Source organism: Nematolebias whitei, chromosome 19, assembly GCF_014905685.2.
Source record: "Nematolebias whitei isolate Nwh7 chromosome 19, NemWhi1, whole genome shotgun sequence".
Classification (NCBI taxonomy): Eukaryota; Metazoa; Chordata; class Actinopteri; order Cyprinodontiformes; family Rivulidae; genus Nematolebias; species Nematolebias whitei.
The window spans coordinates 30,011,051-30,126,925 of record NC_056516.1 but is presented as its reverse complement, the minus strand read 5'-3'; the positions used below and the strand labels follow the sequence as shown (position 1 = coordinate 30,126,925).

At 39.6% G+C, this 115,875-nt stretch overlaps 7 protein-coding genes across 8 annotated transcripts; 4 read left to right on the top strand and 3 right to left on the bottom strand.

The window, feature by feature from the left end:
* The first annotated feature begins 22,189 nt into the window (after positions 1–22,189).
* LOC119425624 (adhesion G protein-coupled receptor B1) lies at positions 22,190–37,399 on the top strand. The gene is made up of 31 exons (XM_037693159.1): positions 22,190–22,956; positions 23,784–23,933; positions 24,035–24,133; positions 24,244–24,405; positions 24,725–24,889; positions 25,966–26,130; positions 26,221–26,385; positions 26,489–26,590; positions 26,677–26,783; positions 26,873–27,067; positions 27,230–27,298; positions 28,087–28,195; positions 28,600–28,743; positions 28,826–28,895; positions 28,999–29,101; positions 29,503–29,546; positions 30,710–30,836; positions 33,592–33,695; positions 33,806–33,908; positions 33,998–34,148; positions 34,254–34,323; positions 34,424–34,490; positions 34,588–34,673; positions 34,831–35,002; positions 35,103–35,198; positions 35,316–35,352; positions 35,534–36,150; positions 36,244–36,279; positions 36,390–36,494; positions 36,693–36,743; positions 36,939–37,399. Exons 1-31 carry the CDS (start codon positions 22,254–22,256, stop codon positions 37,134–37,136), a joined length of 4,572 nt encoding a protein of 1,523 aa, XP_037549087.1. The 5' UTR covers positions 22,190–22,253; the 3' UTR covers positions 37,137–37,399.
* Positions 37,400–53,822: 16,423 nt separating this feature from the next.
* LOC119426178 (ATPase inhibitor A, mitochondrial) lies at positions 53,823–55,925 on the top strand. The gene is made up of 3 exons (XM_037693751.1): positions 53,823–54,055; positions 55,428–55,540; positions 55,613–55,925. Exons 1-3 carry the CDS (start codon positions 53,984–53,986, stop codon positions 55,752–55,754), a joined length of 327 nt encoding a protein of 108 aa, XP_037549679.1. The 5' UTR covers positions 53,823–53,983; the 3' UTR covers positions 55,755–55,925.
* A 689-nt stretch (positions 55,926–56,614) lies between these two features.
* LOC119425783 (heterogeneous nuclear ribonucleoprotein R) lies at positions 56,615–60,555 on the top strand. The gene is made up of 11 exons (XM_037693330.1): positions 56,615–56,787; positions 57,326–57,486; positions 57,579–57,697; positions 57,787–57,894; positions 57,989–58,102; positions 58,261–58,437; positions 58,686–58,821; positions 58,938–59,143; positions 59,219–59,368; positions 59,450–59,571; positions 59,658–60,555. Exons 2-11 carry the CDS (start codon positions 57,330–57,332, stop codon positions 60,262–60,264), a joined length of 1,896 nt encoding a protein of 631 aa, XP_037549258.1. The 5' UTR covers positions 56,615–56,787; positions 57,326–57,329; the 3' UTR covers positions 60,265–60,555.
* A 3,409-nt stretch (positions 60,556–63,964) lies between these two features.
* dnajc8 (DnaJ (Hsp40) homolog, subfamily C, member 8) lies at positions 63,965–67,049 on the top strand. Its single transcript, XM_037693556.1, has 9 exons — positions 63,965–64,056; positions 64,450–64,551; positions 65,620–65,676; positions 65,756–65,822; positions 65,959–66,053; positions 66,159–66,230; positions 66,336–66,427; positions 66,524–66,599; positions 66,676–67,049. Exons 1-9 carry the CDS (start codon positions 63,985–63,987, stop codon positions 66,793–66,795), a joined length of 753 nt encoding a protein of 250 aa, XP_037549484.1. The 5' UTR covers positions 63,965–63,984; the 3' UTR covers positions 66,796–67,049.
* A 1,704-nt stretch (positions 67,050–68,753) lies between these two features.
* Positions 68,754–70,915, bottom strand: si:ch211-81a5.8 (uncharacterized protein LOC560648 homolog). Its single transcript, XM_037693376.1, has 5 exons — positions 70,869–70,915; positions 69,932–70,083; positions 69,516–69,852; positions 69,184–69,271; positions 68,754–69,104 (listed from the first exon to the last, which is right to left on the bottom strand). The coding sequence occupies exons 3-5, from the start codon at positions 69,725–69,727 to the stop codon at positions 68,952–68,954; spliced, it is 453 nt and encodes a 150-aa protein (XP_037549304.1). The 5' UTR covers positions 69,728–69,852; positions 69,932–70,083; positions 70,869–70,915; the 3' UTR covers positions 68,754–68,951.
* On the bottom strand, positions 70,903–81,085 carry clk2a (CDC-like kinase 2a). 2 transcript variants are annotated; one of them, XR_005187584.1, is made up of 14 exons: positions 80,907–81,085; positions 79,357–79,535; positions 78,959–79,238; positions 77,796–77,886; positions 76,786–76,852; positions 75,573–75,689; positions 75,167–75,333; positions 74,952–75,046; positions 74,358–74,487; positions 74,113–74,195; positions 72,956–73,035; positions 72,784–72,874; positions 72,039–72,700; positions 70,903–70,962 (listed from the first exon to the last, which is right to left on the bottom strand). XR_005187584.1 is itself a non-coding variant. In XM_037693375.1 (13 exons), the coding sequence occupies exons 2-13, from the start codon at positions 79,533–79,535 to the stop codon at positions 72,512–72,514; spliced, it is 1,569 nt and encodes a 522-aa protein (XP_037549303.1). In that variant the 5' UTR covers positions 80,907–81,085; the 3' UTR covers positions 71,404–72,511. The 2 variants fall into 2 exon arrangements, 1 of the variants encoding a protein (XP_037549303.1); XM_037693375.1 differs by lacking the exon at positions 70,903–70,962 and having other exon boundaries at positions 71,404–72,700.
* A 2,743-nt stretch (positions 81,086–83,828) lies between these two features.
* Positions 83,829–88,101, bottom strand: setdb1a (SET domain bifurcated histone lysine methyltransferase 1a). The gene is made up of 7 exons (XM_037692994.1): positions 87,911–88,101; positions 87,053–87,787; positions 86,571–86,681; positions 86,156–86,357; positions 85,926–85,999; positions 84,013–84,203; positions 83,829–83,918 (listed from the first exon to the last, which is right to left on the bottom strand). Exons 1-7 carry the CDS (start codon positions 88,026–88,028, stop codon positions 83,829–83,831), a joined length of 1,521 nt encoding a protein of 506 aa, XP_037548922.1. The 5' UTR covers positions 88,029–88,101.
* Between the last annotated feature and the right edge of the window lie 27,774 nt (positions 88,102–115,875).

Here is a 115,875-nt window from a genome sequence, read left to right as displayed (position 1 = left end):
TACTCCATGGTTGTCGTGTTGATGTGGTAAGTTGTTATCTTTTTGTGATATATGGAAACAGATCCCAAAGAAGGCAAAGGAGACAGCAGACAGACAAGTGAATAAATGTGGAAATTTATTTAAATTATAATTATAGATGGCATCATTTGAAGGCAACAGCAACAAACCTCTAACACAAAAAGATAACAACTTACCACATCAACACGACAACCATGGAGTACAGAGATAATGGCTCAATGCATTGCAGGTGCACTAATGAGAGCTAAGACCAGGTGAAAACAGAAATGAAAAATAAGAAAAGTAAATCACAAATGATTAAAATATTCATACCTTTAAAAATAGGCAAAAGGCAATCAAAGAAGAAAAAGAGAAATGATATTACACCCGAGAAGAAAGAAAAAACTCAACATGAACACAAATGTCTTGAAAAATGGGAAATCAGAACTGATTCCAACACATACATGAAATAAAAAGTTTGACTCAACAACTTTTCTTTCTTCATCTATTTTAAAACAAAAGGGTTTTTGTGTCTTTTCAGGATTAAATCCTCAAAGTTGGTTTTCTTCGCTGTATCACGGTGAACAACATAACTTGCAGTCTCAAAAAGACTTTGGAGTGGCAGTAAATGTTTAAAATTGCTTTTTCTGATGACTTTCAATTTAGAAATGAATCAGTTAACCTCAAATAATGTTCTGAGTTGTCCACGAGTTGCTCAAGACAGAAAGAACTACAGAAACTCAGTAACTTTCTGTACTTCTCTGGAGGATCTTTGTTTTTAGGGTCTTTTTTGTGTGTGTGCATTGTATGTGGACTAGTTCCTCTGAATGTTATAAAATACATCTTCACACCTGCTTCTGATCAGATAATTATCACACCTGCACTGTGATTGTTTTGCAGGGTCTATAGAAGCGGTCGCATGCTTTTATTGTAATCCTGAGGACATTTTTTTTTTTTTACATTTGATTTGGCAACACTTGAGATTTTTGTTCATGAATTCATCTGTGTCTGCTGTGTCTGGATCTATCCTTTGCACACATTTGTTGGCATTTTTTGCAAAAAGAATAACTTCAGAGGTTTATTTCCAGGTTTATTAATAATCTTATTCAGTTAATTAAAAATAGCCCAAATTAAAATACTGATATTAAAGAAAAAATACTCCAAACATTTTAGATTTTTAAGTTTAGTATAGTAATATTATATGGGCAGGCTGTGGTTGCGGCTGCAGGTTTGAGCCTAGGTTGCATCAGAAAAGGCAACCAGCCTAAAACAATTGCATATTTTTCAATCAAGTTTGCTGGAAAGAAGAAGCTTAAAGAACGAGATAATATTTATAATATTCAAACTAATTTACCTTTTTTTTGACAAATCAGCACACTGTATCAGTGTCTTTTTTTTTCTAGGTTCTGCAAACCTGTTGTTTTAGTTGATGCATATCATTCACATGGTTTTAATTTAAATATGTGGAGAACAAGCAGAGTTGTTCAATAAATAGTAAATGGCCTTATGTTATAAAACACCTTTCAGCATTTTAAGTCCTAAAAGGCACTTTGTGAAAGCTGAACCGTTTAGCCCATCAGACACACAATCACGCTCTAGTTGCAGAAGATCTGTGAAGCCAGGTGCCCATTTGCCATTAGGAGCATCTCAGAGTTCATATTTCCCAAGAGGAGCATCTGAACAAGCGGAGATTGTACCAATAACCTTGAAATCATTATATAACTGACTGAACTACCTGAGTCACAAAAATAAACAGCTGGTCGCTGAACAACATGCTGTCATCACCATGGTAACCATGTTTGTATCTTATATGCATTTGTGCTGAGACGGAGGGAAAAGCACTAATCAAAAATAAAACCTCATCAAAACATATTTCTGTTGTAAGATTACATCTATTCTGCGATTTATTTATATTTTTCTAAATTGAAACCCAAAAAAAGTGGTTTGTGTCTACTGGGTGCCAGCGTTCAGTCTTTAAATTAACTTCTCATTTAATTCTCGTTTGTTTGTGACTAAATTGAAAGTGCAGTCAGGTTTTCAGCTCTGCTAATTAAATATGAAGTCGATTCCACAACTCTTCCAAACCCTGTCAAACCTATTTGTGTTAATCCCGTTGAAAAGGCCAATTTAATCAAAAATGGGCATACGGTAATTCATGCTGGAGAGCGGCCCAAACAATATGAAACAGAGCAGAAAAGGGGTTGACTGTGTATAAACTGAATTTGTTCATTTTTCTCTCCTGCTTGTTACTGTGCAGAATGACAGGAAGATGGAACTGGCCTGACATATTTACAGACAAATTACAGAGATACTGAGAAGCTGTTTAAATTTAATATAATGTATAGAAACAATCTGAATTTTACCGCGTCTGTTTTTAAGTGAAGCATCATAGTGCTGTTGTCTTTAATGCAGCCTTCATTTAAAATGTCATTTTCTTTTTATCTCTTTATATTAAATGTTGATTCAGCAGCAGCGCTCTGTCTGCTGCTCTGCTGGTCGTCACAGCAGCGGCTCGTCTGCTGCTTGTGTGTTTGTGCTTATTAGAAAGCAACAGAAGCAGACAACTTTCAGAAACTGGGGCAAACCTGCAGAGACACCCTACTGATAAAAAAAAAGGTGTCATCCTGTCGTAATATCCTGCACAGTGGTCACACTAAACACAAATAAGTCTCATGGATACAGTCATTACTGAGGATACAGAAAAAAAATATTAGATTTTAAGAGGAAAGACTGCTGGGAGAGCCCATCTTCTGTAAGAAATAAAGCTGTATGTGGAGGGGGAGGGGGAGGGGTTGAAACAATTTTTGATGTACTATATCTTCACGAGGTGCTTAAAGGCAAACTTCATTATTTTAATCATAACTTGATTTAAATTAAGTCAAGGGTGGTAATTTGGCATTTAGCTGTGATTTTGAGGGTTTGCATGTCTAATGGGGAATAATTTATAGTTTTAAATAGTCTGGCTTTACTTTAATTAATAAAACCTCTGAATATCTGTACAGCAGTACACTCAAAACAGCCAATGAGTTGGTTTCACTTAGAATAAAATATAAAAATATTCAGTTTTAGCGGTCAAACCTAAAAACGAAACGTTAATATTTTCACAGGTAAATGTCTGCTTGAAACATCATCCTTTTGTTTATTTTATTTTGTGTTTAAACATGAGATTCTATCAATTCTTATTCATTCTCCTTTGCACTGAATCTGTTTATTATACTTAGTTGTGCTATTTGCAGGCAAATAATGTGGTGGAAAGAGCCAAAATGCAGAAGAGCAGGAGGCAGATTCAGGAATAAAAAGAAATTTTAATTAACTCAAATGTATGTATGTACGTATGTATGTGTGTGTGTATGTATATATGTATATATGTATACAAACACACATATATACATACATAATTATATGTATGTATATTTTTTATGTATACTTTGTATATATACTGGCCACCCCAATCATTTGAGGAAACTATGCTTCCTAGATGTTACATTGCTTACAATTATAGTTTCCTCTAGAAATTGGGGTGGCCAAAGATTAATCATATGTGGCCAATGCCACCATTGGCCACCCCCTACCTCCACCACTGTGCCTGCTTGTGAATAAAATAGCTACCTCCACTCGCTTGGATCTGTTCTGCACCACCTTAGACAAGAAAAATATTAATAAAAACAATACCTTTATTCTTATACACAGTGTAACTCCTGCTCACTTTAATATCTTGCACCAAAAACATTACGGTTTACCTGCATTTTGTGTTTCATTCCATTCCAGAAGAAAAAAAAACTTGTTTCAAAAACTACATTCACTATTCTAAATAAAGTTAAGTCTGGTCCTCTGGACATTCAAAATGAATGAATGAATTGAATTGTCCAGAGGACCAGACTTAACTTTTTTGATTTTTCTACCTTGATTGTTGAGCATGCATCAGGATACATTCACTATTCAAACCCTCAGCGATGGGGGACATCAGCGTACCACTTGTATATACCATACCATACCATTTTATTTACAGAGCACTTAAAACAGCGACAAGGCCAACCAAAGTGCTGTACAGACAGAACAACAGGTAACACACAAAGCAAAATACAAAATGAAGTAAATCAGAATACAGACATAAAAACGATGCAATATAATGGGAGAGGTGCTGGTGAGGGGAACTAGGTGTGCTGATTGCTAACGGAAGCCAGGTGATGTGTTAGAAGCTGGAACTGGGGAATATTAAGAATCTTTAACAGCAATGATAGAGAAAAAACTAAGAAGCTACCAAATCACCAAAACCAATCTAAACCACAGTGAAACCCAAACTTAAAATATTGACATTTATGTATTAAATGATTGTATTGGAGCACATAACTACAGTATACAAGCATGTTGAAAATTCTGTTTTTTTATTTTTATTTGTTTAAACAAATTCCTGAAACCTTTTAAAATTTCCTGATTAGTTTCCTGGTAAATGTTCACAAACACAGTCAAACATTTGGTGAACTTTGGAATTCTGGGCTAGATTAAACCCAAATAATCTGAATTTGGTTTCTTTAGAAAAAGCTTGATAAATCTGTGGGCTGAATTGCTTCTAATACGTCTTCAGAAAGTTGGTCAAAGTATACGATGGTACTGTCATCTAAAGTGCACAGGGGTAAATGTGTGCCTGATCGAGTGTATTTGTGGACATCAAGTTATTTTATCTCTGCGACAAAGGTTTTAAAAAAAGCCTACAGGGCAGCATGACCTTTGTGCTAATTCATTTTTTGCCATGAGTCACACAGATATCATGTTTGTGCAAAAACTTTTGTGTATTTGAAGCTAAGAAAATGTATTTATGATCACATGGAGAAACAAGTGCCATAACTTTTATTTTATTATGTTGTTAGAAATATCTGAAGAGAAGATTAACAACCTGCGTAACATGGAGCCCAAAACAATATCCAAGCTGCAAAATCAAAGCTAAAAATGATCCATCACATGTGTTCAACCTGTTATTTATTTTATTTATGATTGTAATGATTCAGGTTTTTTGCAGATAAAACAGGCAAACTGTATATTTGTGTGTCTTTTATAGGAAAAATAAACTGCTGCATTTGTGCCATCTATAAACGCAAAGTCATGTTTTATTCACTGGGCATGAAATGGGAGGATGTTCTTCGAGTAGACAATGCTGTGAACATTTTGAAATCTGACATAATATTTGTTCTGATCATGAAGAAAACGCCGTAATCGACTCGAAGGACCTTGCTCTGAGACTAACGCAGAAGAAAAGAGACGCAGTAGAAAAGAGCTCATCATGCTGTCTCTGCATAGCCTGTTCCTCTCTGCTAGACAAGAGCAGAAAAATGGATTTCCGGGAAGCCCAAATATGGTCAGGCAACGATGAGGTGTGCAACAGATGAGTCATGGTGCAGACTCCCACACGCCCTTCAGCCATACATGTGTGCAAGACAGGGATGGAGAGAGAGACGAGGGAGACGGCAAGGCAAGAAAAAAAACACTGCACAGAACAATGTAAAACAAGCACTAAAGCTAAGTAATGGTGTTCACATTGTGGCATCTGTACATTTCCACAGAGAGAGTAATGAGAGCAGAGAGCAGCAGCAATGATTGGGCATTGCTTCAGTCTCTGCTCTCTGTGATAAAAGCTCTTTTCCGTTTAAAAAAAATGGTTTTTACAGTGTTCAACCTGCAGTTTCATACAGGAAGCTCTGCAACACATTGTGCAGCAAAATGAAAGGCTTTCTCTGTTTGCATTAGCTTGTACATCAAACATCAGTTTACACAATTTCAGGACCCATTTTACTTGTTGTGTGAATGTTCATGAAGCATTCACAATATTGTGATCCATTTTTCTTCTGTATGTTTTTCCGCATCTTTCTCGTTCCACAATGTTTGTGCTATTTCAACAAATCACAAATCAAATCGTTCAGCTCCTTCAGGAGAAGGGTGCTATGACTTTTGGTGTTGGTGCAACTTTAGCTTTTTTAATTATTTAGCCTTTTCTGCCTCTTTTTGTCTCATAAAAAATGAATTGAGCTCATTTTGCATCCTTCAAATCTTTAGATATGTTTACAACCTTTTACTGCTCCTTTCACATTTTGTTCTAGTTCAGATTCTTTCTTTTTCAGCTTGTTATGCTCCTGTCAGCTTATTTCTGCAAGTTTCAGCTTTTTCTGCTATTTCAGCTACTATTTAGCTGATTTTATGCTAATTTGAGATTTTTCAGCTAATTTCACATTTTTTGCATTCATTTCAACTTTATTTTCAGCTCAATTCAGCAAAAATGTGCTCTCTCTCTACTTGTGGTAATTTAAGATCCTTTCTGCTGTTTTAGCTACTTTTCAGATGGTTTTTTTTTGTTGTTGTTGCTAATTTCATCTTTTAGCAAATAATTTCTACTTTTTTGTGCTCCTTTCTGCTTCTTTCAACCTAACTGGGCAAACGTGTTCTTTCTGCTTTCTTCTGCTATTCCAGCTACTATTCAGCTGTTTTTATGCTAATTTTAGCTTTTTTTTTAGCTGACTCCAAAAAAATTTTAGCTCATTTTAGCTCTTTCTGCTTCCTTCTGGTAGTTTAAGCTTCTTTCTGCCTTTTCAGCTACTTTTTTAGCTATTTCTTGCTAATTTAAACCTTTTCTAAGCTAATTTGTTAATTTTTGTGCTAATTTCTGCTTATTTAAATCTAATTAAGCAAATATGTGTTATTTCTGCTTTTTTCTGCTAAGTTAGAGTTGAGCATCCATTTCAGTCATATTTCAGCATGTTTTTACCTAATTTCAGCTGTTTTCAACAAGTTCTTCTGCAATAAGCATTCACACTGCATTTTTGTAGGAAATGCTCTTTACCTAGTTTCATTAAACTTGAGCTTAATCCCAGTAAATTTGGAATATATATATTTTTTTATTTTTATTTGAGGCAATATCCTTAAATGTTTAATGAACCATCCACCAATTTTCTGCAATCTGCCTTTCAGCAGCCTTTTAATATCAGTGGCAGTTTTCAGACTAAATGCATTTCTGTGCTCTGACTAATTGGATCTGGGATCAGTTTATTAAAGTCTCCATTTTCTGACCTTTTAAAGCTTACTACTTCCCTCCAGGATTCTTTTAAATTTGTAGCGTTGTCAAATTTAGTTTTACTCAAATGAAACCGTTTTAATCTCATTTACAGTTTATCAGCTCTGCCTCCCCATTAAATGCTGTTCCAGTATTTTCTTGTCTTAAAACCTAATAATTGTATGAGTTAAATATAATTGTGCCCATTGATGTAAAACTGATGTTAGTTCTTTCACAGTAGGTGTTTTGCTTTTGATTTAATTCCTTATTGTCTAAAATGTTTAACTGTAAATTTCAACTCGTTACATTATTTAAAATCATTTCAAATATTTACAACAAGTTTGAAGATTAAAAATCATGTTTTAGGTGATTCATTGTTCAGCTTTTCCACTTTTTAAACTGTATAGTTTCAAATTGTGTAAATTTCTGTTAAACTTGAATAACTGTTGAATTCTGGTTTTTAGAGTTATAGTAACACGTTAATAGAGTTTTGAACTCTGATTAATTTGAGACAGATTTATGAACTGATTTATTGTTTTAAAGATTAATCAAATGTGGCCGTTTGTGCTGTGCTCCATTACATTTAGGTACATTTAAAAAATGTAAACCCGTGTTGTCTAACCAACAATATTTAATTAATTTCACTGAGAGCCCGATTAAAAAACAGAGCTAAAGGAAGAAGACACATGTTTAGTTTTTCCATTTTGAATTTCTCTAAATAAGAATCTATTATCGGGGGTGTACGACAAGAAGCACAGTTTATTTACAACTTGTCTTCTAATTCAGATGATCATAGTAGTGCTCAGGCAAAACCATCACCTTTTGTCCTTTTCTAAACTTTTTATAATAAATTATTGCTTGATTTAAAAAATGGGAATTGTGAAGTTTATTGTACCTGTAGTGCATAGTTGTATGGAAAATGTATGTATTTATTGTTTATTTGTTAGTCTGCCTTCAAGCCCAGACCTCTTGCAAAATACACCTATGATTTTAATATCATGGTTAAATAAAGTTTAAATAAAAAACAAAACAATTTCATAAAGGCAGGTGGGAAAGCCCTTCACAATTTGTACAGTTGTTTTGTAATGTTAACCAGCGAATGATACAAATCCTTCTGTCTACATCTCAGCAGATAATGAATAAGCATGTCTTGTATATTGTCAAACATTTGCTTTAAGACTCATTCTGTGGGGACGATGGACGTCTGTGTCTTGTGTCCTCTATTTGCTCAAAAGTTAAACCTCTGAGAGTCAAACTTCTGTCAATAGTTTCTTTTAATCGATTATATTCTTCAAACATGGTGGGAGAACGCTAACATGTTAAGAACATAGATCGTTTGATAACACCTAAGTGTCTAATGATTGTGATGTGCATTAAATACTGAATAAATCACTGCATAATCAACATGTTGTCAGTAATCTTTGTGTGGCAGCTCAAATCCACATATTTAACTGTGTGTAAGTCTTTGGGTGCAGACTGACTTTAATCCGCTCTTAAAGCCTGAACAGCTCGTCTCTCTGCTGTCTGTGTGCAAAGAGACAGAACGTTACTGGTATCAAACCACTTCACTTGGCTGTCTCGGAGACAAAACCATCACTGACACATGAAGGGTATTTTTGTGCTTGCATCACCTTTTCAGCTCTAATTTAACTCCCTTTAAAATAAACCCATCCAGAGGATGAATAAAAAGCTGTGATGTCACTTCTTTTCTTGTCTGTCTTTGGGGAGACGGCCAAAACGCGAGAGACACCACCGTTCCAGTTTTAGTGTCTGTTGGCTGGAAAAAATAATATTGTTCATGTTGGTGATGTATCTACACTTTATTTATATCAATCTTGAAAGTGGCTGTTTTCATCCATCTGAGAACGCAAAGCAGAACATTGTCACATATTTCTGACCAGTTTTAAGACAACGTATTAAAGATAAAATGTTGGTTTTGTTCAGGGTTTTGTGTCTCTATTTCCATCGTACTTCCTGTGGGGAATTTGCGCATCAGTCACTTTTCTTTTCTGTGTTTATTTACTTCCCATCACCATGAAAAGCCAGCGAATGTGCAGTTGCTTGTGTCTGCCTGTCTGTTAGCGAAATATCTTGTAGATTTTTTTTTAAATAAAAGTAAAGTGAAGTAAAGTGGTGATTATACATTTAAATCTGTTTAAGTTTTGGAGTCATCCCAATTTAAAATGCCTGCCACAGCTAATCAATTTTAGAAACACAAAAATGTAAGTCATGTTAACGATGTTAAAATTCAGTGCGGTTGTAGCTCAGGGTTGAGTTCAATGTTTTTCAGCTTGTACATTCACACTTATTGTGAGAAGTCACAAAGTTTTTGTTGGATTGTTTAATTATCCTATCATCAACTCAATAAATACATAAGCCACAGAGGAAAGGAGAAGATCTTTTTTGCCCAGGTGAAATTTTGCAAGAGGAGCATCTGTTGATAAGCCAGGTTACAGGATGTTGCATCACGCCCGGATCACGGGTTCTGCTCACAGACAATATAAAGAAGTGTCTTAAAGGCCAAGTCAAGACTCTGCTTTCTAGCTTAGGGTCTTGAGTTTATCAGGTGAATGTCTCCATGTTTCTGCAGGCTCCACTTTGCAAAGACAAAACTCAACACACACACATGGTTTATATAACATTTGACATTAGTAAGTGAAAAACATCCATGACCTTTACATCCTCCATCAGTTTTTATTGAAATGAGAAGGCAAAACACGTCAGTTTTGGAAAAATGCAAACAAAACGCACTAAGAAAAACAAGCCATGTTTGAAACCTTATCAACAAATTAGTAACAGCAGAAGTTTTTTTTTTTAATGTTTAAAAAAAATCCACATAAAAAACATGAATTAAATCAAGACCTCGGAAACAAGATGCACAACAAATCCCAAAGACTGACTATAAATCAGATTAAACAAGCATCTGTTTTCATCTAGATTTTTTTTTAATTACATTCCTGACTTCTTTTTTTATTTACACTATTTAAAATAAAAATAAATCCCCTCTCCTCTTAGTTTTCATGATTTGATGTCACTCTTTGAGTAACTCAACAAGAAATCCGTCAGCATCAAGGCCAGCTTTGCTTTGTGCAGATTTTTTTTCTGCTCTCTCCGCTCGTTTGGGATTTACCTCACACCAACAGGTAACACCATGTATGTCTTTCCTGCAGCTGAATCACTTTCATCTAAAAGAAACCTGTTCAGGAGAAGCCTTCATCTGGCACTCTGAGCTGCGAAACTACAATGAGTCACGCTGCAACATGCCCACAGATATCTCTCTCCTCTCTTGTGTTTGTTAAATTCACACCACCTGCCCCATCAGCCTCTAATTAATCCAGGTCCTTTCATAGGCATGACGGTGACTAAGAACAATGTGGTTTGTCCTTTAAGCTCACTGTGTTTGCTGTTGCTGTTGTCAGTGGAAGTGACAAACAGCAGGGAAGCCTCCACTGGACTACACCGGATGTTTTCTTCTTAGCAAATCACGTCTTTCTTACAGCGAGAAGGACACTTTCACAAACAGCTGAAAGCACACGTGAACTGCTGACCTCATGCCCAAATGACGAACCGGATGGGACCAATTCAGCTCTGCGGGATGACAGAGCAGTGAAAATAAATCCATTTCCTGTCTCAAGTCAAGTGGCGATATTTTTTTCCTTCTATTTCTTTTTCTTGGTGTTGAAATTGATCATCGATACGGTTGTGCCGCCGCGCAGGATGTCCACGAGCCGCAGCGACAAACGGAAATTGGGGAGCAGCAGAGTTCATGACGACTCGTGAGCCCAGCGGGGTATTGATTACTAAAAGTCAAACTGGTTTTGTGTCTGCGTTGCAGAGTGGGCACTGTTTGACAACGTAGGATCCTTAAAGTTCTAAAAAAATATATACTTAATCTACGTCAAGTTTGGGTTCTTTATCAATTCCTCCACAATCCCGGCATTTAAATGATCAACTTTTTAATCAAACGTTTGCAGAAACACCTGATTTCGCATGCGTTTGACACATGCATGCATGAAAATTTGCATTTTTAATAGGAAAGCTACAGAGATACAATTATTTTAATAATAATAATAAAAAATACTTTATTTATACAGCACTTTTTTAAACAAAGGACACAAAGTGCTTCACATTAATCAATTAAAACATCATAAATGACACCAAAAAGTATACCAAACCAATTAAAATACATAACAATATAAGACAAAATGAGAATTAAAAATACAACGAAATTCAGATATTAAAAGCCTTATTATACAAGTAAGCTTTAAATAATGATTTACAATAAGATAATGAAGAGGCCTGTCTAATATTTAGAAGAAGAGCATTCCACAAATTAGGAGCCCTGATCATAAAAGCCCTCCCTCCTTCTGTCACCAGTCGAGCTCGGGGAGTGGAAAGTAATAACAGATTTAAGGATCTGAGATTACATGAAGGGATATAGGGGGTAAGAAACTCAAATAGATATGATGGTGCAAAACCATTCAGGGATTTAAAAATAAACAATAAAATTTTGAAGTCAATTCTAAAAACCGCAGGGAGCCAATGCAATGAGGACAGAACAGGAATGATGTGCTGGTATTTATGGGATCTTGTGAGAACGCTAATATTTTGTATTAGTTGAAGATGATTAATAGAACTTTGAGGCAGACCAGAAAATAATTACAAAAATCAAGACGGCAGGAGACAAAGACATGAATAAGACTTTCTACATCGGCTCTGATTTTAGCAATATTCCTAATTTGGAAAAAATGCTGTTTCAGTGATGTTCTTAAAATGTTTAGAAAAACTAAGATCAGAATCAAAAGTCATCCCCAAATTTCTGGCTTCATGAGTGCAGTTAAAACCAAGAACAGAAAGGGACTGAACTACTAAATCTCTTTTGGCCTTGGTTCCAAACACCATCACCTCAGTTTTATCATTGTTGAGTAAAAGAAAATTATCAGACATCCAGGAGTTGATGTCTGTAAGACAAGACAGAGGGTAAGTTTATTGAGAGTAGAGAGATCGGATGGGTTAATAGTCAAATAAATCTGGGAATCGTCTACATAGAAATTAAAATAGACATTGAATTTATGAATAACCTGACCAAGTGGTAGCATGTAATTGAAAAATAATAGTGGCCCAAGAATAGACCCTTGGGGGATACCGCAGGTGAGCGAAGTTGAAATGGAGGAATTATTGTCAGAACTTACAGAAAAAGTTATGTCATGAAGTTAAAATTTGAACCACCTCAGTGCACTGTCTCTAAAACCTAACCAATAATTTTGTCGGCTCAATAGAATATCGTGATCAACTGTATCAAACGCAGCAGAAAGATCCAGGAGCACTAAGACTTAAAATAACTTGATGAAGACAGGCTTGTTCATCCATTGTGATGACAACAATGGAAATTGCCAAATCAGAATAATGTCTGCAAAACATTAACCGAGCACATCCAGACCACAACAACTGAGGGTTTTTATTTCTGCTTGTCATCATCTGGACAGGAACAAAATCTGTGTCCCAGTCGTTCACACAGAATCTCTCACTATAGGAGTTTATAATGGGTGAGTGTAGCAGCAAACTTCAGTTATTAAAGTGTTTTTTTTTCTTCCTTGTGTATATTTTAGTGGGGGAATTATACAACTAATTTTTGCATCTACGGGACAGCTGATATTTTTCTTGCACAGTTCAAAGTATTTATCCATGTAAGATCCGCAATTACCACTGGATGCCCTCTCTTCATGCTTTCCTTTCTTCTTTGACTTCAGGAGGGCTCTTATCTGTGGAGTGGAGAAGGAGGGCAGCTTGTACTGCCAGAACTGAATCCATTACTGTGACTCCTTCAGTCACACACAGAGGACAGTGGCTGTGGGTCAGATGGAGAAAATGGAGACAGGAAGGAAATGCAGAAAGTCCTTATATCGGATTTGAAATGATGTAACAGTCTCTAAATGTTTATTTTATACTTGCTTCTTGATAGGATTCAGTTGCATAAAGTTGAATAAAGTCATCATATTTTGTTTTGCAGCTCTGTTTCCACTGATCATCCTTGAGATGTTTCTACAGCTTAGATGGAGTCCACCTGTGGTAAATTCAGTTGATTGGACTCGATTTGGAAAGGCACACACCTGTCTATATAAGGTCCAGCAGTTAAAGCTGCATGTCAGAACATAAACCAAGCAGGAAGACGAAGTCTGTAGACCTCCGTGACAGGATTGTCTCAAAGCACATGTCTCGGGAAGGGCATGGAAACATTTCTACTGCTTGGAAGGTCCCAATGAGCACAGTGACCTCCATCATTTGTAAATGGAAGAAGTTTGGAACCACCAGGACTCTTCTAGAGCTGGCCGGCCATCTAAACTGAGCGATCGAGGAGAAGGGCCTTAGAGAGGAGACCAAGAACCCGATGGTCACTCCGTCAGAGCTCCAAGATTTGAGAACCTTTCAGAAGGACAACCATCTCTGCAGCAATCCACCAATCAGGTTTGTATGGTAAAGTGGCCTGATGAAGGGTACATGGCAGCCCGTCTGGAGTTTACCTAAATACACCTGAAGTGCTCTCAGAACATGAGAAAGAAAATTGCCTGGTCTGAAGAGACAAAGATTGAACTCTTTGGTGTGACTGTCAGGTGTCATATTTGGAGGAAACCAGCTCATCACCAGGCCAATACCATCCCTGCAGTGAAGCACGGTAGGGGCAGCATCATGCTATGGGGATGTGTTTCAGCAGCAGGAACTAACGGACTAGACAGGAAAGAGAGGAAGATGAAAGCAGCAATGTACATAGACATCCTGGATGAAAACCTGCCCCAGAGCAGCACTCCAGACTGGGGTGATGGTTCATTTTTTAGCAGAACAACGACCCAAAGCACATGGCCAAGATCTCCAAGGAGTGGCTTCAGATCTGCTCTGTGAAGGTCCTGGAGGGTCCAAGCCAGAGTCTAGACTTGAATCCTATTAAACATCTCTGGAGGTATCTGGCTGCACAGATGTCTCCCATCCAGCCTGATGGAGATTCAGAGGTGCTGCAAAGAGGAATGGGTCAAACTGCTCAAAGACCGGCGTGTCAAGTTTGTTGCATCATGTTCAAAAAGACTTGAGGCTGTAACTGCTGCCATAGATGGAACAGCAAAGTATTGAGCAAAGGCTGTGAATGCTTATGTAAATGTGATTTCTTAGTTTTTATTTATTTTTTTAATAAATTTATAAACATTTAAAAAAAAACTTAATGTTGTCATTATGGAGTATTGCATGTAGAATTTTGAAGAAAAATAAAATTGATTTCATTTCGGAACAAGGCTGAACCATGACAGAATGTGGAAAAAGTGATGCGCTGTGAACATTTTCTGGATGCACTGCATTCCTGGCGGCAAAGGATTTGGACAATGAGCACATTGCTCACATTTACCATAAACAAAACAAACTCTGATTTTTTTTTTTTAAATCACGTTATGTCCTCCATCACCACCTGGTACAGGAACTGCTCCGCTGCCAACAGGAAGGTGCTGCAGAGCGATGAACACTTTTGCTTCTCTGGAGGACATCTGGCAGGAGCAGGGCAGCCCACCCTGATCGTGAACTGTTTGACCCCCTGCCCTCAGCATTAAAACCAGAAGAACAAGGTTCAAACAGGTAGAATCAGCCTCTTGAGCTTGTGTATATACTGGCTTTTTATTGTGTATATATGTTTTAAGGGGGGTGTCAGTGGGGGATTTTATGTACGCCACAAGTCCTGATGACATATGTTGTTTGGCATGAAATTACAACAAAACAAACTGAATTAGCTAAAACTTTACTCTGAGTTATGAGGTGTTTTAATAAAGAATTGTCTTGAGACAGTAATCAGGCACCTAGAATGACTAACAATTGTTTTTTTATTATTGTCTGAAGCCATTTGTATTTTGTCACCCTATTTTATTCTCATCTGGAGGTTTTATTTGATTATTGCACCGCTTTTACCTCTCTCTCGTCAATAAAAATTACATTTAGTTTAAGTTTTCTCCACACCGTTTATCATGACTGTGTTTTGTTTTAAACTTTCAGGTGTGTTTGAGAACGGCTGCAGTCAGGTGGATTTGGAGCCATTTAACACGGTGGCCTATTGTCTGCTTTGTGAGCAGTGATTTGCAGGCACGGCACGTTACGATCTGCTTTGGACAAGCTCCAACTCTCCATTCTCCTCCTTACTGTGCCTGTCCTACTTTCTGCTCAGTATTAATACAAGAAGAGTCACATTGACAGAGAGGTGCAAAGTGATTCACAGACAAGGAGCAGTATTTTAAAAGCTGTAAAATATCAGCATCTGTCATCTCCTCATTCTCGTGCTCTCTTTCAAACCATCAATCATGAGGAAACTATATTTGCAGCTTTGCAAAAATGAACCTGACAACAAAGAGCGGCATCTCAGTCATTCTGAGTTTCAGCAGTCTGCTTCTCCAACAACACAGACAGCAGACTCATTATGCAAACACCTGTTGGAGGCATGTGGGATGTTCCTCTGCGGATTAATACAAATCTGAGTGCAAAATCCCCCCGTTCAAGTGAGACAGCAACTCCAAGACCCCTTTGAGTACAATTTGTTCTTCAAACTCTGCAGCAAGCATCAGTGCAAGAGCCCTTGAAGACCTGCAGCGATCAGACTGAGACTTCTGGTTGAAATCGAGGCACAGTCCAGCTCTTTGTGTTCATGCAAAATGTGATTGCTTTCTGAAAGCACACATAAAGACAAACATGAGACATTCTCCTCCAGCCTCTGCCTTGTTCAGTGTCCATTTGCAATTAATTATCAAGCAATCCGACTTTTTTCCCCCAGCAGCCTGCAGCAATTTATCTAGGAGCAGCGCCATCTAGGGTTGTGAAAGCATCACAGCTGCACGTGCAAGAATAAACCAAGCACGAGTTTAATAAAAAAAATCTTTTTGCATGACCTAAGCAGGGTGTGTTTTAAAGAGGTCAGCACAAGTAGTGTTCACCTATCATTAGTTACTGTGACAATAGACAGTCATAAGTAAAAAGTTGCAGCAGGTTTTACATTATCACAGGAATAATCCAAAACCACCCACTTTGCAGGGAAGCCTACCTCCTGTGCGTGGGGCACTTCATATGTGGGAACCTGTTGGAAGCTTTTTTTGAGTGTTTCGTGCTGCCTCCAAAATACCTGTGTTTCAAGAGGGTTGTCCTGGGAAGGAGTGCGGAGGCATGAGGTCTGCAGGTCCAGTGGTGATTCCTCAAAACTTCTTTTATTTCTGTCTAATATGGGCATTTGTTTATATAACTGTGCCTGCAGCGGCCCACGCCACCCTTGCCGATGAGCACCGGCAAACCAAATGTTTCGGGTCCATCAGTGCAGTTGGTCTTTTGTCGTTTGGACGAAAGCTGTTGCATTGATGTATTAATTCTTCCTGCATTAGCTGTGTTCATGCACACGGGTCCACAGTGTTTGAAACTGATTAGCAGCTCTGATTCAGCAGCTGGAGGTTAAATAAACTTATGTAAGGACAGTTCGGCTGTAAACAGGAAGCACAGACACCTTCCGCTTGTTTTGCGTTTTCCATCAGCTCATTATTTCTTGATTCTTTTGTGCCTGGCTCATAAACAGCTCTGAACTTCTTGCAGGCTGTCTAATAAACTGTTTGGGGATGAAATAAAAGACAAGACTGACCTCAAAAAGGTTGCACGCTGCTTTTGGAAACAATACCTAGATAAAACAAAATGCCAAAAACAGGTAAAGGGGAAGATTTGATCTATTCTTACTGATTACATGTGACTTTAACACAACAGTCCCTCTTTAATCTGCTCACTGAGAGATCCAGTCGCCCTGCAAATAGTGTTTAAACCATTACTTCTACAACACATCAGCTAAATGGGTTCACTTTTGGCAAATCTCAGATAAAAGCAGGCCAATAGTGAGGTTAAAACCTCCTGGAAATAAAGAATATAATTACAGTGTGAAGTGCATGATATGAATAATTGGTTTTATTAGCTACAGTCTCGTATATGAACATAAGTGTGTGGGATCAAGTCATGGAGTCATCTGCGTAGTTTACAGTATTACTGTGCTGCCATGTACAGGAGTTTGTTTCGTGGTGACACATTTCACTTTAACGCATGTGTGAACAAAAAACACAAACGCTGTTGTTTAGTCCGTGTACTGACGTCATGGACACGCTCGCTGACATCAGTCCGAACAACAAACACAATTCTGCTGTTTCTCTCATAACTGCCTGAAATTATATTAGGTGAAGCTCACAGCAGGAGGGAAGGATGGGGGGTCTTTCCACAGAATATAAGCTTCTTCTAATTGTAACAAAACATCTATAACTATAAAAAGATTCTAACAAAATCAACACAACTTTTTGTGTTTGAGAATTTGATGTTTAAAAAGAGACAACTTGATCTTTATTTTATTGCCTTTGATAAATAATCCACATTCAATTTAATATCTCACCTTTTTATATTATGTACTGATTTAGATCTGCTTTTACTGTTAAGCACTTTCTGGTTTTTAACTGTAAAAAGTGCTACAGAAAGAAACCTATTCTTACTTTCCGAAAAAGATATTCAGAAAAAGCAAAAAAGTAAATATATATATTTTTTTTTTTTTTCCAAAATATGCCCCAAAATATGTCTAAGAAATTAATTACATCAACATTGAAGGGATGTCAAAAAAGTTCATGCTCAATAATCCAGGTGTACAATCCAACAATTTTCAGTCAGGTCATCTGGAAGGGATGTGTTTAAAATTGTGGAACATTTACTTTAAATTTGTCTGGAAGCAAACTGAAACAGACAACCTGCCTTAAATTCAATATTTAAAACTCTTTAAGAGAGTTTAATATTTTTTTCTTACTATAATTAATATATCTTATGATAATTCCTTTTATAATGGACTTTTTCCTCCTGTAGTTCAACCATCAATATAACACATTTCTTTAAATGGAAAAGGATGAAACATGAATCTTGAGTAAACTTTAGAATAAATTTGGGACAAAAAGTAAAAGCAGGACACGACATGATGATGATGATGGTGATGAGCACAGCCATCAGCTTATTACACTTCCTGACTCATGCAGCTTGGACACTCATTTATTTCTTCTAATCTATTTTTTTTTCACACACGTGGAGCTTCAAGAGAACTGAAGCCAGCATTACACCAGCAGTCCAACACCCACGGCAGGTTATCCCTTCACACTTCGAGAACCACCCAGATCCTCCCACAGTCCCTGGAGAGAGCCTGAGGGGAGGGAGGGAGGAAAGGAGGGACGCCTGTTCCTGTGTGCACATGTTCATGTCTATGAGCGTGTGTATTTGTGGTAAATCAATCAATCAATCAATCAAGTTTATTTGTAATTGTAGCACATTTCAGCAACAAGGCAGTTCAACGTGATTTACATTAGAAAAACACAAAATTAAAAGTCATAAAAACATACAGTCACCAGTTCAGAAACCAGTAACAAACATTACATTTTGTCGAGTGCCATCAAATATTTTTGCATTAGTTTCAGCTGAGTTTAAAAAAAATATATATTTTAAAAAAAAACACGCCACGTGGACATCTAACGACTTTAATCGCTCGCGCGCTAATTGAATCAAATGTAACTATCAGGGTTTGATTGACACCATCAGACGTTTGAAGTGTAGTGTTTGTGATGATGGCTGATGATCCACGCGCTCTGCGCTCGCGCACCTACCCCATTGATCCTCTTTCCGGTACCTTTTGGCTGTGCGTAGTTTGCTCTTCGTTATCATGTGTCTCTGTCTCCCCTCCCGTCCTCTTCAGATTCCCTCCCCCCCTCCCTCCCCTGTTCTCTGCGCGTTGACATACTCTCTCTCGCACTTCCATGCGGGCGCGCGCGCGCGTCTCCTCCGCACACACACTCCCTCGTGCCCCTCCCTCTCCCGTCGTCTCATTCACTCCGCTGCTCCATCCACGCACTGATTCGGAGCCGGGAGGGGGGCGGGGTGGGATATAAACCTCCGCGTGGAGGCCACGAGCTACACTCAGACTGGACCCACTTGCAGTGCAAAGACCACAAGCAAGAAGACTCCGAAGCCGGGAGTAGAAGTACCAACACTTTATTCTGGAGCTTAGAGAGCTTGTTTTTTCACGGACTGTCCGCTGGAGCTCCTGATCCACAACCAATTTGTCGCTTTGCTATCCGCCAGTTTCCTCTGGCAGTAGCAGCCAAACAGAGTTGGTAGTAAACTCTTTGGAGTTTGGTTAGAGTCGCTACGTTTTTTCTTTGCTTGTGAGAGTGGACTGCACTGAAACTTGGGATCGACCCGGGAGAAGGTGAGAGACAGAGGAGGGGTCGAGGTCCGCACCTGGCGCGTCCTGTCAGCGGTTTCAAACCAACGAAACTGCGAGAGGTTCTTGGCCAGACGCGCAGATCTGAAGACTTTGAGTCGAGTCAGACTTTGAGCCCACAACTCAGCAGCTGCTAGCCCCCAGTCGGTTAGAGAGCCACTGACGAGACGTCAAAGAAGACTTTTCAAGGTAAGAAGTGACTTTTCTGCTGGATGAGGATGAGGATGAGGATGAAGATGAGGATGCTGAGCTGTTGTAAAAAGTTGTGTCGCTGTCCGTGGTGCTGAAACTCATTCCTCTGTCTTTGATGGAGATTTCAGGCGCTGCTCAGCTCCTGCTTTGCTACAAAATGTTTGTTCCAATGTAGATCTGTGTCTGAAAGTTGTCTCTGATGTGTGCTCCTGCTGCAGGAGTGTTCTTGTGTTCTTGTCATGCTGCTGCGCTACACCAAGTTGAACAGAGGCAACAGGCTGCTGCGCACAACTTTCATACCTTTTAATATTTAAACTGTAAGAGAGATTTGAGTGTGATTTGCAAAGACTCATAGTGCCTATATGTAATGCAAAACAGATCATTTGGATGGAAGGAAGAAAAAACTTCCCACCACAAACACAAAAAACTGGTTTATTTCACTTTAAGAGAGAACATGCAGCTCCACCACTTTAGTCATCACCTATTTGAGAATTTATCTTTAAGGAACGATTTGTGTTGCATTTCTGTTCTGCTTTGACGCAAGTTTGAGTTTGTTGCACTGACAGCAGCAAAGACTGACGATCTGCTGCAAAAGTTGCATATCTCACGTTTGCTTCAGCAACATTCGATCAGCTTGCAAACAGAAATGTGAAATTGAGAAAGACTCATCGTCATCTACACAAATGCAAACTCTAATGGTCATCTTAAAGACTTTTGCATAAATATAAGTCACACCAGAGCAGCAGACCCGAAGCTAAAAGCTTTCAGTGTGTAGTCCAAGTAATTGGTTTGCCTCATATTGGGAAATTCATCTTTACTTCAGCTTATTTCATAAATCTTTTCACAAATTTCTGCTTCCGAACACACTAAAATCACTTAATCAGCTGCACGCATTTATCAGCAGTCACATCTCTGCAAGTGCCTGCACATTTTCTGTTTCCTCACTACGCAGCGTGGCTTTTTCTTGTTTGTGTTGAGGCAAGCAAATCTCTGCACTTCAGCATAAACACAAAACGTGTCACAGATGGCAAACACGGAGTGTTTCTCCCACTGCTCTGCAGAAAAATAAGCCCTGTCTCCATAACAACAAACTCCTTGCTCTTTACGCTGCCCACTGTGCAAAAAGAATGGAGGGGGAAAGACGGCATTGATGACAGCAAATGGACAAGCAGGAAGAAGAGGGGGACAGACAGGTTGGGTGGGGAGTGAGACAGTGTATAGAAAGTTCTCCTGCCACAGCTGGACCTTTTCCTTTCACACTGCTCATCATTAGATGCCCATTCATGGCACTTCCGGGTGTCGAGGGGCGGGAGAGAGGCAGCCAGTGACACAAAGCAGAGGTCTTTGCTGCATTGCTCACAGAGTGATGGGAGGAGAAGTTGGAGGGAGGCAGGGAGGGAGAGGAGTGAGAAACATAATTATGAGTTATCTGCACAAAAAGTGCAGGTGCTTCTCACAGCGACTGCCGGTGCAGGCATCAGTTGTGCTAACATCATGGTGATTGATCACTCATTCAAGCTTTTTACTGCAGATTCTGAAATAAAATTAAAAACTCCCTTTAAAAAGGATGTCACCTCATGCCTGATATGCCTCATATATTGTATTTTCCAAAGTTTGCTTGGTTGGTTCCACTAAATAAGCGTTGACGAATACAAGATATGAGCAGGAAAACATGATGAAGCAGAAATCAAACTGTGATTGCAGGCGGAAGGTGTTGCTGAGCAACAACTTCTCTCTTTGGTACCACAGAAGTGTCTATTCTCTGTGACCGTTCAGCTGAACGCAGAGATTTAGACAGAGGCTGTGCAAAAGTCTTTCACTTGATGGAAGGAGTGTTTACTGGCAAAATGTTGGAGACGCTTTATTGTGTGCTAGACAGATTATTTGCGGATTAGCAGCAGAGAAAAAGGTGAGGGAGAAAAAACTTGTTGCATAAATAGTTTCTGCAGAAATGTAACAAGTTTTAATGTTTGTGCAAACTTCTGCGTTAACATGTATGCATGCACATAAATATACAAAATAGATTTTTGCATCATTTCAATTTGTGCCCTGGTATGTAATGCAGAAAATGTCCCCAAAGCAATTTGTAGCATACCACTGCAGGGTATGTAATCATCCCTCACCATGGACGCAGATGAACAATTTTTCCTGTTTACTGCTTAATAAGAGGAGTGCATTGCACACATAATGGCACTACTAAGCGTCTGCGTTGCCACTGGCGAAGCTCGTACGGACGTCAGACTGACGCACACAGTTAGGTGTGTGGGAGGAAAGAGCAAAAGCTTGGAGATGCCAGCTTGCTGTGAAGGACTGTAATTGCTCTGCCACAGCAATTATTTCCTGGGGAACAGAGCCTTTTAGATCACTGAACGCATCCTGAAGCACTGCCACGCAGATCTGAGGCTGATCATTGATGCACGTATATATCTGCTAAACAATAGGTCTAATTAAAATGCATCTCATGCATATTATTCAAAATACATGCACTGTCTTTGGCAAAGACCCTACTAGCTGATATCTGATGCACACTAACAGATTTCCTTTCCCATGTTTTATCTTTCCTACAGATCCTTCTTTGTGATTGGCATGACAAAACATCTGATGTGTTAAAACAATCTTCAGAGGGGTTGCGAAGATAATCAAGAGATCTGAAACAAGTGCAGTAACTTGCAACAAAGAAACAAAAGAAACAACCTTATTGAGCCAGTAACGCCATCTTCTATCTCAGCCGACCCAATGGCGTGGTCAGCTCTTACCGGCCCCTGCGTGGCCCTCGTCCTGCTCTTCTTCGGTTTGACTTCCTGCACTCCCTCTGGCCCAGCCTCCGCCACCTGTGCCACCTTGGAGCAGAGCCGCTTTTTCGGCGTGTTCTCCTCCACGACCACCCTGCACTCGTCGCCTTGCTCCTGGACCCTTCAGAATCCCGATCCTCGCCGCTACACGGTCTACATGAAGATCACCAAGCCCACCGACTCCTGCGTGCCCCGCCAGATCAAGACCTTCCAGTTCGACTCCTTCATCGAGACCTCTCGCACCTACCTGGGTATGGAGAGCTTCGACGAGGTGGTCAGACTGTGCGACGCGTCAACCACCGTCACCTACCTAGAGTCCAGCAAGCAATTCCTGCAGATCCGCAAGGCGGCCTCATCCAACGCCCTGGAGACCGTGGAGGGAGATCACAGTGTCAGCGAGTTCAAGGCTGAGTTTCTGGTCGTGGGGAAGAGGAACCCAAGCATGCCTGCCTGCCAGATGCTGTGCCAGTGGTTGGAGAAATGTCTGTCAAGCAGCACCCACGATTATCCCTGTGGCATCATGAACACCCCCTGCCAGTGTTGGGAGGCCCCAAAGAGGAAGCCAGGAAGCTGCTACAGAGGTGGTGTCTACGTTGAGAAATGCTCTCCTGTCCCCAAAGACAACGGACGCGACGCTGAGATTATCAGTGAGTTTTCAACCTGTATATTTAAAAAGCAAACTTTTTTATAAGAAAGTCAAACAGAAAGTTCAGAGGGTTACATAAACACCAACAAACAAAAGCAGTTTACCGTGTCGTAATCTCGTTTAGTGGAGTAAATGGGTCATGTTTTCCAAGATCACACATCTCTGCAGGCTGTCTGCACACCTAACAGGGTTTAGTGTGTCTTGGTAGCAGCTGAGGGTAATGATCCGTGTCTGCAGAGGAGAGGATCCACGCAGCACCTCCACAAAGTAATGAGAAGTTAATCAAAGTTGTTAGACATGTTGGCCAGTGCACCTTCAGGCTTTAAGTGGCCTCACCTGCTGAAGCTCACACGTCTTGGCTCTCTGTTTTGTTGAGCTTGATGCTCGGCAAAGAGCACTGGGATGGAGAGGGTGTTTGTGTTCGATCTGGGAGGAGGCAGAAAGGAACACAAAGACCTCACATTCAGCTGGCTGCAGAGATCGAAGCGCTGTACTCGTGGTCGTCATAGCAACATGCCAGCCAGCCTAAAGCACACAAACATACCGTTCTGCTGTGTTTCACATAGGGTGCACAAAAGCAAACAATTTCAAATCAAACCCCTGTCAACCTGAGGGTTCACCAAAGGAATAAAAACATCCTTGTTTGTTTTTTGCATGAAAAGAAAACTTCACGTCCTGTTCTTGAGAATAAAAACACTTGCTGAATTGAGCTTGTGTGCACATATTTGCACAAAAAGACACCAATAATGTTTCCAGTTCGAATTTCTTTCAGCTCTGGCGTTTTCCGGCCTTGCTCAAAATGTCTCCTCTTGTCGTTTCTCCCCACAGAGGGCTGGGCCGGTTGGGGCCGCTGGTCCGTGTGCAGCCAGGAATGTGGCGGCGGAGTCCAGGTGCGCAGCCGATCCTGCCAGCCCGAGGATGTTGTGTGTGAGGGAACAGTGGAGGAAGGACGTGCATGCAACCCTCAGCCCTGCATTGGTAAGCCCCCCCATCCCCCACCTGTAATTAAGCCATGAAATTAGAAACAGGCCTGCAGGTGGCTTTAATGGAATAACTATAATTTTCACATTCTCTCTCAGGCAAGGAGCGAAACAGGAGCCAAGGTCTGCGTGCAATTATTGGTCTGAAGAGAGACAACGCTGAAGACTCCATCCTTGGAGCTGTTGCCCCCCAAACAGGTGAGCAAACACCTGTGATGTCAGCTTTAATTAAAAACTATTCAGTAGACTAACATTCTTATAGTCTTAGTGACTCCTAACACCCTTTTGATTGGACTTTTTCTCCAAAGATGATAAGACAGATGAGTGGGCCCAGTGGAGCGCATGCTCAGTTACCTGTGGGGAGGGCTGGCAGAGCCGTACACGTGTCTGTGCCACGTCTTCCTTCACCACCCAGTGCACCGGATCCCTGCGTGAGAACCGGCCTTGCAACAACACTGTCGTTTGCCCTGGTGAGTGTTCTGTAAAGTGAGCGTAACAAAAGGGACGGGAAAGACATGCGAAGAACACAAAGTCTTTTCAAGTGCACAATACAGGCAAAGCCATTATGTCTCGATAATTTCCCTTATATAGCACCACAAAGGAAAAATAGATAAGTTGAAGCTTTTTTTTTTAGCCTTCACACACTGAGATTTGAAATGTGGAAAAATAAAACAGCAGTAAAAAGTTATAAAAATTCCTCACAGGCATCCTGAATCTTAAAATTCCCCAAACGTTTGTTTACATTGTTTAAATAATCTCAATGCCCCTCTTTGTGTTGCCTGTGTGCAGTGGATGGTGCCTGGGACGAGTGGACCCCCTGGAGTTTGTGCTCATCCACATGTGGCCGTGGTTATCGTGACCGCACACGCACATGCAAGGAGCCCCAGAACGGAGGAGAGCCCTGCCGCGGCCCCATAAGACAAACCAAGTTCTGCAACATCGCTGTCTGCCCAGGTGAGTCAGAACAGTTTTTATTGCAGGTTTTAGGTCAACGCAAGAGAAAAATGCACTTTTTTTGCAAACTAGACCAGTATTTAAAACTCCATAGATGCAGACTACTTAACCCTTCATCATTTATGAGAGAATTTATTAATTAAATCACCTAATTGTATCACCATCATAACAGCAGCAGTGGCAGGTTGCAATTGCATCTGACTCACTAGAATGAAAGTGCCTGGTCGTATTAGTCAGTGGCTTTATAACAGCTGCCTGTGACTCATGCTGTGTTCGTGGTCACTCAGCTCAGAAGTTCTCACTTTTTTTGTGCCTCCTACTCATGTGCAAACATTTCTGATTTTGAAATCACAGTTTCATTACACTTTTTTCCTCACTTTACCCTTATCAGATTTTATTGCTGTATGCCTTTATTTCAAGCGTTTCATTTTATCTTTCTGAATTTGGTCCAGTTGCAGTTGCATAATATCACCAGCAGGTGGCTCTGTTCACCACATGAGAAGAGGCAGTCTTTATTGGAAAGATGATAATTTATTTCATTTGAACATGAAAGGGTTGGGGAAATTAAAGATGTTATTAAATCCAATCTTGGCAGTAATAGAGAATTTTACTCGAGCCACCTATTTATAAAATCATAAACTTTTGCTCTTTTTAAAACAATCTAGCAGTGAAGGCAAATACATTTAAATTGCCTTTCCATTTATATTTTTTAATATCTCTAGACTTTAGCAGTGTGTTAATATGCCTTATATTACTTTGGTTTTGATTAAAAGAACAAATATGTTTATATTTTTTATTATGACATCTTAGCTAATTAAAATGCACCAATGGTCATAAAGTTTTGAACCTGATTCAAGTTTTAACATAGTTGATTATAGAGGTTGTGATGCACATCCAGCCATGGTTAAAGGGCAAATAGCTGAGCTCTAACTTTCCATTTCACTTAAACTCAGCCTAAGTAGGCCATGTGAAATGGCCATAGCATCAGTGAGTTTGTCATGTCTGCAGCCCGAGGGTCTGTCTTATCCTAGCAGAAGTCATAACTCTGGTGTATATGTTCCTCTGCTGCCCTCTAGTGGACGGATCCTGGAATGACTGGTCAGCCTGGACTGCATGCTCTGCTTCTTGCTCCAATGGAACCAGGCAGAGAACAAGGGAGTGCAACGGGCCATCTTACGGGGGCTCTGAGTGCCACGGTGGCTGGAAAGAGACAGCAAACTGCTTCCTGAAAGAATGCCCTGGTAAGAAAATAAAAATGATCCCTCGGTTTAGTTCCCCTCAAGCAATCAAATAGTGCAGGGTTAATGGTGTTGAATATTTCCCATCTGCAGTTAATGGAACCTGGCATTCATGGAGCTCATGGGGCAGCTGCAGTAAGACCTGTGGTGGGGGCATCCAGCAGAGACAGAGAGTCTGTGAGGGGCCTTTCTTTGGAGGAGAATCCTGCCCCGGTGAGACAAAGGAGCAGAAGCGCTGCAATGACAAAAGATGTCCAGGTTAGTGGCTCCAGCGCAATAAATAAGTGAAATCTCGTTAAAAAATACAACCCCGGCATGAAAGCAAACAGGAAGCTCATCCCATCTTACTTTATTCCTTCAGAGCCCCATGAGATCTGCTCTGAGCAGAACACAGGTGATGTTGTGTGGAAGAAGACCCCTGCAGGAGATGTGGCTGCAGTCGCTTGCCCCGCTGACGCCTCAGGTACAGGGACAGCCTGGATTCTGAATGGTCCTGATCAGTACTTTTTACTTTGTCTACAAAGAGTAATCACTTTTCCACATCAACAGGTCTGATTCTGCGTCGCTGCACCCTTGACGCTGTAGGACTGGCCTCCTGGGAGAACCCAACTTACACCAAGTGTGTCTCAAAGAACTACGAGAACATTCAGATGCTGGTACGCCCTGAAAAGATTAAAGTGCTATTCTTTTTAATGTTGTGTACGGTTAAAAGTTCAGATTAACCCTCTCGCCTCTGTATCCACAGTCAAGGGACTACATCTCCAAAGCACAGACGGGGCAAAGTATCGATGGCGTGGCTGAAGTGATTTCACGCTTGAGATTTTCTTCTGATGAAAAATCCAAATACAGCGGCGACCTCTTGGCTGTCATGGAAATCTTGAGGAACACTACTGAGCTGTACAAGGGGACCAGGCTGAGACTGAGCAACGCTGATGTGGAGGTAAGCTCAAACCGTTGCCTGACCATGAGTCTGCACAGATTTAGAAATAAAACCACGGTTTATTATCATCTCTGGTTAATTAAAAAAAATAGCATCTAATCAGGGTATATTTTGTATCTTCTCACCCCTTTGATTTTTTTAATTTTATTTCATAATCTGCAGAACTATGTCCAGACCATCAGCAACTTGCTGAAGGAGGAACATCGTGACAAATGGGAAGAGGCACAACTGGTACGTAATAAGAGGGTGTGAACAGGAGGGTGCACAACAGCAAAAAGGGGGAAAAGTCTTTTTTTAATTTTGTGTGCATTGAACAAATACAAGGAATAAGTGATACAAACTGTTTAAATATCTAAATAGATTCATTTTCTTTAAACTGAACTGAACTTGGTCTTGTTCAGCAACCTGCTGATGCATTTCCACCACACACTAATGACGCTTTTTCACTGTTCCTGCTAAAATTCGTTTTCTAAGACAAGCCTTAAAAAAAAAAAAAGAGTTGGAAAAAAGAGAAAACTCCCACAGTAGTGAACACGCACGCATTTGTGCACGAACTGGAGTTACCAAGGCCACAGCACCTCTGAATCAGGGAAAATCACTACTCCCACTCTGCAATCTGTGAGTCTCCATGCCATCCTACATTCTGATGGCTGAAGCACAGACAGAACATCACATGCAAGTGCACACCTTGCGCCCACATCGCTGCAGTTCTGCGTCAGACACACGCAAGTCAGGCAGCCCTCCCTTTCTCTGCGAAAGAGACAGAACAGAAAAAAAAAACTTGAGTATGAATCAACAGCCTGCCCATTTATGGCTGTAAGGAAGTCTGAGGTTGCATAGCAGCAAGAAATGTGTTTTTCTCCTCTTTTTTCAGACCACTGCAGAGTGTTTTAAAAGAATAAATAGCTGGACTTGTGCAGTTTTTGAGATATAAACCATAAATTATTAATTTAAAAAAAACGATGCTACAAATAAACCAGTATTTTTAACTCCATTTGCCCCATTCTTTTCTCTTCCAGATGGGTGCCAACATCAAAGAGTTCCTCCGCCTTGTCGAGGACTTTGTGAACATGATCGGCATGCAAATGAGCGGCTTTCAGGACATCTACGAAGTCACTGAGAATTTAGGTGAGCTCCGACTCCCTCCGCCGAGTCGCTCCCCGCTCACGTCACGTCAGAATGATTTGTCCTTTCTTCAGCCAGAGAGCCCATCAATCTTCATCTGAGTCCGTATGAGCAGCAGCTGAATGCATCAGTTATCATTCTGACACATAGTCCACTCCATGTTCTACTCCTAGGATGTTTTGCAAGTCTATTTGTTATAACAAATGCACCGCACGGCTTTGACACAAACTTATTAATCCGTCAGATTAGAATAATTATCGTCTGTCTCCGTGACGGTGACGTTCTCTCAGATATGCATGGATGAAACTGCGAGTTGAGACAGTTTCTCAACCATTACAGTTTTTTTTTTTTTAAATGCATTTCCAAGTGTTTTTTCTAACTGTCGAACCTCCTTTTCTGCTTCTTAGTCCTGAGCATCCACAAGCGCCCAACGACCACAAGCTCCAACTTCACCTTCCCTGTGAAGGGCTGGAGGGGCATGTTGGACTGGGTCAGGACCTCTGAGGAGAAGATCTCTGTGTCTCGTGACGCTCTGTCCCTCAAACAGTCTGGTAAGCTTAAACAAATGTGACGCTTTTAAGGAGATGAACCACTGTCAGGTTTCAGAGTCTAAGTGGAAACTCTCTTTTTCAGATGGCAGTGATGCTTTTGTGACCGGCATTGTCCTCTACAGAAACCTCGCCTCAATTATGCCTTTCCAGAGGTAATGCAGTTGTTCCTGCTTTCATTGCTATGACACTGCTGCTTGCTCGTGCACGTCTCAATCTGAATCCTGACGTTGCTCTTGTCCTTGTTCCTCCCTGCAGCAACAGCACCTTGCTCAACTCCAAGGTGGTGACAGTAATTGTCAAACCCAGCCCAGATCTTCAGTCATCTCCTGTCGAGATCGAGTTCCCCCATCTCCATAATGTGAGTTTCTAATGATTATGCAAACCAGTGTAGGAAATATCAGCCCCTCCCTGTGGGTGTTTGTGCACCACGGTGCACAGAGCCTGACATTTTCCTTGACATTTGCCGCGACGCTGTGACTTTTACTTGTGGCGGTTGAAACTCGGCAAAGATCACGGCGCAAACCGAATGGTCGCTCGTCGATGATAATGATGACGAGAAAGCAATGATTAAGCTCTGAACTGCTGTTTTTAGTTTCATGAATGTGTTGCAAGAGAGAGGGGGGTGAAAATAATGTGGGCATGTGGCTATAGCAAGCTGTTGCATCTCGCACGTTGGTTAGTGAGGTGTCCCAGCCTACGTGTTTCCCTTTTTTGTAGAGAATCCTCACACTGACATCTCCATCTGCCTCTCCTTTGCAGGGCACAGTCAATGAAACCTGCCTTTCATGGGACGACAGCGAAACGTAAGTGTTTGGTGTTTTTCCTTCTTTCAATTCACACCTGACCATCACTCGTGTGCGTGAATCCGGTGCCACTTCGTTAGTCCTTCCAGTCAGGCATCTGCCACAATTTATGAAGCATTCAGGCCTCCAACGTCCCACTTAGCAGAAGGAGAGCACTTTTTTTTTTACCAGTTATTTTTCCCGTCAATCATTTCACGACAAGGGGGACAAAAGAAAATCACAGCTCGTTCGTGTTGACCCCTCTCTCTCAGCCAGATGCTTCAGTCAGCTGTCAGACGCACTTACAGCAACAAAGACAGACTTGAGACCTGACAACTGCGGCGCCCCACAATGCACCTTCACTTGGCTTCAATCTCAGTTTCCCGAAGCGCTTTAAATAAATCAAATCTTGATGGTTATTTCTAATTAGGTGGCCTGGATCTGTCAGCTCTTATGTCACAATTCCTGCTTTAAAAATCGCTTTTGCATTTTGATAGATTTGCATCTGCAGCAGCTCCTGAAACCTAAACAGTCATGCAAAGCCTGCTTTGAGAGTCCAACGCAGCATTTAAGCATCTCAGAGCGCAGCCAGGCCTGGTTTGATACCATTCATGGGGATTTTGCTTTGCAACTGTCCTCCCATGACACGCTGAACCCGACTGCACCTGCCTTAATGTAAAGGTTCAATCAGACCTGAGGATGCTCCTCCTGTAGCATCTGTTGCAGTACATGATTGTGATGCAGCTTTCTCTAAAAGGCTTATAATCTCTAATTTTGGTTTCATGAAGGAACACGTTTTAGCCCTTGATGTGTTTTTTTGACAAAAAGGTGCTCGTAGAACCTGATTAACTAGTATTAATTATGGCAAACATATTTATTATTCTCATGCACATCAAGATTGGAATTCAAAGATCCACATCAGTCCATCAAACTGCATCAAATTCAGTTTTTCCTCACATACTTAATTCTTATTTAAAACACTAAAACGTTTATATTGGGATTTTGATTGTGCTAATCCATCCAAAAGATCATTATTATCTGGCTTAATTGTGTGTTTTTCATTACATATATCATTTATTTCGTGCATTAATGCATTTTTTTTACCAGATTTGTCAGATCTCTCCCCTCCTAACTCTTCTCTCCCCCCCCCCCCCCCCCCCCCCCTCCTCTCCTTCCCTGTGCAGTTCCTCTCTTCTTGGGTCTTGGTCTACTCGGAGCTGCAGAGCGGTGCCCGTTCATTCATTCAGAACCAAATGCGTGTGTGACAGCCTCTCCACCTTCGCCATTTTAGCGCGCGTCAACTTCGACTCGGTAAGTCATCTCTCCCCCTCACACTGCAGGCTTCATTCTGTTCGGTTTTTTTGACCCCTCCATCCTTGTGCGTGTTGTTTCCTGCGTGTGGATGCGGTGCGGTGAGAACACTGTGTTGTTTTTGTGAGGGCTTTGCAGCAGCGCTCTCTTTGTCTCCGTGCAGGTGCCGCTGCCTGCCTCTAGATTCTTAAAGACCAGCAACATGTTGATGAGCACAAATTGGATTTCTGTTTTCAGATTAATTAGTTTCATCTCGACATGTCTGTTTATGTAAAGGGATTGATCGATTGACGTCTGGCAGCCCATAATTAATTGCGTTACTGCAACCCGACAAATTATTTTTCACAAGAACATTAACATATTTGCATATTATTTATTATTTTAATTTGCTCTAATGAAAATATTTATATTTCTGATTGTGCATCTTATCATGAATATATTAATGAAGATTATTTTTGCAAGATTACGAACGCCTGACGTACCCAAACAAATTATATTATGCATTGTTCTGTTCTTGGCGCAAAAAAGAAAAGAAACGTAATTTTCCCCCTATAGAGCTATGCAGCCTCGGAAGCTGATGGTTGTCCAGTTGCCATGGTAACCACATCTGTAGCGCCAAGTCGGCTGCTGTGATATTGTTTAATAACTGAGATCCCGAGGGTTAAAAACATTCAGTCCACCATTTTAAACTCCCGTTAAACACAAAGGAAATATTGTTGCTGCTTCTTTATAATCTATAAGTTTAAAGAAAATGCATGTTTACTCACAAACACACACTTCTTAATTAATTTCCTCCTCAGTGAGCATATAGGGATAAAAGAAAACTGTAATGGCATGTTTTTCCTGCCAGTAAATTCATATTTAGCTCTTTTTTTTTTTCTTTCTCCAACTTGTTTACGTCCCAGATTGGTCCTGCTGGTGTCACTGAACAGCGCCTCCTGTATTTGTTATAGGCTGCACACGCACACACACACTCCTCTCAACCTCCAGCGACAGTAAAAAAAGGCAGCTGAGCAAATCATTCCATCTGCCAATATCTCTGAATTCTCAATTACATACATACACCGCCCTCCTCCTTCTCCTCTTTCCTCTTGGACCACAGCAGCAGGATTTAACATGCCAGAGAGGCAGACCAATGAGAGACAGACGTCTGGTCATGCACTGATGGTTCCTCCCCTTCTACCCTCCCGCTTGCCTCTCCATCCATCTTTTGATGTGGGCTGAGGCCATTTTCAGCAACATCTTCCACCTCGAGCAGGTTATAAAGGCAGAAGGAGATGCGAGATTAAAAACATCATATGCTGCAGTGTGTTAGCTCTCCTGCTACGTAATATCCTTACCCATGCAACTTGTTAATATAAATGTAAAGAACTATATTTAAAAATGTTATTTCTTTTTAAAATTTGGACCTTTTTTTAATGAGAACATGGGATCTGGTCATGGCCAGGTTTCATGCTGAGGTCCAAGCGATGATCTAAATTTTACTTCGAGGCCAAGGGAACAAGATCTGACCCAGATACAAAGACTGAGAGGAAAGGAAACAGAACAGTCTGTATCAGCTGTCGTACCTCAGACCCTTCACAAAATGAGACAAAAAAGCAGCTCATTCAATCCTCTGCCATCTGTTCTGGGGCGCTTCTGATTTTGATTTTGAAACAAATTTACCACTCTAAATTAGACCTCCTCGGGCTTTGATATATATTTGAACAGAACATTATCATTCTTTAATACAAAAGGAAAGATGCTTCTATTTTAAGCTCCTCAACCGGTGCTAATTTGACACCTTCAGGATGTTCTCTTACACCTTTTGAAGACACATCTCTGGCTTTCCATCTGCTCGTCTTTTCAAAACATGATTAGGAATATAATTAAAGTATTTGTCATGGAGGGAGGCCTAATAATTGTCAACCAGCTCACACGTTGAGGTGATGACAACTGGATCAGAGGTGTTAAAGTAACACAAACCCTCATTAAAGCCTGGAAAAGCATGGGTTACAAAAGCAAACAAACCAGAAATCACCTGCTGGTGATTTATAAGTGAGCCATGCAGCGCAGGTGTTGTGAAGTCCCCGGGATTGGAGATTTGTGTGCACAAGAGTGACCCACTGGCCTGCAGCAGGGACGACAGGCAGTAAAACTACCCCCTCCCATGTTTAATCCACCTGAAGTTTGGTGCCAGGGCTGTTTGAAACATGGGCCGGTCACCGCTGCTGGCAACAGCAGGCGCTAAGCTGCTGTCAGAGATCACAGGGGCTGATGGTGGCAGATTAATGTGCAGGTGATAATGGCCCACCTGTTCCCCCTCCCTCCAGGGATCAACAACAAGCTGCTGCTTGGCGCAAATGCATCAAAACAGTAGAAAAACTGCGAACAGGAAGGAAAAGACAGAATAGAACGGCACGTAATATGGCTGGTGATTAAACGCCCACAGTAGTGGATCAAATAAATTTCCTTGATAACCAGTTTGCTGACTAAAAAGCCCCATAAAGAAAAGCAGAACATTTGTTAGTTCGCCATTCCATCTTTTTGAAATGTTCACCTTGGGATCACCTTGTCTGAGCCGTGGCCATTCAGCTGTTTGCCTTCAGGGCGCTGCCTGCTATCCCAGATAGCGCACATACAGAGGCGCTCTTCTTTATCGTGTGTGTGTTGGTGTGTGTGATTCTCTTTGCTGGTTTGCTTTCTGCATGACTGTCTCTGTGCGTGTTTGTAATCATCACTAAGAGGCTCGTTCGGTCTTGTCTTCCCTCTGCAGATCATGGACAAGGCGCTGCTCCCATCCGTGACTCTCATCGTTGGCTGTGGGGTCTCTTCTCTCACCTTGCTGCTCCTCATCATCATCTACGTCTCCGTGTGGAAGTAAGTAACCCTACGAGCAAAGTCCAGCTGCATCACCCTCTAACATTAGAGGGTTCTACCTCTTCTTTCTGCTAGGCCCTGAACTCATCTCCTGTTTTTTTAATCTTCAGGTACATTCGCTCAGAGCGTTCTGTCATCCTCATCAACTTCTGCCTCTCCATTATTTGCTCAAATGCCCTCATTCTCATCGGACAAACCCAAGCTCGCAACAAGGTAAGGCTCTTTCCCATCCAGTTATTTTAAATGAAACTTTTCTGAAACTCTTGATGACTTACCTGTCTGCTTCATCTCGAATCCCACAGGTGGTGTGCACTCTTGTCGCCGCTCTGCTCCATTTCTTTTTCCTCTCCTCTTTCTGCTGGGTGCTGACCGAAGCTTGGCAGTCCTACATGGCTGTCACTGGTCGTCTGCGCAATCGCATCATTCGCAAGCGCTTCTTGTGCCTGGGATGGGGTAAGAAGACAAGCTTTAAAACACATCGCTTTAGTTTTCAGAGTCTTTTTCCTCTGCTTTTAATCTTGTAAGTTGTAATTTTAATACGTGTTTTCTGTCTTGCAGGTCTTCCCGCACTGGTTGTGGCCGTTTCTGTTGGTTTCACCAAAGCTAAAGGATACGGCACCGTCAACTAGTAAGTTCAAACTCATACATTTTGTTATCTTCTCCTCCATTTAATTTGAAGAGCCCTCCTCTTTAGCTCAAGCACTAATGCTATTCCTTCTCTTTCTTAGTTGCTGGCTGTCCCTTGAGGGTGGACTCCTCTACTCCTTCGTTGGTCCTGCTGCAGCTGTTGTTCTGGTTCGTATTCTAACTTTGGACATCTCAATCTGTCATGTTGCACAATCTGGTTTTAAACACATCCTTACATCCTCTCATCAATACTTCTTTTAAACAGGTGAATATGGTGATTGGTATTCTCGTCTTCAACAAGCTTGTATCCAAGGACGGCATCACTGATGTGAAACTGAAGGAAAGAGCTGGGTAGGTCTTATTGATCTTCGCTGCACATTCAAGTATTGTGTTTACGACCCTCATCGGTGCCGTAACAGGCTTATTGATCATGTACTTTGATCGCTTAGCCATATAATCGCACAAACAGCGGCTTTGACTGATCTAATGTGTGTTTTTCACCCTGCAGGGCGTCCCTGTGGAGCTCGTGCGTGGTTCTACCCCTCCTGGCCCTCACCTGGATGTCTGCTGTCTTGGCCATCACAGACCGACGCTCCGCCCTCTTTCAGATCCTCTTCGCTGTCTTCGACTCTCTGGAGGGCTTCGTCATCGTCATGGTGCACTGCATCCTGCGTAGAGAGGTGAGAAGGCCTGTTTGATCAAAGGAACGAGAGTTAATCAGTGTCTTATCTGAAGAAGAGCACGGTTAACAATTTTATGAATTCCTTGTGCCTCTGTTAGGTTCAGGAGGCTGTGAAGTGCAGAGTGGTCGACCGCAAGGATGATGGAAATGGCGACTCTGGCAGTTCTCTTCACAATGGTCACCCCCAGCATATGGTGAGTCCTTTTGGCTGATTGCCTTTTTAATGTCTTGAGTGCTTCTTGTATTTATTCTTACATGGATATATGCATGCATCAGACCCTAATATAAGTTTTTTGTTCTTTTATCTGCAGTCTGACAATGAAAAGGATGGAGATTCAAGCAGACAAGGTAAACCCCTTTCACAGACTTTCCTCTCTTACCTCTAACCGTTCTTATTTAATTTGCATTTCGCCTTGCACTTAAACCTCTGATCGTAGATAAGACGGCATACGTTTATTGATCTGTTTTTCTTTTAAGAAGCCCGGTTCTTTATTAATTTTCAGTCTCTTTTATAAATTTTCCTCAAAAGGAATGAAGAGCTCATCTGAAGAAAAGATGCCCCCTCCTCAGCTGCCCCTTCCCATGGGCTCCAACTTCCACACCCTGCCATCCAAGGGCAGCCACATGCAGGCGGTTCCCGAGTACTCCAGCCACACGCTGACCCTGAAGAGGGAGAAAAGCCGGCTGGCAGGAGGAGTTGACCCGTCCTGTGGGAAACCTGTGTACGTCTGCGAGGGGGAGCTCTTCCAGCAGCTGGATGCGGACCTCGCCCTAGCTCAAGCCGAGGGCAGCCTCTCCGACGGCAGCGGCTACGTCATCATGCCCAACACCACATCCACCCTGAAGTCCAAGCCCAAAGACGACCCGACGAAATACAACATCTGTGTGGATCAGCTGCCCCAGGCCAGACTCATGCACCTTGGCGGGCCCTTCGCCGAGCCCCAGGCGGCCTTTGGGATGTCGTCGATCCCTCCCGACCAGGTCAGCGTGTCATACTCTGAGAGAGACTCGCCGATCCAGAACATCCACAACATGTCCAGCGAGTCTCACATCACCCACAGCAGCCTGGAGAACACCTTCGAGTCCATGAACTCAATGATGTCCAAGAGCGAGACCATCTCCACTCTGTCCATGAGCTCCTTGGAGGTAAGAAGAGATGCACTTATGTTACACATTCATCCAAAAATGATTTAAGATGTGTCTAAATATAATTATTTCTGTCTCTCTTCTTGTTTGCAGCGACAAAAATCCCGTTACGCTGAATTGGACTTTGAGGTGAATATCGTTGACTTACTCTCTGTGAAAATCATTTAACTCCCATTGGACGTGCTTTACGCGCCTCGCAGCAAGCACTAATTTTGAGAACGTTTTTCTGTCTTCTATAGAAAATAATGCACACCAAGAAACGCCACCAGAACATGTTCCAGGACCTCAACAGGAAGATGCATCACGCTGAGAAGGACAGAGAGTCTCCTGCTTCTGACAGCAAGGTAACAATCTGCCATACACTCATCGCTTATTTCCATCTACATTTATTGTCAATAGATGCAAAAAAAATACAAGGTATAAAAAAATACAGAGGCAATAAAGTAAAAATGACCATAAAAAAGGTGCAACAGCATATTGAGCTATTATCATTGGTACCTTGAGGTCATTTGAATAAAAATGTATTTTCTTCCTTCTTCCAGTCTGTGAGATGGAGTGTGTCTTCTGGAGGAAGTGACAAAACAAACCACAGCGTGAGTGTTTATATCCAACCTCACACTTATTCCTCATAAGAAAGACACACTATTAGTTACATATGCCTCAAGGAAGAGTAATTCATCTAAAAAGCCAAATTATTCTCATCACTTCCTCATTTTTCAAGTCAGAAATTTGATCAGAGTTAATGAGAGGCACCAGAACTAAAGTGCCTTTTGTTTGGGTTCCAACAGGACAAACAGCAGGCTCCAATGGAGAGGCCATGGGAAGGAGTCCGGGGAATACCTCAGTCGCCCCCTGCATGGGTGCGTAAAGACCTGGAGCCCCTAGCTGCCTCGCCTCTGGAGCTGCACTCTGTAGAGTGGGAGAAGGCGAGCACCACCATCCCCCTGGTGGGACAGGACATTATCGACCTGCAAACGGAGGTCTGAGGGGGAGGAAGGGGGCTGGAGAAGCCACCCAATTTCACCTCAGTCACCTTTTTTGGTTTGAGCATGAGATCCTTTATGGATAGTGTAGAGGAGCCAAAAGAGGGTGGAGAGTAGGTCCTCGAATCATCTTCAAAACCTCAGCCTGAGCAAGAAGGCGGGGAGAGAAGGAATGATGGAGGAGAGGGGTTGAAAGCAAAAGTACTGTTGGATGTAGCTTCTCGGTGCGGACTCTTATCAGAGTGCTTTGGAAGTCACAAGGGTTAATGGAGCGATCAGTGGCGTCCATGGACCGGGACTGTCTGCGGCTCCATTAATGCTTCGCCGGGAGCTTCCTGGACCCTGCAGCCTGTGTTTCAGAAGATGTGCTCGACATGTCTGTGCTTCTTTAGTTCCTTCAAATCCACTTTGGAGAAATGAATAAATGACAATAAACGCTGCGTCCTCCCTGCTTCTCGGGAGGGCCGGCCTGAACTCTTGGCTGCTTGTCTTGCAGCCAAAATTAACTTCCACAACAAGACAAGGCACGAAGGGACTGGGACTCGTTTTATGCTCCAGTGTTGTGCACTTTGGTAGATCGGCACTCACTTTTTTGTTTTTGTGCAGTGGATTCCTTTACCACATCTGTTATTTTATTTAATTTTCTCAGTTTCTGTGTGTATTAGCATAAGAAATTGTCACTCCAGAGCAGAAAAAAGACTCATTCTGCCGAGAAAATAACCCCTCTTGTGAAGGGCAAGCTTAATCCTGATGATAGTGCATCCACTGTCTGTTTTATCACCACGGTTATTATTATTCTTGTGACTATTGCCACTATAATTCTCAATATTAAGAGTAGAGTGTCTATTTTAATATGTTTATTTTTCATAACTGTCAGGCACAAGATTAATTGTTTGCGTGCTGGTACCTGCAGCATAATTCTCCAAACACTAAAAAGGATTCAGTGCATCCATAATGTGTTGTGAGCCAATACGGACTGCATCGGGACAAACATGCGGAGTGGTGACGTGGTTAGCTAATCAACAATTCCTGGTTGTGACAGTATTCAGCTTTGATACCAAAACACCAGCACCAGGACTGAACACAGACTCTCGTACAGGAAGAGCAGTGCATTCTGGGTAAACGCCTGGCTGGAACTGGCACAAGATGCAGGCTCTTCCATGTCGTACATGTGAACTTTACTGGAGATCAGCGAGGCCTTTCATCGTCGCCCTTTTGTTTCTCAGCCTTGCAGGACTCTTGGACTGAGCAGAGACTCCTGATACCAATAGGGGGTCCTGGAAAAATCCTTCAACACATTTGTGTTTTCAGCCATCAGTGTGAAATAGTGCAATATGATGGGTGCTTGATGCTCAAGCAAGACTGATATTATGATTTAGGCAGAGTTTTTTCCTACCGATATTTCCACACTTTTATACCATCTTCCATATATTTACAGAGCACATAGATGCTTTATGAGAATAATGTATGACAAATTTGTATTAGAAAATCAAATGAATTTATTGGTTAGAGATTGTTTTTGCACAAGACTCCATATTTGGAGCTCTCTGTGACCAGTAGATTATTGTATTTCTACTACAAGCATTATATTGAGTGAATGATAAGATTATTTCCTACATGTGCTTAGGATGTTTGTTATTACTCTCAGCTGTACGGCGATGGGTAATAGAACCTCGTGTCTTCTGTAGCAGTGTGTTGCCATGACTCAACACTCTACCAGCCAATTCCCTCATCCGTTACAACTTCCTCTGTACTCTGAACCCTGAAAACCTGACTCGTTACTTGTATTGAACACCTGATAGTATTTTCACGTCGAGACATTGTTTTCTATGTCCTGTTTTACCCGTGTAAATGTACAGTTTTCACAGCACAAAAATGAATATGACTTCTTTCTAATAAAACAAATCTATATTACTTAACGTGAACGTTTGTGATCATTTTTTGACGGCGTGTTTAGTTTAATTTTTGAATATGTTAAAAAAATACAGCATGAAGCATAATGTCAAAACTTCTTGTTTTACATATTCAAGGGAATGGGTAGAAGTATAAATGTAACAAAATTCCCACTCCTTAGCCACTTATATAATCTTACATTTATTACATGTATAATCCATACATATAACAACTAAACCTTATTTAAGTCATCAATATAGTATCTAAGCTAACTACAGTAGATAAACAATTATAATTTATTTAATTTCACCAACAACAAAAAAAACTAACATCAATAACAACAACAACAACAATAACAGAATAATAATATTATATATTATAGCCAGCAATAATCATATGATAATTTGAACAGTTTTATGTTTGGACATTGTCTAAGTTCAGTTTTCAAATTATTCCACACTGCAGTTTGACTCCACTTCCTGATACATAAAAGATTTTTTTTTTCTAGTAGTTCTGAATTTGCATATTTTAAACTGTGATTCCTCCCTTAACTTATAAATGTGCACATATCTGATGTGTGGTTTCCAGTTGAGTTTATCATCAATAATGACACCTACAAATTTGTTTTCATGAACCCTTACAATATTCACCCCATCTATTTGTTTTTGAATTTTTGTATGTGATTGACAGTTCCCAAATAACATTATTTTTGTTTTGTTTAGGTTCAAGGACATCAAAACACATTTTTTAAAGTTTGTTCAATTCATCAGTTACATCCTTTAACAGTTGCTCCATGTCATCTCCAACACACAAAAATGATTTTATCATCGGCAAATAGTGTGCTTTTCATTATCTCAGGTACAATGCATAGATCATAGGTTATAAACAGTTTGGGACCCAGGACTGACCCCTGAGGAACCCCACAATCAATGTCCAAATGTTGTTTCACAACCTTTTTGATAATCGCTCAACAGAACGACTTCTGTTTGAGAGTCAAGTTTGCGCTTGACTTTGATTCCTAAAACATATTAAAAAGTATCTAAAAATAAGATAAGTGTCAAACAAGACATTATTTTAAGACTCGGCTGCTCCCTCGCCAAATATAGACGTGATTTGCAGGTTCACAGAAAACTAATCTTCTAAGTTGATAAAAGAGTTCTATTTCCATCTTTTAAATAGAGGCAAATCATTACCAAGAAGAGGAAAAAAAAGACTTGTGAAGTTGAATAATGAGAAAATACATTTTGGCAGAATCATATTTAAAAATAGGAAAGGTTTAGCACCTGAGATTTAGCCTATTCTTCATCTCCAATGTTGCCTCCCTGCTCTCTGTTCTCTCCCTAATCAGTTTTTGTTCTTTGTTTTAATTCGACCGGTGCACCATAATTTAGCTGCAAGGCGCAAGCAAGAAGAGATTAACATGATCCATTTGTGCAGCGCTGCTCATTCTCTGAGGTCACCTGGAGTGCAGGCCAGCCGCAGTGCAAATGGTGCTTTACCTCATGTTCACTCAGTGTTTGCTGCTACATCACATATATACGCTTATTTGAACATTCTGTGCTAATTTATTCTTTCACCACAACCCATCGCTGTGAACATCTGTGCAGCCTGTCACTGTTGATGATTCAGGGAACTAATGCTGGAGAGATTTTTTTTTTAGCTTCTCTGTGCTGTGGACCCTCATTTCTATTTCTTTCATGTCATGAGCTGTTGAAAGTTGCAATCAGTGAGGGAAAGAACAGGCTGGCTAAAAACTGAACAGATTTGCATTCTGATTTGTAGTGGGTAAAAACATCGCCCTGATAAAGTAAAGGTGGCTACTAATTAAAATAAAGGCTCTAGCGTTTCTTAAAACTCTGCCTTTCATGCCAGAGTTTTAGATTAAGATCATCTTATGAAGAAAAACAACAGACTTGTTGCCATTTTGGTCACACTTTGACATAATCTGTCCTTTTGCCTGTTTTTCTTTGTGTTTCTATTGTCTTCATTTCCTTTCCTGCTCCTCGTGTCATGTGTCATTCTTCACCCACTCTTCAGTCTGTCTCTCCAGACACTCATCACTCACACCACTTGCCAATCACTAATCATCCCAGGTGCTCTCATCTCTCGCTCTACCGCTGCCTTATTTCAACCTCTTCTGTTCACCACAATAATGTCCACTCATTGATCTGTAAATCTACAGACGTCCCAGTCCTCCTCAGTCTGCCTTGTTCTTGTTTGCCCCATGCTCGTGCACGTTTTTGCTGCCTCACCAGCCTTTTGTTTTGTTTAGTGAATTCATTTTAATTTATCTCCTCCTGTCCTTGCTTGCTTGCGTTTGGGTCTAAACTTCAAGGATCGTAATGAGCTTTAAAACACAACTCCATGCAGTCATGCAAGTGTGTTGTGACTGGCTCTCAGCTACTACCACAACAGATTTTAGCTCATTATCTGTTAAACTGACTGAGTTATAATCATTTTTAGGTTGACCAAGGTCATTTAGTCGTGGCAGCAATCTTGAAATGGACTGACTGCAAACATAAATGAGGTGGACATACATCCATTCTTTAATGATTTAAAATGTTATAACTTCCACTTCATGGGATATTTTGCTAACAGACAGTCTAACCGTTAATGAGTAGCACTTGGAGTGTATTTGGTGGATGACCCTCAGCCATAATCAGAAATTTGTAAAACAACAACTGAATTAGAGCCATTTTCAGTGTTTTTACAGCCATTTTAACATGGACTGGCTCTAAAAGTTATTCAGATATAGCTAAACATCCATTAATAATTACCTAAATGTTTCACTAAAAACTCTTCCAGTTGCTCCTGAGATATTTTACTAACAGAGAGTTGTAGTTACAGGCAAAATTTTAAACAAAGCTCTTGCGTTCAGTTATCTTGAGTAAAATCAGTTTGACAGAGTAGATGTTCATTGCAGCTAATGCGACAGTAGCAGACCCTAAATGTCACAGCGTGCTCGTTGATTTTGTGGCCAACCAGCAAACAGTGTCACCCTGAACCACAAAACTCCCGTGGAGGGACAACAAACCCATGAGCACTTACATTGTGTTGGGAATCACTCTGTCAACTGCAAACACACCAGATGTGTTAACTTAAAATCTGCTGGGTTACAGCATGTTGTGGTTTTGAAGGTCAGATTAACTGTGGCAGCCAACTTGATTTGAATTAACTCTAAAAGTTTTCATGTTTGTGTGCATACATTAATTGTTTTCTGCAAGTTTTATTAAAATTTGTCCACGGGTTCATGAGATATTTTGAAAAAGACAAACACAAACAAGCAAAAGCATTAGTCTCCACTTCACCTTTCAGTGGCGGGCTATAAATATAGGTCAAAACAGACATATTTTCTCATCTAATTCACCAGATCTAATCTGAAGCCACAATAACTAAATGCATGTATCTACAATTTCTGTTTTTTTTATGCATGGTGACGTATTCATGTAAAATTAAAACGGTCCATAATATCCTGAATCTCATCTAATATCAATCTTTGACACAACCTATAATTCCCATTTCAACCCCCACTCAGTGTGAAATCCAGTTTCAATTAGCACCTTGCTGGATAACGACAAGATTAAACCCTCTTAATTGAGGGCTGTTGCCATGGAAACATTGGATGCAAATGATCAAGATGGGAAAAGAAGAGAAATTTTAGTGCCTCCTCGAAACAAGGCTTGATGAAATTAAACATCATAAAGAGATGTGTTAGAGTTAGTTGACGTTGTAAAACAGTTGCAGATAATTATTCAAGTTTTACAAGAATATTAATCATAAAAACAAGTTCATTACACAGGAATCTACACAGTTTCTAGAATTGTGCCGCTCGAGGTGGCTGCATGTTGGAGTAGCTCCGTTACTTTTATTCTGAGTTATTGCTTTTGAAAACTTTAATTCCTCTTTTTTCTGGATGTAAGTTGCTTTTTTAGATGATTACATCCTCTGGTATCAGATGCTGTGCAGCTGGAAGGATTTTCACTGAAAACTTTTTACTTGTGGACAGTTGTTATGATGCAAAACCATGGCAACAAAGTGTTTTTTAACAACCAGGAGCAACTGATTAACATCTCAAATGCTCAAATAATATCTCAGCTACAGCTCCAAATATCAAATGACTTGAAAAGGAGGCGCTGTGGAGGAATTTCCGTCAACCTGGCGGCAGTGCTGGAGTACCTGACCGCCAAAATCCTAGAGGTGGTGGGAAATTCTGCTCGTGACAACATGAGGACTGGGATCATCCCCCGGCACCTTCAGCTGTCTGTCTGTGGTGACGAGGAACTCAGCAGACTGCTGGGGGGAGTGACAATCACTCAGGGAGGAATTCTGTCCAGGATTTGGGTAGTCCTGCTGCCCAGGAGGACCGAGAGGCCCGCCGGATCTGACAGCAAGTTGGATCTGGGTGTACGGATCAGTATCTGTGGCCAGATTCTTCGGATTCGCTGCAGGAGCTCATTCTTGCCCACAGCTATCAGCATCTATAACAACTGTTGAATGAAACCAGGATGATGAGCTATGACAACACTTAATTTCCCTTTGGGATTAATAAAGTATTTTTGAATTGAACTGAATTGAATTGAATACCGTTCTGCTGCCACAATTGTGTTTTATGGTGGATATAAAAAACTGCTTTTAAGACAAAAACAACAGAGATCTGTCAATCTCACGTTCCCTTTTCTCTCATTCGTAAACAAAATCCAGAGATACTTGAACTCCTCCACTTGAGGCAGAACCTCGACCCGAAGAGAGCAATCCACTCTTTTCTGACTGAAGGCCATGGCCTCAGATTTGGACGTGCTGATCGTCGTAGTTAATGTAAGTTAATGTGTCTGTTATTAATAATATACAATCATCAGCTCAGTATCCAAAAAACTGAGCCAATGTTTGAACAGTATTCACTTTAACTATATGCTTGATTATTTTAGAGTTGGATATTTAATTTTTCCACAAATGAAGAAAGCATTCACATAGGTCAGTTTTTAATTTTGATCACATCTAATTTATCAGAAGGGATATAAGCTACAAAATGTTTTCCTTTCTTTAAATTAATGTAGCTTTTCTTTTGTCCTAACATAGAATAACACCGGTTAAGAAATATATACCGGTACATAGAGATTTTTATGTTTATAATGTAATAAACAATTGTTTTTAATACAGTATTTAGATAATAGTTAATGAGTTGTGTTAACTTTATTTCAAACTTTTAGATTAGGGGGCACCACCCCCACGGACGGGAAAACATCCCTCAGCAAAGTTAAACTGGGCCAGCAAGCCACCAGTTGATGATTAGAGTTGTAGCACATTTTGTGGCTCTGGACATGTTTTATTTAGTGAGTGATGTGGCAGAAATGTCTCTGATTGTAAAGGTTGCAGACCCCTGACCTATAAGAGATAAATCATCCTCCAAATGATCACATGCAGGACTAGTTTTCAGCTGCTAGCTCTTTTAGAATCTCCATGATGCTAGCATATTATTAATAGTAGTACTAGAAGTATGTGTAAACTATGTTATTTTTGTATTTTTCATGAATGTATTTTAAAAATGTGGGCAAACCATCTTTGTGTCATGCTGTTGGTTTAAAAAAAATCTGCCTAAAGATCCCATTTAATGCTGCTTTTTTATTCTTTTTATGAATTGTCTGTTATGTGTCGATACAACACAGTTTATCGGTTTAGGCGCCTTTTCCTGCCTGTATAAGTGAGAGTTAAAGGGCTTCGCGAACATTGTGCTGTTCAAATAAGTGACAAAGCAGCCAAAATGAAAATTCAAAAATCTGAAAGCATGAAGAGCTATTGATCGGAACCTTTTCAGTTTTATCTTATTGGGTGCAAAATTTAAGGACACGAGGAAAGATTTGTAAGCTGTTGAACTCAACAAATGTCTAATGTTTGAATAATTCCAGTTCACTGGAAGCTACTCTTCGGTTCATCACAAAACTATTAAGACGCTTCTTCAAAGGTTTCTGAAGGCAGGAACTTTCTGCATGTTTAAGGCAATCACAGAAGGCTTATTACAAAAAGGTGGGTGAGAATGGTCTCCTAATGACCTGAAAAACTATACAGCCGCACTTTGTGTAAGTTTCTTTTACACACACACCTTCTCATTTCCCTTGATTAGAAGAATAAAACAGTGTTGTGCAATAGAAACTAAACCTCCCTCTTATAATTTACCTCTGAGTGGCAGGTAGCCAAATGAGGTGGGTTACGACTGTGCATGTGCGTCATAACGAAATGCCAACACTTCCTCAAGAGTGGTTTCCTGGGATTTGATGCGTTGTTCTCATGCTATATTAACCCCGTGGGCTGACTGCACTGATGAAGACTAAAGACAATTGTTGGTATTATTAGTCATGCAATCCAAAGTGACATTTTATATCATAGGATCACCTGAACAGAGTCTATAGTAAGAGCTGGAAGTTGAAAATAAGGTAAAACCCTTGAAGAAAGAAAAGAAACATATAGTTTTGTTGCCGTATATCAGCTGAACCCACCAGATTTCTATTCCTGGAAGCGTATTATTTTCTATATTTTCAGAAGCTGATACAATCCTCTGAAACCTTAATGTAAAGTGTGTGACGTGTTTTATCCAAGTTGGCACAGAAGGCTCGATTAGCTTGGTTAGCTTCAGAGCTCCACTACAGTCATATTTTAATAACGGGTTCTCTCTTTTTCGAGCTACTTGACAGATATGTGACAGGGTACTGTGCGTAGATGGTTTAATCAGTGACATGAGACGTTAATTTTCTTTGACCCATCAAAATAAATGTGGTCATTTATTAACAGAATCAAAATTTAACATCAAAACATTGTACACTTGATTAGACTGATCGGCTCTGATTAAGAGGGACCTTTAAAGAGTTCTGCTTCCGGTCACTTTTAGGAAGTCCTGATTGGTTGAAGGAACCAACAGGGGTGTGGTTCTAGTGACGTCAGAGGGTCACTACAAGTCAAGAAAACAGCAGAACTGTTTAGGAACAGACAGAGAAATGTTTGGGCGAAGTGAGAAAACTGCAGGTGCTCTCTTGTTCACTGTCTGAGAGCTCCAAAAACACGACAGCTTGTTCCAATAACTTGTCTCTTGACTGTCTCCGACTTTTGACCGACATCACTCCTTCTCATTTCAGACAGAAGATCAAATAATGCATAATTACTTTGTAAAATAGACATTTAACTTGATTTCTAATTTGAATGAGGATTTAAAAAATCATTAATACTGTTTCACAGTTGATTTAAAATGAGTGGTTCACTTCAACATTTACAAATGGTATGAACTAAACACACTTTTGATTATCAAGATATTGTAAAATAGTAATGATAATATAAAAAAGAGAGTGTTCTTTCAATTGATTAGTTCAGGATACAATTAGAAAGGCTCTGGATGAGCTTATTTGTATTTCTGGATTCAAATCAATGAAATAACAGTTCCTGTCCCATGAAGGTCTTCAGAGGCAGGTTTTGATCGGAGGCCTAGTTCACTACAGTTACATATCTAAACCTTACAGTTTGAGATTTATTTGCTGCAGTCTGTTTGAGGAGCAGAAATGAATCATCCATCCAGTTGTCCAGGAACCGCTCACTGGTCCACATCTATCTTTTCAAGAACCTTCAAATTTTAAAAAACTTGACTCAAAGAACAATAATGTGATCAGTTTGGTTTTTATCTTGGAGCAAATCAAACTGAATTATTTTCAGTCCTATTTAATATAACAATAAAATAATTAAAAATAAAGATCTCCAGGATGAAAATCTCTCTCTCTCTGAATCTTCATCAGGTCATTTCTTTGTGTGCTCAAAGCAAAGAGCGACAGCAAACAGGAAGAACTTCCTGATGCTGCTGGCTCCAAGATATCTCTGCCTGAGTGCAATAAAACTGTATAAATGCTAGTCAGGATAATACATATAAAGTCACTGTTTTTCATATATCTACAGCTGAGACATTTTATGAGATTTAACTCTGATTGTTTTCCCTTGTACCCCTCTAAACATTTTGTGGCTACGATTTTGATGTGCAGGTCTGATACCAAGGGGGCCCTCAGCAAGATTTATACACTGCACAGATAAATACCAAGAGACCAGTTTGGACTCTCTTAAACTGAAATGGGAAGCGGACTTGGAGGAATCCATATCAGACTCAATCATTAAGAACATTTACTCATCCTCAATCTATCTATTCAAGGTAGTGCACAGGCTGCACTGGTCCAAAGACAAGCTGTCCAAGATCAAAGCCAACCTGGACCCCGCATGTAATCATTGTAAACAAACTCCAGCTACACTCTTTCATATATTCTGGACCTGTCCCAAACTTCAGACAATCTATTTTTGACCTTCTCTGGAATATGTGGCAAAATTGTACACCCATCACCACTCATGTCACTGTTCGGGGTGGTCCCTGTGGATACGTCCTTGAACAAAAGCGAGAAGGCTGTGATTGACTTTGGCTCTATTCTGGCCAGGAAGCTCATTCTATGCAATTGGAAGGACCCACACCCCCTAGCCTACATGCACTGGATCAGAGAGGTCATGTACCATATCCATCTGGAAAAAATCAGATACACCCTGAAGGGTTCTGCAGGAAGATTCTGGAACACCTGGCAGCTCTTTGTGTCATTTGTTGAGAACTTGTCAATGCCAGTATAAACTATTTGTATACCAGTATGTGTGACTGGTCCGGTGTGGGAGGGGATTTTGTTCTGTGTTCTTTTGTTCTATTTTCTTTGTTTGTTTTAAAAAAGCAAAAAATACCTTTTTCTGATATTTGTTTGTATTTTGGAAGACTTGTTAATCTTTAACTTTCAGCATGCTGCTGTTAAAACACTACAATCTTTTAAAAAATGATACAAATATTGCTGTAGATAAAAACAAGCTGCTTTATTTAATCATACCCCTTTGTATTTTAAAGCAAATATGATTAGCGCAACAAAACGAGTTTATACTTTGCCGTCTCCCCACTGTTTCTGAGTAACTAACATGATTTTTGTAGCCCGGCCTCCACACTTCAGTCACGTTGTTAAAGTCCTGTTGGAATCGTTGTCAAGTCGCCCGCATGTCCAGCAGGTAAAATGTGCTGCTGTGACTGCCACAAAAGACCTTGTATGTGGAGAGCACAAAGAATCTGGAGCCCTTTATCAAGCCCAGTGGTTGCCATGGCAACAGCAGCAGCATCCAGGCAGCCCGTGAGGGCTGTTAACATCAACGTATCTCAGCTCCAGCAGACCCAGAGAAACGGAGACGCCGAATGCACAAAAAGAAGAGCAAGATGCCTAAATGCAACGCAGGGTTTACATTTTTACAAAATGACAAATCTTTTACACGAAATAGAAGTTTTGTGAGTTTGTATAAACTCAGTTTAATTGTTCAAATGCAGGTCTTTCACAATCAGCAAAGGCAAACCATAACAATTTAAATGGGTCATAAAGAATATCAGAACAATAAGAAAGCTTAAAGTCAAACAAATAAACAAACTTTCAGCTGATTCCACTTAAAAATGTACAAAATGTTGGACAGCTATAATGAAATCCAATGATTACAGGGAACTGAGCAAAGTTGTAGGGTTATTTTTAGATTTGCAAAGCCTAAAAATGATGCTGAGCTGAGTACGGCTTCATAAATTTAAATTAAATGCACAAACAGGCTTTTTTTGTTTTAAGGATTTTGTAGAAAAAAAATGAGTGCATTCCAGGGACTCCTGCTGCAATTTTCTTTTTCAGTATGTGTTCAGATACCTGCAGGTATATTTCTAATTGGAGAGCTGTTTTATGAAATTATTGATGTGCACACTAACAGATGACATCAAAATATGATTTTTTTTTTAAGCCTGAAGGCTATTAAAGGAGTCATGTATATAAAATATGAAGAATACAAAAATATGTAAGTGGATAAAAGAAGCTATTTAAAAGAAAGCCCTTGCAGGAGAGATGATGAAGCAAAGCTCTTCGTGCAGCAGCGTTGCAGCACATGTTACCAGTGTGACCTTACTGTGTCTTTGCTCGCTGGTTCCTGTTGCAGCACATGGAGGTGAGCGTTTTCTGGCTGCTGTGCTTCTCGTGGACCGGAACTCCATATATGAGCATAAAAAAACTGAGCCAGAAAAAAAAAAAAAAAAAAAAGAAAAACAGCTGTAAAAACAATGCAGTCCTCAAAATAAGGTTTGGATGTTTAGAGAAAAGCATATTTAAATTAAAAATCTATAATTCCTTGAAGGAATGCATATCGCCCGCCACCTTTCATTCCAAGGTTTTAAGCTAAAACCTTTAAACTATCGCTGTTGAAAATAACAGTATGCACAACTTATGTAAATGTATATTGTGAACGACTCTCAGCTACTACCACCTCAAACCATAGCTCAACATCTGCAAAACTGACTGATCTATAGACATTTTGTGTTGGCCAGTGATTAGCTGTGGTGGCCATACTGAATCAGAGCAACTCCAGATGTGAATCAGTTGTAGTTGAACATCCAGTGATTACTTTCTGCAAGTTGTGTTAAATTCCATTCAGTGGTACATGAGATATTTTGCTAACAGACAGACAAAGTTAACTCCAAATACTTAACAAAAAAATCTTGTGCAATCTGTTAGAGCTCTGAATATATTTATTGAATCAGTCTCTGCTACTACCACAACAAATTTTAGCTCAGTATTTGTCAAATTGTTTGAGTTAAAGCCATTTTTGTATATTCTAAGGTCAGCTGTCTGTGATGGCCACCTTCAGTTGAGTTGGCTCCAAACTTTAATCGGTTGCATATGTATATCCATTGACTGCATCCTGAAAATGTTGTTAAAATGTGGTTCAAGAGATATTTTGCTAACAGACAAACTCACACATAGACATGAGCAAGAGCACATCTGATCCCCTACTCTTTTTGGCAGTGGGCTACTATAATACATGTACATATAAAGTTTGTGTTTCTTGTAGTATTTGTCTCGTTTTGAAGCATGCTGTATTTCTTGGTTGCAGCAGATTTGACTACGTCTGCAGCCATCGCAGTCTTTTACCCAGTAAATGTTGCTGCACTGCTACACTTACCTCTCTGTAAACTGGGAGACGTTCCCTCCCCATTTGAAACGAGAAGAGAACAGCTCTCGATTTGCTTCAATGCAGCAGAGGACAACATCAATTTAAAGTCCCCACCACTGACAAAAGCTGCAACTGTGTCAGTAAAGTTTCTTCTTCTGGGACTCTTTCAGAATCTTACTTTATTACATCTGTAAGTGTTTTAGTTAAAACAGCAAATATGTTAGAGATGCATGTTGAATTTTAATGCTGTGATAAAACACAGGAGTAGTTTGGCCTAAAGTTGTTGCAGATGACCAGAAAGTACTCAAACACTGTACTTAAGGAAAAGTACAAATAAACAGACAAAAATGTACTCTAGTAAAAGTAGAAGTACCACATTAACATTTTTACTTAAGTAAATACCTGCTTTTAAAATATTTAAAGTATTAAAAACAAAAGTACTTGCTGAATGTATTACATAATGCAATGGTCTACATATCTTTAAGTGTGCCCACCATATGTATATTTTATGTAATACATTAATAGTGTTGAGCCATTTTAATGAACGATGCTGCAGATAATACATGTTTTTATTGTGTTTACTCTGACACAGATTCTGTGTCAGAATTTCAGGGATGACCTGCAGAGTTAAATGCCATTAATCAAAATAAGAAAGAGGAATGATTTTAACTTTGAAAGTTTCTATTTAACACAGAGAAAAAACAATGTGTCGTTTTAACTGCAGTAAACACATTTAAATAAAAGTTGTCTGCCTGAACAAAAGGAGCATTAGACACAACTAACAAAGGAATATCTGATCATTTCCACTGATCATTTCAACTCCAGTTAAAATTCTGTCTAGTCGACCTTGTAATGGGTCAACATTGAACAATATTTTAACTTTCTGACACTATTTTGAAAACTTGGACCTGAGTGTCGAGCCATTTGGAGACATCTCTTGTCTCCTTTCTTAACATCCATGAACTGACACATTTTAATATCGCAGCAAGAATTTCTTGTTCAAGTTCAGAAGAAGTTGGTTTTCAAAGATTTTTGAGTCCAGTCTGGCTCTTTTGGGAGAGAGAATCTGTCCTGCTGTATTGAGCAGTCTTTCAATAAGGCCATGGGTGGAGCATGTCTTCTGGCTGACTCTCTTGCGGTGGAATACATTTTGGGTGTGTTAGTGGTGCTGTGGGTGCACGCAGCTCAGTGACATATATACTAGAATATATGTCATTGACCCAGCTCTTCTTGAAGGTGGGCCTAACGTTACCTGTCCACTTTGCAGTGATTCAATGGACCAACTCCCCTCTCGCCATTGGTTACTTTCAAAGTAACAAACAAATCAAAAAGCCGCAACATGAATGTAACTTGTATTGCAACGCGTTATAGAAATGTAGTGTAGTAGAAAGTACAGATACTTGATGTAAAATGTAGTGGAGTAAAAGTATAAAGTACCCATGTTTAACTCTATTTAAGTAAAGTACAGATACATGAAAAATGTACTTAAGTACAGTAACAAAGTATTTGTACTTAGTTACATCCCACCACTGCAGATGACCGAAGATGCTCTCCATCTGTGTGAGAGCACACTGCCACCATTTGTTGCATCACCAGTACTACTTCATGTTACTTCCTGTTCCTGGTGAGGAAATTAACTCAGCATTATTAAAATAAGCCTCTTAATTAATCCTTAAAACAAAAACAAATTGCTGGAGTATTGTCTCAAGAACCCACATGTCCTATCTCAGACTATAAGTTGTGTGTCTCTTCTCTGTAGGTGCAGACCAATGATGCTGCAGAGAGCAGTGAAGCAGCGAGCACCTCCACCATCATCAGGGTCATCGCTGGACTCAGTAGCTCGACACAACGCAGCACGTCATCACAAAAGCCCCACGCCAACGCTCACTCATTGACCCTCACCTGTGCAGGATTCAGACGACAACACAGGCTCATCAGGGATGAGCTCATGCAGTACTGTGCATTATCAGGCTTTTGGGTGGTGGTGGTGGGGAGGGGGGCTCTTCATCGATGGAGCTCCAATATGACTCATCTGTACTGAACACCCACCTCCGATCTTCACCGGGCAAAACCTCCCTTTGTGCTGCTGAGCACGTCTCATGCAGCGTTTGAGAGATCAGAGCACCTGTAAATAATTTGTATTGCTTCAAACGTCAGTATAACTGCATCAGAGCTGAAGCTGTCATCAATAGCAACAGCACATTTTCTTGCTCATTTCGACCCAGCAACTGTTCCTGACTCAGTGCATGCTTGAAAAGGTGAAATAAGTTGTGAATGTATTTTTTGACGATTGAAACTAAAAGCAACATGTCAAAGTCAATTATGTGTTGGGAAAAGAGAACGATGTGACCATAAAAATTACACACTGCTTGTGCAATCATTATGAAAATAGATGTGCTTGAGTGCATCAGTTTGCCATTTTTAATGAAAGGACAAAAGTTTCCAAGTTACTGTAACCGAGGCTTTCATTGAGCACGCAGCTTGTCTGAAAAGCAACTGAAAGTTGTTTACAATATAGAATATAGGCTATCTAATGTGTCAAAAAAATTCAATGAGGACTGTTTAAAACAATCTGGATGAGTATGATGGCAACATTTGGTCTTTTGGCGAATATGAATTATAGATTTGAACTTAAGAAGAAAGAGGTGTCTAAGGGAAATAGTTCAAAATCACTTTTTAATGGTTAAATGCTGTATTGATGGCACCATTTACAGAAAATGGCTAAAATAATCATAAGTAAACATTAAAACAATGAAAACTCACTGTATGCAAAAAGAGAAGATATGTTCAGTATTTGAAATTATAAAAAGACCTTTGATAGTTTGTTTTTTTATATATATAAAATTGTGTTTTAATTCAAGGATTCAATGGTTCTTTATCGTCATTCTCATCACATGTGGTACATGAGGTGGAACGAAACTATGTACACAAGGTCCCAGTTACATCCAACAAAAATACAATTTGTAAAGAAAAACAGTAATAAGATCCAATCCAAGACATGAACTAAGAAATGCGCTAAACTAAGAATACACTAAAGTAAGAATACACTAGGCACTAATAGTACAAAACAATGTGTCAAACAACAGCAGAACAAACAAGAGTCTGTATGAGCAGATGAGGACGAATGAACACAGCAACATGAAATAAATCAGCAGAATGAGATCAGCATCATGGATAATCAGCAGCACATATCAACAACCAAGTGGTACTACAGTGATTTTTTTCACAGTGAGTTTTTTTTTCAGTAATTTTCACAGTGATAATCCTGACTAGGGATTCATGAGTCTAACAGCCTCAGGGTAGAAGCCTAGTGTTTCTATACTTAATTCTCCTAGACAATCTGCCTGCGGTGAGCGGGGCAAAAAATGTGTGTGCTGGGTGAGTGAGGTCCTTCGTGATGCAGGTAGCCCTCTTCCTGCATCTGGAGGTGTAGATGTCTGTGATGGTGGGGAGGCTGACTCCACCAGACTTCTGTGCAGCCTTCACCACTCTTTGCAAAGCTTTAGCTTTTAGCTTTACCTATAAATGGAGGTGAGGGCTTCCCAGTCCAGCTCGCCTCAGCTGCCTGAGGAAGTAGAGTCTCTGATGTGCTTTCTTGATCAAGCTGGTAGTGTTGTTTACCTTCAGTGTGATTTTAAAAATAAAACTACAATAACAGAGCAACCGTTTGTAAGTAAAAATGTATTAAAATTAGAATCAATCTACAGCACATCAAAGCGCAGGACACGACAAGTGCAGTTCTTCTCCTCACCAGGCGGTGGCAGCACCGAGCACACATGCGCGCCACAGCGCTGTCGCCACGCCCCCATTTCAAGCGTTTACTTCAAATTTCCGCTTTTTGACGCACGGTTCTTGGACTACAACACAACAGACATTTTTGCAAGGGACATTTTTGCAAGTTTTGCATCTGTGTGCTTACTTTTGGTGGCGTCGGACGGGACATGGCGAGAGTTTTTCTGGCAGGAAGCCTGAGGAGGTGCATTGTCTCTCAGATCAGAATGTCATCTGATCAGGTAAACAGGCAAGTTTGGTGACGTTTTTTGTAGTTAGCGTTAGCTTGAATTTGTCCGTGACGTATGGTTAAACAAAAACAACAACAAAAGCTGTCGCATCGAAAGTTTGCATCCTAATTTTTTTTTTTACAAACTATTCAGTTATGCAGACGTTTATAAATATGTCGATTGGAAATCAATTGAGCATGTTTCGTATGATTCTGCTTTTAAACAAACAAATAAAATGCTCTTTTTAAAGTACACTATACATTAAAAACATGCCATCTTCACGTTTCGAGTCCAACTAAAGTGCATCCTGTTGGATCGAAGTAATCTGTTATTATGATATTCGTTTAGTTTTATTCAAGGTTTGTTGAATTTTGGGTGCGCTGTATGTTTAGAGACCCTGTTTGTTTTTATTTTCTGTGTACAACCTTCCTTCTCTGACCTGCATTGTATCCGCCCCTCCCCCAACTCACACACTCGCACGCCCTCATTCATGCACGTGGGAATGCACATGCCAGTGCCAGCTGAATTTACTCCCAGATTTTCAAGCCCTTTTAAAAACATTGTAATCTGTAAAACCGTTAACCTACCTTTAAAAACAAATGTGGGGTAGTTCATGTTTGCAAATTACCATAATTATTATAATAAATACGCGCTATGAATTGTGGGACAGTTCATTAAACCATGTAGATTTTTTCATTCAATCTTTTATTTAACAGGTTAACCCCATTGAGCCTCGAGGACTAATTTACAAGAGAGACCTGATTTCAACAAAGAGCGATGACGAAGACAACAATAGACACTCATAAAAGAGGCTTACACATTTTTTTTTTTTTTACAAATTAAAATAAGATTGCAAAAGAAGTAGCAAAAACAGCTAGATTATAAACTCTGTTGTTGCAGGCTGTGCAGTCGTTGACAAGAAACCAATGTATTCGTTATGAACAGAGTGTATATATGGCAACAAGGTTGAACTTTGACCTTAACCCATGTTGTCCAAACCACACGAGTTGTGTCCATCCAGATAATCAGAGGACAAAGTGGAGTAAAAGAGTGAATTGCCAGAACAACATGAGAGGTTTTGATGCTCTGATTGTGCACCACAGTTTGGTTTATTTAGTAGAGGTAAAAAAAAAAAAACAAGTTTGAAACCTGCAACTCTGCAGTTATTATATCTAAAGAGCTTCGAAAGCATAGTTCAGTTTACGTTTTACTATAACTTGCTGCATTAGTTCAACTTCACTTTATGGTCATTTACATCACGTGGTACATGAGGCGGAATGAAACTGTGTACCCGGGGTCCCATTTACACCCAAAAATACAAACGAATAAACGGCGGTCGAATAAACTGCAGATTTGTTTTAAAAAATAATAATTGTCATTCCAGCTTGGGCATTTGGGAAAGGGTGCAGGAAAAGGTGGAGGTGGAGGAGGCTACGTGAGGTCAGCAGGAGGTGCGTTCGGAATGCGAGAAGCAGCAGAAGAGGAGCGGTACTTCAGGTGAGAAGTGGGGCATGAAAGCTCAAACCTGTCTCTCGTGTTCCTCTTGACCCTGTTTGTGTTCGATTGCAGGCAGAAGGAGTGGGAACAGTTGGAGGCGCTGAAGAAGCATCACTCAGAAGAGATCGAGCACCACAAAAAGGAGATTGAGCGCCTACAGAAAGAGATTGACCGCCACAAAGGCATAATCAGAAAGCTCTCGCACGATGACTGAGCTGAGAAGCCTGCTGTCATTTATTAGTACCCGAGTGGAACCGCTTGTAAACACGGCCGTAATTATCACTTTTTTTTTAAGCTTGTCGAAGCAGGTCCTGAAAGTCATGAGATACCGACTTGGAAATGATGCTGAAACAATAAAAGTGATTCTTCTTCTAGCATTATGAAACTGGCTGGTGTTTATCCAGTGTTCTCTGAATAATAAAACTTGAGCTGAATCTGTACAGACAAGTTTATTTAACTCTATGAAAATAATCATTCATCTAAGCTGCATTACTTTGTAGCTGGGAACAAACTTCTTTTCACTTGCTGCTTTGAACATCAAATTGGTTTAGTCCTCGCTTTAATTAATTTAGCTGAAATGTGTGAATTCGGCTTGTATTCAAATGAGCAAACAAACAAAAAAATAAAGATTTAAGAAAATGGGGAAAAAGAAAACTAAGACAAGCTCCAGCAATCTAAAACTGATGGATACAGCTGATATTTTAGTGTAAACTGTGCATTTTGAACCAGATGGAGGCAAGTAAACACAAATTTAACTTAAAATACTTTGAAGCTATTTTTGCATTTGTAAATTAAGAACAAAGAATCAAAACTGCGTTAAAAAGTGGCACTAATTGTGGAAAAAAATAAACTGGGAAGCAAAAAAAAAAAATGCTGCAAAGATTAGCTGGAGAATAAATCAACCGCACAAGTCACACGTTTTGTTTCTTTACGCGTCGTGATCGATTTGAATTGCGTTTCTATGGCCTGGGATCATGTTTACGTCCTCGAATAAATCACGTGTACAACATGGTAGCATTAGCTCATCGAAACCTCAATGCCCTTCACGAGATCTCGTTCAGTTCTCGCGATGTTTCCGGGGCGGCTGCGTTCTGGGCGAGCCGACGAGAAGACCGCTTGTCTGGGAAAAAAGATTGTCTCGTGGTCTCCGTATAAACATTTCTTCTTCGTAGGCTTTTTCGTACATACAACAAATTAACAATTGCACGCACAAAAGCACGTTTCGGTTGGTTCCCCGAATCTTAAAGGTGAGTCTCGCTAACTATTCGTTTGGATCTTTTGTGCGTTTTTTTTATGTGAAACGTGTTTTCGGCACGGCGAGGCCTACACGTAAGCTTCGACCGTTAGCATCAAAGCTAACCGCTAACGTTCTCCAGAGTGGAGAAACTCGTTTTTATGCTCAGTATACAAAATTAAAATAATATTTTTATTGGTATGAAATTCCACTAAATTGGTCTAAACCTCTGGATATTATAAATGTTAGTAATGAAACGCATTCATATGGCGAGTTAGCGGGCTGGATGTGAAGGGGGCGGGACTGCCTATCGGTTCGTTTTAAAGAAAATTAACAATTTAATTACCCTCAAAACGGATACAAGTACCTCGTTGTTTGTTGTTAAACCGTATTTGTAACAAATGTTCTACCAATAGATAATCCCTCTACAAAAGCTTAATACAGTACTGTCTAAAACTACCACCTAAAAGCGATCTGTTGCACACCAAACTTCTTGCTTGCAACAGATCTTCATTGTGTAAAGATTTATTTTTCTTTCTTGATTGTTACAGGAGAATGGCTGCTGCTGAGGTGAATGGGAGTTCTGCTCCAGCGAAGGAGGAAGAAGAACCCATGGATGTGACAGCAACACACACTGAAAATTACCAAGCGCTCATTGATGCAGGGCTGCCTCAGAAAGTGGCTGAAAGTCTAGATAACATCTTCCAGACAGGTAAGTGAGAACAACTTGTTTAAGTCTGCTCCAAATGAAGAACTGTGTCTCGTGGTTGTTTCATTGTACAATTATGTGCCTCTTTATTGTAGGTTTGGTGGCCTATGTTGACCTGGATGAGAGGGCTATTGATGCTCTGCGAGAGTTCAACGAAGAAGGAGCGCTTACTGTGCTGCAGCAATTCAAAGAGAGCGACCTGTCTCATGTGCAGGTATCCACGTGCATATTTACTTCGCCAAATGTACTTTTACTGAAGAACAATTTGCATTATGTATCTTTTTGTTGTTGTTGTCGTTGCAGAATAAAAGTGCATTCCTGTGTGGAGTCATGAAGACATACAGACAGAGAGAAAAACAAGGAAACAAGGTGCAAGAATCCACCAAGGGACCAGATGAGTCAAAAATCAAGGTAAACCATCATGTTCTGGGTACTTAGTACTGAAGCGCATTGGGGATTCGTATTAGGCACAGCATCTGCAGTTATCTTTGTATGTGTTTGCTAGACTTTGTTGGATAGGACAGGATACACTCTGGATGTGACTACGGGGCAGCGTAAATATGGAGGCCCACCACCTGAGAAGATATACACAGGCTTACAACCAGGAATTGGAACAGAGGTGGGAGTTATTTGTTCATGTGTTGCGTATTTAGGTGTCATTCCTAAAATAAAATTTAAAAATGTCATATCATTTCAGCTCTAAAGCAGATTTGCAAACATTGGCCTGAAGACTGGACAGGCAAACTTAAGAACAAGTTTTTCTCTTGCTTCATTCAGGTGTTCGTTGGAAAAATCCCAAGGGATTTGTATGAAGATGAGCTCGTGCCTCTCTTTGAGTCTGCTGGACCTATCTGGGACCTCAGATTAATGATGGACCCCTTGTCTGGTCAAAACAGAGGTTATGCTTTTATCACATACTGCAATAAGGACGATGCACAAAAGGCTGTGAAGCTTGTGAGTAGTTTTATCTTATAAGTCATATTGCAAGTTGCAACACTGTTACAATTTTTAACAATACAATGATATTGCATATTGAGTGTTTTTATGATCGTCTGGCCTAATTTATGTAGAATATTGGAATTTTTATTATTTAAAACCTTTCTTCAACTTGAAAAATGTACTCTTTAATTTCATAATGCATTATGTGAAAATCTTAACTAGGATATTGCATTTAAATATATATATTTCTGTTGTGTTTTTAGTGTGATAACCATGAAATCCGCCCTGGCAAGTACTTGGGGGTTTGTATATCTGTTGCAAACAATCGCTTATTTGTTGGGTCAATTCCAAAGAACAAGACAAAAGAAAGTATCCTGGAAGACTTCGGCAAAGTGACAGGTCTGTTTAAAGTGCACATTGATGGATTTCCTTTAGGGAGTCCTTTTTGAAAAAATAAAATGTTTTTAATAAACGGACATTAGTTTTTAGTTCACTGTTGATGTTTTCTCTTACAGAGGGTCTGCAAGACGTGATATTGTATCACCAGCCTGATGACAAGAAGAAGAACCGTGGTTTTTGTTTCCTAGAGTATGAGGACCACAAATCTGCAGCACAGGCCCGTCGCCGCCTAATGAGTGGGAAGGTTAAAGTTTGGGGGAACCCTGTCACGGTGGATTGGGCTGACCCTGTTGCAGAACCTGACCCAGAAGTCATGGCCAAAGTTAGTAATCCCTGTGTAAACCTAGCCTACCCAACTCTGTCCTTTGTGATTAAAGTGCCCTTTTTTTGGTCACAGGTGAAGGTGCTTTTTGTAAGAAAGCTGGCTACAACTGTGACTGAAGACCTTCTTGAGAAGACCTTCTCTCAGTTTGGAAAGCTGGAACGAGTGAAAAAGTTGAAAGACTATGCTTTTGTCCATTTTGAAGATAGGGATTCTGCTGTAAAGGTGGGTTTTTATAATGTCAATTCGTGTTTTGTTTGTGAATAATTACTGTACTGGAGGTAATGAATTGTACTGTATGGTCAGGCTATGGATGAGATGAATGGAAAGGAGGTAGGAGGAGAGGAAATAGAGATTGTTTTGGCAAAGCCCCCAGACAAGAAAAGGAAAGAGCGCCAAGCAGCTCGGCAGACGACCAGAGGTGGCGGGTGAGTCAGACAGAGCCATGTATTTGGTCATTTGCTTGACTGATTTCCATGAAAAGCATCAAATGCATACAACTCTTACTCTGCAGGTATGACGACTACTACTATTACCCACCTCCTCGCATGCCACCACCAAGCCGAGGAAGGGGTCGTGGTGGCAGGGGGGGCTATGCCTATCCCCCTGATTACTATGGCTATGAGGACTACTATGATGATTATTATGGCTATGACTATCATGACTACCGTGGTGGCTATGAGGACCCTTACTATGGCTATGAAGATGTGTATAGCATGAGGAGCCGTGGCACTCGCCCCAGTAGGGGTGGGCCTCCACCACTTAGAGCACGCGGGGCTCCGCCATCACGAGGCCGAGGTGGCTTTGCCCAAAGAGGGCCACCCCTTGGTGGTCCGCGAGGTGCTCGAGGAGGCCGGGGAACCCCTTTCCAGCCTCAGAGGGGCCGTGGTCCTCGTGGTGCCAGGGGCAACCGCGGGGGGAACGTTGGCGGAAAGAGGAAGGCAGACGTGTTTAACCAGCCAGACTCCAAGCGCCGCCAGACCAACAACCAACAGAACTGGGGGTCCCAGCCCATCGCCCAGCAGCCCCTGCAGCAGGGGGCCGACTATTCCGGTAACTATGGTTACAGTAATGACACCATGGAGTTTTCACAGGATTCTTATGGGCAACAGTGGAAGTAGATGCACCAAAAGGTATTGGCAACAACAACAAAAAAAAGAGGAAAACAACAATATAAAGAAAAAAAATGAGATTGGCCACAATTTTTTGATTGACTTTTTATTCTTCTTATTCTTCATCTCTTGTGAAAAAAAAATATCTGTATGTATCTCAGAAAAAATGGACAGACTGCAGAATTGGCTCAAGATGATTGGCTGGAAATCCTTTTGGCTGAAGAAATGACCGTAACTGTTGTGGTGAATCATTTCTTCCTCCTACAGTTACATTGGGACGTGTGTTTAAAAAAAAAAAAAGAAAATACAAAAACACTTTTATTGTTACTTTTTGTTCCTGGTTATTTTAAAGTCAACAATGAACATTTATTAAAAGAAAAAGAAAAACAAACTGGACATTCATTTTCAAAAATTTGAGGACATCAGATAGTGCATACAGCCTTGCAGAAAGTTTTGTCCGTGTCCCCATCTTCCCCTCCCTTTAATGTACTCCCTTAATTTGTGGTTTCTCGTAGTTGCTTAGGAACTTGCTTGTAAATAAATGCATATGGTTAGAGCTTCATACTTCTTTTTTCTTTTGCAATGGTGGAGAAAAGAATCCACAAGAAGGAATAAAATCAAGGTTTTGTAATGTTTCAAAGTGTATGCCTAGCATTTCTAGAGGTAGACGAATTGTGTTTTCTGTTTTACTGATACCATAACTTCCTTGTTTTCATTGAACCTGCCCAGTAGAATTTGGTTTGGCTTACCTTAAGAGCCATAGCAGTTTGTTCTCTGATGTTATTTGTATTTAAAACTTTTACGTTTGTTAAGTTTCAATAAAACTCAGCTGAGCATCAGTCAACTGTCCAATACTCAAATTCAGTGTTGTCCTTCACTACTCGATTTGATTCATAACTTCAATTCTCATCTTTTTTCCCCCCCAAGCCAAATTTTTCCTTCAAAGGAAAACAGCAAAAGACTGAAATTGCACAGAAAATGGGACAAGAGAACCAAAGATGGATGATACAGTGCTCAAACTGGATTATTCTTCAGTGTGTGCTCAAACTGCCACGATTCCAACCACACCGAATTTTTGCTAATAATCATTCATCACTACCTCCAATAATAAAAAGTATTCTGTAAAGGTGACCACTTACCATTCCCCAAGATTGTTCCCCATTTCTCAGAGGAGCTGTTTTGAGTAAATCTCAGCCTAATTTCAGTAAATAATCTTAGCTAATTAGGATGAGAATAAGCACAATTTACAGAGCAAGATTATGTCAGAGCTTGAATATTTACATAAATTTAAGATTCTGTTGCTGCAAATTCCTAATGCATGTGAATAGATTTCTAACTCACTTTGTTTTGGCACATAATTTTATTCTAGATGCAGTTAGACCGAGATGGATTGAACGTTTTACTCCGTGCAAATTTTAAAATCAAGAACAAGTTTGGAAAATGGTGATGTCATCTGAAAATCAGAAAGGACACGTTTGACTTGAAATCGGTTTCTTGTTTCTATGCTGACTTAATTTTGTTTCCAAAATCAGCACATCGCTTCAACCATCTTTTCTCTGCTTTTGAAGACCTCAAGAATCTCCATCCAGAGGGTTAAAATTACACCTTTAGCAAGGAAGGGCTTAACAGAACAGTCTTTAAACTTTACCTGATGGTATTACTTTGTTTTTTGTTTCATGTGTCTATCCTCTTATTCCAACCTGCCTAGGTGGAGAAGCAAAGACAGCGGCACCACTAGAGTGAGGAACTCACCTGAACGGTACTCAAGGGTGAGCTAGCCTTGCACAGAGTACTGTCTCCTCCTGTAGTTAACTGTAATCTCTGGAAAAGCATACTTTATTATTTCTTTTCCCCATTTTTAAACTCCTGTTAACAATTTTTGTGTGCTAGGAGAGTGATTTACGTCCTCCATGCTCTGCAGAACTGACAAGAATTCTACAATTTCCACAAAGTTGGGGTCATTTAAAACCCATTCGATGGTGTACTCCACCCCAAACAAAAGCTGCGTCACCAAAAAGCAAAACGGGCCGCGCCCATTTGTAGGAGTCAAATGGCTACCTTTTTAAAAACTGGAATAAAATTGAAAAAGGCAGACAGTCGCAGCAAACTAAATCTGAATCAAACACCCGCTGCACAGTTTTGCTAATTGGATGGAAACCATGTGCGCTGTCTGCACAGATGAGCTGGAGGAGAACCGGGGGCTTCCCTTCGTACGCCACTAGAGGTAGCACTGCAACAAATCTATTGTTTTCTATTTTTAATCTACTCTGCATTTACTGCCACCTTAAGAGCTGGATTGGGCGTAATGTTTTGTTCTATAAGAATTTCAAAGGATGATTTCCAGTTTTTTGGACATTTCAGTGCGAAATCCGAACGAAAAATTTTCATACATTGGCTGATTTTCAAACAATGGCCCCACCTCAACACAGATGTCTTTGTTTTTTAAAACCACCAGATGGCAGTAAGATTCTTGCATTATTTCACAGGTAAAACGGGAATGTAGGAACCAAAAAGAAACTGCAGAAAGCTTCTTGACCTGCTTCAGTGTCCTGCTCATGTCAGAACTGTTATATGTTGCCTCTTGTCACCAGGCAGTAAAGGAGCTGCCCACATCCGTGTGAATGAGTTCACAGAATTGGAAGGGACTGAGTGGTAAGGCTTTAATATTAACTCATGCTCAGAAAGACGCTTGAATAATAAAACCATAATGTTGGATGTCAGATTTACCATAAAGTGAGTTCTGCATAGATTTGACCAATGTGCTAAAAGCAGTAGCATCTATTCTGATCATGTGCGTTAATGTTCGTGATGAAATATTTACTCGTTTGTTAGCAAGTTGTTTTTTTTGTTTGCTTGTTTATAGTTCCTGCTCCATTCACTTCTCAAAGGGATGCAAACCAGATCCTCTGCAGAACTCTTCAGAATGGACTGAAGTCCAGAAGTGGTGGATCCAAGGTACGAAATGACTACACCGTTAACATATTTTCAATATAGTTATTTTTAGCATATGGCATTTAGACAAAGATGAGTGATTCACAACACTAGTTTGAATACTTTATTTTCTCTTAGGGCAGAAACGGAGCACACACGGCCCCCAGCGTCACGTTGAGATGACTTCACCTTCGTCCTGCTTCGAGAAATGTTCCAAGAAAAGGAAAAATATCAACGTTTTTGATTGTACAGCATTTATTACCCGAAATAAATGTCTTGATCTGTGCAAACGTATTTCTTTTGATCATGGACTGTGCAGTATTTTATGTTGAAACCACTGAATTGTGGGCTGAAGCAGCGGTGCATCACTTGACGTGCTCGTTATAAGAACTTTCACCTCCTGCTCACCTAAAGAAGACTTGATGTTTGTGTGGAAATGAAAAAGGACAAACAATTTGGACACTTTCCAGAGAATTCCTTTAAATCTTCACCATGAAAGGTTAAAATGAGTTTTTAAAATGCAGAATAAGCAAATAATCAAGTAGGTGACAGATTTCTACTCAGCGTTGCAGTAAATTAAATCACAATATGGTCCTACTTAGGATTTTAGCTTTGTGTTAAATGCATGAGACAAAGCTGGACGTCTTCAGTCGAGCCGTGTCCAAATGCTAATGTCTCGGGGTTTTGTTCGCAGAGCCTAAAACATTTCAAGGTTATTTTTGTCCCAAATTTTCGGCTTTGTGCCGCCGGTTGGCGCGGTCACGTGACTCGTGACGTAACATGTAACTCCTTGCGAAGATGGCGGCCGCCGGAGGAGAGCCTTCTACTCAGAGTGTGTCGGATGAATTATTTCAAAACTTCTACACAGAGGTGTGATAGATTTTGACCCAATTTAAAATTTTAATTGTTCCGTATGCGACAGTTAACTTGCTTGAATTATTTAGTCGATCGCTGTCTTTGTTCATCAGATACGAAGGCCTTCAGCTAATGACAACATGCTAACGTGTGAGACACTCTGGGCAGAATTCATCTACACTTCTCTTACAAACCACTAAAATAGCTACGAGTTGCTCAAGTAATATGTGTATATTTAAACTCGGACGTTTTAAGCTATTCGTACAACAAAGAAGGGCCCAGGAAAGATGAGCACAGCCCTCAGATTAGTAAACTCTTAGGAAAGTGACATTGTATTGTATCACCAGCAGCGTAGTTTTACGCAACATTTTGTTTTCATGGTCTTTTTTTCTTAATGTATCTCGACAGGTGAAGCAGATCGAGAAGAGAGACTCCGTTTTAACCTCCAAGCAGCAGATTGACAGACTGCTCAGACCTGGATCATCATACTTTAATCTCAACCCCTTTGAGGTAATTTTATTTTGTTGTCAGCGCATTAAACGTATAATCTCGTAGCTTCTTTTAGTTTACCTTTTATTTATAAGGGTAATCATGTTTAGAAATCAAATCAAATAAGCTTTCAATTCATTTCACTTCGATTCAGTTTATTTATATAGCGCCAAGTCACAACAGAAGTTATCTCAGGGCACTGAACAGAAACATTTATATATAAAATTAATCACTCCATTTATCTGAGGAACTCTCATCTTGAGCAAGCATGAAGGCGACAGTGGAAAGAAAACTCTCATGAGGAACCTTTAGCAGAACCAGACTCGGGACAAGCGGCCATCTGCTACGACCGACTTTCCTCACTGCCCAGTTTCTGTGGAAAAAAAAAATAGATGATGGATAAATTAATTAGTGTTAATGTATATATTGCCCACCAGCTTGCATGCATCGGTTAGCACTCAGATTAGGTACTGGGGATGACTCTCAGCTACTGCCACAAGTTTTAAATGTCTCAGTATCTGTAAAAATGACTGAGTTCCAGCCATTTTTGTGTTTGCTAAAATCCTTTACACGTGTCGTAGATGAGAGCCTTCCTTAGGTCAGTACATTTTACTAATAGATGTTTAATAATGTACTCTATGTGAATATTGTTGGTGCCCTGAAAATGCTTTTGTTGTGAATTGGCGCTACGTAAAACTTAACTGAATGGAAATGAGTTGGCCGTGGTTTTCTGACGGTGAACACACACACAAAGGTGATCACATGATCGTCTGCTTTTCAGAGCAGCACAGAACATTTGTTTCTGATGTCGTTGAGTCAAAACATTTGGGAATCTTAACTCAAACATGTTCAGGAAGTAATTGAGCAAACAAGGTCAAAAGAAAAAGTGTTTACATAAGAACTGATTTAAAAAACTTCAATTTTGCCACTTAAGGTGTATTAGTCTTGTCTGAGCGAGTCATTTCAGCGTTCGTTTAACTTCATATTTGTAATACTCCCAACAACCCCCTTATTTTTATTTATTAATAATGTTACAGTACCTGATATAATGTAAGAAAAGATTATTTTAAGAATTTATTTAATTTTCAGGTATTGCAAATTGATCCGGAAGCAACAGACGAGGAACTGAAGAAAAGATTTCGAGCGGTGAGGATATAACCACTAGCTCCATCACTATACAAGTTCTTAATATTTTTATTAATCTTTTTTATTTTTTACTGTCAAGCTGTCCATTTTAGTCCATCCAGACAAAAATCAAGGTGATCCTGACAGAGCACAGAAAGCCTTTGAAGGTATAAATAATGTATTTTCAGATTTTACAGTATGCATTAAAGGCTTTAAGTTTGCCACACCTAAATATAATAATAATAAAGCAATAGTTAGTTGTTTTTTTTTTCCCATCAACATAATTTAGTATTTCTGTTTTAGTTGTAGACAAAGCGTACAAACTTCTGCTGGAGCCAGAGCAGAAGAAGAGAGCTGTAGATGTGGTCCAAGCAGGAAAGGAATATGTGGAGCATATGGTTAGTGGGCTGCATCTTTACTGGTTTATGAAAAACATAATCTGGGTGTTACTACTTCATACTAAACCCGCTTAATGTCCATGTCGTGTTCTCTGTTGATACCAGGTAAAGCAGAAAAAGAAACAGCTGAAGAAGGATGGCAAATCACAGGATGTGGAGGAGGACGATCCAGAAGTAGTGAGTTGGCCTGAACATCTCAAATCAGTGTCAAAATGACATTTTAACGTGATCCTTGGATGTTGATCATATTTATCGAGCTAAATTTATTGTTTTTCCTCCCAGTTTAAACAAGCTGTGTATAAACAGACCATGAAGCTGTTTGCAGAGCTTGAAATCAAGAGGAAGGAAAGGGAAGCAAAGGATATGCATGAAAGGTAGATAACCCTGTAATTACAACCCAGTTGTCACCCAGAACTCATTTAAAAGTTTTAATATTTATTCAAAATGTCGTGGATTTCTTCTTTAACTAGGAAAAGGGCTAGAGAAGAGGAAATCGAGGCTGCAGAAAAAGCAAAGAGGGATCGAGAATGGCAGAAAAACTTTGAGGTGTGTTATTTACACTCAAGACATTACCGGTATGTGCTATTTGATTAATTCCTGTTTGTTCTGTAACATTTTGCAGGAATCAAGAGATGGGCGGGTGGACAGTTGGAGGACCTTCCAGTCCAAAGGCAAGACCAAGGAGAAAAAGAGCAGGTCCTTCCTTAAGCCCCCCAAAGTAAAGATGGAACAGAGGGAATGATGCTGCAAAACTGTCTATATAAATAAAAATCCATTTTCCGTGTATCCTCACCTTGTTTGTAGTCGCGCGTAATTGTCAGTCACCAGGTTACTTTCCCTGAAAAACATAGTTTTGTACTTCATTTTCTAATGTACATATTTGTGGTTTGGAGCCAGCGGTGTTACTTTTGTTTGCGTCAGGAAAAAGGTGATGAATCTTCCACTGTTGTAACTTAAGAATTGTGTGGTTTGACTTTTTGTAAAAAAAAAAAAAAACTATAAATAAAGCTTGGTCTTGACGAGCCTAATTTGCTGCGATCTACAGAGCTGAGGGTAAAACTCGAGCAGCCCAGTTTTGGAGGTTTAGTGGCTCATGGATCTTTTCCTGGATTTAATGTGGAGTCCATAACAAAAGTGACTTGTTTCAAACCAACGATGCAGAGTAGGAACTTGAGATTTAGTCAAATGCATGAAGTATTTCATGTATCAGCACCCCATTGATTTAGCACATCAAATGTATTCAAATAAAAACACCAAACTCTGTATTTGCCATTTATGTTGTCTGTAAAAAAATAAAATGTTTTGACTGGCGTTAGCTTCCATTTTGGATTTCAAGCTCTTCAAATGAAACTCGGCTGATGTATATATATAACCTAGAGTGATTGAAAGTCTGAACACTTTAGAATTTTCTTTATAAATATGGCCAAAAACAATCAGATTTTTACACACGTCCCAAAAGTAGATTAAAATAAATAAAAATTAGACAAAACTTTTATACTTTGTCATTTATTCATTGAGGGAAATGATTCAATATTACATATTTGCGAGTGGTAAAAGTATGTGAACCTGTAGGATTAGCAGTTTTTTTTTTTCCATTCAGCCTTTATTTATACAGATTATTCCCATTGAGCCTCAGGGACTCATTTACAAAAGAGACCTGAATTTTTAACAGAGTGATGACAACAGTGGGCAACAATAGACAATCAAAAAAAAAAATGCAATTTTTTAACAAGTTAAAATGGCAATCAAAAGGAAATGTGACAAAAACAGATTATAAGGTGTTGTAGAATACTAAAAACAGGAACATGGTGTTTAATTTGAAGGTGAAATTAGAGTTGGGTGTTTTCAATCGATGGGATGATGATCAGGTGTGAGTGGGCACCCTGTTTGATTTAAAGAACAGGGATCTATCAAAGTCTGCTTAGACCAAAATAAATAACTTTTTGGTTTAAATTAAAAGTGTTATGTTTGGAGAAAGGAAAACTCTGCATTCCTGCATAAGAACCTTATCCCATCTGTGAAACACGGTGGAGGTAGCATCATGGTCTAGACCCATTTTGCTGCATCTGAGCCAGGATGGCTTGCCATCCTTGATGGAACAATGAATTCTCAGAGAATTTTAAAGGAACGTCAGAACATGTCCATGAACTGAATCTCGAGGAGGTGGGTCATGCAGAAACACAATGACCCCACACGTTGTTCTACCAAAGAACGGTTCCAGAAGAATAAAGTTCATGTTTTGGAATGGCCAAGTCAAAGTCCTGACCTTAATCCAATCCAGATGTTGTGGAAGGACCTGAAGCAGCTGTTAATGTGAGGAACCCACCAACATTAAGAGTTAATCCGTTCTGTACGGAGGAATGGGATAAAATTCCTCCTAGTCAGTGTGCAGGACTGATCAAGTTACGTTGTTTAGTTATTGCTGCACATGGAGGTTCACGTACTTTTGAAACTCATAAATTTGTAATATTGGATCATTTTCCTCAAAAATAAATGACCAAGTACGTTTTCCTCATGTATTTAACTAGATTCTCTGCATCTGCTTTTAGGATTTGTGTGAAAATCTGACATTTTATGACATATTTATGCAGAAATATAAAACATACTAAAGGACTCACAAACTTTCAAGCACCATTGTATAAAACAAATAGTTTTTAATTGGCAAACAAGTAAATACAGACAGTCAAAAGATTTCTCAGGTGTACAAAAATATCAGACATGAGACAACGGTAGCTACAAAGGAAGAATAAAGCCGTCATACCGGTTTTCATTCCTTACACAAAGTGAATTCATTTTTCAATTTCAATATTCAGTCATTTTTAGTCCCGATCCCTTTCCTCCAAGTCTTCTTTGCGAGAAAAACGTTTCAAGCTTTTAATCGTCCTTTAATGTTTCACATCACATGACTTTGCACGGATCTCCACCTGCAGTGGGAGCGGACACAGGAGACCCAGCAGCACCTCCCATCAGTCCGTCCAGACTGAGGCCCTGGAAGGCTCCGAAGAAGGACTCGTCCTTCACTGGTGCTGGTTTCCTGGCAGCAGCGCTGTGCTGCACGGAGAAAACAGGGTGATGATCGTCACATTGTGACAAACAAATGAATTAGACTCATTTTAAACGGTTCTCTCACCCTTGGAAGACAGTGGTGGCTCCTGAAGTGCGTTTTTCTCACAGTTCTTTCTGCATTCTTCTTGGCTAGAATGGCTTGCTGACGTTTCCTTTGGAAAAGGGCACAGAGCAACTTTAGGCATGGCACACAGGCAAACAGCTTATTCATGTGACCAACAGCCTTATCCTTATTACGCCACGGCTGTCCAAAGGTCAGGAACTGGTGGGTCAATATAAATGACAGTCAAAATACACACAAAAAAAAAAAACATCTAATGGGATTTTTATGCTCTGCTGATAAATGGATCAAAACAGTCAAAAACTTGCTTAAATGTACGATGAAACTTTCTGTACCTTTCCTTCTTCAGTTCATCCTGATACGCTCTGAGCCAGGAGTCTGGGACTTTCTGGTTGCTGCAGGGGAGGCTTCTCCTCCTGCTGATGCTCTTCCTGCGAGTGAAACTGCATCTGCGGACCGACTGGCTCCTCTTGGTGGAAGTTTTTTTGCCGGACATGCAGCTGGTGAACTGCTTCAGAGGAGCACCCAGCGACAAGAGGGACTCCATCTCCAGAACGTGATGGGTGGATCTGCGCAGGTTTAATGGATGTCTTTGCCTGGCTTTGCGGCAGAATCGGAATGCGGAATTAAACACAAGTTTGTTGAGAGAAAAAGGCTTTTATTTGTAGTAACCTGCAAAAAGAGAATTACAATAACCCTTAACTGATCTTTTATGAGTCGTTTACGTTATTGTTAAGAAAAAAAGACTGACCTGTTAGGTTGATCTGGCACATTCAGCGCGTTGCTTCTGAAAAAGCGGCGTCCGGTCGATGAATCCCTCCCAGGCTTTCTGTTTAAGACGTCTCTCAGGCTGCTCTTATGAGGATTCAACCGATGACCTTGCTAGCCTTCAAATCGGATTACCTAAAAACGTACAAGACGTTTATCTCATTAACAAACAGACTTGTGGAAGAAGAACCCGTGTTCACATTCAGCCAGTGAAATATTCTTCTATAATTTAACTTTACAGTTGGAGATTTCAGTTCAAACAGCTTCAAGACGTACTCGCTTTCCACTTAAGACGTTTTTGTCGTTGTTTAAATGAACTGTACTCAAAACGAGATTATTTGGTGAAACGGTGTCAGCGGAAGTCAGACAGATGGAGGGTGGAAAGACCTCAAAGGTGGCGTGACGCTTTGATGATGCAGAGAGGATTTCTTTGTTTTACCCCGACGACGTCTGTTCATTGACTGGAGACACGTTCATCACAGAGATGAATGACTCTGAGACTCATTCACAAAAAAAACCTCCAAATATGGAGCGATTTGTTTTCTTTTCTGTCCACATAGTCACAAATTCTGCTTAGAAACTTCCACTGGAACAATAAATCTATAATTATGAATTAAAAAAAAACAACCTTTGAATTCTATGCATCAATCTATTAATGATTGTTAGCTACAAACCTAACGTACATAAAACATATTAGCTCACATCGCAGTTCCTAGTTAACTTTCATGTTACCACACAAGCTGCTTCTGTTCAGCAGGGCAAGTTCTATGCTATCTTTAGCACAAAGCCAAGTATTTAGCAAGGATCTAATTTAGTCTAAGATATAAACAGCAGAGTAGGGGTCTAACGAACCCTTAGAAACACTTGGCTTCAAGCAGAAGGAACGAGGGCAACAAAGCAAAAGTAAACCAGGACATTACCAACAGATGGGAAAGCTTGTGTGACGGTGCATCTGGACACCTGTTGCAGATTATCCACATTTCTCCGTCTCCGGGAGATGGCGTGAAGATCGAGCTTTGTTTTGGAAGGGAATAAAATAGAAATTAGTGTCCAGCAAGAAGCTGGCATAGAATAACAAAACCGTTCCATTATAAAAAGCCTTAATGTCAGCTTAGCTTTAGGAAAATAAAACTGGGAAGCCTAGAATTATGAAACTGGAATAATTTAATGTTCCATAAACCAGTTACAGATGAGAAAATTATGAACTCTGTATTTAAAAATAACTTTTAAATGATCAGTCGTTTTTAATGGCCAAATTTAAAAGGAACTTGTTTTTTCGTTTAAGACTGAATTACTTGTCAGTTTCCTGTTTGCACACAAGCAACTCGTGCACTTGGAACAATTCAGTCAAAAAGAGATGGACTGGGAAACAACAAGTTTTTAAAGACAGGACACCACCAGTTATATACCAGCAGCCCAATATGCTACTGAAAGCACTATTAACCTTTGGCAAAAAGGACTTTAATTCTACACAATAATACATATATAGTTTTATATGCTTTCATTTGATACAAAAATTCACAAACAGGAAGGGACTGGGACCTATGACCTACTGGAACTCAAAATAAATACTACCAGCAGCAGTGTGCTTAACCTTAACGTAAATGTAAGTCAAACGTGGAAAAGGCAGTGTATGTTTTTGATCTTTGAATTTTATGAAAATTCTCCCACGACTGACGCTCGACTGCTTAAACGCAAAACAGAAACGTGCCACCCATCTCATCACTGTACACACCGTCACTCTTAGAAAACATTGAAGAATAGAAACACATTTATCCACAAGCCAGGCTACAGAGGAGCCTGCACGAGCAGTGTCCATCGCCGTCTTCTCGCTAGCAAGAGGAGCCATCAACTGGGTCAATTTTCACCGAGGGGGGCAAATTCTTTTCAGGACATAAAACAAAAAAAGAAACGCAACGCGAGTTTTCACTTAGCAACGTTAACAAAACTTGGGAGACACGTCAACGCTGGAGACAGCTGGGAGTATCCAAGGAAACGTAATAGTTCACATTAATAAATGACATTTCTCCATAATTCAAAGTATGCGGGTGAGAACTTGCTGAATATGCAGCTTGAATCCCTTTTTTTACCCTTTCCTTGGACTTCAGGACGAGAGGGTTCAGCTCCAAAACCGAGTTGTATCTGACGACTGTAGATCTGTTCGTTTCCTTGGAGAGGCATTACTTTCTTCGACGGTAGAAAGAAAGGTGTTCACAAGTCAAAGGGAAGACAGGAGCTGCATAGACGGCTACTTTGGGCGAAAATCATTTAAGATGTTCTTTTTCTCCACCTGACTTTCAGCTGTGACCGCAAGAAAGGATTGACGAGTCTTTTCCAGCCATTAACTGGGTGTTTTGGTCTCTCTGGTGCAAAAGCATGCCTCACGTGACTGCAGAGGTGAACATGAAAGGAGCAGGTTTGAGGAGCAGGAAGTGAGGAAGTCCATGCGTTAACGACAAACAACAAAACAAAATCTCAAAAGTCCAAGATTATGCGATTGCTCAACTGCTCCAGAAGCAAAGAACTTTATTTCTCCCGTGTTTCAGTCTTTAAAATTTGTGGGTCACCGGCTGATGTCCCGGTTTCCCTCCCAGTTCTTGCTGCCTGCTGCCTCACCGATGCTCAAGTTCTCAAAAAAAGGGTGTTTGAGGGAGTCGGCCAGGGCCAGCCTCTTGGAGGGCTCGTACTCCAACATGCTTTCAATAAGATCAAAAAACTGGTGGTGATCCTCTGCCTCAGACAGCAGGTACCGCTGACGGAAAAACAAAATGAAACGGGCATCAGTACCAAGAGACTTCAATTCCAGTCTGATTAAATTGATTTCCTCCCACTTACCCGTAATGGTTTGCAATTTTCTCTGACATATTTTCCTGACGATGAGCTCTCATCCCAATCCAGACGACCACGATAGAAGTACTTCTGCTTCCTGTTTAAGTGAGCAGTGTTAAAGCAAGTGCTGTTTGACACGTGTATGTTCTTGTCTCATGTATTTTACATGTGTACTCGCCTGGTTTTACGAATCATCCTCGAGGGCACTGGACCCAGGATTCTTTCCATCATAACCAAATGCTCCCTGTTGTCATGAGTCTAAAAGACAGAAGGAAACATGATGACAGTTCCCGTCAGTTTCAAATCTGTAGGTAGAGAATTGCATAAATTAATCTAGCACAGAAAAGGCTGTTTGACCCAAGGAAGTTTTAGGAAAAGGAACCCTACAGTTCCCACTGTCTGCTTCATGTTACTGAGCTCGTGGATCTAAGAGGAACCAAAAGGTCGTTGAGCAACTGAGGAGCCTGTCCATTTAAACATTTAAAAATAAACGTAAGATTAGAGAATTTGAAAACCTTTTCAAAATTCATCATGTTAAGTTTCTTACAAACGTAACAGTGATGTGATCTGGTTTTCTGTTAAGTGCTCTGTGATAAATCATTCTAGAGGCTTGATGGTTGTCGCAGCTGCTTGACACCAAGAGGTTACACAATAACTTAAAAGAATCATTGAGGGCATAAAACTGTTAAGGTAAATAATCAAACTTGATCTTTTCCTTTCTTCTTTCAGCTGCTCCCTTCTTCAGGGGTCACCACAGTGAACTAAGTTGCACAAAGACTTGGCAAATGTTTGTACGCCGGATTCCCTTCCTGACTCAACCACAGAGCACCGAGCTACCGCAGCCCTCTGTGTGGAGCAGAGAGCTGCCATCTAGGGCGCCCGGGGGAGCAGATGGTGGGGGTTAAGGGCCTTGCTCAAGGGCCCAGAGTGGGGCAAATGAGGGTGGAGGCAGGAGTGAATGCTTCATATTTTTTTTATGTCTGTACTGGGAGTTGAACCGGCACTCTTCTGATCACAGGCCCACCTTCTCTAGCCTCTGAGCCACCACTCCCCTAAGGTAAATAATCAGATTAGTTCATTTAAATGTATTAATCTAACATTAAATTTGCTTTTGCTACTCTGCTTACCACCTTAACGTTTTTCAAACTTTAAACAAGAATTAAAAATAACACCCAATAAATTTTACTCCATGTATTTTATAAAAATATCTGGCTGTGGGTACTTCATATACTACTGATAAAAACATAGACAAAAGCATAAATAATTAATGTTCGGACAATAAGTTTAAATTCATTAAACTGCTACAACCAGCGAGAATACAGCGTTGTTGTGTACCTGAAACAAGGTGAAACCTAAGTAGTACTCAAACAGAATGCAGCCGATACTCCAGACGTCACACGGGTGACTCCAGCCCAGTTCTAAAACAGACAGAAAAATGTCATGTGTCTTAAAAAGACATCACATATTGAGACCGGGACGATTCTACGCAGCTTTTCTGTTCAATGGACTTTTTCTTTTTATCCTGTCAAATATTTGGACCTCATCTTCTTAAAGTATAAACACAAACAGCCACGCCTCACCTAATATCACCTCGGGGGCACGGTAATGTCGTGTGGACACGATGGTGCTGTGGTGCTCGTGGTCAAAAGTGGCGCTGCCGAAATCCACCACGCGCACCGCGGTGCTTTTCACAGTTCGTTCTTCCCTTTTCTGCAAGACACGGAAAAAATAAATAAATAAATCAGACATAGTAAATTAAAAACTATTTTTTATACCCAAATACGTCAAATTTGCAGATGTGCAAAAGAAACATGCAATTTTACTTTTATCTTCTTACTTTTTAAATGAAAGCTTTTTTTATTATTATTTATTCATGAAACATATAGACGAGCTACACTTATCTGCAAATAATACATTCAATTTTAAACCATAATTTTATTTAAGTTTCAAAGGGGACCACAAAAATTAAATAAATCTTAACAAAATGTTACAAATTAGGATCAAAATTAAAACTATTCTTAAGACAAATCCAACAGTTATTACTCGAGAAAGAACTTGAACACAATAGGGAACAAAATAAACTTTTGAGAAAAACAAAGGAGCATCTTAAATCTCTAATCCACACGTTGAGGACATTAATTATTATTTATCTTCGCATTTTACAGTTTTCCTACCTTTTCTACATTGTAGGTCATTGTGAAGTCCGAGTTGACAAACAGGATGTTTTCTGGCTTCAGGTCTGTGTGCGTCAGCTTATTATCATGTAGAACTGTTAAAAAAAGAAGCAATTTTTAGAACCACAAAAGGTGAACGAGCCACCCATACGAAAACATTAATTACTGAACACGGTTGCTCTTTGGGGGTTTCTCATGACACAAAAGTGACTTACATTTCACAGCGAGACAGATTTGATAGGCCATGTGTCTGACCTGACCGATCGAGTACGGTAGATAGTTGTTTTCCTTCAGAAAGTCGAAGGTGCTCAGAGCCAACAGCTCAAAAGAAATACACATATGACCGTGGTAGTCAAACCAGTCATACATCTGTACACACAAGCTGGAAGACAAACAAGATACAGGTAATGTTTATAAAGCCAAGTGTTATTTTTTACCATTTAAACATTTAGCAGCTAAAAAAAAACATCAGTTCTGACAAATTAATTTGAACAAACAAAACTACTTCGGTTGGTGACGTTTCAAATAAGTGTTTAAGTTTCCTTATTGTGATGCGCATGGTTTCAGATAACGCAGAACATGTGTGTAAATAGTATATTTAACTGTGGTACTATTACTCACAATTTGTTATCAGGATCCTTTTCATTTATCTTCTCTAGTACATTAATCTCCAGCCGAGCTGCTTCCTTGTATTTTTCAACATTCTTGATAATTTTCAGAGCCACGTGAGCTCCTCCCCTGTGAAACAAAAACACAGCAAAGTCAAAAACCCAAACTGTATATGATGAAAACCAAAAGAACAGATAATTGTGCAACAAATCAATGTTATATTTGAATTAGTCGTTTTGTTTAATTGTGCATGAAGAATATAACGCCATTAATCGAGTTGATAATCTTAAATCAAAGCAGCACGTCCAAAAATGATGGATAGCATCAGTAATTCTAAATAAATAAAACTTAATTTGCATAATAAAATTTACTTCATGTCACTTTTTAAACAACCCAGTAAATGGAATCGGATACGAATTTTTATTAATGCAAATCTAGCAAAAAATTTAAAAAATAATTGTTTACAATTATTTAACATTAAAAACTACATCATACAGACAAATAAGAGTCACTTTTGTCCTTAATATTTAAACATGGTCTACCTAAGCAAAAGTAAACAATTACTTTGAGTCCCTTGCTTCAGTTGATTACATTTTACTGGTAATTGTAACAAGATTTAAATGCCTAGAATTAATCATTAACATTAAATACGTGCTGTCAAGCAACGTTTGCTAAACAGCAGTTTTCATTTTTGGCACACTACCACGATTCATGCAAACATATTTGGTAATTGAGTATAATTTGAGCCCTGACATAATACACAGCTGTACAAGCTAAATCTGAGCTTAACTACGGGTCAGACTGAAGAAGTCTTTCAGATGAAAGACGAAACGTTTCTACAATTTTTTTTGAATGTCCACAGGACCAGATGTAACTTTTTTAGATTTTCTACCTGGATTATTGCGCATACATCAGGATATGTTAACTACCGGTACTTTTATGACAAGGCAGAATAAATTCAGGATAAGTTTTTAATAGTCTAAAGAGTTTCATTAAAGTAAAACGGTGACAATCTTTAGTGCAACAGTACCATCTTTCTGCCAGACATCCTCTTCCTCAGACAAAATCTTGGGAGTGAGTTCAAACTTTTATTACAATTCTAATCACAATAAAGTGCAATGATGCTTTCTGTTTAAATCAAACACAACAACTATTCTTAACATGAGGTCTTGGAAATAAGAGCCCTCAGAGGTTGAAAGAAGTTTTTATTTCTACTAATGCACACCTGCGATGGTCAATGCACCGCATCACCCTCCCAAAGGTGCCTTCCCCCAGTGTGCTGACAATCTCATCTGCAACACAATAAAAAGAGAGAGGGAAAAAGACAAGGAAGTGGGGAAAGAAAGTACGGGAGCATTAGTATGGACTCTAGCAAGAATAGAGTATAAAAAAAGTGTAGACAGGCAAATCACAGCTAGCACCCATCTCTTTTTCAAAAACAAAAAAGCTGCCTATTGAAAATATCAGGTCCAATCATTGTGAGTTTGCTACGTGTACACATTATATATACATATATATACATATATATACATATACATATATATACATATACATATATATACATATATATACATATATATACATATACATATACATACATATACATATATATATATATATATATAAAATTAAAGGTAACTATGAAACACTTCCTCTGATGACTAAAATATCACTACTGAAAATCCTGACAAAATTTGGGATATTTTAACTCTTTAAAATAAATTGTTAAACAAAGATAAAAAAAAACGCTAAAACTGAGAAATACTTTAAAGTATTTCTACAACATGTTTAAGAATCAGTAAATGTAAATAAAAAATTTGTGGTTGTGCTAATATTGATTAAAATGGCTACACAGGCTAGGTGTGTATAAGCTTTCGATAACAATCGCTAAATCCACTGAAGCAGAAAACAACTAGCTTAAGTTACAGATGTAAAAACTGTAAGTTTTAGGCTAAAGCACGACAGAAACAAACAGCTACAAATTGAATTCTATGTTTAGGGAAATCAAACCTGTGAAACACAAGATGCTCCACAGATGAAAATCATAAAACAAGAAGCAGAATTTATCTAATGCCAAAATTCGTCAACGTCGTTGCAATTCACCCTGCTTCTTCAGCCAGAGTGAAGAGCATTCTAGCAAGGCTTCATCATCATCAGACACTCCCATGTCATGTAAATGCTCTACGATAATACTCATATGGAGAAGGGTTACGATAGAGTAGTGGCAGTGAGTACATCTCTCTTGCAGGACGTCCCCACTCCGACAGATCAGGTGCCCTTCCTCGTCGTCCCTCACACTCAGTGCCCGCGTCCGGCTGGTGCTCCGCTGTTTTCACACCCAAAACCGCCATCAGCAGGTCAGAACACGACCAGAGGGGAGGGAGGGGTTCAGTGTCAGCCGCAGCCACGGCATCAGGCGGCACAGGTAGATGCGGAGGGAGGAGGAGGTGGTAGTTGAAGTAGTTGAAGGTGGGTTTCATGGTCATGGGGCGATTCACGCATGACACCACGTGAAGGAAATATATAACGATAGGGATATAGTGCAAGGGAACAAGTCAAAGATCACATCTTGTCCTATGCTTCTCTTCCCCCCTCTAATTTAAAACCACAGCTGCTTACAAAAAAAGGAAGCAACTGGAACATCCATTCATCAAGGCAGAAAAACAGTAATAAAACTAAGACAACTGTTATGGTTGATTTCAGAATAAACAAGATAGAAAATGAAATGTCTGGATCAAATCTGTTTAAGAAGGACATTTTAATGCTATATCAGATTCAACCATTTACTCAGTTACATCAATGATACTTAATAGGTGTGGTTAAATCTATTCCACACAAAAAGAAACAATAATAACCCCAATCCTTTTATATGGCTCTAACTTCAGTCTTAATTCAGCTAAAATCTAAATTTCTCATGGAGTTTGGGAGAACATTTTCACTTTGTTTTCATTCCAGGCTGGCAAAACAAATGCTATAAATAACTTCCACCATACTTAAAAGATTTAAATAAAATCTTACAGAGAATATTATGTACTTTTTAATACAAAAACCTAAATGTGGCCAAGTGTAATTGGGCTTTCAAAAAATAGTGGCATTTTCACCGTGGATGTGTGTGTGGGGAGGGGCGTCACATTTGATTTATACTAAAGCACATCTAAAAAATGAAAATGTTCTGCCAAAAACTGTGGCCAATTTTAGTTAAAAAAAATTCAAATAAAACCAATAAAAAATGCTGACAGGACAAAAACAAATCAAAAATGTACTACTTACCAAATCCACGGGCTGTAAAGGAAAAAATGGTTACAAAGAAAGAGAGAGAGACAGAAAGAGCTGAAAGAAACTACAGGAGGAGAGAGGATGAGGAGTTAAAGAACCACATTGGACCTGGCTCTACTCACCGAGGAAGAAGGGCTATAGGACCTGGTTCTACGTCGCCTTCGTTTGTGCTTACGCCTGCTGCCCTTCCGTCTGTACGACTCGTCCCGTTCACGCTCTCTTTCACGGCCACGTCGGTAGTCGTACATGTTTGGGGAGAAGTCACGTGGATAATAGCTTTCAGCTGCTCCATGTGGCTCCCTATCCCGGTCTCGCTCACGGCTCTGATCCAATCGTCTGTATCCCTCGTAGTACCTTCGATCAAACGGTCGATGTTCTGTCGAGCGATTGTCATAGCTGCGGCTGCACAAATAAAATTAGGGAAATAAATTAAAGGATACAGCCAAACAATCAAACCTAAAAAAACAAGCTGTTTTTTTAGGAAAATATAAGACAAATCAAAATCTCACCACAAACATACCTCCTTGAGCGTAGATAGCTTCCCTCCTGTCTGTGCCCTCGACCCCTTCTGTCGCGGTCTCTGTCGCTACTGGAGGAGTTAGTGTGCGATCTTCTGTTCCGACGTCTTCGTCCCCTGTCTCTGTATCGATCTTGGCAGCTGTCTCTTTCTGAAGACGAGTACCGTCTATTGTGAGGCATCTGGTGATTTGTTGGAAAGACAAATGCAAAATTAATTGCTAGTTAAAAATCATTCCATACCTTGAAAACAAAGTGTCAGATTACATGTAAAAAATAAAAAAAAAATCTAAAAAAAGTAACACTTCGCCTCTTGTATAGTGACTGCTGGATATGGGCACCAGTGACCCAGAAAGAAAGAAGCGGGTAAAAAAATAATGGAGGGATGATTATCCTGACTGACTTTTTTTGCTCAGCATTTAACAAAGTTTGACATCAGCTCAGTTCTAGGGAGCAACAAACCTAAGGATTAACAAGGAAACAACATTCATTGTAGCCACCACCGTAATATGAGCTCTTATTTGCACAAACTTCTTTGTGGCTCTAAATAAATAATTGTGCAACTTGTTAGCATTTCTATCTGTTTAAGAAATGCAGAAACTGATGAAGCATTCTAGTGTTTTTTTTAATGGTTCCTTTTTGACAAGCACAATATAAACAAACCTTTCAACAAAGAATCCATCCAGAGGACCAGACTCAACTCAACCTTATTAACCTAAAGTGTTGATAAATGTTACAGTAACAAGCTCTTATTTTTCACAAAAACTTTTTTTAATTTTTTTTAAAGAGTGAAAGTAAGCGCGTTGGTTTAATGAGGGTTTGATCCAGCAGTAATCCTAATCAGGCAGGGCCTGGACATTTTGTCCTCTATTGGCAGGAAAAGCATGAGAATGCAGCTATCCAATATCAAATTAGTATTTGTAATCAAATGATATAAGCTGAGGGTGGCAGACTGATATACGAAGGAGGAAAAATGCTGTTCGAGTCGAAAAGAAAAGCTAACGTCCCCACCGTTGTGTCAAAATGAAGCAGGCAGCCTTAACATAAAAAACAGTCGCAGTTGGAGCGAGAGAGTGATGTTTAAAAAACAACTTGCATGATCATATTTATTTACTACAAATTTTGAACGTAAGCATTCTGCTTCAAACTGATGTAGACACATCGATAACTATGGTACTGTGACTTTAGCAATGCGCTGTGTCTTCAACTTACCTTGAGATTCAGAAGCTAAGCTCATTTGCTAACATTCCAACAAGGAGCCTTTTCAGGAACTAAAACCACAAAACATTACCGCCAAAAATGCCCTTAATGCTATTAATTTTATTAGGCACCATTGCATCAAATATTTCGACTTTCTTAAAACAACTTAGAAGCCCTACATTGATTACTGAGCGACGAAGCAGCAGTAGCAAACCCCGCTAGCAACTAGCTAATGTAAATAATTTGACCGCCATCTTAGCTGCGTTTGTCAGCTTCACAGCAACTATGCTAGCGAACATGCTAAAGTTAGCATCCGCCGTAGCACGGTCCCCTAAAACTGTAAAATATATTCACCGTTTTAGCAGCGAGCCCGGTGCGTTTGTCCCATAAAAAGTCCGTGGTGACGTTTGGATTTTGCTACTATCTTGTTCGTCCGCCTAAAACGCCCAACGCTCCGTCGCTAAGAGCTATTTTTTTTCCACCGTCTAAGTTCTGGTTCAAACTAGTGCGTCCGCAACGCCTCCCTGCGCTGAGTGTCCGGGTAGGGCAGACCGTCGTGTCATATAATCAAACCGCTTTTTTTAATCTAAACGTCAGCAATAATATTTGTTCTAATCAAAAGTAAGTTCCTAATAGTAGAACTGACATTCTAAAGTTTGCACAATTTTGATTGCATTAGGGGCTGAATGCAATCTCAGCTTTTAAGAGCTCAAAGTTTTACACTTATTAAATGACAAATATACTTCCCTGAAACAGCTTTATTCAAGGTTCCTTATTTGGCATTCCACCACGTGGTACATGTGGTGGAACGAAATTGTGTACACAGGGTCCCAGTTACGTCCAAATAAAGTATTAAAAAGAAAAACAGTAATAAGATCTAAGAAAAACGTTAAGCCACTAAGCACTAGTAGCATAAAAACAATACGCCGAAGAGCAGCACGAATAAGTCTGTGTGAGCAGATGAGTACGAATAAACGCAGCAACATGATGTGATTTTTCCACAGTGATTATTCTGGTTAGAGATTCATGAGTCTAACAGCCTCAGGGTAGAAGTTGTTCCTCAGTCTAGTGGTTCTACACTCAATGCGCCTCAACCTCCTTCCTAAGGGGAGCAAAAAGTGTGTGCTGGGTGAGTGGGGTCCTTCATGATGCAGGTGGCCCTCTTTCTGCATCTGGAGGTGTAGATGTCTGTGATGGTGGGGAGGCTGACTCCAACAGTCTTCTGTGCAGCCTTCACCACTCTCTGCAAAGCTTTTCTTTCTGCAGCTGTGCAGCCTCCATGCCACACGTTGATGCTGGAGCACAGGATGCTCTCCACTGCACACCTGTAGAAAGAGGTGTGGACTGAGCTTCCAGACCAGCTCACCTCAGCCACCTGAGAAATAGTCTCTGACGAGTATCAGGCTGGTGTCATTGCCCCAGCTGAGGTGGTCATTCAGGTGCACCCAAGTACTTGTTGCTGGAGACCACTTCTATCGCAGATCCTCCTATGTTGGGGGAGGGTTCCTTGTGAAGTCCACAGTTTCAGAAGGACCATATATGACCTCATTTGTGTTTACCAGTATTTAAAAACATATTAACTGTTGTATACTTTTAAACACTTTCCATTTGTATTTACACTATATGTTTTGGCTTTCTACTTAATTCTATTCTTATCAACTGGAGTCATCACAAATAACGAACATGTTTAACTAGGATGCTTTTCCACAGATGTTAAGACTGTTTACACAGGCACAATATTTGCAAGACTACTGCATTCTGAATGTTTATATAAAAATATAGTAATTTTGCATCTCGATATATGCATTGTTTGGAATTTTTAATACCATCAGTTTTAATATTCAAAGCAATGCTTAAAGTTTATCTTAATTTGATTTAAATTATATACACACACACACACACACACATATATTAGGGGTGCACCGATAAATTGGCCGGCCAATTTATTGGCTCCGATTTCCTTAATTTTGGGAAATCGGCCGATACTTGCATGAGAAACCCATTTTTTTAAACTTCATTTATATTTCAGAGCACGACCTCATGGCCAGTTAAACAAGTTTTTGTTTCTAGGATATTGTTAAAGGGTATGTTTTAAAAAAAATAAGATTGGAAAATTGAAGGTGCATTGTGACCTTATAACACCTGATCGTGCAGCTTATAAAACAAAATTGTATCGGACAAAACCGGAAGGTCAGACTTTTTAGAAAACGGTGATCGGCCAGAAAACTACAATCGGTGCACCCCTAATATATATATAAAGCTGTCATAACTTTTTAATATTATACTCTTATTGTCCCATGAATACAGTAAATAAATAATTTCCTCTGGTAAAAATTTAAGTAACAAAACTTTTATTTTGGGAATTTGTCATTTGTCAGTACAAACTGTCAGTGTTTTGGGCTGAATTATTTCAAATAATTATTTCTGAATTACTGTAAAAAAAAACGAGATTTAGGTAAAAATGTTTAAAAAAAATTGTTTTAATAAAATTCCTGTCTTTTGTTTCAAAATTAATAGTTTTGTGTTTTAACTATTGTATACAAGAACTTGTTTTTTAGTGAAAATAGTTCCATTTTAAGACTTAAAATAAAAATAAAAATTTTATTAAAGATTGAACAAGTATGCCAAAAATACATTTGTGAACGAATAACCAAATGAAATGTTAGAATTTTTCTCAGGCATTTCACAACACAGAGGTAATACTTTTAGCAGCTTGAAAATGTTATCAAATGTGATCGAAGCCTGCAGGGTCTGAACTCCAGTCAAGTCACGACGTTTTTGGAACAAAGTACGACTAAAATTACTTTTCCACAAACACACATACATGGTAAAAAAGAATACATAAAAACGTTCAATGTGATCATTTGAGGATATTCTTCTTCGGACAGAGCGGAGCAATGAGCACTGCCAGTAAGCAGCAGTAACTGTAGTTTATAATATACATTTGTAAAATTAAAATAAATAAAAAATATCTAAAAAAAATGACAGCTTGGAGAGTGTGTAAACCAAGAGATGTGAATCCAAATGTTTTTTATGCCTCATAAAATGTCAGAAATCTGAAGGAAAAAAACAAACATCCAATATACGAAGGAGGAAATAACTTTGTACTACTTTAAAACTACTGGTAGTTATTCGGGTCTTCAACGTCCTGAAAAACAAAGAGGAAAAAAAAAAAATAGAATTATTAAATAAAATAATTTAAAAACCAAATATCTGCAAAACATATTCACATTTATTTACCATTAACTTGAGAAGACTTGTTCTTGTTTTCATCGTTCATTTTTTGACCAGCATTTCCTTCCTCAACTTCACCATGTGTTCCAGGCGCATGGAGCCTCGGTACACCCACTCCTTTTGTTTATCGCACTAAGCGTGGGAACAGAGAAACTACTCAGTCAAACCAGCAGAAAGGAAAAAACTGAATAAACAATTTATAAGTTATCTAAAAATCCTTACTAACCAACAAAACGACATAAATCAAGCTGCTGTCCACTTCCAAGACGTCACACTTCTGTTGAACGCCATTATATTCTATATTCAGCGTTTGTCCAGCTCTGTAATGCGACAACAGTGGGTAAGGCCAGGAGTTCAAATACCCTCTCATGTAGTTCCTGTGATTTTCATCAGGAATGTCATCCAAAGGGTCAGCCACTGTCACAGAAAAGATTGTAGCAAAACAACAGGAAAAAAAAAAAGCAAGGCAAGTTATTTAGGGTTAACTTTCACACCGTCGTTCAAATGCAAAGGAAAATATATTTTCTGCTAGTGAAGATTCTCAGTCATCCAGGTCACGATAAATCCAAGAAAGTAAAACAAAATCAGCTGGGACTTCTATTCTGCGCCTACTTGAATTTGTTTAATCTTCAAAACTATTTGACAGTTGAAGAAAAGTTTATTACTTTCGGTACGGTGCTCTCTTTTGGTTTATATTTACCTCTCAATGAGCTAATCGACGTTTCTGTAATCTTTTAACGTGGTGTGTTTTTATTGATTCATTTTGCTTTTTTTATGTAATTTTTAACCCAGTCTTTTAACTATATATGGCAGCATATTGTGAAATGGGCCTTGCATAGATAAATAAAATATTTTATTGTAATTAGCTCTAACAAGGTTGTGTCAGGTCCTCTGGACCGATTCTTCTTTGTTGAAACCTTTCGTCTTTTATCCAAAAGACTTCTTCAGTCTGAGGAGCTGCAATAAACTCAGTCTTGTAAATTGCACTTTCTCATAGTGCAGGGGTGCCCAATACGTCAAGCGCAATCTACCGGTTGATCGCAGAGGGGGTATGTGTAGATCGCATGGCATTAAAATAATAGACGTCAGCCTATCGTCTATCCTCATTTTGAAATGTGTTACTTGATTGACATACAGGGCAGCCAGTCTTGTCGGGGTAGAGCCCGTTGACTTGGTAATTAAAAAATTAGCTTGCATGCTGAAAAAGTGTGGGCACTCCTGTCACAGTGGATCAACCAGTCTGCTGGTGACAGCCAAGACTAGCTGTTCACATGATAAAGGAGGACCATCAGGATAACAATTGGTCGTTAGTGACCTGACAGCTGTTTACTATTCACAGGGGGCTGAGTGATAATAGCAATAACAGCATTGTAAGGGGGACAGTTGAACACGGAGGCCTCCACCCGTTTAATGATGGACGAGTTCTCCTCGCAAAGATGGCCTCCTTCATTCCTCTCTATCAAGGATGTGACCATTTTCATCCGTGAAAGCGTGACCACTGGCCTGCAGATGAGTGTAGACTGCACAGTCTTGGCCAGATGATGTTGCTTTTCTGTGCTGGGCCATCCTTTTTTTGGCCAGTGGCTGCTTTGTTTCCCCGATGATCAACTGTCTCCCTCTTACATTGCTGATATTGCATCACTCAGTCCTCTGTGAATAGCAAGCGGCCATCAGGGCACTAACGATCGATTGATAGGCTGATGGTCCTCCTTTTGCATGTGAACAACTAGTTTGCTGCAGCTCCTCAGGCGGAAGAAGTCTTTTGGATAAAAGACGAAACGTTTCAACAAAGAAGAATCAGTCCAGATGACCTGACTTATGTCGTTAGATTTATCTACCTGGATTTTTGAGCATGCATGAGGACATACCGTAATTAGCATTACACGGTGAATAATTATTCTGTAAAAGGAAATGAATTTAACTGAGAAACCCAGTTACAGTATAAATAAAGCAAACAGTTGCAGCCTAATGATATGCTAGTTTTATTATTTGCATCATTCTGTAGTGGAAATCACATGCACAAAATGCAAAAAAACAGAATACAAAAACTGCTATGAGCCAGATTTGCAGATGATTAAACAAAATTTTCTTTTATGTTCAAGCAGATTAACAGTGGGAAATAAAACCACCCAAACTTACATGGTTTGCACACCAAGCGAATTAAAGGCAAGCCACAATAGAGCGGTGTGTGATCATCAAAGAAGACCAGGAATCTAGAAAATTAAAAAAAGAGAATCTATATGAATCAGTTCTTACATGTACAGTAAGCTAAATGAATAGCAGTTTGTTAACAGGTAAAATATTGCAGTTACTTCAAATAAACTAACATGGAAAGGAAAGTTTGATTCTGATCAGAAACAACAACAAACCTCATGCGGTTTTTCCTGCCTGGGACCTCTGCCAGTATACCAGGCTTGAAGTAAGGCTGGTCATCCTGACACTTGACCACCACACGAGCACCGACAACCAAGTAGTCCACCACTGGCGTACAGTCAAGGGCAATGTGGTGGCTGGACACAAGGCTTTTCCCCTTCTCATCAAAGACAACCTTGTATTTCACCTTACCGTCTTCTGAAATAGCAAAAGCGGCTAAATTGTTTACATGCAACACAACAAAAGCAACAATGTGCACATATCGTCAAACGTTTTCACTATTATAGACTGGTTTAATTCCACTAAAAAAGCAGCTACGTAACAATTACATCTAACGGACAGAAACAAGATCAGACCCAGCAAGTCAACTGCCATATTTCCCACGGGGAACGACTGTGGCTAAATACATACCTTTTGTTATTATTTCTGTAATTTTCCCTGGTTTCCAGCACATTGTCCTCCTCCTTGCCAGGACGTTCATATTCACAGTGATCCCCACTTCTGGCAGTTTTGGAGGAGGCGCTAACATCAGAAGAAAAAGAACAAAAATTCAACAGTAAAACTTAAGTGATAAATTCTTGTTTGTTCAGAGCCAAGTGTTGACCAGCAGTGTACGGCTAATAATCAGGGAATGTGATAGTAACTATGCAACTGAGCTTTACTTCTCTCCAAGTTTAGGATGTAAAACTTAAAACTCTCCATAGTTGAAACAGCCTGCTATAAACTCATCTTCTCTACTGCAATTTAAACGAGCTGTCTGAGAGAACTCAACCACCCCATGACCTACACCACACTAACAAACTCAGAGTGTGACTGATGAGGTTATAACCACTGAAAGAAACAAGTCTCGGTAAACTAAAAGTTGTGTTTGTAAGGAGTTTTTGATCATTTACTTTTATTCTCTGCAGGCACCGTGGATGTTTTAACTGGACATCTCTTTGGACTGGTTTGTGTGTTGCTCTGGGGCGTTGAGTTTGTTGCGTTGGCTTGTGGATTTGTTTTTGACGTGTTGGACTGTGGTGTTTTGGTCTCATCGGACTCCGATGTGCTGGTCTCGTTGGACGTGTTTGCATGGAGGGCTATTGCTTCCGAAGTGTTATTTGCAGCATCATCATCTGGAGTTGCGTTCACTGTTGTTTCCATTTTGTTGCTCTCAGCGCTGCTTTTGGTTCCAGCTCTGAGTCTTGATGTTTTCGATCTAGTGGCCCTGGCAGTGTTTCGGACTCGAGAAAGTTGCTTAATCCTCTTGTATTTCCAAATGCTGTCGCTAAATTTTCTTTTTTTGCTTGGTCTCGTATCAAAATCCGATACAGAAAATTCGGAGTCGCCGGAGTCGCTGGAGACATTTTCTGGCTCCCACTGCGTTTCGGAATTGGCACTGCTTTCATTTTCACTGTTGTCAAGCTGAGGCGGTGGTGGACACAGGGCAGCAGTGACCTGATCTGATCTGAGTTTAGTCAAAACCACAACTGCTTCTTTCTTTAAAATAATCGGGCTTTCACAGTCATCCCATCTCTCTTGAATCTCTCCATCTTCTGCCTTTGATGACTGAGGAGAGTGGGGCTCAGAAGATGAATGTTCAATGATGTTATACTTGGAGGGAACGAACAGAAATGGAAGTATGGGTCCTAAAACAGATAAAGTACGTTTAATTTTTGTTTAAACAAAAAACATGTTGGTTAGACTTAGAAATGAACTCAGACGTGAGTAAATGTATATTTTATGAATTAAAAAAAAGATCCATTACTTACTGCAACTTGTAGATTCGGCATCAGCTGCACCAGAATCTTCATCGTTGTACTCCCATTCCAGTAAAGAGTACAGCTCCTTGACACTTTTTTCACATTCTGCCACAGACCTAAAACACATCGACAATTCCTTGTAGCTTTAAAGAAAGCATATTGCTCACCAGAGCTTCACTTCTTGAAGGTTTCTCTAAAATCTGTTCTGTGGTTCATAAGATATTTTTCTAACAGACAGTTGCTCATTTCTCATCAGAATGTCCTGGTGTGCAAACATCTGATGAGAACCGAGGCCCGTCACAATAACAAATTTTGCTGGGCGATTAATTGTCTTAGAAATTATTGCGATAAACGATAATATTGTTTGAAATTTGACAATAATTCATAATTGTCAATTTTAAGAAGAAATGTTTTTTTGTTTTTTTTGCGTGTAGTACCTTTTTTCGACCACCGGACGGCAGTATAAGACTGTTTAAACCGAAGGATGGATAGTGAGGGAGCGAGCAGCGTGTCTAAGAAAACTGGGAGGGAGGCCCCTTGATGTGACATGGGCTGTCTCTACTTCCTGTTTTTTGGTTATCAAAATGGCGGACGCTCAGTGTAGTTTTAGCTCTTTAGCATAGCATTTTTCACACAATAATAAAAATCAATAAACAAGTTCTCAGCTTCTTTTTGCAGAGAAAAACTTTTTCCACAAAGTCACGAGTTTCAACCGTGAATTTTGGAGCTTCGACAAGACGGAGGTTTTTTTCTCCCCGAGGTCGGCCTGTTAGCTTAGCTCATAGCTTAGCTGCTTTTAACAATCCAAAAACGAGATTTTGGACGGTTAAAACAGATTATAAAGAGAAAGGGAGGAGTCAGTGAAGAGCACCGGAGTTGAGCTTTTAGTCCACCAGTGTCCAGTAAAGAGAGACACGAAGAAATGATAAAGCAGATGAATGAAAATTAAGGCGATAATTTTCATTTATCATGCGATTAATTGATTTATTGTTTATTGCGACAGGCCTATGATAATCCGGGTGACGAGCCACAGGGCATAATTTCTAAATTTCTGGCCCCAAACAAGGTTGTGGATTAAACTGGTTTACCTCTAAACAAAAGGCAAGCGAAGCTGGAAAAAACACTTGACCCAAGCATCAATAAAGGGATTAAGTAGTTAACATCTATTAGAAGTCAAATTAAAAGTTATTGTAGAAAACGAATTTGACGCAAACACTAAAAAAAATGCATTTAAACTCTCACTTTTTAATGAATATTTTTGTTAGTTTGAGATCACTATATATAAAAATGTTAATTTTACTAAAAATTGAAAGTCTACACACTTTAAAAAATTTTAATACAGGAAAAAAAATAATAAAAGGTAGTAAATGTACGGTGATCCACCTAAAATCCATGATTATGAAAAACAAGGTAAAATGTAAAAATCTACATTATTTTGTTCCGTTTGCCAAAACCCACCTGAACAAGGTTACTAGTAGTAACAGGAGTAGGAAGCAGATGAAAAATACTTACTGGCAAATGGTAGAAAGCTTGTAAATTTGTTTCTGTTTTTTGTTCAACAGAGATCGCAGCAGATTGTACTTTTTGTTCAGAGCCGGGGAGCTCAGCAGGGTCTTCTGCACCTGGTCCCTGATCAGTCTTTGCAGCTCCATTTTGCTCATTTCTAGCTTGTCTGCCTCCATAACCACTGTAACAAACAAGGTTTCCAGTGAGACAGCATAGGTGAACCGTTACCAATAACAAAGAAGAGGACTTCCCAACATTGTCCCACAAGAAGAGATAAGTGTTGCAGAGGATACACAAGAATCAGATGTAAATAACTTTGATTTCATAAAAACTAATCCTCCAGCTGGTTCCAGAGGCACTGGTTGAGCCAATAGAAAGCAGCTTGACCAACTGTTGACATGACCTACCACATATACAATGTCTTCATGCATCCACAGACCAAAGCCCATCTATGTCCTATGTGTCATGGGTCAAATGTGTGAAACGATAACAGCAAAGCTTGGGGTCAGGATTTGTAGGAAATTATAGAGGTTCTCACAAGAGATTTAAAAATCCAACCAACTTTTTAATGCACATTTAAGGGTTGAATAAGGTCCTGCACACAAAAACAATACCTATGAAACTGAAGAAAAGAAGAAGATAAACTACAAATGCGTGTAAATGGAGGGAGCACGATGGATTAGTGGTTAGCACTGATGCCTCACAGCAAAAAGGTCCAGAGTCCAATCTCAGGTTTGGACCTGGGATCTTTATATGTAGGTGGTTGACAGGTTGTCTTCATAAGAAACCGTACCGTGGTTCAGGATTTGGCAGACTCACCAGTCACGTTGATTTGATCCAGTCCTGCAGCTCAAACTTACTATGTACGTAGTCAGCTTGTACTTGTACATAAGGTATATTTTGCACCATGCGTGCAAGAACACGCAGACAGATGGTATTTTTAACAAGGACTTAATATTTTTCAGCAAAAGTATGCTAGTAGTTGACTAAAGACCGGCTTTTTGTAATTATGATCAATCGACTTGTTGTTAGCTTATGCTACACACTGGAATCGCTCAAGGCATTTGATGGTGCGTTTGAAAGTCGGAATTTTCGCCTTTGCAAGCGAATTCGTGAACTTATCCAACTTAGGTAGCCGTCACGTGCACCAAGAAAAAAAAAACTATGCATTACTATTCCTACAATAGTTGACTAAAAACAGATACATACACTACTTACACTGCCTCCGTTTTGTAATACTTATAATAGTTAGCATCGTCCCTGAGGACCACCCAAGACAACAGATCCAAAACAAAACTTCCGAGGGACATGGAACACAGCATAGCGTTTTTAAACAGACCATTCCAACAAATCACCACAAAGGAGGCGCGTGCTAGCAGTGTTAACGTGCTAACCCTTGGCTCTGGCAGTTAAATGGAGTGAATGTCGTTAGCATGTCAACAGTACTCCTACCCACATGCACATAGTATATTCATCTCATCAGCACTGTTTCTACGATTTTACGCATCCCCGGTTTAGACAACATGTAGCCTATCGGGGGTCCCAACACGGTTCATCAAAGTCTGAAATCACCTTTGCGTAGCTGTGAACTCTACTTGAACTACATTACAGATTAAAACCATTAACTCATACTTATTCGGAAAACATGTCAAATGCAACGTGAGCATCGAAGTTTCAGTGGCATACTTCTCACCTCGAAGTCGAAGTAGTTTCCCCCAAAAAAAACAATCTTCCTTCTTCTTCGTCGGTTTTCTGTGGCGGTTGGCATTCAAATTTTTTTGAAGCATTACCGCCACCTGCTGGTTTGGATTGTAAACAGGAATGACGCTCAAAAAACATTCATAGAGATGGAGAAATGAACAAATAAATAAATTAATAAAACTCATGTTCTTTCAAACAGCTGAGTCCGTTTCAGGTATCTACACAAGATACTTGCAGATCTTGAATTCCCTTGTAACAAAACTATAGGATTGAAGCTGACTTTTATTCCAGTGAGTCTTGCAGATTAACACATGCTCTACAGTCTCATATTTCCCACAGTATAATCAAATTTACCGGTGTTATGTTTCCCTATCATGAATAATGTCCTGTGTGTCCAAATCTGAGTCTTGATATGAACGTTTCCTCTCTTCTGTTTCTTTCAGCTCTTCTCATTTCTCCTGAGTTTCGTTGAATTCTGTAAAACCATCACCCTTTTCTTTCTTCTTCCCATTGCTTTAGTCATTTTTCCCTTCATTCTCTGCTTTGTGATGCTTTTTATTTCTGCCCGAATGAATTTTAAATCCATTTCCACTGAGATGTTTTTGGTGGCCTCCTTTGCAACTTTTTTTGCTATTTCATTTCCTCTTATCCCTATGTGAGCTGGTATCCATACAAATTTAACTGTTAACCCCATCATCTTAATTCTGTATAATGTTTGCTGTATTTGTCAGTATGAGTGGTCTGCTTTTTGAACAACTGGTTTTTTAAAACTCATTAATGATGAACTGGAATCTGAGCATATGATTGATTATCTTCTATCCAATGAACTGCCAGTAACATTGTGACCATTTCTCCTGTGTATACTGATAATTTGTCGTTTAATCTCTTCCCTACTTTAACGCCAAACTCTGGTATAATGAATGCTGCCTCGATTCGCTGTGCTGTATTATTTGATGCATCTGTATATATTTTTACATATCCGTAATATTGATTGATGTATTCGATAACTGTATTTCAGTTTAATCCATTTCTATCTTATGCTTATATTTTTAAATCAACTGTTGGGTCTGTGTGTAACCATGGATGGACAATTGGAAGTGGAACTGTTGCTGACATTAAGATTATCCATTTGAATTTTACTGATTTAAAAAAAAAAAAATTTATTTATGGTCCAACCAAAGCTTTTTGTCTGTTTCTTTTCTTTTTCCCAGCATGGTTTTAATACTTCTTGTGTTGGATGGTTTTGTTCGTGTCCTTTCAGATTTGCCCAGTAGTTTAATGTCAATTGATTTCTTCAGATGTTCAGTGGTGGTTCTCCCATTTCTACTAATATTGATCCTGTATGTGTTGTTTTTGAATGCCCCGGTAATAATTCTTAATGCCTGATATTGAATACCGTTTAACTTTTCTAAATTTGTTTCTTAAGCTGAGCTATAAACGATACTTCCATAATCTAATATTGATCTGATTAATCCTGTGTAGATGGTCCTTTGTGCTTTCTTGTCTGCTCCCCAGTCGTTTCCTGTTAAAACACCTCATGATGTTTGATTTTTAATTTTTTTACATGTCAGTAACTTTTTGAATGTGCACTGCCCATGTTAGTCTCTCATCAAACCAGATACCAATAAACTTAAATTGTTTTTCTCTTTCAATCACTTTTCCATACAACCTGAGTTCACTATTAGTGTTTTTTTTCTTGTGAACGTCACTGGTTTGGTCTTTTCTACTGAAAATTTAATCCCCATCTATTTGACCATTTTTCAACCGTCGTTATTGCTTCCTGTGCCTTTTTGATAATAAACTGTAAATTTTTCCCACTTTTCCACAAAGCTCCATCATCAGCAAATAACGACCTTCCCATTTCGATTTCTACATCATCAAACATGTCATTGAGCATTACAGAGAATAATAAAGGGCTAAATATGCTTCCCTGTGGTGTCCCGTTTTCTATGTACCAGTAATGTTTCTCTGAATAACATTGTCCTGCTCACCTGTACTTGTCTGTTTGATATTGTTTTTTTTTTTAATCCATTTAAACATTTGACCTGATTCCCATTTTTTAAATTTTTTATAAGTAATCCCTCTCTCCACATCATATCGTACGCTTTTTCTACATCAAAAAACACGTCTGCCACACTTTTTGTTGACCTGAGCTTTCCTGATCTCATGCTCCTGGATCCATCATGTTTCTTCCTTTTTTAAAACCACTTTGATAGTCAGATATATATCCATATGCTATTCTTTCATTTATCATAATTTTTGCAGATGTTAGATGTTAAAGCTGTTGGTCTAGAGTTCTCTGGTTTAGTATGATCTTTTCCTTGTTATGATGCTTCCTTCCAAGCCTGTGGTATTTTTCCTTCTTCTCCATTATATAATTCTAAAATAATGTCTTTTGATGCTTCACTGAGATGTTTTATCATTATGTAACAAATCTGATCATTTCCTGGTGCTGATATTTTACATTTTTGAAGTACTTGATTGAGCTCAGTTTTAGTTGAGTTTCATATTTAATAAATATTTTTTTTCCTTCTTCTTCTAAATACTTTCTATTTCTGTCTTCCTTTTTTCCCTTCTTCATTAATATTATTTGAACTGTGAATTTTAATAAAAGCTTTAGCTATAATTTCTGCTTTCTCGTCAACTGCCGTTACTTCATCACACAAAACCAGATACCCATACTCTTGTCTTATTCCGTTCATTCTTTTAATCATTGACCAAACTTTACTAATTTCTGTTTCTCTTCCCTCTGAACTACAAAACCCCCTCCAATATTCTCGTTTTGTATTTTTATGGTTCTTGCAAGACTTTGCAATTTTTTATACTCAATAAGATTCTGAATATTGTTCTTTTTTTAATTTTTAAATGCCTTGATTCTCAGCTTAATTGCTTTTTTGCATTCCTTTGTCCACCATGGAACAATATTTTTCTTAGTCTTTCCTCCTTTCTTCTTTCTGATTTGTTTGCTGCTTCTATAATACTTGAACAAATTGACATGTTTGATTCATTTCTACATCAATTTTTGCCATTTCTCGGTCGCTCATTCCTAAAAAATGTTGTCCAGTCGGGGATGGTGAAACTCCATGTATGTAATTCCAGTGTGTCATGTTTCTAAATCCAATTTGGTATGGAACACCAAAATGCTCAAAATTAAACAAATAAAGCATTATGAAATAAGTATCTAAGCTCATTATTACAAAAAATAATTTTTTAAATTATTTTATTTCATAATTGTGTTTTCCGTGATGGTTTATTTAAATCATAATTGTGCTTTTTATGATAGCTTATTTCATAATGCCACTTTTAAGCAGAATGATTTCAGCCGTCAATCAGCATCAGTGGGTTGGACTGGCACAACCACTGGCTGAGCCTTCACATCTACCAGTATCACTCAACCCCTCAGGGCTACTGCAACTTTCAGGCTCCTCTCTTGGTGAATCCAACTTTCAGTTTCTGTCCGTGAGGCTGTACATCATCTACTTTTAAGATTAAGCTTAAGTCTTTTGTTTTTGATAAATCCTATAGTTAGGGTTGGCTTGGTTTCCTGAGCTATCCTAGTTATGCTGCTATAGGCTTAGACTGCTGGAAGACAAATTGAGCACATTTTCTCAAATGAATAGTTACAAATGAAAAATTTGTATTTGTAATTATTTCTATGTTAACATTTTTTTTGTTTGTTTTTGTCCGAGCCTGGTTCTGCTGGATGTTTCTTCCTGTTAAAAGGGAGTTTTTCCTTCCCACTGTTGCCATTGTGCTTGCTCAGGATGGGAGCCTGCAGAGAAAATTCAACCCAATCTGCTGGCTTCCTTAGATAACTTTTATCCCCCCGAAATCACAGAAGAGAGGGGCGCCCTGCCAAGGCAAGTGACCTAGGAGAAACGCTGCGTGTTGCGTTCAAGCGTGCTTAGAGGTATAATTGTTTCAACCAAATCAGCAACCTTAGAAATTAATTTAAATTCTGTGCATTACCACAAAAATAATATAATGCAAAGACGTATAAGCTAAGTTTAAACACTTGTTTGATAAATTATGTCTTATTTTAAACTAACCTGATCTCTGATCAGTTTTCATCACGTTAACTCCACAGTAAAATAAAGTAAATGGTCAATTATTCGCGTTTGTTTTTTGTTACTTTAAAATCCTTTTTTTGCTACACTGTCAAGACCAGTGGGGTCCAAAGCCTGCAGTAGTTCTAAAACGGTGTAATATAGTTTTGCAGATCAGGATTAAATTTAGGGCTAAGGTAGAATAATGGCAGAAGTACAAATAACATTTAATTGCACATCACAATTTCAGCCATCTTAAATACAGAGTTGTTTATTACCAGGAGTGTTACGTATGAGTGGACATCAGAAAACACGCAGATTAACACACAATAAAGTTGTATAAGAAACTATTTTTAATGACTGTATTTGGAAATGAGGCAATTACAAATGACAGGCTAATGTACAGTACAGTAAAAATATCCAAGGATACCAAAAAAACATCACACGGTGTAAATAATGTAATCTGAAATGTGGCAATACTGAGGGAAAAACATGGGGAAAAAAAATACTAAAAGACAAAATAAAAATTTGCAGTAAAGCATATAAAAGAAACAAAAAGGGGTGCCAGATTTTGTCACTTGACACAAATCAAAAACATTAACAATTACTCTTAACGAGCACAAAAAATATCAATTTATGTTAACTATCACTAGGGTATAGAAGTTCTAAGCATCAATGGAAAATGTTCTAAGAAAACACTATTTTTTTATATAAACAATACGATGAAAAAGCTACTAAATTTCATAGTTCAGTAATTAGTAATATATCATGTCGCTTAAATTAAAGGTTTGCGTTTGAAAGCTTTTCAATCGAGTAGAAGTGAATGTACAGGTATGTTGGAGGCATGACTGATCAAACTTAGGTCGTCTTTGCTTTGATGTAAAAGTTAAAAATAAAAAAAAGTGAAGCAGAGGCTACAATAGCTCCGTTTGAAAACCAGATCAAAGCTTGTGTGCAAATGAAGTAAACTACATTTATGCTTTCTCTGCTTGTTGACGAATTTCATTTAGACATTCAAACATTTCATCATTCAATATATTTAACATAAACCAGACACATGAAAATGTGAAGTTGTGTTTCAGGTCGAAAAACGCTAAAGGCATAAAAAAAAACTCTTTTAATCACTTTACTCAGAGGTGCTGAGTTAGAAAGGAAGATTAGTTTGCATGCAGGATCCTGCTTCTGTGAAGCTAAAGCAACAAACTTGATGTGCGCTGAAACAATCCGACTGAATTATGCAAGACTCCACAATGATCAAGCTGAATGTATAAACCAGATCAACAAAATGTTTTGCTGTACATTGTCACACGATGTGACCCATTAAGTGTACTGTTACATTTCCATGACAGGAAAGAAGCGCCCCACTTGATGCTCCAGTTCTATAAGGTGTTGAAGAGGCAAGGCTGTTTTATACTCCATCCAACACCAAGAAATCGTCTTTCACTGACACAGTTGTGTGATGCAAAATGCATCATTTTGCTTTTGTAGGAGCCATGTCCTTCTCTTCTCAACATTAGGTCCAGTCCAAACCTTTTCTCTTTTTCTTGCAAAGTATTGTGTGATTAGCCAGATGTTTATGGGCGTATTTGTTTATGTGGAAAAGCGCTCAATAATGTTTCACTACAACTGCTCCACTTCCAGAAGCCGACTGCTGTGTGTGCAAGCAACATGGATAGACAGACATATAAAGATTATCAAAGGGCCACATGCACCTGGACTGAGCATGCCCAATCCAGGCAAGTAACGTGTACTGCAGCCGGAGGGTTTTCCCAGGAGCTCTGCACAGTGGGTATTGAGAACAATGAATGGTGCGTGAGAAAACGAATGTCTCAACCATGTGGTCACGATTAGACTTCTGGGATTCAGATGGAGTATAAAACACCCTTCAGGCTGAGACGTTACTGAAGCTCCATGTTTACTACTGAATTAGCAGTGTTTTAGTATGCACATGTTGCCGTTTGTTAAGTCAGTTGGCAGATTTGTGTCAAGGGTTTTGGCACAAGATAAACTTGCTTGGTGTTCATTAGAAGACTCTTAGGCAGACTGTTACCTTGCTACAGTAAAGATGTGTATATCAAAGTCATTGTAGGACTGTAACGAAGTCTTCAAAATGGAAATTATAATTATACACTGCCTGGCCAAAAAAAATGTCTCCACCTGGATATAACTAAGCAAATAGGTACAAGCCTCCTATTGGATGATTACTGCATGGGCGATTATCTTTCAGCTGGTAACTGTCTACTACCGTCTTTACTTACTCTGCTCAACCTATTTTGTATTTGTCTGTTTGAGAAGAGTCAAATCATTGGCATCAAGCAGAGAAAATATCTAGGAGATTGAAGAAACTACTAAAATTGGGTTAAGAACTGTCCAACGTATTATTAAAAACTGGAAGGATAGTGGGGACCCATCGTCTTTGAGGAAGAAACGTGTCTGGAATAAAATCCTGAATGATCGTGATCGGCGATCACTTAAACGTTTGGTGAAATCAAATCAAAGAAAAACAACAGTAGCACTCATTAGAGCTACGTTTAATAAGAGCATTTCCACACGCACAATGTGAAGGGAACTCAACGGATTGGGATGAACAGCTGTGTAGCCTTAAGAAAACCACTAACCAGTGAGGCTAACTGGGGAAAAAAAGGTTTCAATTTGCTAGGGAGCATAAAGATTGGACTCTGGAGCAATGGAAGAAGGTCATATGGTCTGATGAGTCCAGATTTACCCTGTTCCAGAGTGATGGGTGCATCAGAAGAGAGGCAGGTGAAGTGATGCACCCATCATGCCTAGTGTCTAGTCATCAATGCAAGATGTTGGTGAAAAATTAATGCAACACTGGATTGAAATGGATCTTGTGACATTGCAGAAGCTTATTGAAACAATGCCACAGTGAATGCATGATGTAATCAAAGCTAAAGGCGGTCCAACAAAATATTAGTGTGTGACCTTTTTTTTTTGGTGGAGACTTTTTTTTTTGGCCAGGCAGTGTACATTGTCTATAGTTATTTGCATATTTCTTGTGCACATTACAAGGTGTAGTTTAAAGCCCCGATTATACTTCACAAAAATGTAAGACATGAGTTCTCTCTGACGAGATTGTGAAACGGTCTTTGTTGCACGAACAATTCATTTATACTCAAAGAGAAACTGCAGGGGAGAAGTCCTGGCAAGTCCTCCCCTTGCAGCACACGTCATACACAAATAGAAACAAATACAAGTCTATAACAGGGTTGGCAGAGTAGATGTTTATTTTCAGCTGACGGAGAAGCTGAAGAAGGAAAAATCTCGTATTTCTGTTCTTAAACAAGAAGAAGAGCTTTTAGTAAATTTGTCACGAAACGACTGCTTTGTTTCCAGCTGTCGGTGCAGGAACGTGTCCCTATTCTTTCCAAAAGAGATGCACTCCCTCTAGGTCAGCGCAGCCACGGAAGGTAGCCTATTTCTTCACGCAGAATCCTCCTATAGCACAAAAATGATCTTAACTCTTTCCATAAGTTATTTGACTATCTTTATACGTTTTGCTGGAAGAGTTGTAAAGACGGCTGTATTTTCTAACAGCCTTGGCCAGCTGATCCACAGTCGAGCAGAAATGAGAGCAGCCATTTTTCTACATAAACAAGCACATAAAAACCGGACCTATCACGCAATGTTTGGTGCAAACCCAGCAAGATAATAGCTCTGACGAGGCCATGCACAGAATTGGGTCTCGAGGGCCGAAGTTGTCTCACAACCACGTCAGCGAGACAACTTTGGCACTTCTCATCAAGTATAAACCAAGACACCAAGACCATCATTACATTTACTCATGAAAAGGGTTGAAACAAAAAAAAAGTTGGAAAACTTCTGGTCAATTTTCAGTGGAAAGTTAAACTGGGGATTTAAGGATTTTTTCCAAACTGGAAACTTTATTATTATTATTACAATTATAATAATAACAACAACAATAATAATTAATGAAATCCCTGTTAAGAGCAAACTTTCAAATTTTTAATTGTAGATTTAAGCCCAGAAATTCCAGTTAATTCCCATGAAAAATTTCCAGAATTTTCAACTCAAGACAAGACAATAAAAAAAAAAACCAGTGTAGGTTTTTCCATGCCAAGTCACCTTAATTACCCTGTGCGAGAAATATTTTATTTCTTGTGATGCATGCTCAATAATCCAGGCAGATAACAAGATTTCTTCAATCATGTGGAATCAAGGTGGACTCCTTCCAACTTCTTTTGGATAGAAAAACGTTTCAACAAAGACAAATCCATCCAGAGGACCTGAATCAACCTCGTTAGTTTTAATTTCTCATCACTGCTTTAAAATACTTTTGAACTATTGTATTTCTGCATTTTCTTGTTTGCAATTAAAAAGCTCAGAGAATTTTTACTCCGTCATGATGTTCCATAGTTAATTTTCATGATAACTATTTGAATCTACTCAATTTTCATTACATACCAATAACACACGAAGACCAAACACAGCAACAGAGAACTGTATGCAGAGTATCTGAATTCTGAAATGATTTAAACAAAAACACAGAAATAATAATTACTTCTCTTGTCAGAGTAGTGGACCTTTAGCTTCAAATAAGTGTTCCACTTAATCCAAATTCATTTGTACAATTCATGATCAGATGCATCTGTACAATTAAAAGTAGTAGCGCAGAAAAAAAAAAAGCAGTTATGTTAGAATGTGTTTGAAAAGTTACACGAGAAACTTTTTGTCCTCAATACAAAAAGGTACATTTTATTTGGGCTGAAATTTACGTAAGTTTTCATTTTTTTTCCCAAAAAAATCTTAGGGACATCACTACACACTATTTACCTATACATTTCTACAACTCTTTGACCGTTTACCTCCGTTCATGAATTAATCCGAGTCAGAATCATCCTTGGCTTCTTCCCTCCCTTTCAGACCCCAAAATTTGGCAATGTGCTCCAGCCGCATGGAGCCTCTGAAGATCCACTCCCTTCGATGATTTTCCTGAGTGATTAAAACGTGGCAGGAAAACAAAAGTCAGCAAAGTCAAAACATACCAACAACTAAATCACGACAGATGTAAGTTCACTGATAAATACACTATGCTAAATGTAATGTTTATCATGTTCTGCAAGCAAAACTGAACCCAAACAAAATCAACGTGTCCGTTTCCAGTATTTGCACATTAAATATGCAGCCTTGCTGTTTTTGTCCTCAAATTGTGTTTATTATTTCACTGTGGCACTCCTTGCCAACTGGTTAAGCATTCTACATGCAATGAAGCAGTTCAGTTTAAAGATGCATAAAAATTTAAAATCTCATTGGAGAGGAAAAGAAAACTAAAATATATAAAAATAAAAAGATGCTAACCTGAAATACAACTTGTATCAAGCTGGAGTCGACTGCCTGTACCTCACACATCTGCTGGACCCCGTTTAATTCTACGTTAAAAGTTTGTCCAATCCTGTACTTGTTTAAACGAGGGTACGGCCAGTCGTCCTTGAGGTAGAGTCTCATAAAACCCTTGTGGGGGCCATCAGGAACATCATCTAAAACATCCTCCACTTTTAGAGGAGAGAAAGAAAAAAAACATTAAGACAATTCTGACATGTCCTCATTGGTGTTTCTTAAGTAAACAGAAATAAACAGCATCTTGATGTAATAATGTGGGCTGTGGTTCAGCTTGTATAAATCTCAAACATATATGGTGGTTAAGTGATCATCAACTTATAAGTCTGTAAAGAAAACTTTTCTCCACAGCCCAGCTAATTATCAAGAAGTCCACTGCAAATATACTGATACTAAATAAATGTCAAGTTCTGCATTCTCCTCGTCTTGCAATGATTCAATACGGTTCAAACACCTTTTGGTGTAGCATGCAGAAGACCCAACTTTTGAAGATTTCTCACCTAAAATCCTGTCTCAATGATTGTCCCAAGACTATTCTCTTTAAAGTTTATTCTGATGATTCTGCACACATATTATTCAGGGACAACTACCATAATTGCTGGTCTATAGAAGGCACCTGACTGTAAGCTGTGCATACTAAATTTAAAATAAAACACAATTTTGTACACAAATAAGACACACTGGCATATAAGCTGCAGGTGTCCACAGTTTAATATCAGAAACTGTACACAGCTCCTGGTAAATGTGCACCTCTTGTTGTAGTACAAGAATGAACCACCAGATGGCGTTTTGTATACGTTTGTTTGCAATCAACACACACAGACTGCTGATTCTCACAGGACTTCATGATGATATGCTCTCTGACTCGTGGTTACTGGTAAACTATTACGGTAAAAAAAACATTAAATCTAGAGAATTAGTCTAAGCCGAACACATGACCGCTAATCACTGGACAGAAGAACAGTGCTAAACACCTACGTAACATAAATGATTTAAAAATTAACATACCAGTAAATTTTACCCACAATCCCTCCCGTTCTCTCTCGCAGTGAGCGATATTTACCGTACACAGAAAGATTTTATTAAACTTTTATTTAAATATGTACCAGTAACAGAAACAAAAATAGGACACTTACAGTACGGTAATTATTATTATTTTTTTAATCACGTGAATCTAAAGGACTGTCTCCCAAGCTTTTATCAGCATGTGCGCATACCAACACGCAGAGACAACACGCTGGACCGTGTTTACACGAACGTAAAAGATGCATACAAAGCCGAACCCCGCCCCCACCTAGGACTGTCAGACCACATCTCAATCTTTCTGGCTCCTGCTTACATGCCCCCGCTGAGACGCTCCAGACTGGTACAAAAGAAAGTTAAATGTTGGCTCGAAGACAGTGGCCCCATACTGAGAGATTGTTTTGATCGAACAGACTGGCAGATTTTCAGAGAAGCTGCTGAAAATGGAGGATCGCTTGATCTGGACCAATACGCATCCTCAGTTCTGGGTTACATTAGTACATGAACTGACACCGTCTCCACTATCAGATATGTTAAAAGCTACCCAAACAGAAAACCTTGGCTGAATGCAGAGGTGCACACCCTGCTGGAAGCCAGGAACACTGCCTTCAGGTCTGGAAGCTCAGAAGAGCTGAGTAGGACAAGGAAAGAGCTAGTTGCTGGTATTAAGAAGGCCAAGGCCACATATGCACAGAGGATTGAGGGTCAATTCATCTCACAAGACCCTCGGAGCATGTGGAGGGACATTAAGTGCATAACAGATTATCAAGGAAGGAGTGAACAATGCCCCAAAGACCCATCTCTGCCTGATGCCCTCAAGAAGTTCTATGCACGCTTTGAAGACCCGAACAGACCACCCAGCACCAGACTCCCCTCACCACCGGATGAAGAGCATCTCAGCGTGACCTCAGCCGAAGTACCGAAGTAAGGAGTACTTTCAGGAGGATTAATCTGCACAAGGCAACCGGCCCTGACAACATCCCCGGAAAAGTGTTGAAAGAATGTGCCGATCAGCTCTGCGAGGTGCTAGCAGACATCTTTAACACCTCACTTACCCTGAAGACAGGTCCCACCTGCCTGAAGACTGCCACCATCATCCCAGTCCCAAAAAACTCTACAGTGACTGGTCTGAATGACTATAGGTCAGTGGCCCTCACCACGATAGTCGCTAAATGCTTCGAAAAACTGGTCATGACTCACATCAGAACAATCATCAACATCAACGAGGACCCTCATCAGTATGCATACAATGAGAGCCGATCAACAGAGGATGCCATCTCCTCTGTGGTCCACACTGCACTTAACCACCTGGAGCAGAAAAACTCTTACGTCCGTATGCTCTTCGTGGACTTCATATCCGCCTTCAACACCATGATCCCCCAAACCCTGATGGACAAAATATCCACACTAGGACTAAGCCCCTCCATTTGCAACTGGGTACTAGACTTCTAAACAAACAGACCGCAGTCAGTGAGGATCCACAACTTCTCCTCCTCCACCATAACCCGCATCACTGGCTCTCCTCAGGGATGTGTGCTGAGCCCCCTCCTGTATGATTGTGCAACTACCCATCCAGGCTGTCATATTGTAAAGTTTGCAGATGATACAGCGGTGGTGGGATGCATCACAAACAATGATGAGTCCAGCTACAGGCATGAGGTGGAACACCTGGAGAGCTGGTGCAAAGAGAATAACCTTCACATCAATGTGAAGAAGACAAAGGAGATGATTGTGGACTTCAGAAGGAACAAACACACCTACATTCCCCTGAACATAAGAGGATCTGAGGTGTAAGTGGTCTCCAGCTACAAGTACTTGGGTGTACACATGAATGACAACCTTAGCTGGAGCAAAAACACCACTAGCCTGATCAAGAAAGCTCATCAGAGACTCTACTTCCTCAGACGGCTGAGACAAGCTGGTCTGGGAAGCTCAGTCCTCACCTCCTTCTACAGGTGTGCAGTGGAGAGCATCCTGTGCTCCAGCATCAATGTGTGGCATGGAGGCTGCACAGCTGCAGAAAGAAAAGCTTTGCAGAGAGTGGTGAAGGCTGCACAGAAGTCTGTTGGAGTCAGTCTCCCCACCATCACAGACATCTACACCTCTAGATGCAAGAAGAGGGCCACCTGCATCATGAAGGACCCCACTCACCCAGCACACACACTTTTTGCCCCGCTCCCCTCAGGAAGGAGGTTGAGGAGCATTAAGTGTAGAACCACTAGACTGAGGAACAGCTTCTACCCTGAGGTTGTTAGAGTCATGACTCTCTAACCAGAATAATCATTGTGAAAAAAATCACATCATATTGCTGCTGATCTGTTTCAATGTTGCTGCTGACCTGTTTCAATGTTGCTGCTGATCTGTTTTAATGTTGATGTGTTCATGCGTGCTCAGTTGCTCACACAGACTCATGTTCACGTTTGTGCTGATGTTTGACGTAATGTTTTTATGCTATTAGTGCTTAGTGTATATTTGGTTGATGTTTTTCTTAGTTCATCTTAGATGTTATCATTGTTTTTCTTATACATTTTATTGTTGGATGTAACTGGGACCCTGTGTACATAATTTCGCTCCACCACATGTACCACATGAGGTGCGAATGACAATAAAGAATCTCTGACTCTGACACTCTGACTTAATCTCTAAACAATGCCTTTAAACACAGCTAGTAAAAAAATAATGTTGGATGGAATTTTCCTCAAGTGAAAGTGAAACTGTTTCCTCAGTCTGGAGGTGACAGACTACTGCTCTGTTGTTTCCGTGGCGATTTTTAATTTAATGAGCTTTCAATCGGAATCTGCACAGTGGATTGCTGCAATCGCTGAGTCCACACAGTCCCTCCTCGGCTCCTCCCCTCATCGTTTCAGGTTTTTTACTTTACGTCAATTCAATTGAGTTTATCTATATAGTGCAAAGTCACAACAGAAGTCATCTCAGGGCACTGTACAGAAAACATTCACATAGATAAAGTCAGTTAACAACTCTATTTATCTAAGGAGCCAACAGATTTTAAAAAAAGGAAATCTGATCAATACACGTCTATCTTGGGGGAGGTGTTCTCATGACTCAATGGTCATTAGGGTGACTTCTGGTCACATGGCCACAGAGTGGGATTATGGGTATTTAGTAGCAAAACTAGAACCATGAGTGAGAGGTACCTGTCACGAGGACCTGTGGCATTCACTCTGTCTATATCATGAAAACCTGCCCCCAAAAGCAGTGTGTGTTGATATGAGCACCCAGGAGTGTCAAAGGAAAACATTACTCAGCTGCAAGCAGCTTGTCAAAATAAAATATCTAATGTTATAATTTTTAAAAAGTACATAAATTAGCCACTCCTGTGCATAAGCTGCAGAGTCCTGTGTGAGAAAAAAGTAGCAGCTTATACACCAGCAATTACGGTAATCGGCTTCAGAGAAAGAGCTTGCACACTCCTTCAAGTTTTAAAAACAAAACATGATTTATTCATAAAATGCTTTGTTTTGTTACTCAGTCGATTCTAAATTTCACAGCAAGAGCCTATTGGGAGAACGCATTCAAGATCTTGTACCGTTTCTTAAAATTGTGCAACTTTTGAACAGTCAGTGGATATAGTTGTTTTTTTTTAAATATGTAAAGGCAAAAACATGATAAGCTCATTTTAACTTAAAATAATCTGAAAGCATGCATGAATCATTGGCTCAGTGATCAATACAACAAAATATACAAACAATGAAAGATTTTGTTCTTTCTGAGGAGAGAGAGAAACAAAAGTCGTGAGAGTTTGTGAGTATACACTTACAGGGTCTGCAAACAAGGTGAAATAATGGCAATCCTACATAGACTGGGGTGTGATCATCCATGAATACCAAGAACCTGGAAAATTCAAACAGGTCTTCATCAAATCAATCTTTTAGCAATGAATTTGAACTTTCCATTGGAAACAGAGGAATCCTTAATAAATAAATAAATAAATAAAAACAACATGAAGACAAACTGTCAATAACTCACCTGAACTGGTTTCTTCTGCTGGGCAGCTCAGACAAAACACCAGGTCGGAATCGGAACTTGTTATTTTGACACCGTACCACCACCCGGGTGCCAATAAACAGCTGCTCCACCTTTGGTCTGGAGTCGTATGCAAGGTGGTGCGCAGACACAAGACACGTTCCCTTATCTTCAAATCTAACTTTGTACTTCAACCGCCCATCATCTGCAAAGAACAAGTTGGAGATTAAATCTGTTCATCCATGACACATTTAATTCCATTCCTCAACTTCAGTTTAAAAAATGTGAGAAAAGACAAAAGCAATGTTAGTCTTACCCTTTGTAATTATGTCCTCTATTTTACCCCGCTGCCATCTCATTGGTCGTCTTCTAGCAATGACCATCATGTCCACTTTGATTTCTTCCTCTGGCAGGTTAGGGCGATTAGCGGTACTTGCAGTTTCATTAGAGCAATGAGGATAAACTGTTGACACATCTAGAGTTATTTGTTGCACAGTTGAGTAAAAAATGATAAAACATGGAAGTACTTTTTAAAGTATTTCTATTTAAAATGTTACGTTTTGATTAAGAGCGATTTTTGTGCTCTTACCATTGTTATTGTTACTGGTTGAAGGTCCTGCAGACATACTTGATGCATCGCTTTTAGTGGCTTTTGAGTATTTGTCTTTATTGTTTAAAACTAAAAAATCTGAGTCACTAGAATCCTCTTCTGATTCCCATGGCATGTCTGAATCTGAGCTGCTGAGGGTTTCATCTTCACTGTAGAACTGCGGAGGAGTTGGTGGTCGCAGAGCACTGATCTTATATTCAGGCAATCTGGTCAAAACTACCACCGCTTTTTTACACAAGTTAAGATCAGTTATAATATCAATATTTTTTAGACAACAGCCGTTTTCCCACTTTGGCGCCTTGCTAGGAGTTCCGTTTGTGGAGGAAACGGAGTCACATGGAGATTCAGACATATTTTCTGCAAAAACAAACAAAAAAAGCAGTGTTTATTTTTATTTTGTCAAACAAACAGTAAGAATTACAGTGCGGCGGGGCAGCAACAACTGAACAAATATGTTTTATTCAACTGCTTTGAATCACTTATTTTTAAATCAATGCCAATTTGCACAAACCATCATCATCTCTTTCTTCGTCGGGGTCCGTCTTCCTCTTTTTTTCCATCCTTCTAGAAGACATCTGAAGCTCCATTGTCCTAGTCTCCAAATCATCCATAACGACTGCAAACACAAAACTCTTTAAAAAAGGCAGTTGACGTGGGAAAATGTTTGCAGCTCGTCTGTTCATACGTTCTTGTGTACTGTAAATATAAAAAAAGGTTAAAGACAAAACTGGAATTCTATTCTGTGGCTGAAGACGTTTCGCTTCTCATCCAAGGAGCTTTCTCAGTTCAAAAAACAGGGAGTATGGGGTTTGAGTTATGAAGCTGAGGTGTTCTATAAGATAGATTCACATGCAGATTGCCCTCTCACTCCTCACAATAGAGGTTTGTTTAGGTCTTTGTTAGTCTTACTCATAGATGGGACACTAGGCCTGTCACGATAACAAATTTTACTGAGCGATTGTCTCAGAAATTATTGCGATAAACGATAATATTGTTTGAAATTTGACAATAATTAGTAATTATTTTCAAATTTAAGATGAAATGCTTATTTGTTTTGCATGTAGTACCATTTTTCAACCACCGGAGGGCAGTATAAGACTGTTTGAACCAAAGGATGGATAGTGAGGGAGCGAGCAGCATCTCTAAAAAAATGGGAGGGAGGCCCCTTGACGTGACATGGGGTGTCTCTCTCTGGTTCTCAAAATGGCGGACACTTGGTGTGGTTTGAGATCTTTAGCGTAGCATTTTTCACACAAAGCTTTTAATAAAAAAAAATCAGTAAACAAGTTTTCAGCTTCTTTTTGCAGAGAAAAACTTTTTACACCAAGGCACAGGTTTCAACCGTGAATTGTGGAGCTTCGACAAGACGGAGGGTTTTTCCCGAGGTCGGCCTATTAGCTTAGCTCGTAGCTTAGCTTCTCAGCTTAGTAGTAGAAAGAGAGACATGATGAAACGATAAAGCCTATAAATGAAAATGAGGTCTATGGGACATGGATGAAGGTCTTGATTGGAATAAAAATGACTGGGTATCAGGCCTAAAGCTGCATTATAGGTTTTTGAAAACTGAAATCCAAAACTTCATCCTCTGTTTAAAGTTGGTTTCTCTCTTTTACATAGATGGCTTCCTTCACCCCGCTCTCAAAACATCTTGTGTTGAGCCATGCGTCTGTGAAGAAGCTGTTCAGTTTCTCCAACGTAGAGATCTTGGACATTCCCCGCTGCACTGAACTGCATACATCACACAGCTCAGTTTGTGTGTGGGTGTTTTGTCCTTAGGGTGGACCAGTCTCTGAGATTCCTGTTGGGTTTGAAATGTACTGGGATGTTGTGTTGGGAGAAAATTCTTCTGAGTTTCTCAAATACTCCAGCAACGTAAGGAATGACAATGTTTTTCCATCTGTTCTTCTACTTGTTCTATTCAGTGGTGTTTTGTAGATTTCCTCACTAACTTGACAAAAGCCCAGTTAGGATATCCACGTTTGGAGCTTTTTTGATACAATTTAGTTCCTTTTCCTTCCCTTCCGTCTTCGTGGGGACGTGTTCAGCCTGCATCTGCATACAGAACACCTCAGCTTCATAACTCGAACCCCACACTCCCTGATCTTTGAACTGAGAAAGCTTCTCGGATGAGAAACGCAACATCTTCAGCTAGTCTTAATCTTTTTGGGATTTACCGTGTCTTGGATGACTGAGAACCTTCACCAGCGTGTGTACTGTAATGCATTCACTTGTAAAATATTTATGTACTTTCACTTTGCTTGCAAATCTCAAACAAATCTCAAGCAAAACTTTTTTTTTTTTAAATCAAGTCTGCTTTCACACACTTCAGAAACATCCTGTTCTGTGAATCGCCTTCACCGTTAGTTAGTTTCAACCCTTGAGCATTTGCACTTTTGGACACATCTCTGAAATATTGTGGTAATACAGGTTTATGGGTCAATTAAAAATAAATGTACAATTTGCATTGGTTATAAATGAGGTGAATGTAACTTTCAGTCAAGTTACACTCACCCCCTCCCACCACTTCAACCTTCTTTGTCACAGAGCATCATTTTGCAACATGAGAGATGTTCTTCCTTCAATCTTAAGGATCTAAAATGCTTCTCAGAAAACTTGAAGTGGGTATACTCCGTCTAAAACCTCACTTATTTTTTCTGTATAAGTCCTCAGGTGGTTGGTAGTGTCTTTGGTCAGCAAAAAATAAATAAAACATTGCCACTGGTCCTTGACCCTCAGATCAACCTGCATCAACACACCTGATCTAAATGAGTTGGGTCATTAATTTGGGGTTTTGCAAAAAAATAAAATAGAGGGCATGCTGAAGAGATGATTCAACTATTGAATATTGTGTGAAGCAGGGAAACTCTAAAACAAGCAGAGACCAGCCATACAATGTTACACGTGCGAGTAATTTTTCCTCACTAATAAACACTGCTGCCTACACACAAAATTATTTTAACTAGTCTACAGATAAAACAAATACCTGCTGAAATGCTGACTTGAAATCCGACCCGAATGGTTTTATTGAACAGCAAAACTAAGGTCCCACTCTGGCATGTTAGCATAAACAATGACCCACAAGGTAAAACATTCACATATTAAGTTTTGGAGTTGTCGACTGTTTATACATACACATATTGGCAGTTTATAAAAACAAAACATCACATATATTTTATCAGACTTCGACTATTACGTTCAATAAGCATATATTTACGTGCTCGTTCCTGAATCTCAACAGTGTACGCTGTTAGCCTTAGCTCATTTGCGAAAACAAACCGAGGCGTTAGCATTTAACTTCAGTGTTTCGAAAGCTTAATACCCGCACCAAAACCCCCAAACTTACTTGTTGTTCGGTTGCAATTATCCGCTTTCACGGGACAGAAGTCCGGGAATGCCACAAATGTGTTTGTGTGATTCGTCGAGAATGTTTTCCAGGTAATGCTACCGTCGAAGCTAACTAAGCTAAGCTAGCTAGCTAGCTAGCTGAGACGCTACACTAATATAAACGCTGCCACCGGGCACACAAAAAGATCGAAAAGGTACAATATTAGACAGTTCTGTGGATTTTAACCAAACAGAAACAACAAGTAACACTTCCTTATCTACTGTTATTGTTTCGGGTGATCTTCTTCCTGTTCCTAGGGTTTTTAAAACAGCTGAAAAACCAATGTACTGGTGCTACACTGCCGCTAGCTGGTAACATGTGGAGACAAGTTAAAGAAACTTAAAAATATATATATATTTTTAAGGAAACAGAATCAATCATTCATCCCACAGTTTATTGTAGTACAGAAAATGCGTTAATTGATACGTAAGACTATTATATATATAAAACAATTGGATAAATAAGCTATTTTTTTAATGATAGGTGCTGCACACTATGACCGGATGCAAAAGGTCAACAACACATTTGAAATAATTTAATAAGGGAAATAATCTTCATTAAATGGAACTATGTACCATAAACATGATTAGTTTAAAAAGCTCATTCTTTTACTGATGCTGCACGCCATCAGACATCTACACCTCCAGATGCAGGAAGAGAGCCACCTGCATCATGAAGGACCCCACTCACCCAGCACACGCTTTTTGACCCGCTCCCCTCAGGAAGGAGGTTAAGGAGCATCAAGTGTAGAACCACTAGACTGAGGAACAGCTTCTACCCTGAGGCTGTTAGACTCGTGAATCTCTAACCAGGATAGTAACTGTGAAAAATCACATCATGTTGCCGATTTATTTCATGTTACTGTGTTCATTCGTACTCACCTGCTCACAGTCATGTTTGTGCTGCTGTTCGGCGTATCGTTTTTATACTACTAGTGCTTATTGTGTTTTTAGTTAACATTTTTCTTAGCTCACATATTAGATCTTGTTAGTTGTTCTTTTTACACACATTTTAATGCTTTTGTTGGATGTAACCAGGACCCTGTGCACAATTTTGTTCACACCACATGTACCACATGTGGTGTGAACATCAAATAAAGAACCTTGAATCCTTGAATGACTGCAGGTCAAGCTTGGAATGGAAATGGAACTATAGGCTACCATAAAATAAGAACTTTATTGATCAACAAAGTCCATTCTCAATAATCCAGGTATACAATCCAACATTTTTCAGTCAGGTCATCTGGACAGTTTCTTTTTTTATTTTTTTTTTTGTGCCAAAACGTTTCGCCTTCGATCTGGAAAGCTTCATCAGCATCAACCAGTTTGACACGACTGTAACAAGGAAGAGGGCCGGCAATGGAGGAGGGGGCGTGCCAAAGAGACCATCTCAGCACCAACATAACTGGTTTGTTCCACTTTGGAGTAAGCTGTTGGGGGAAGAATCGGTTTTGTGTTGTGCGTTTCCTTGACTGATGAAGCCTTCCGGATCGAAGGCGAAACGTTTCAGCACAAAAAAAAAAAAAAAAAAAAGAAACTGTCCAACTTTATTGATCACGCAGGAAATTGTTGTGCCAGAGTTTCAATACAAAGGAACATACACAAGGAATCACACAAGATATATATATATAAAAAAATATATAAAATACCAACAAATAAGGTCCAAAAGAAGTCGGGTGTGGACAGAAACACTGTTTATTGTAGTGCAGGACTAATGTCACACATGTAGAAAGTGGTAAGAGTTGAAAAGTTTGATAGCTAGAGGAAGGAAGGACTTCCTGTGGCGTTCTGTGGAGCACCTTAATGGTCTTTGTCTACGACTGAAGGCGCCACAGTAAGAGTCCAGTGTGTCATGCAGGGGGGTGTGATGTGGTTTCCTCAGCATCCTCTGCTCAGACACCTGTCAGAGACTGCAGTTCTACTCCCAGAACCAAGCCTGCTCTCTTGATGAGCTTATTGAGTCTGTTGGCAGCAGCTTTCTTCACCTGTACCAGCACACCACAGTGCAAGCAGCTGCCTGCCAGAGTTCCTCCTCGTCTTGTGTCCCGTTTTTGTTTATTTTCTCAATTATTTTATCTTTTTCAAACCTCTGCTTGCACAATAGTGTGGCTTCTTGTGAGAATAGCAACTATATGCAAATTTCCTGTACTTTTATCCAGATTTGAATCATGTTTGAAGTACTTTTATCATGACCCTGTCCTTGTGTCCTTGTTCGACTTCATTTTTTAAACCAAGCATGCTTGGTTTAAAAAAATCTCATTGATGATGGACAGGTTCACAAGTGAAGTGACAAGTTTGAAGATTTACTCATTTTCTTTACCATATTTTTCCATCTAGGGTCACAGGAAGCTGTGCTTGGTACGGGGCGGGGAGACAGGTGCACCTTAGACCAGTCCATCACATAAAGACAAATAAGACCATTCACGCTCGCATTCCAACCTAGTGACAATGTTGTTACCAATTAACCTAACGTGTATGCTTTTGAACTATAGCAAGAAACCTACATACCTATAAAAACCCATGCATGCACATAAAGAATGTGCAAAAAGCCCCAAGCAGTTTGAAACCTGCAACTTTCTTGCTGTGAGGCAACAGCTCAAAGCGCTGCGATACGGCGCTTACCACGTTTGTAGATGAGGTTGTGATCTGCAGTGAGAGTAGAGGGCAGGTGGAAGAGAGCTAGGAGAGGTGGAGGTTTGCTCTGGAGAGAAGAGTAGAAATGATACAGAATGAGTGTGCATGTATGTGAGGGAGACGGGCATAACAGTGCAACTTCAAGAAGTAGGAGTCTTGAAGGTGGATGAGTTAACCCTCCTGCTGCCCTTAGGTCAAAATCAGACATGGTTTCTCATAATTTCGTAAAGGTGACATTTTCCCCTCTATAATGACTAGTGCCATGTACTTCAAGCTCCATAAACATTCCAACAAGCATCATTTTAAAATGTGTTTCATGCACCATTAGGAGCACACTTGAATTTCTCTACAAAGTTTTGTGATGGTTCACTCCTTTTTTTTCCCCCACTCAGGTAATCTGCTCCTCCTGGTAGGTAGAGGTGGAGATCGAGCCGTAAGGGTCCACTACAGTCTGAGCACAACGGATGACTGTGACCAGAAGGAAGAAGCACAGCAGGAAGAGGAAGAAGAGCGCAAAACCGAGGTCCACGTCCACCTCAAACTGCTGCGCAGCTTTAGAAGGCCGGTCCATGAGGTCAGCGACGACTTGATCCTTGAGTCAATGTTTATTCTTAGTCACTTGAGCACTCCCACTTTAGGAAGGTGTGCAGTCTCACGTGCAGCGGAGAGGATGGGACCAACTTGGTGAAAGAATTGTAAACAAAGAAAAACATGTGATTAAACAAAAAGGACTTCTGAATTTAATGACAGCTATTCTCTGAAGAAAATTACTTTATGATATTAAATATAGCACTTCACAAAAGAAAATGTTTTTAATTGAAGTTAATCTTGATTGTAGTATAATTCTGTAAAATATTACGAGGAAAAAAAATCTACATGATCAATAAGCCAGACTGAAACAACACACCTCATAAGTGTGAGCTGACAAGAGCTGGACTGAATTTAAAGACATAAACACTTGAGATTTTTTAATTTTTTTTTACAGCTATGTTATTAAAAAGTTTAGGTACTGTATAAAATGTGGATTAAAACCCATGCTGTCATCATTTAAACAGTTTGCTCAGGTAAAAACAGCACATGAACAACTTTTCAAATAGTGACACTAATTTTAATTATTTTAAATGTAGCTGTTTAAATTTTTTCATCAGGAACACATTTAAAAATTACCAAAAAAAAAGTATTACTCTTAAAATAAAAGTAATAAACTGCAGGCCAGAAACATGATGGGTTAAAAAAAAAAGTCTCCCTAATTAGCAGTCTTAATCGTTTACTTACTTAATTGAAATTGTTTTACAGTAACATGTGACCATTCAGATGTTTTTCAGGGAGGGTTTTACTCCATCCATCCATCATCCATCCATCATCCATCCATCCTTACCCGCTTCTTCCTTTTCAGGTCACGGGGGTCACTGGTGCCCATATCCAGCAGTCACTGTGCAAGGTTTTACTGGTTTACTGTTTGCAGCCAAACAAGCCACATTCTGCATGAATTAAAACAGCATGACAAGTCAAACATTCAAGTGTTTGCAGTTACCTTTCTAAATCATTCCATAGGTCAGGAAAGAAAAAATTACAAAAAAACTGGTCTCAAACTACCGAGCACACGAAACGATCCACTTTCAAAACGGAAACCAGCAGCATTTGCACGTTTGAGAGTTAAAATTATTTAAAAAGTGAGGTAACAGCATAAATACGCCACTTTATAACTTTCTGGTAACCATACATTTCTTTAAATTTCTGTATTTTAAATCTTTTGAAACTTCTCCATTATATTTGATTAACTATATGAGTTTTAGTCACATCATCCAAAACTATTTGTTGCAACATAAAAAGCATAAACACATTCTTTTTTTGTTCACAATAAATAACCTAGCTGTGGCACATTTTATTCATTTTTATATCTTTTCCAAAGCTGTGTAGGTTTGATCAAAGATGAACATAAGGAGCAACTCTAGGGAACAAAATAAAAACATTACTCACCATTGGTGCAAAATAAAATGCCCATCACTGACCGTGTGCTTTTTGTTGCGAACCTTTGAAAACCTTCAAGAGCATCTCTGCCTCAGGTCCACAGGGTTCCTTAGTAAACAGGTCACACAAGACTGTCATCCGTCACCAAAGACTGCACGGTCCTCTCTGCAATATCATTACAGGAAAAATGATCAGCCCACAAATTAGCTCCCGCTCTCAAAGACATGCACGCAAGATACACAAGCATGCGCTCACTTTGGAGACCTCCCCCTGGGGTGTAAAGCCTTTATTAATACTTAAGCAGGAGTTGAATAACGCTCGACATGGTTCACAAGTGGATCAAACACCCACCTGCTATTGTTCTCCTGTCAGGAGAGCTTCACTGCCAGCACCAGCGAGGCTTCACACCACCCTGCTCAGGCACCTGAGGCAGGACTGAGGGTATCCTGCTCACAAGAAGAGAAGGTGAAAAGTAGGGGCAAAGATTTAAAGGGCACAGAAGGAGGTGTGGTAGGAAAATCCAGACATTGGGAGCCAGAGAAACAGGAGACGCTTTTGCGATTACACTGCGGAGCCAGATGCAGGAGCGGGGTGGAAATTGACCCCGCTGCTTTAAAATGGAGATTGTTGCGTTGAGGCTGCCAGCGGCGGGAACAGCGTGGAGGATAAAGTGCAGAGCGGGGCGGTAAAGTGATCCTGCTCTATATGCAATTAGACAAGGAGGGCTCTAGGACAGTAAACACTGCAGGGAGGGGAAGAGCCGAGAAGAAATTAACTTGTTTTAAGAAGTTGCTAAACTTTAAGCAAAAATAAAATGGTGCCAACCAGTGTCAGGACTGAATCGTGTGATAATGAACAGGCCTTCAGATCTACTGCACACCTCCAAGACCAGGCACCTTCGCTCCACCTCCTCAAGGACACTGAAGTTTAGAAATGTTCTGTTATTTACAGAGAAAGGAGAAAGACTCAGCTTAACAGATACAAGTGAAAGTCAAAGGGAAGAAGGGTGAGAAAATTCCAAAAACATGATACAGTGGTCCCTCGTTTATCACGGGGATCCGTACCCTGAAGCCAGCGGTGTAGTTTACGAGATACTCGGCTATACGGAGCACACCCACTAGAAAAGCTTAAATTTCAGTACACCCACTGAAAAGTGCCCAATGATGCAGGACATATCGGTATGCAGCGTTTTGCTTTGATACCGTTTTATCATTTCTATAACATGTTTTTAATACAAAGCCAACTCTTGTACAAAGTTTGTTGTACATTTATTCAAATAGAAGCATCAAAGAAATTTAGAAATGTTCGATATGCTTAAAATCAAAATAAATCGACAATTGTACTAACCAGTGCATTCTGGTTTCTAAGCACAGTATACCAACTACAAAAATGTAGACATCACCACCTGAAGCCCCACGATAAGTGAAAAACCACTAAGTAGGAATAGTAATAAAAGTAGCAAGTAGTAGTTTTAATTATTTATATATATATCTGTATATCTATATATATATATCTGTATATCTATATCTCTCTCTCTATATATATATATCTATATCTCTCTCTCTCTATATATATATCTATATCTCTCTCTCTCTATATATCTATATCTCTCTCTCTATATATATATATATCTATATCTCTCTCTCTCTCTCTCTCTCTCTCTCTCTCTCTCTCTCTCTCTCTCTCTCTCTCTCTCTCTCTCTCTCTCTCTCTCTCTCTCCCTCTCTCTCTCT

Coding starts and splice junctions, on each gene's coding strand:
- LOC119425624 (XM_037693159.1), top strand. CDS start 22,254: ATGGCGTGGTCAGCTCTTACCGGCCCCTGCGTGGCCCTCGTCCTGCTC. Junction 26,131..26,220: donor CTTCCTGAAAGAATGCCCTG/GTAAGAAAATAA, acceptor TCCCATCTGCAG/TTAATGGAACCTGGCATTCA. Junction 35,199..35,315: donor ATGGTCACCCCCAGCATATG/GTGAGTCCTTTT, acceptor TTTTATCTGCAG/TCTGACAATGAAAAGGATGG.
- LOC119426178 (XM_037693751.1), top strand. CDS start 53,984: ATGGCGAGAGTTTTTCTGGCAGGAAGCCTGAGGAGGTGCATTGTCTCT. Junction 54,056..55,427: donor TCAGAATGTCATCTGATCAG/GTAAACAGGCAA, acceptor TTGTCATTCCAG/CTTGGGCATTTGGGAAAGGG. Junction 55,541..55,612: donor GAAGAGGAGCGGTACTTCAG/GTGAGAAGTGGG, acceptor GTTCGATTGCAG/GCAGAAGGAGTGGGAACAGT.
- LOC119425783 (XM_037693330.1), top strand. CDS start 57,330: ATGGCTGCTGCTGAGGTGAATGGGAGTTCTGCTCCAGCGAAGGAGGAA. Junction 58,103..58,260: donor AACCAGGAATTGGAACAGAG/GTGGGAGTTATT, acceptor TGCTTCATTCAG/GTGTTCGTTGGAAAAATCCC. Junction 58,822..58,937: donor AGACTTCGGCAAAGTGACAG/GTCTGTTTAAAG, acceptor TTTCTCTTACAG/AGGGTCTGCAAGACGTGATA.
- dnajc8 (XM_037693556.1), top strand. CDS start 63,985: ATGGCGGCCGCCGGAGGAGAGCCTTCTACTCAGAGTGTGTCGGATGAA. Junction 65,677..65,755: donor TGAAGAAAAGATTTCGAGCG/GTGAGGATATAA, acceptor TTTACTGTCAAG/CTGTCCATTTTAGTCCATCC. Junction 66,600..66,675: donor AATGGCAGAAAAACTTTGAG/GTGTGTTATTTA, acceptor AACATTTTGCAG/GAATCAAGAGATGGGCGGGT.
- si:ch211-81a5.8 (XM_037693376.1), bottom strand. CDS start 69,727: ATGGAGTCCCTCTTGTCGCTGGGTGCTCCTCTGAAGCAGTTCACCAGC. Junction 69,272..69,515: donor GATGAACTGAAGAAGGAAAG/GTACAGAAAGTT, acceptor CCTTTTCCAAAG/GAAACGTCAGCAAGCCATTC. Junction 69,105..69,183: donor GCCACCACTGTCTTCCAAGG/GTGAGAGAACCG, acceptor TTCTCCGTGCAG/CACAGCGCTGCTGCCAGGAA.
- clk2a (XM_037693375.1), bottom strand. CDS start 79,535: ATGCCTCACAATAGACGGTACTCGTCTTCAGAAAGAGACAGCTGCCAA. Junction 75,690..76,785: donor CGGTGCATTGACCATCGCAG/GTGTGCATTAGT, acceptor TTTGTTTCACAG/GGGAGGAGCTCACGTGGCTC. Junction 72,701..72,783: donor AAAATTGCAAACCATTACGG/GTAAGTGGGAGG, acceptor TTTTTCCGTCAG/CGGTACCTGCTGTCTGAGGC.
- setdb1a (XM_037692994.1), bottom strand. CDS start 88,028: ATGTGTTTTAGGTCTGTGGCAGAATGTGAAAAAAGTGTCAAGGAGCTG. Junction 86,682..87,052: donor GGTGCCTGCAGAGAATAAAA/GTAAATGATCAA, acceptor TTCTGATGTTAG/CGCCTCCTCCAAAACTGCCA. Junction 86,000..86,155: donor GGCAGGAAAAACCGCATGAG/GTTTGTTGTTGT, acceptor TTAATTTTCTAG/ATTCCTGGTCTTCTTTGATG.